Source organism: Megalobrama amblycephala, linkage group LG21, assembly GCF_018812025.1.
Source record: "Megalobrama amblycephala isolate DHTTF-2021 linkage group LG21, ASM1881202v1, whole genome shotgun sequence".
Lineage (NCBI taxonomy): Eukaryota > Metazoa > Chordata > Actinopteri > Cypriniformes > Xenocyprididae > Megalobrama > Megalobrama amblycephala.
Window position 1 is genome coordinate 642,391 of NC_063064.1, and position 144,179 is coordinate 786,569.

A 144,179-nucleotide genomic window follows, 5' to 3' on the forward strand; every position below is an offset into this window, starting at 1 on the left:
ACACTGCTTCAGGAAGCTTCGGAGCGTTATGAATCTTTTGTGTCGAATCATGATTCTGATCGCGTGCCAAACCAACAAACTGCTGAAATCACGTGACTTTGGTGCTCCAAATCATGATTCGACACAAAAGATTCATAACGCTCCGAAGCTTCCTGAAGCAGTGTTTTGAAATCGGCCATCACTATATAAGTCGTTATTTTTTTTTTTTTTTTTTTTTTTTGGTGCACCAAAAATATTCTCGTCGCTTTATAATATTAATATTGAACCACTGTACTCACATGAACCTGATTTAAATATGTTTTTAGTACATTAATGGATCTTGAGAGAGGAAATGTCATTGCTGGCTATGCAGGCCTCACTGAGCCATCGGATTTCATCAAAAATATCTTAATTTGTGTTCTTAAGATTAACGAAGGTCTTACGGGTGTGGAAGGACATATCGAAAAGTAACGATATTGCGTTACTCCCTAAAAAAGATACTAATTGCGTTACTTAGTTACTTTTTATTGAAAGTAATGCATTACATTACTTTTGCGTTACGTTTTCTCACCTGGGCTGGGCTTGCTTGTTTGTTTTTAATAACAACAAAAAAGCTTCTGTTTTTGGCAAATGTAAAGGCCCTTTCACACCAAAAGTGAAGTGAATAATCCTCAGGCTGAAGGAGATGCATATTTACACCTGTACAGTAGAGGGCGCTGCTCAGACGAACCTTTCAGCTGTGCTGCTATTCTAGAATAGGATACAGAAGGAAGTTCAACACTCTTATTTCTAAATCTTCAGTAATTTTTGCTTATTATATGGTTGAATTAGATCATTGAAGGTCAGCAGCAAAGACATTGGTTAATAAAGTGAGATTAAATACATAAAGTATATTTGTGTCATTTAATATAGTTAATTATTACAGGTTTGCATAAAATTCTGAGATTGCATTTCACTGTTTTTATCATTCTGAGGAATACTGAATGTTTCACATTTAGTCTAGAACTACAATAACATCATGTTCACAGAGACACACACCTCTGACCTTTATTCCTCTCAACATGACGGCAGGAGAGCTGTCACTCAATACATGTGAAGAAGTAACTTAGATATTTTGTTGTAAATTGAAAAGGTAATGCGTTACTTTACTAGTTACTTGAAAAAGTAATCTGATTACGTAACTCAAGTTACTTGTAATGCGTTACTAACATTTGCAAATTAGTGCCGTTTTTACCGAAACATAAATGATATTTGTTTCATATACTCTTTGTAGACCATCAGAAAAACAGCAGTCTGACTTTTGCTTTCTAAAAAACCCACCGTATTTTGCCTTGTGTGTTATTTTAGTTGATCGGGACAAAATTTAAAATCACTGACTTCTGATCAGCCCAAACCTGTTTACTCAGTCCGATCTGATCTATTATCAGACTGTTCTCATCAGTGTCTCCACAAGAGGGCGCCACAGGCTCATCGTTCTGTAGTTGCTTTGACAGATCACTGTAACGCTGTTCTCCTGAATGAGCATGTCAAATAACGCTGATTATATTACGCTTTTAATAGGGCTACACGACCATCTCATGTAAAAACACGATGGATGCCAATTATCACATTCATTCTTGCGCGAGTATCTTGTATCCCTCCGCAAAAACACACCAACACTTGATATTCATCCACACATTACATCAGCTGCAGCAATGAGATGTAACATAATAATGACAATGATAATCTGAATAGATAATCCGATGGTCTCCCCAGATGTGCCTCAGCGGCTCCCCGTCACCAGGCGCGCGCACGTGCACGCGCACGCGGGCTCTCCTCCTCCAGCGCTGCTGTTCTGCTGCTGTCACGCTGAATCACATCCACCGCTCGCTGCTCATCTCCCCGACGCAGATTGGCTTCTCCGTGTTTTATGGTGTGTTCTCATCTCCATGGCCACATCAGATGGATCAGAAGATTGCGTTGTGCAGAGAGGAAGATCTCGAAGTGACCCGAGCATCATTACCGACACGCGTGTCGTTTATACGAACAGCACAGGTGAGTGAATGTATAGACACACACATATATATATATATATATCTGTTTACTGCATAGATATCTGCGGGGGAGAGTTAGATAGGCAGCAGCTGCCGTTGGCATGACTGGCATGATGTCTGTACACACATGCATGAAGATGAAGCGCATCATGTAGATCGTGTTGATCAGGGTTCGTGGTGCTGATGCTGCGGTGACGCGCAGGGCTTCCCCGTGACTGATGGATCTGCAGATGTCCAGCTTGAGGAGCTCGTGTCAGTGTAAACCTGTGTTTTACCTCCAGTGTCCTCTGCATTTACCCAGCAGCTGTGAATCACTGACCTCTACATTGAGGGATATACAGTAAAGTGTGATTCATGCTGCAGCAGAAGGACGAAGGATGAGCGTCATTATTTCAAGTTGTAACAAAGTGTTTGCAATGGCTTCATTAGAGTGGATGAATGCAATTATCCAAGACAGGCCCAATCTATCACAAAGATCCTTTACAATCTTACAATTGTTAAGAGTTTTTCATCAGTAGAAGCTCGTAGTTGTTGCTGCTGGTGAAAAGGCATTTTGTATTTGATGTATTTATTGTGCAGCTCTGCATCAGTGTCTATCAGAGCGTGGAAACTGAGCGGCTGAAGTGGGATTAGAGATTGAAATGTGTTAAAAGCTGTTTGTTTGGACACAGACAGGTGCTGAACATTTATCCTTGGATTAGAGCTGATCACACTGTCCTGTAATACATGTTGACATACTGCTCACTGAACTGATGCACACTTTCTGTTATATGACTGCTGGATCATGTGACGCTGATGTCACTTAAATGTCAAGAGAAACTGCTGTACTGAGAGACGAAAACACTTTCTCAGTCTGGAAAACACACTGCGAAAAAGAAGTGTAGAATGTGTGCTTGTACTGTACTTCAAATATTAAAATTATATATATTTTTTTTTTAATTCACTTGAAGATATAATATTAATGAAATAAAAGGCCACTTAAGTTTATTTAAAGACAGTCCACCTTCATGACACTTTAAATGTGATGTAATATCAAGTTTAATGTTTTACTTTAAAGTATATTTTAAGTCATTGTGTTTTAATAATCTTTAATAATCTAATAATCGATTTTAGAACTGTATCTTTATTGTTATCGTTATAGTTATTGCTCTCTGCGTGAACGAGCCTTAAAGCATTTAATAAAAATTTAAACTATAATACATTTTCATTTAATTGAAATTAACATGCATTTAAGTTATTAAATACACTTATTATTTCCATAATAAGGATTCTTTTTAAAAGTATGCTAAAGTGTGTTTTTTTACTTGTTGTTACTGTGATTGTCTTTATGCAACAAGTTTTGAAAGAACTGATCTCTGGATTAGCCGAATTTCACCCGGTCACTGGCTTCAAATCTCCTTTCATGAACTTCTGCAGCTCAGTGGGTGTAAAAAGTGTTTTATCACATAACCTAACATGTACTCCATGTAGAAACGTCTAAATATACTGTTTTTTTTTTAAGTCAAAAGTAGTATTGAAAGGGACTGATTCAACATGACTATATTAGAGTCGTTTTTAAAGATCAAACTGCACATTTTTACTCTTAGAATGATGCTTGCAATGATAAAAACATTGAAAGCCTGTTAGCTGCTTTAAACAAAGCAAAATGTAGATCTTTGGAAGATACTCAACAGTTTTATTTGGCTTAATATAATCTTGGACTCGAGTACTACAACACTGCTTGTTAAAGTGGACCTATAATGCTCCTTTCACAAGATGTAATATCAGTCTCTGGTGTCTCCAGAATGTGTCTGTGAAGTTTCAGCTCAAAATCCCCCACAGATCATTTATTATAGCTTGTCAAATTTGCCCCTATTTGGGTGTGAGCAAAAACGCGCCGTTTTTGTGTGTGTCCCTTTAAATGCAAATGAGCTGCTGCTCTTCTAGAAAGGGGGCGGAGCTTTAACAGCTCAACAACAACAAAGCTGGAGAATCTCATGCAGCCAAAATGAGGATTGTCAGTAACGGTGTTCAGCCTTACATTGTTCAAACCGGAGTCGACACTGATGGAGAGACTCAGGAAGAAGTTACAACTTTTAGACGTTTCTGAATGGTTAGTGGATAAATTGATGTAGTTGCTGTGGAGTTGATTCAACTCATCCACTAGCATGTGCCGTCATGTTCATCTTTTGTGTTGAATTGACCCTCGTTTGTGAAGCAGTCCGGCGTAAAATGACGGCATGACAACAACACTCGACTACAACAACTCTTCCTCTTCTCTAAAGCAGCCCAACATGGCCCCGCCCCCTTTGTTGCGTGTTCTCAGGGGCGGGGTTTATGCAAATTTTAGGGTTTGTGATGTCACTAACCTGGGAAGAAGCTTGTTGTAGTCCCTACCAGCCGTTTGTTGTAGTCCTTAAACAGAGAATTCTGTAAAAAAAAATATCTCTCTTTGCATTGAACTTTGAGCGTCGTAACTTTGCAGATGTTGTTTATGATCAAACAGCAACATTACACACTAACTAAAGTTAAAAAAGTCAAATCATAATCAACCAGCCCTTTAATGTCGACATGAAAGGAAGTTGCGCTGGTCTTTTCCTCCCTATTGTGTCGTATATCTGAGTGAAACGCTTCTCAAACAAGAACAAATGTAGGGCGGGGCTTGATTTTGTCTGTGGGGAACTGATTGGATGGTTGTGGTTTGCTATTGGTGGATCTCATGTGAGTGACAGGTTGCCCCGCCCTCGTCATCAGAGAAGAGATGCAACTTCCAGTAAAATTAAAAACACTGGACAGTATGTGCTTTTTAGATATGAGAAGTTTTTTCCCCTAGAAAGACACATATAATCGTGCGAATGCACAGCGGAATATTGGCAGTGTGCTGCATGACAAAATGCGACATGACGGTGATGCCACTGGCCAAGCTCTCTCCTCTCCTTCACTGTGAGAACGAAGGCTTTCATCCCTGCCGCACACCCACTGCGGCTTTGATCTCACCTCTTGAGCTGCACTTGAGAAACAGAGCCAAAGCCCTCATTGGAGAAGACAGATACAGTACAGGAGAACGCTGAAAACAGGCCATGACACACATGGAGGTTTCTTAACTAGACGGCAGACGCATTTTGCATGTTTTGGCCGAACAGAAAGCGCTGCAGGAATGTTGAGATGTGAGTGTTTAGGGTTGAAGAGGGAATCTGTCTGCACAGATGAGCCCACACTAACTGACCGCTGACCCGTTAGTCACATGATCTCCCATCAGTCATCAGTTATCAGTGTTGTTCAGTGTCGAGAGCTCTTCCTCCACAGCGAAGACTCTTTTAGAGTTGACTCCAGACTGACTCATCTCATACAGGCCATGAACTGTGCTTTCCACTGACGTTCACGTCTCAAATTGATTATCTGGGTAATGTGATATTGTCATGATTTCTGAGTATGTACTAGAGTACTGCAGGGAGGACGTGTTTCTGTAGGCCAACATGCGGAAACAAGTTGCATTTTAGGCTCCGGTTCATCGTCCTGAAGTCAATGAGTTTTTTGTTAAATGCCTGAAATAAAGTCTGTGGTGAACACAAGCTCAAGATATTTTAAATAAAATACACCAGTAATACCCACTTATTTTTTTAACAGGGAAAGTTCTGGCAAGGTTATGAACAAACGCAGCAAAATGTTCTTAGAACATATTTTTGTTATGAAAAAGTTGGTTCCTAACGAGGTTCGAGACTCCAGAGGTTGTCTGAGACGTTAAACATCAGCCGAACAGGTAAACTCATCGACTCACTAGACGCTTTCACAGCCTCGTTGTGTTTATAATCACACTCTTGCACACTATTATAACTCACACTCTCAGGGAAAATGCTTTAACTGAAGACTGGAAGAAGCTCAGTGTTGTGACGCTGAAGTTGCACGGCACATTGCAGCAGTTTTGCACCAAAAAAATCTGGTTGACATTTTTCCTTCCGTACTGATCTTAGACCAGTATAAAATCTGTAAATGGTTAGTGTTTGGCTGGTCCCAGATCAGTATGACGCTTTGCAGATCAGTCGCTCCAGGGTGTCTGGAGCTGGATTAACCGCCTCTCATTAACTATTGGATCAGTTTTGAGCTTACATCAAAGACTACCCATGATTCTCCCTCACTTTCATTGGATAAGACTCTTAAATGTTCCACCGATTTTAGGACTATTAGATTAAGACCCCCCCCCCTCCATTTGTGTTCATGTTTTATTAATCAGCCATCTATATTTAGCCGTTGTAGGATTTTTACAGTGAATATTCAGAGCAGTGATTAATCCAGACTCGTAACCGCAGCGTTACAGACCGCCGGCTCCATTTCCCTCTGAAAGTACCATCATATAAAGAAAGGGCAAGCAACACATTGAGTTAAAGTGGACCTATTATACAAAGTCTTAATGTTTTTGTGCTCTACTAGAGCAGGTTTTCCTGCTTGAATGTTGATTATTCTCCTCATATTCTCCATTGTTGCAGCTCCTCTCTTCCCAGTCTGTCAGTAACGCTCTGTTTAGTTCCTGTCTCTATGAAGCCCCTCCTTCTGAAAAGCACAATGTGCTCTGATTGGTCGGCTGGAGCAGTGTGTTGTGATTGGTGTTTGGGAAATGTCCCGCCCCTTACTATAACCACCAGTTTCAACACACTACTAACTAAGGCTGGACACACACTTGAAGATTTTAAGCCCGACTTGCATCCTCCAACTCTCTGGGGGTGTGGTCCGATTCGAGGTTTGTCCAAAAAATCCTCAATTGTGTGGTGTCATTGCATACTGCTGAACCTAAAATGACACATGGGACACCCTACAGTCATAGTGCACATGAAGTGTGCCGTTTGAGACGAGGCTGATTACTCCACAAGTGATGTGCAGTTTAATGTTTCAACCACAGATGGCGATAGAGAGGCCATTCATAGTGCTGCTTGATAAAAGCGTCTTCTGAGCGAATGTAAATGTTAATGATTGCATTAATGATTCTTGAATCTTTTTGACTGATTCATCACAAAGAACCTTCTCATTAAGATCATTAGGACACGTTCAGATTGGTCTCCGTGTTTCGCTGTAAGTTTGTTGTTGTCGCTGTGCGCGGTGTGTTTATTGTGTTTATGTTGTTCCGCAGATTATCACACCTTATTCAAACTCACGGCTCAGATAATCATTCCAAATATCGGTGTCCGACATTTCATGTCCATGTATTTACCTTTGCTAAGTAAGCATGTAATAAGTGGGATCGTGCTGGTCGTTATCAAGATAATCAGGTTGGGTTCCTGATCCTCACCCTGTCTATCGCTGTAGTTTGTGATAATGACTTTACTGCATGAAGGACTCCATCGCTCCACGTGTGTGTCACTGACCTCTGTTCTTAAAGCTGAGTACAGGAGGCTGGACATTAATAAATGAGAGTCCTGTGACATTATTTGAGGCATGCTGGGAAGGGTCAGAAAAAGCAGGCGCTCTAAAACAGGCACTTTCCTGCTGCTCCCCTGAGGACTGATAAAACCGTGCTAAAGAGGGAGGTTAAGAGACGAGAGGAGAACATTTCTACACTACTGCTGAGCCAGCAATTCATCAAGTCTGTCTACGCTGTGAAACCCGCAGAAGTCCTCTGTACATCCCAAAACAGACTCCTGAGGAATGAATGACTGCAGGTGTGTTCGGTCTGTGATGGAGACGACGTGGACGCGCCGGACGACAGCAGAGGTCACAGAGCGCTGCGCTTCAGGCGAGTTCTGCTGAAGGTCACCGATGACCCATCAGTCCTACCTGACCTTCGCTTTCACAGCATGTGCGTGTGCAGAGACATAATGCAGCATTACACTGTGGAAACATGATTTTACAAGAAAATACTGATTCAGTCTTTCTGCTTCAAAATTCCATGTTTAATTCAATGTGTTACTTGTCATTCATTTGTAATTATTTGTGAAATTGACTAGGGATGTGCCTATCTGATACTCAGTATTGGTATCTGCTCCGAAACTGCCATTCTTTGCCGGATCGGGAATCGGGAAACTATTCCGTGTTGTTGTTATAAGCCTCACAAAAGGCACAAAAACACTATCAAGCACCATCAAGTTTTCTTGCACTATAGTGTTCTGAAGCCGTTCCATAGTTTAATGTGAGCTACTGAAGAACATTTAAGTCATTAAATTCAAGTTCAGGTAAACTCTTCCCTCCAGTCGTTCTCCATCAATCTGCGTCGCGTTCGGTTATGACAGTCAACACGATAAAGCTTTCTCCAAGATGATTCAATGTCTCTACTTGATCTGTAGATAACGGTCTGAGGATTTACATAAAATTACTTTATCTTGAGTTTATTACTGTTTCTAAATCATGTCATCGTTCATGTCAGATCACGACGCTGGAGTAGAGAGCGCTATGAATCGTTCTTCACACACTCAGTAACTGAAATTTTTCACTACATGTTTAGATTTTATGCAGTTATTGTACTCATGATGAACGTTTGCTGCTCAATTATCCACTAACCTAGCTTACAACAGTATTTTTGTCATAGATTGTGATTTTTTTTCATTTGTTGTTTTTCTTTATAATGATGTTGTCTGTATTTAGTATTGTATTTAAAGTGCCCCTATTATGGACACAGCTCTAAGTGAATGAAAACATCCTGCAAAGCTTTAAATCTGAAAGTGCACCGGATATAAAGTTATTGTCTCTCAAAAGTAAGAGTTGATATTCTTATTTTAACAAAGTATTAACACAATTTATGATACAGTCAACTGATTATAGTGTTTATAGTTTGTCAGTTTTTTATGTAAATTATTAATGAATATTTTTGATTGACTGGCCGTCCATCCAGGGTATTTTAAACGTCCCGTAACCCTACATCGGACGAGCGGTTTGGAAAATGGATGAATGAAGAAGAAAATATATTCACAAAAAACTTGAATTATAATCTTAAAATAGTAAAGTAATCAAGAAGCTTTCCAGTCCGAGATAAATGTCAAATGTGATCGGAAGCAAATTCATTCATTTTTATTCCTGTTTTGGACTTTGTATGGTGAAGTAAAGCCTGTTGAAAGTGTTTTGCTGTGTCACACCGTGCTGTTCTCCGCTCTGGATCAGTGTAATCCGTCACGCTGACAGCAGTGTGTGTGAAACTCAATACACAGCCTTGTAGTCCAGCTCCAGCGCTGACTTCTCCAGTACCACGCAGAGATTTACCCGTCTTCCCAAGTTCAGCACCTCGACGTCAGAGTTGTGATACGACTGTCAGCCGGTCGATTCCCATGACTCTGAAACACCTCACTCCCATTGGCTGGTTTGGATGAGTGACAGGGGAAGGCGGGAGCTAGCTGGAGCTTGAAAGAGAAAGTGGGAGTGTTTGTTGTTGCTCTGACCAGCTTGCAAACGCAGGCTTGAGAGAGCAGAGTGATGATGAACTGAAGCCGTCACTCAAGACACTCCACACTTCATTAAATCCACATTTGCACACGCCGCCGGAGAGCAGATTAGCTCAAACGCCAACAACTCTCCAGAAACCAGACGGACACGGGCTGTCTCAGGACACACACCGGTCAGCATAAACCAACGGATGCAAAACAAACCACAACAATGGGCTATGATAGAAAAGAAGGTGGAAAATACAGATAAATGCAAATAATAAAATGCATCTGTAAAAATCTGATTGGAATCGCATTTCGGACCGCCTCCAGATTCGAAGACATCAGATTTTGTGTGTAGACTTTCAAAAACCCATTGCAGAAAATCAGATTTTTGCTGGCAGTCTGAACATGACCTAAGAAACTTTGCAGCTTCATGTCAATTAACTCTCATTACAGACTGTTAGGTTAGGGGTCGAGTTAGTAGAAGAAGTTGGCATGTAGAACGTCTGTTCAGGAGCGTCAATGTGGATGTATTCGCACACTACAGAGTCTTACTGTAAGGGAATCTTTGTTGACTTTTGTTATCTGTTTTTGTACTGCATTGGGTCGCCACTCGATGGCCAATGTAAGTCCTGAAACAAAACCAGCTGAGAATCACAGAACATCCCATAAGGTCATGTGTGTTTGGGGGTTGGGTTTACTGACCTCCATAGGGAGCCCCATATGTCGCTCAGTCCTATGTTCTGCTTTATCTCCATGCCATGCTAATGTGAAACAGCCCTGAGGGAGCGCGGCTAAGAGCTTCATCCATGCGCTCCTCACTGCTGCTCGTGTCTTTATGAATGATTCACGCATTGACCTAAATGCTTGCAGAACTGAATAACACCAAAATACACACATGGAACAAACACGCCCACCTGATCCTCCTCCAACTGTACGAGATCCTGCTGTATGACAAGCCTCCTGAATGAACACATTACAGTCTTTTTGGTGCATGCACACATATATCAGAGAGAAATCACGGTGACGTATCATATGTTGAGCTGGAGAGATTTTTCCTGATTTTGGGAGGTAATTAGAGCAGCACGCTGCCGCTCACCCACACATCAAAGGAAGCGCGAGAGAAAAACATCCCGCTCGGAGAGAGGTCACGAGTCACGCCTCATCTCAGCCCCCGTGACGCGCTCTATTCAGACAACATACAAGTGATTTTCATGGTTTCAGTGTTCATTATGGATTTCAATCCTTCCAGCATACAGGCAACAGCAAAATCCACTCGTAAAATATGACAGATTGTAGAGTAAATGTCATCAAACCCTTCTGAAAAACAAGCACACTTTTGCACATTTTAAAAAAGAGTACTTATTATTTAAATAATATCCTTAAAAAGAATATACTGAAGTGTGAACTGAATGTAATGTTTTGGACACTTAATTGCATGTTATTTACAATTAAATTATAATGTATTATAGTTTAAATTTATGTTAAATGCAATTAAGTGTTTATTCGACCCACTAAAGTAGGACTTACATTACGCAGCCTGAAGTACATCTTTATGTGTAAGTTTATTATTACTTCGATTGTCTTTGAAATATGATTGAAGTGTGCTGCCGAATGTACTGATGGTAAACTAATGTCAATTCAATTGAAACTTGTATTTAAATATATTTGTAATTAAGCATTTGAAGAACACACAGGTCTGGTTTCACAGACAGGGCTTAGATTAAACCAGGATTAGATCTTAGTTCAATTAGGACATTTAAGTGGCTTTTATAAATGAGCTTTAGAATAAAACATTACTGGTGTTCATCTTGAGACAAACGATCTCACTGACACATTTTAAGATAAATCAGTGCACGTTTCTTTCAGTTAAAACAGCTCAAACATGCATTTTAGTCTAGCTTAAGCCTGTCTGTGAAATTCTGTCATTCTCGTATTGCCTCTAGATGGCACAGGCTGATAGGTCCTTAATCACATCATTCTCTATAGGGCACAGCTGATTGGTTTGTGCTGTATCAGCAGCCAATGAGCTCGCTGATCACCTGCAGCAGCCCTCCACCCTCCCCAGCTCCACCTGTGTAGATCTGCTGCAGGTCATTCGTGTGTGCAGCCTGTCGTCTGTGTATTGGCAGTAGCAAGTCACTACAGTTACTACAGTTTTGGGAAACATTCGTGATTAACTACTGAAGTGTTAGACATTTAAATTCATGTTTACATAAGATGCAATGAAGTTGTATATGTCTTTTATTTCAAATCAAGGTGATTGGATCTCAAATGCATTTGCATCATTCTGCTGTCTCAGACGTGGTGTAGAGAAATGGAGAGTGTCCCATAGACTTTCCCAAACAGAAACCGAGAGTGTTCCTGGTGTTCCTCCGCTGCGGTTCAGACATCCTCAGGGACAGGGATTATTGATTCAGCTGCTGAATGACACTTGTCTTACGCTCATGACAGCAGTTGTTAGCTTCAGACTGCTTAGATTTGATTCGTTTTACTACAGCGTGTCCAGCGTGTCACTGCCTAAATCCTCGACTGCAGTCAAAATGCGCTTCAAGCTGTGTGGAACTGAGTTTCAGTATATTCACAGAAAACATTGTTAATGATTTCAGTATCGTATCAGGCACCCACTGTAGTCCGCCGCAGATGCTTTTGTGTTTGAGCGGTTTGCTGCAGTGGCACATAAAGATTTCATAAGAGTAGTTTTGTAACTCCTGTTCTCTTTGTCTGTCAGAAGGTCTGGCCTGTGGAAGTGAATTGAGTGTCTGATGGTCATTAGTCATTCTCTGTGTTCGGCCGCTGTACAGCTCACTCTCAGAGCCGCCTACACTTCCCCGACCTGTGGCGGTTTATCCGTCTCGGAGGAATCCCTCTGCTCTTTCTCATTACCACACATCAGACTGTACAGCTCTTCTGGTGGAGCTCAGATTATATATGTCTTTTATTTAGCATGATTTAAGATTGACGATCTTCAATCTTCTTTGAACAATCTTTGAAGATTACCTTTTATAGATTATTGTAATCAAATATTAAAGGGTTAGTTCACCCAAAAATGAAATTTCTGTCATTAATTACTCTCCCTCATGTTGTTCCACACCTGTAAGTCCTTCATTCATCTTCAGAACACAAATTAAGATATTTTTGATGAAATCCAAGAGGAGACTCGTCCATAGACAGCAATATAATCAACACTTTCAAGGTCCAGAAAGGAACTAAAGACATTGTTAAAACAGTCATGTGACTGCAGTGGATCAACCTTAATGTGATGTGCGCAAAAACAAAACAAAAATAACCACTTTATTCAACATTTTTTCTCTACCCTGTCATTCTCATGCTGAATACAAAAACACAAACCTGTTTTCTTCTGTCCTGCGTCTCTTTAAAGTTTGGCCTCATTTGTGTTGAAAATGTCTTCCAGGGACATTCAGGCATTTGTTAATGTACTAGCTCTCTGGAGAAAAAAACTTCTGTGGAAACTGCTTTTCTATAAACATTTACAGTTAACATTTAGGGAGTGTTCACACTTGTAGTTTGGTTCTCTTGGTAAAAAATGATGCACTTACCCCCAGTTTCACAGACAGGCTTAATCTAGCCCCAGACTAAAATACACATTTATCTTAAAATATATTAGTGAGATTGTTTTGTCTCAAGATGAACACCAAATAAAAGCTACTTAAATGTCCTAATTGAAGTAAGATGTAATCCTGGTTTAATCTAAGCCCTGTCTGTGAAACCGGGGCATAGTCCTGCTTCGCTTAGCGTTTTTAACACCGAACCTAAAGATAAAACTATAAATAAAACTTTAATAAAACTAAACAACAGCTTTTATGACGGATGCGCTCGATGTATGTGTGTGTACATGTGATGGTGTTTTGACCAGCTGAGAGCTCATGAAGAGCTTCTGAAACCTGTGAAGGAGTCAAAACAGCAGGATTCCCTCCGTTACACACAAACCAAGATCTGAGACGGCATTTCCAACACCTGAGATGAACATGAGCAACATATGATGAGAAAAACCAGGTGTGCTTCTGCATTCTGGCTTTTTTAGGGTCACATTTTGTGACATCACGTCCTGTTTTTGGTTTGTTTAGATGTCTTTGTTCTGTGTTGTGTTCATATTTCAGTCGAGCCGATCGAGAGCATCTTCTCAGGGTCTCGGTCCGCTGGTTTGGGTCTGGTGTCAGCGTTCACACAGACTTGAGCACAACTGAATTCCCGGCGCCTGAAAGACAGGAAAAAGAAAACGATTTCCCTCTTACATCAGTGAACTCAGTGCCTGAATATTTAATGCTAAATGTAAACACCATTGCTGTGGTGTCTGCCGACGGTACTGGACCATAAATATTTTGTATTCTATATGTTTAAAGTGCTGTTTTAGCACAGAGAAAAATCAATCATAGAGCACTTTGCAGCTGTACTGTACACATCCGAAGCTTTGATTCATGCCGATGTTGTCGAGTCTGTTCCCATGAGCCTGAACACTGAAGACTTTAAACCGCATTCATGCTGCACCGACCGCAATCGATCGCGTCTGTAATACGATATTTCTAAATATTGACTGATCTCCATTACCAGTCCTCTCTTTAATGCGGTGTTATTTCCTTGCTCTGGGGACGTTCTGGTTAACTTCACTTCATCCGGATCATGGTTCATTTTCATATTGGTTCTGAAAACAAGAAGAGAATTGGATTTTGATTGCTGTCACAATAAACAATCAGATATAAATGAGACTTGTTTCATGGGACTCCTATTATATGGCCAATTTATGGACAGATCAAATTGATGAAACATTTAAAAACTGGACCACAACTAATCAATTTTACATCATGACCTATTTGTGTTGCCAGTTTGTTAACAAGCCCATGAAAGCTCATGAAGAGAGATGGAAGGCAGAAAACAAACCTCTCGACATTTGCCTGTACTGCATCAGCCTCTCGTCGGCTCTGTTCAGCTGCTGTCATCTGCTTCAGTGATCTATCTGTGATGATGATGATGATGATGATGATGGACAGAGAAAATCTGCTGTCTGTCCAAACCTGTGTGACTCTCTTTTTCTGAATTCTAATGTTTAAAGGGTTAGTTCACCCAAAAGTGAAATTTCTGTCATTAATCACTCGCCCTCATGTCGTTCCACACCTGTAAGTCCTTCATTCATCTTCAAAACACAAATTAAGATATTTTTGATGAAATCCTAGACTCGTCCATAGACAGCAATATAATCAACACTTTCAAGCTCCAGAAAGGAACTAAAGACATTGTTAAAACAGTCATGTGACTGCAGTGGATAAACCTTAATGTTATGAAGAGACGAGAATACTTTTTGTGCGCAAAAACAAAACACAAATAACCACTTTATTCAACAATCTCTTCTGTGTCATTCTCATACGCTGTTTACGTCCAGCTCTTCCAGGTTCTACATCAGAACAGCAACTCATTATTGGCCGGCGTCACACAAATGCGTTTTGCTGATCACGTGACCAGCTTTGGCCAATACTGAGCCGGCATTAGGAAGTAAACATGGAAGCTCTGCAACGTAAATAGCATATGAGAATTGTTGAATAAAGTTATGTTTGTTTTGTTTTTGCGCACAAAAAGTATTCTCGTCTCTTCATAACATTAAGGTTGAACCACTGCAGTCACATGACTGTTTTAAGGATGTCTTTAGTACGTTTCTGGACCTTGAAAGTGTTGATTATATTGATGTCTTTGGACGAGTCATAAACCTCTCGGATTTCATCAAAAATATCTTAATTTGTGTTCTGAAGATGAACGAAGGTCTTACGGCTGTGGAACGGCATGAGGGAGAGTAATTACATTTTTGGGTGAACTAATCCCTTTAATAATGCCATCATATATATATATATCATCATCATCTCTTTTCAGAATGATTCGTTTCTCAGCAGTAATTCAGGAGTCATGTGACGCGTGTCCATCAGATCTCAGTAGCGTTAGTGTGATCATGTGAGGATCTGCCGCTGATGTCTGACTGTGAAATTCATTTTGTTCTGAACATGCTTTCAGAATCAATCCCATGTGACCTAGAGAAGAACTTCTGTGTTTACTCATGATGAGATGTAATGGCTAAACCAACTTTTTTCTTTTCTTTGTCTTCTTATAATTAATTATTACTCCATATAGTGTGAAAACGCTCCACTGTACGTCACTGTTTTAAATGATCTGTTGCTTTTCTTTCTTTCTTTTCTTCAGTCATGGCCAATAATGGTGTAAATGTTGAACAGCTCTTTTGTAGCCAAGACTTTAGGGAATGTGCCAAAAATCGTCTTTCATAATTGAAGGGTTAGGGTTAGTCTACACTGTGGATATTCTCCTCTGTCACATTCACATCATCCTCTCTCTGCACATGCCTGCTCGTTATTCTGATAGTAATTATATATGCAGGAAAAGGCTTGGGAAAAAATATTTGCTTTTACCGAATGACACTGAATGACCAAAGCTCTTTTCTTCACGCGGTTCTGTCAGGCGCGGGATGATGATGATGATGATGATGATGACGATGATGATGATGATGATGATGATGATGATGATGATGATGATGATGATGATGATGATGACGATGATGATGATGATGATGATGATGATGATGATGATGATGATGCACGTGAGGGATTCAGTGATAAGGAAGAGTTGTGTAGATTCAGAGCAGCGCTCACGCTAAAGGCTCTTCAGTGAAAGTGCTGCTGATCTCCTGAAGCGTCTGAAATAATGCGTTAGTTATCAGCATCTATTCTACTTATATATCGTCTCTGTGTTGTTATCTGCGTGAGAAGAAAATTACTTATGTTTAATTTCTTAATAATGTTACCTAATTTCTGTCAAAGCGTTTCAGTCAAAAGTTACCGGTCATGTATAAATGTATATTATTACTATTTTTAATGTTTTTGAAAAAGAAGTCTCTTGTACTCATCAAGCCTGCATTTATTTGTATCAAAATACAGAAAATACAGTAATATAGTGAAATATTATTCCAGTGTAAATCAGCTGTTTTCTATGTGAATATATAGTAAAGTGTAATTTATTCCTGAATTTTCAGCATCATTACTCCAGTCTTCAGTGTCACATGATCCTTCAGAAATCATTCTGATATGATGATTTGATGCTCAAGAAACATTCATGATTATTATCAATGTTGAAAACAGTTGTGCTGCTTCAGATTTTTTTATAACCCGTGATACTTTTTTTCAGGATTCACTGATGAATAACAATACATGTCTTTACGATCAATTTTTATCAATTTAATACATCCTTGCTGAATGAAAGTATTAAAAGCAGTAGTGTATATTGTTACAAAGAATTTCTATTTTAAATAAATGCTCTTCTTTTAAATTTTTTATTCATCAAAGAATCCCGAAAAAGTATGACTGTTACCAGCCGTGCTGTAGAGACGAGGCAAGCACGGAAATCCACAATAATACAGCCTTTAATGTAAACAAGGAACAGATGAACTACAACACAAGCATCAGTATCACCATAAATGAACAACAAGAACGGACAGGGAGTGAGTCCAGCTTACAGGGAGTGCTGACGAGGACAACAGGTGCTGGGAATCCGGGGAGATGGTGGGAAGACTGATGAGGGAAGTGCAGACAGGTGTGCAGAACAGGAGGATGCTGGGAACTGGAGTGATTGTAACAATCACAGGTTATAAAAAAATATTAAGCAGCTCAACTGTTTCCAACATATTAGAATGATTTCTGGATATACTGTATATATATATATATATATAGCGAGATCTATTAGTGATATAGACCATTATTTAAAAGCAGTTTTAACACTAGTGATGCACTTTATGATGTTCAAGTAAAGAGAGACACTTCAGACAAATGTGATTAGTTATTAATTTGTCATAGTTAATATCCTTAATTAGGCTAATTTCATTCAGTAATTATTGATTACCTAATAAGGAACAATCCTGGTCTTACATTTGCTATTGCTGATGAGTTAATCTTGCTGTTAATGTAGTTCTACTCATTTATCTTGCATTACTTCCTGTGTAGTGTTAATGACGGACCATTAATATTACAAATTCACCAAAACTATCATAGTTTCTTCCAGAATATCACGATCTTGTCAGGGTCATGTTATGTTTGGTGTTAGTTTTATTCCTGTGTGTGTTTCCAGTGCTTCAGTTAGTCTTAATCGCATTCTGGTTATTCTCCTTGATTTCTGATTGCGTTCAGGTGTCTGTCATCATGTTCTCTGTGTATTTATTCTCCGTGTCTTTCAGTAGTTCATTATCGGTTCTCGTCTTGGTAAGGTGTGTTTGTCGTTTCCCGTTCGCCGTGTTCTAGACTGTGTTAACAAACCTTTGTGTTGGAATTACTAATATCTCCTTCTTCGTCTGCTTCCCTCACCGTAACAGATCTCCGGGAACCCTCAATAACCTTATCATCAAAAACAACCATGAGAACAAGAAACTTACAGCATCTTTCTGTCATTTAATTAGTTTGCATTGACAGTATTCAGTGACTTTCAGGGCGTCTCGTGTGCAGTTAATCTCAGACACAGAAACACATGTAATGTTCATGAACACATCTATAATAAAGTTGTGTCAGTACTGTAAATGTGATCTACAGCAAGCTGGAAGAGTGAAAGCGGCTTACTATCGAGTGTCTAATCTCACTTATTAATATTCTTACTTCAGAAACATATGGGAATATTTCTAGACTGCTGCATTATATGCAAAAAGCGTATTATATGTGTGTGTTGGTGCGGCGTGGAGGATGGGAACCTGGATTCATGAGAAACACTCGTCTGTATCGGTTTATTTTCTCCAGTCTGATAACAGAAGAGGTCAGATGTGAAGAAACAGTCAAACATGCAGATGACAGAAAGAGAGAGAGGGAGAGAGAGAGGGAGGGGAAAACACCGGATCACCTTCAGGGAAAGCCATCATTTGGGGTTTACACTAGATTTTTCCATGCTTATGTCTTGATGTACGTTTACACACGATACACTGATGCTCAGCATCCCATGATGGATTTTTCAAAACAACATCTAGAAATTATAAATAGAGGGATGCTCGCCTCCGATTGGCTCTCGTGGGTTTCTAGTCGCTCTGCGTGGCAACAGCCTCCCCGTCCACCCAGCAACCCCCGTTAGTGATGCTGCGCCTCCGAGGGGCTGCGCCGCACATCCGGAGGAGTAACCATGGCAACGGCGCTCTGACCCCAGCTCGTGCTGTAGCTGCAGAAACTGAACGGCTTGACCTGGATTCTGCGCCGCTGCTTCAGTAAGACACCAACAGCTGACCTGCTTTACCTCGTCTGGCTCCGTCTGACCGCTCACACATCCTCTGCTCTCACTGAGCTTCACACGAGCTCTTATATAACTGCATTACATTAATGCGCAGTTTGTTCTGCATAATACGCAGCACAGCGTCGATCTTAGCTACGCAACCCGTGACTTTCTTAGACTGGGTAATTGTAGACAAACACATGCTTTTCATCTGGATATTTCAGCAGGTGAGCTGGAGGAGACGAGTTCCTTCACTGATATTACAGTCACTCCAGCAGAACACAACATCACACTTCTGAGACTCTTTCAATGTTCAGAATTTCTCTTACTAGAACACCCTCAGGAAGTAATAATAAATGCAGTAAATGCAATTTTGTTTGGTCAACAGCAGTTCTTTGATATTTGAGTAAATGTAATTAGTTACTGTACTTCAGTATCTTTTTGGCTACTCTGTCGTTTTACTGATTATCAAAGATATTGGCAACTTTTACTCTCCACTTGACTACATTTTTGAAGGAGTATATATACTCTTTACTGCAGTATATCTGTGATGAAGTTACTCGTTACATCTGGCTCGGCACCTAACTTTTTCTGCTGCACTTATTTCTGCTATAAAGAAGTGATATCGCCATCTACAGGGCACTGAAGGTACTATATCTTGTGCTTTTTGTCATTAATCACTCAAACTCGTCAGCAAGAGTACTTTACATGAATGAGAGCAGGTCGTTGCTGAATCGCAGGTGTTTCACTGATGAGATGAGGTCATGATGAGGTCCAGCAGGCTTTTTAAATAGAATTTCATTTTATTTAACATGATTTTATTTTTATTTTTTTTTAACAACAATTTTATTTGTCAAAAATCATCACACATTCCAACAATATTTTCCATTTTCCATTATAACAAAATAAAATAAAAATAAATTGAACTACTACTACTAATAATAATAAAAAAAAAATAAATAATAGCCATAACAAATTTGTCTATATACTTTCAATGTCCATCAGTTCCACAAAGGAGTCACCATCTAGGCTATTTAACATGATTTTTATTTGTCTTTTTGAAGGATATTGGTTGCCTATTCCCTTTCTCAACACTTAAATGAGACTTGAGTGATTGTAGACATTTAAAGGGTTAGTTCACCCACAAATGACATTTCTGTCATTAATTACTCTCCCTCGTGTCGTTCCACACCCGTAAGACCTTCGTTCATCTTCAGAACACAAATTAAGATATTTTTGATGAAATCTGAGAGGTTTCTGACACTGTGACTCTTGATGTTGAATAAATGATGACAGAATTTTCATTTTTGGGTGAACCGTCCCTTTAAGAGGCTGTTGCGTCGACCTTGATTTATTTCAATATTGAGGTGTTCAGTTTTATTTTGATTTTAGAAATAAATGTGATCGCTCTCCTCACAGATCAGCTGTTTCTTGTGTTTCACTGGCGCGTCTCTCAGGTGTCGAGGACGAGTGCGTCTGTGAACCTGCATTCAGCACGAGTAAAATACTTCAGTACTGTTGAAATCAGACACTCGAACCCTTTTACTCACGTCGTATTGGAATTGGTGTCTGTACCTTGCAATGGAGTAATTTTTACTGTAAGGTATCTGTACTTTTACTCAAGTATGATTTTCAGTCCTGCTGTATCTGTACTACCAATTGCCATCCTGTTTTCCCCTCCGGGGCAGTTTTATATGTTTTATTTTTTATTAGTTCTGGCCTCATCCCGTCATCCACACCTGACATGTACGATCAGCTCACGACACTAGTGATGAACTTTAACAACTAATGGTGTGACCGAATTAGTGCACAAAATAGTTAGTAGTTACTGATCCTCTAGTGTGGCTGATGCAAACCAGGACGGCAACTTAAACGTATTATAGATGATTTTACGTCCATCACGATTCCTTCTGATATAAACAGGTGTTGTTATTGTTGTTTTTTCACTTTCGTGCGTTTAGGTGTGACAATCGGAGGAAACAGACAGAGATAGAAGCTCTCGGCACTGCCCACGGTTCATCTGCACTCCTCCGGAGGTGTCAGCTCTCCGTCGCAGCCAGACTGTGTGGGCAGAGACTGCTTCTATTCCTGCTGCGGCGCAGGGTTCGAGCGCCCTGCAGCTCTTACTGGAGACGCAGTCATGTGTTTGATGGGGTTCGGACAGATTAATCCAGTGGCAGCCTGTCTGATAGATTGATGTGTAGAAGTGGGTGTGGATCTGAAGCGTCACTCAGCTGTCAGTGAACCAGGAGCAGTTTGTGTCTTGAGTTGCAGGTGAATCGAAGCTGACTTGATTTCTGTGAGTAATACAGGATTGCACATATTAAGCTTTTTCACATATTCTCTATCATGTATAGTGTGTGATTGAGCTGTTTGTGAAAGATCTGCAAAGATTCAAAGATAATTAGAGTTTTTGTCTCCTAAAAGAAAGAATCGACTCTGAACTGAAACGAGTCGTCAGTAATTCAGTCTCACTTCCTGCTCGTAGGTGTGTAACTAATTTGCATAATGCCCGCCTCTGCTCTTCATTGGCTGAACAGCGTCTCTTTGCCCCGCCCTCAATCACTGTAGTTGTATCTGAGACTGGAAGAGTTTGGTTCGTGTCGTTCATGTCGAGAAGACGCTGTTTTCTGCTGAGATTGATACGGTGAAACCGACGCCGATGAGCGTTTGGTTTCTGACCAATCACAGCAGAGCAGCTCTCAGAAAGGCGGGGTTTAGAGAGACCGAATCCTTGATGGAAGCGTTTCAGACACTGAGAGAAAAGAGCTGATGCTGCAGTGGATATTATGAGAGAATTAAAGTGTTTTTGATCTCGGATGAATGTGAACCTGTTGTAGGAGACGAGAAACAACATTAGAAACCTTTAAAACAGCAGAAGAGGGCACTTTAAAACAGTCATTTGTTTGTGTCGACGCAGACCGTGTGAGACAGACATGATGCAGCTCCTTGTCTCCTGCTGTTTGTCTTTTTCACCTGTGTAAAAATCTTAATCTTGTCATGTGAATTTGGCAATAATTAATGCCAAACCTGGTTCAGTGTTTTCATACAGCAAGTCTGAAAATGTGCAAAAGCGAATAAGTAAGGGCAAGATTTCTGAGAATATCAGTTTCAGTCTCTTCCTCTCGCAGTGCTGTTGTATGTCGTGTGTGTTGAATGACTTGAAAATAACATGCTACTTTTGTGGGGGTTTTGTCTTGTTTTTAGGCTCATCAGTCTCCATCTTCATTCAGCTTTAATTTTAATTAAATGGAAAAGAGCAGCATAAACATTCCTCAAAACTTCTCTTTTTGTGCTCTTTGGAAGGGAGAACATCATTCAGGTTTCGTAGACTCGAGGTTGAGTAAATAACAACAGAACTTTATCTGTTTATCTTTCGAATTAAAGCTGATGTTTTGTGTCAGGGGAGATGACCCATGTGCTGTTCCACCTTGGTAAACAAATCATGTTGGCACAGCAAATGCTCACCCGTGTGTCCTGAGATTGCTGTATCAGACACCTTCAGTCCCCGCGGAGCATCACCGGCCCTCACAGCTGTTATATCGTCCGTCTCAGGTGCTCTGATGTCAGTCGACACTAAATACTGGTGTAAACGGGCTCCAAAACGCTTTGTGATGCAGTCAGGATATGTTGACATGCACCCATTGGGTTGATGGCTCAATGTAAACACCTGCATCAAAATTTACAAAATATTTGCTAAAAAGCTCTTTTAACAAATGCTTCAGCTTTCTATTTATATATCATCAAGGCAAAAAATGAGTTTGTTTGGAATTAATTTAATGCATATGTAAATGAATATGTGAATCAGACTGCAATGAATTAATGAATTGCAGTGAATACAAACAGAACTTCTAGAACCTGAAATAGGACTGGATTCATTCACACCTACTCAAACCAGCTGCATTTTAAATGCTTAATGTAATGTTGAAGCCGTGTTCTTCCATCAGCCGCACTTGTGATATGATTTTTGCTTGTTTTTACAAACTGACAGATGAGTCGACATTAGTTTCTGATGGAAACCTCCTCTGAGAAGATTTCTGCTTGTGTGTTTTGTGCTGTAGATGTGATGGATCCGCACAGAACGCTTCACTCCGGCTGTCTGGTGTCAGGGGTCCGGACGCCGCCCATCCGCCGCAGCAGTAAGCTGGCCAGCCTGGGCCGCATCTTCAAACCCTGGAAGTGGAGGAAAAAGAAAAATGAAAAACTGAGACAGGGCTCTACAGGTGAGTTCAGAAACAAAGATCTAAATGTTGAACAATAACTTATAAACATCACATGGATAATTCATCAAATAAACAAATAAAAGGAGCAGCTGTGACTTTGTGCTGAATAACAGCTCGACGGCACAATTGCTACTGTGATATTTATTTTATACAGTTGCTCAATAAACAAGAAATTAATTTTGAGTAACATATATTTGAGACATAATATTGCTTACTAATATAAGTTACTTTGTCTATATTTGTCAGTCAATGCAAATAATTTCTGAGCAGAATTGTACTGGTGATTTGTTTCTGAATGAATCAGAATCGGTTGAATGAATGATTCAGTGACTCACTCGTGAGCATGTGACCTACAGAAATACTGAAAAATCCTCAGCTGTAATGAACAAACTGACTGACAGACAAGCCGAGGTGTAGAAACAGTGAAAAGTTGCTGAAAAGATATTTGTTTGTTTAGTCAAAATTATTTCTAAAAATATTTATTATTAAAAATAATTGTATTTTTATTTTTTAATCTATTTAAAATTTGGTATTTAAGTTTTTATTTATATAAAAATTGTATGTATAATAATATGGATACGTAATTAAATAAAATATTTATACATTAAATGGTTAAATTTTATCATTACATTAGTTTCAACAACTTTTCTAATCTTTTTTTTTTAGCAGTTTCGACCTGAAAAAAAAATATTTTAGAGTTTGACATAACTGGAAAATTAAGCTGAAATAATAAAAATGTCCTTGACATCAGTCTTTACTTATGACTTTTATTACGAATAAAGCTTGACCTTACAATAACAAACTGAATGAACTTGTTAATGGTGTTACATTTTTTTTGAAAATGTTCATGTATTTTATACAATATCACTTTGATTTTGAAAGCTGTGATTTTTATAAATGATTATTAGTATCTGCGCAGCAGCATTGGAGACGGAAGTGTTGCGGTGTTTGTGTTGAGTGAGATCTGTGTTTGATCCGCAGCGCTGGAGAGGAAAGTGCCCAGCAGGCAGAACCGTGAGGATCTTGTCAGGAAGGGGCTGGCGGAGGCTGGCATGGGTGAGAAAGCGCCACATCACGCTCTTCACTGCACCCACACTGCCAAACGCTCCTGCAGCGAACATGAACGACTGGAGCCAGATCAGCTCGTGCTGTTTGACCACCAGGAGAGTTGTGAGGTTTTTATGAGGAAGTGATGACAGCCCTTAAGACTGACCGGTTTCCCATGCTTACAGAGTCTGGCCTGGCCTGCGGAGGGAGTACAGACGAGCCCGGAAGCCCCACGCTGGAGGATTCGGACGCAGACGAGAGAGAGGACGAGCCCATGGCACCGCTGGCCAGCAACTCCGAGGATCTAGGATCTGATGAGGACAATCTGTCTACAGGTCAGGACTCGTGAACGCTTGGTCTTTTGTGAAACAGATGACAGTAGAGTCAACGTGAAACTACAGCCGAGGCTATTAACATCATTAATGCACATTCCTGACTGTATTTTTCCATTAGTCCAATAGAAATAAATGATTGTATTCCCAGCTAACAGGGAATGTTCTCAGAACTTGAGCTGATGTTCTGACAAGGTTCTCTCAAAGTTATGAACAGTAACATTAAAGTGCCCTCTTCTGCTGTTTTAAAGGTTTCTAATGTTGTTTCTCGTCTCCTACAACAGGTTCACATTCATCCGAGATCAAAAACACTTTAATTCTCTCATAATATCCACTGCAGCATCAGCTCTTTTCTCTCAGTGTCTGAAACGCTTCCATCAAGGATTCGGTCTCTCTAAACCCCGCCTTTCTGAGAGCTGCTCTGCTGTGATTGGTCAGAAACCAAACGCTCATTATCATATCTGAATCTCAGCTCTTGATTCGCAGTGATACGAACAGTAACGACGGCGTCGGTTTTACCGTATCAATCTCAGCAGAAAACAGCGTCTTCTCGACATGAACGACACGAACCAAACTCTTCCAGTCTCAGATACAACTACAGTGATTGAGGGCGGGGCAAAGAGACGCTGTTCAGCCAATCAAGAGCAGAGGCGGGCATTATGCAAATTAGTTACACACCTACGAGCAGGAAGTGAGACTGAATTACTGACGACTCGTTTCAGTTCAGAATAGAGAGAAAAACTCTGTTTAACTGCACTTTTGATCTTTTACATTCACAAACCGCTCTATCACACACTACATGAAAGGGAATATGTAAAACTCTTTAATAGAACATTTGTTCAAAACTATCTGGTCTTAATAATGTTCTCAAAATGTTAGCACAAAAACACTATTTATAATACATCATTTATGGAACTTTGAACTTTTCAAATGTTACGACTTCATTGTTCAAATGTAACGTTCCTGTAATGACTGCAAAATTCTAAAATGGAATGTTTCTTTAACATTCATATAACCAAAAAAAAAAAAAAAACATTTAAAACTGGACATTTGAACTGGACACATTCAGAAATAATGTTTTCATAACTTAATGCGAATGTAGATTCATGTTAGCTGTGTTCAGGGTTCAAAATAAAACTGGAAAAAGTCCTGCTATTTGCCAAATATCTATTAAGGCAGGCAGTGTTTTAGGCTACTGTAATAGGTAATATAGTCTTCCTTAAATATTGTCAGCAGTTAATAAAGTTTTATAATGTTGTTGTTGTAATGTTTTACAGTAATGTTATTGTAATGTAATGGTGAACTTGACCTTCAGCCTCCACGGTGTAAAAATGATTTTTCTAAGTTGTGAATAAAGCAAACATTAGTAGAGCAAGCTTTACAAGAAAATACTATTTCAGTCTTTCTACTTTAAAATTTTAATTCCATGTGTTTCTTTATAATTATGTTTGAAATTTTCTCGCAATTTCTGAGTGAAAATTAGTAAATCACTTATCAATTAGTAAATCCCACACCATTTTTTCCCAGTGCACATCCCGTCAAAAGCCTCTTCCAATCAATTCCCAGTGGATCAAATCAAGTCCTGTCTGACTTTTCTGTCTGTTTCAGAAATATGCATCATTAGGGAAGTAAAATGGGTTGTGGAGGCTGTTTCATGTTGACTTTAACAATTATAAACGCATATTTGATTTGATAAGGATGCATGGTATGTGCCTGTTCACTTTGTATTTTTGTGAATATGATTTTGTTAGTGATGACACAATGAAAGGTGGGAAATGGAGAGAATGAGCAGCACTGAATGAGCACTAGGTGGCGACAGAGATCACAGAACGCCCATTTCTGGCCTGATCTCTTTTCAGCTCGAGACACCACAGAGATGACGGAAACAGAAGGGGACCTCGGGCAAAGCGAGGATGAGGATAGGCCCTCTGTAGAGGCCAGTGTCGGGCCCCCCGAGGCCCCTGAGGGCCGTGAGGAGAGGAAGGAGGAGCCACCGCTCAGAGAAGTCCACACTCCTCCTGCCAAACCTCCTGTGAAGCTGCTTACTAGACTGGGCAGTCTGGACAGTCAGTGCCACTTTATCGACTGCATGTATAAATGTTTTCTAGATTAGTCCAGAGGAGTGTAACAATGAAACAAAATGACAAAAGTGAAATCTTTTCTTCTTCTCGTCCATTAGGTACCCACTCCAATCATATCCGGCCTGCTCCAGCCACACTGCCCCGCAACTTCACCCTCCCCAAAGATGCCCTGAGGGGCAGGATCTCCACCCCCACCGGCTCGCCTCACTTGGGCGTCCTGCACCCTCAGCTGCCCCCTAGCTGCATCATAGAGGAACTGCACCGCGCGCTGGCCTCCAAACACCGGCAGGACGGGTGAGAGGCTGAGTGGGACACTTCTATCATCGTTTACAAAAAGAACCATATAAAATCGTTGACATGAATTGTGTGCTACGTAGTCAAAAGTCTGGGGTCTGTAAGATTTTTAATGTTTTGAAAGAGTCTCTTCTGCTCACTGAGGCTGCATTTATTTGATTATAAATACAGTAAAAACTGTGAAATATTATTACAATTTATAATAACTGTTTTCTGTCTGAATATATTTTAAAATGTAATTTATACTTGTGATGCAAAGCTGAATTTCCAGCATCATTACTCAAATCCATTATACATTGCTTTTTTCAGAATGATATTGTTTCAAAAGAACAGCATTTATTCAGAACAGAAATCTTTTGCAACAACGTAAAAGTCTTTACTGTCACTTTTGATCAATATAAAGCATCCTCACTGAATAAAATATTCATTTCTTTTAACTATAACAACAAAAATTCTGATTGTGTTGTTTTTCAACCATGTCATTTACACATTTGGTCAATTGAAAATGGCTTCTTTAAATGCATCACATGTTTGACAGCGACTGACTGCCAAACGCGTCGTTCTCTTGTATCGCACGTTTTGGTGAATGTTCTTGTAGTTTGACTTTTAAGGCATTTAACTGCATTTGACCCTCAGATGAGACAGACTCAGAGTCAGATGCATCATCTTCCCTTTTCAACGATTCCTTTACATGCACTTCCTTGCTTTCCCATAGTTTCCACAGTAAGGAGATCCGTAGTTCACCCAGACGGCGCTCGGATGGACGTCTGTCCCGCGCCGCCAGCACTGAGAATGAGCCGAGCGGAGAGATGGAGAAGAAAGAGGCAGAAGAGAACAAGGAGAACATGCGTCTGGACGAATACTTCAGCGACCCCGACAGCTGGAACGAGTCCGTCATCTCCGGTGGGTTTCTCACATCACAGCTGTTACGTGAGAGTTATTATTTTAGATGAACTGTTTCACAAAGTTGCAAAGTATCTGTTTAATGATGAAAATAATACAGACTATCATTATTACTGCTGATTAATTTGAACTGAGATCAGTGTTATTTTAGTATTATTTATATACTTACTATTATAGTATTATTAATATTTTAAATTAGCTTTTATTTTTATATTTATGTTTAGGGTTAGGGTTTATCGAGGGTTCACTAACCCTAACCCTCATTCATGTTTTAAAGTTAGACATCAACCTTCTTAGTGTTCCTCAATATATTCATATAAACAATATGAAAAAAAAAAAAATATATATATATATATATATATATAAAAGAATGTCTGTTTTCTAATACTTCTAATTCTTTTTGTGTGTGTATTGTATAATAGTGCAAGTATATTTTTTTCTGCTCAACAATAATTGAATCTCTGATGACTCCATAAGTGCAGTTCAGCTTCACTCCTGAAGGTGGCAGTGTCTGATACACAATGCTTCAAAATAATGCAGGCAGAAAACAAAAGAACACACGAGCGTCATCAGGAAAACCTGAAACGGTTCCTAACTCAGTCAGATATCACTGTCACTGATGGTGGATCTGAAGAAGCTGCCAGAGACCAAAATATTGACTTTGAAGATGTTGAAAATAAATGTACTGAGAAATGAGCTCTGACGAGAACAGTGATGATGGGAAAAAACATCTGCTCAAATTTAACCCTTCCAAGGTCCAAATATGCTTTATTTTATTCTTCTGTAAAGGTTATTTGTCAGGTGGGTGGAAGGGAAGGAGCGAGGACTCAATGATGCAGGGAAAGGAAGGGCTTTATTAATAATAAAAATAAAAACAAAAACACAACAAAAACAACCCCGAGGGGGAAAACAGACTATAACTTGACTCGACTTGACTCGACCTTGAACTCGAACTTGACACACAAGGAATAATATGACATTCAATGACAGGAAATTACGACAACGAACCAGCACAGGACTGCAAACACAAGGAGAATAAATAGGAGAGCAAATGAGGCAGGTAATGAAGGAGGACAGGTGGGGCAAATCAACCAATAATGAGATAACAAGCTGGGCGGGGTCAAGACAATAGACATGAGAGCACATGGCACAAAGAAACACATGACAAGCCATGTGCTCACACCAAAACAAAACAAAGACAAAAACACAACATGAAAGCACGCGGCAGGTGGAAATAACCGCGTGCTACACAAAACATGAGACAAGAGCGCACGGCAAGTGAAAGTACACACAAACCGTGCGCTCACAATTAAGACAGGACTGGGAGCGCGAGTGTCCGAATCCCGACACGAAACCGAAATCAAACTAGACACGAGTGCCGGGATCCGAACGCCACGCTCCCAACATGAAACAAGGCACGCAGACAAGAGCGCACAGCCCCGAGAACACTCGAGACCGTACGCTCACACAAAAACACGACAAGAACGGGAGTGTCAGAGCTCTGTCACAAAACCAAGAAATAAACTAGACCGAAGTGACAGAACCCTGACAGTTATTAAGATATCAGGAGAGTTTTATGCTCTTGCTGCAGTTATAGATTAGTTAGATATAGATCTGGGTCACTAAAGACCCGAATGTGTAATAATGATTGACGAAACATTCACACATTTAAGGGTTAAACAAGCAAGCACTACTCACATTTCTCCAGAAAAGAACTCAAAGTATTTTTTGTATTTTATTTCACAAATTGGTCTCTGAGTGGCTGTGAATAATGTTGGGTTTGTTGCGTTCACAAACGAAGAGGCTTTTCTTCCTCTAGACTTGATTGGTCAGCAACATCTGGTGTCCTACTTCTGATGCTCTCTGTCGTGATGAGAAAGAGACACAAGCAGAAGGAACTCTGGGACTGAACGAAACAGGGCATGAAAAAGTCATGAAAACAAACAGCAAACGTGGATGAGCGAGATGTGTGGTGACATTTGATGGGGGAAATGATGAAAACATTGAAATAAAGACTCCTTTGTCTTTTATGGCAATGATTTAGTGTATTCTAAACACAGTGAAATACTAAAATAACATGTTTACAGATTGACTGGACATAAAACACAAATATATTGTTCACAAGTGATATTTACCTTGATTTATCTCTGTTTTCTTCACATATTTCCAGCTCTTCACTGACTCTGATAAACAAAAACTGTTGAAAAACTGTATTAGGAGAAAAATTAGTGGTTATAGTGGAAATGATGACATGATATTCTAAAGAAGTTTGACACAGTCATAAAAACTGATATACATCGATTTTATACAGTGAATATTGAAATTTTGTTATTTTTTGAAACCAGATAGTTTTATTCAAATCAGCCTCGGGCATGAGTGTGTGTGTGACTGACCCTTGTTTGTGCAGATTTCTCCATCATTAATGACCCTGTACACGTGTGTGTGTGTGTGTGTGTGTGTGTGTGTGTGTGTGCAGGTACACTTCCACGACGGATAAGGAAAGAGCTTCTGGCGGTGAAGCTGCGTAACAGGCCCAGTAAACAGGAGCTGGAGGACAGGAACATCTTCCCTGTGCGCAGCGATCAGGAGCGGCAGGAGATCCGCCAGCAGATTGAAATGAAGCTCGCCAAGTGAGTCTCTTTACTCCATTGAGCTGAGATTCAAAGAAACAGTTTGGGGTCAGTTTGATTTTTTTTAATATTATTTCTTATATTCAGCAAAGACGCATTCATTTGATTTAAAAGTGACAGTTTGGAATGTTATAAAAGATTATATTTCTAATAAATGCTGTTCTTTTGAACTTTCTATTCATCAAAGAATCCTAAAGAATAAAAAGTATCACAGTTTCCACAGAAATATGAACATTGATAATAATCATAAATGTTTCTTGAGCATCAAATCATCATATCAGAATGATTTCTGAAGGATCATGTGACACTGAAGACTGGAGTAATGATGCTGAAAATTCAGCTTTGATCACAGGAATAAATTACACTTTACTATATATTCACATGGAAAACAGCTGATTTACACTGGAATAATATTTCACCATTTTTGAGACATTTTAAGAATCTTACCGACCTTTTGAATGGTAACGTACTAATTTCAGTAATGAAGTATATGTAGTTCTCAGCAGTGGCTTTACTTCAGGACCCTGATTTACTCTGAGCACAAGCACAGGCTGAGAAACACTCGTTTCAAAGATGGCCGGTGAAATTTAAAGAGGGTTTAAACGTGTGTGTGTGTGTGTGTGTGTGTGTGTGTGTGTGTGTGTGTCTACAGCACATATTAACTGCACTTCAGCCAGTAGGGGGAGTTATGACATTTTTCTGTTTCTGTGGAGCTCAGATGAATAAAGTGATCACACTAATATCAGCAGCCCTGTTTTTCTGTGGTGTACGTGGGCATGGAAAAACCCTGATTTTTGTGTCAGTTTTGGGTTTGTGTGATTTTGGATCTTTGTCCTGCTGGAATATCCAACCAACATAACATTTATGAATCCGTTCAAAGTTGTCTTGGGGCCTTTGAATGAAAGCTGTCAGTGCCAAACCCTGTAGTGTTGTGTTCAGAAAGCTCTGTTTTGGACTCGTTCGACTACACAACCCAGTTCCACTGGAAGTTCAAGTGAATTTCTGTAGGTGCGTGAGTTTGTTATTTGATGACGTGAAAAGCTTTTTTTTATGGAAACCCTCCTGAAGCAGTGGTGATTATATACAGACAGAGTCTAACGGTGGAGGTTTGACCAACTAACACCCGCAGTTCTTCAGCTGTGATCCTTACAGATTTTTAACTGATATTTTGGTGGTGTGAAAAATGATCTATTAATAGATTTGTTGAAATGAATCAAAATCTGACATGGGGTGGATCTCACCAAAGATAAACGGTTTTGATATTTTAGGTTGTCAGAGGTTTGCACAGAGAAGGATCCAGATAAACCTTTTTGTGTCCGTCTCTACGGAGAGCTTTTAGGGTAGCCAGATGTCCCGTTTTTCCGGGGAAATGCAGCACTACCCAATGCAGAACAGGACATCTGCTCACCGTAAGTGGTTCGAAAGCCATTTCATGAGAGGAAAAACACACACCTGCTCATCCTCACAAAAGTAATTCATGTTTGTGTTGCAGTGGCATTTTCCCTTTTCTCTCATTTCCTGTTTTCTTCTCACATAGATGGCTTCCTGTGTTTTTTATTGTGGTTGCATAATTCAAGCATCCTCATGAGACGGACTTGATTGTCATTTATGTTTCTAGCTGAAGTTACTCAAGTCATTAGCTGGTTATGCCTCCTCAGTGACTGACTGGGTAATAAACAGGTGTGGGCTCGGCTCCTCCTCAGCTGTGATTATCAGAGAACTAATCAAATATTAATGGAGAACATTGTGTGTGTAATCCCAGTGGTTGTAAATAACTGGAGAGTCGCTGGAGTAAGAAGAACAGAGCCGAGCGAGCGAGAGAATGAGGCTTCATAAGCAACTGCTTGCTCTGTTATGTAAAGGGAAGCTTTACTGTCTCGTCTGATTGACCCAACAAACATCTCCTGAGCTTCACAGTTCAGTTAGTGCACAGTATAAACTAGATTTTAGTGGTTTCTGAAGAAAACGTGGTTGCAAGGTGATCACCAAAGCTCAAAGTATACTTTGGTGTGCGATATTGACAAATGTCTTGATGTTTTCTGTGATTGTGTTGATAACGATAGTTAGTTTTTGTGCTGGTTTTCATCGTTCCACTGCATCTGAAGAGGGTTTTAGGTGTATTTACACAGATGGTTTAATGCAGCTCAGAGGTGGCTTGAATGCATTTGCAGTTGTGTAAATAATGCTATAAGATTTTTATACGGACATACTACATACGCCGTGTTGTCACTGTCATGTGACCTACGGCATCAGTTGCCTCGCTCCAGTGGCCTCATGGGATAGTAAGTGTCCATCATGTGCTCACTTCAGAATATTGCTGAAAGCAGAAGGTAATCAGGCGAGTTTTATGAATACTGTGAATTCAGACATACTACTCGGCTCACATACTGTTTCTGCAATATTCGGATTCAGGACTGTCTTAATGAGTGAGTCATTCATTCAAACTATTCGCTCTAATGGCTGTTTTTACTCGTTTAACAAAAAACAAAATTTTGACAATATTTTGTCTAAAATGTGACTCAAATTCATAACTCTATACTGTAGGTGTGTCCCAATTGGCCACTTGAGTATTATTCTATGATGTTTTGTAGTATAAATAGTGTGAGTGTTCACCCTAAAAATTACAAATAGAAAAAGAGCAGTTTATAAACCCGAATGATGCACTTAATTAACTGAACAAACGAAGTGTGGAACGACGGACACTTGGACGGTCACAGCTTTAATCATGTAGCAGAGGGGGCGGGGCTTCAGACACCGGTGACGAATGACAAAATAACCTCACACACTACACGGTTGACTACATAGTGCATAAGTACATAGTGTGTAGTGCGGGACACAACTCTTGTTTATTAAACTGTTTTATAAAATCAGATGCTGATATTTGGGAAGAACGGCACCCTTGCTCATGTGATATTGCTTAACTATTTAATTTGGTACAAATATAAGACACATCTCATGGGTGAAAAAATATTCCTGTGTATCTTGAATTTCATGGCATTCTAACGGCATTAAAATAGGTTACGTCACGCAGTGAAAGCATGCTCTCTCGAGCTGTGGTTTCGTTTGGTTTTTGCAAAGCAAGTGACATGCTATAATGTCAGCTCACACATCGTTAAAAAGATAATTATGATTTCATCTCACTCACATCATTGGTTCACATGTCAGAGTAATATTTAGAAAAAGTCAGATCACTGCTCCAGAGTCAGTGCTGAAGCTCAGAGCCTCACGTTCACAGATCAGAGATCTCACCTTCCTCCGACATTCCCGCTCCCGCTCCACGTGAGAGCGTTCGGCCTCATGCCGCAGGATGCCACAATTCATTTTCCCTCAACAGTTCACACCTTTGTGACAAATTGATCAGCAATAAGAAGGATGTTTATTAAAAGTTACAAGATAATAATAATAATAATACAATTGTAAGTTTGGCTGCTTCAGTAAAGTAACAGCACAGCTCTCCTCATCAAGAAGAATCATTCATGAGATAAACGCTGAAGTTTAATGTGTTTGTTCAAAACACTGCCTTAGCAAGAACCACTATTAAATACAGCTCTTAAAGAGATAGATCACCCAAAAATGAAAATTCTCTCATCATTCACTCCCCCTCATGCCATCCCTGATGTATATCGTTCTTCAGATAAAAACAAATGAAGATTTTTTGAATAATCCGTCTGTGAGTAATGCAAGTGAATGTGTGCTTGAAAACCACATGCAGCGATCGTGGCCCCAGTGGAGGAATCAATGTCTTCTGAAGCCAAAAGATAACTGTGTGTAAGAAAAATATAAATCAGTGCTTCTGGTCTTCTGTCATGTGAGCGTTCGTGAGGAACGTCTGCTTCTGTGCTGCTTCTCACGCAAACTTCACTTCGCACTACAGCATGCTTCAGAAGACATTGATGGATCCACCGGGGTCGTGTGGATTACCGTCATGATCGCTGCTTGTGGTTTTTCAGGCGTCAGCCGAGCCTCAGCCATTCAGTGGCATTATATGAATTATTATCCTAAAAATCTTCATTTGTGTTTATCTGAAGAAAGAAAGTCATTTACATCAGGGATGGCATGAGGGTGAGTGAATGATGAGAGAGTTTTTGGGTGAACTCTTTAAGAAAATCTCTTTAAGAGGCGGTGACATTATCGATGCTTCAGCTAAATTTGTCTCAATCAGCTCCCTAGTTCAGTAGTTAGGGCACTGATCAGGGACTCGGCCGTTTTCAGGGCTGTTTCAATCACAGAATCACTGCGCTGACACGTTCACTCCCTAAAAAGCCCCACAATGCTCTGTGAAAACCATGTTCCCTTAACGAAGTTCTGAAGCGCGAAACATAAATCACTGAGCAAACTCACTACATAATGACACGCGAAAGATGTTTTTAAAAATACAAACCATTTTATATTTCAACATACTCTACTTTAAATAACAATTAAACATAATGTCAGAAATATATCAGTTCTGCTGTGGTTCATAAATACGGTGTAAAGGACGATGTTGTGTCCCAGTCATTAGTCCTTACTGTTCTCACACAAAACTCCCGATCCCGGGATCATATGGAAATGACTGGATTTCACTCACAAGTGTCACTGAGCAAGAGTGAATGTGAATGTGAGCGCACCTTTAGTAACACAATTTGAGATCAGAAGATGTTGTGGGAAATTCAGTGATGAGCTAAAATGAAATCTGGATGTTCAGAAAGGGTTAGGCTGAAGGGTTACTCTGTGTCGTGTTGTTACAGGTGTAAGTGTACAGCGAGGCCCTGTGGAGTGTGTGTGTGTGTGTGTGTGTGTGTGTGTGTGAGGTGCTGACGGTCTCTCAGGATGGGGAACTCACACAAACAGCTTATGTAAGCCTCCACTGGACTCACTTACGCAACCGAGCGCGAAGATCGATGCTGGACACAGTGTGGATGAACTTTATTGAGGTGATAAGAGAAACTGATCCCAGGTCAGATCTTGCCTCAGGGAGTTACATATCACTGTGTGTGTGTGTGTCTGTGTGTGTCTGTCTGTGTGTGTGTGTGTGTGTGTGTGTGTGTGTGTGTGTGTGTGTGTGTGTGTGTGTGTGTGAACTTCATCACTGTACACAAATCAACACATGATGGGCGTCAGATGATGTTTTTGCGGGCGTGAGGTGGGACTGCACTGCAAAACTGATGCTCTTCCTCAGTGTTTCCAGCACAAATATATAAACATTCATAAATCAAGATACATTTACTGGAGAAGAAAAATGACTGAAGATATTAAGATGTGTTTACTGAAAACAAATGATTGAAATGAAGTGAGTTTTTGATTAAAACAAGAACAAATAAATGCCAATTGAGTCAGAAAAATAATATTGTTTTCTCTTTGGATTAAAGGGTTAGTTCCCCCAAAAATGAATATAATGTCATTAATTACTCTCCCTCATGTCGTTCCACACCCGTAAGACCTTCATTCATCTTCAGAACACAAATTAAGATATTTTTGATGAAAAAACACTTCTTCAGGAAGCTTCGGAGCGTTATGAATCTTTTGTGTCGAATCATGATTCTGATTGCGTGTCAAACCGCCAAACTGCTGAAATCACGAGACTTTGGCGCTCTGAATCATGATTCGACACAAAAGATTCATAACGCTCCGAAGCTTCCTGAAGCAGTGTTTTGAAATCGGACATCACTATATAAGTTGTTATTTTGTTTTTTTGGCGCTCCAAAAATATTCTCGTGGCTTTATAATATTCATATTGAACCACTGTACTCACATGAACTGATTTAAATATGTTTTTAGTACATTAATGGATCTTGAGAGAGGAAATGTCATTGCTGGCTATGCAGGCCTCACTGAGCCATCGGATTTCATCAAAAATATCTTAATTTGTGTTCTGAAGATGAACGAAGGTCTTACGGGTGTGGAACGGCATGAGGGTGAGTAATTAATGACAGAAATATAATTTTTGGGTGAACTAACCCTTTAAGTGTATTTTTCTGACTCCACTGGCAGATATTTGTTCTTGTTTTAAACACAAAAATCCTGATGATTTTTGTCAGAAAACAAGACATAATATCTTTAGTCACTTTGCTTCTTGATTTAAGAATGTTTAGATATTTCTACTGGAAAACAAGACAATCTTTTCTTGCAGTTTAGAGTGGTTTCTTTCCACAATTACCTTTTATCAACTAGTTTTTCTGATTGAATGTAAGTGATGTCAGTGGTTGTTAGTTTGTCAACAAACTGTATGATTTGAAGTAACATTCATCTGGACTGTGCGAGACGAGTCATGTGCCAAAGTCTGAAAAGCACTATATGATTTTTGCCCAGATTTTTCTCAGAGCCGGTCTGCATCTTATCAGAAAATCAGACAGAATTTTATTTTATCAGAATTTTATTTTGCATCTTATCAGAAAATCAGACAGAATTTTATTTTATCAGAATTTTATTTTGCATCTTATCAGAAAATCAGACAGAATTTTATTTTATCAGAATTTTATTTTGCATTTTATCAGAAAATCAGACAGAATTTTATTTTATCAGAATTTTATTTTGCATTTTATCAGAAAATCAGACAGAATTTTATTTTATCAGAATTTTATTTTGCATCTTATCAGAAAATCAGACAGAATTTTATTTTATCAGAATTTTATTTTGCATCTTATCAGAAAATCAGACAGAATTTTATTTTATCAGAATTTTATTTTGCATTTTATCAGAAAATCAGACAGAATTTTATTTTATCAGAATTTTATTTTGCATTTTATCAGAAAATCAGACAGAATTTTATTTTATCAGAATTTTATTTTGCATTTTATCAGAAAATCAGACAGAATTTTATTTTATCAGAATTTTATTTTGCATCTTATCAGAAAATCAGACAGAATTTTATTTTATCAGAATTTTATTTTGCATCTTATCAGAAAATCAGACAGAATTTTATTTTATCAGAATTTTATTTTGCATTTTATCAGAAAATCAGACAGAATTTTATTTTATCAGAATTTTATTTTGCATTTTATCAGAAAATCAGACAGAATTTTATTTTATCAGAATTTTATTTTGCATCTTATCAGAAAATCAGACAGAATTTTATTTTATCAGAATTTTATTTTGCATCTTATCAGAAAATCAGACAGAAAATCACATAATGATAGACACAGACTCATGTTTGAGATCATCACAGTCTGAAGATGAACAATCGGTTTGATTTTAGAACACAGTTTTCATTTATCACGACAGACGTTTGTTGGGTTTGGAATGACTTGAAAAGACATTCGTTTGTGATCCTCAGTCGCTTAGTGTTTGATGCCTAGCTTTAAAATCTGTTCAGTCGTGTAGAGAATTGCAGCCTTGAGGTGAAACCCTGTCACTTTAAGCATGAACATTAGCAATAGTGAACAGATAATAAGAAACTGGTAAAAAAATGATTAATATCACCAGGGGTCAGCTAAATACAACTTAAATTTATTATCATTTGAATCATTAACGAACTGTCTGTTCATTGAGATCGTAAGATCATAATAAAGTGTTATTATGAAAATCTAGCTTTTTTTATGCTGGGTTGGTTGGAGATCCCTGGATCTGTAAACACTGTCCTAGGTCAATGTTTTGCACAGAAACACATGGAGATTCTTGCATGACCAGATATGAAGGGAAATGTATGATGGTATTTAATTACTCCAAGCTCTTATGGGAAGAAACTGAAGAAACCCGTGTGAAATAGAAGAACGAGGCATCATGCGCTCAGCAGCGAGTCGGGGTAACGTGATCCGTCCGTGTGCGGTGTGTAAACACAGGTGTGGATCTCCCGCTGGCAGCGACAGCAGGGGAGGACGACACACACCAGCTCTTTTGTCCAGCGCTGGGAAATCATCTTTAACAAGAGAAAACTGATGCCGTGTGTTTCAGCAGAAGCCTCTCATGCGGCTCTGACCAGTTTGCTCTAGTACCAAGAGGTTATTTCTGAAAAGCTGTTTAATAGCTTGTGAGACTTAATGGAGTTGCATTGAACTATCAATCATTTGTTCATGCTGAGAGCTTCATATTGAGAATTGTGGTATTTTTGCAAATCTGAACAAAGAAAGTCTCTAAGAGACGTGTAAAACACAAAGTCTCTGTTTTCTCTATCATTGCTGTCTAGTTGAGATAATAAACAGATGTAATTTGTCATTTTCATTCCTTCGAGTATGCATTGATACAGCACCAAATGACAATTCATATATTAACCTATTATTGGAAAGCTCGTGTGTGTGAAAACAAACCTGTCAATGAATCTTTAGTTATGATTGAAGCACCATAAACAGAGCAGATTAAATGATACAGGCCATCAAAATGTACACAGCACAGTGAAAAAACAGGTCCAAAAACAGGAAAATCTGTTTACTTTCCATGCAAAAACACCCCTTTTCTAGGCAAATATGTACATATTCTTATAGATTATAGCTGTAGTCAGTGGTATTTTCCTCTCTCTGTTAATGCTGCATTATTAACACCTGCTGAAGTAGACAGAATTGTGTTAGTGTTTCCTAGCATCAGTAATTATTAAAAGAGATACCAAATAAATAGCAAGCATATATCCATATGAACAAACTAAAATTAAATTGAAAATAGAAATATAAAAATAAATTCTCATTCAAAATATTCACAAAAACTATAAGCGTATTGAGTTGAGTGCACCTTTGGTTTAGATGTGACGGTTTACAGTCGCAGCGGTCACGATGAGAATCAGCATCATGAAAATCGCTTTGAGATCTCAAATTTTTGGCTGTATTTGTGCTGGTACATTATTTGATCCGTGTGTTCATTTAATTAGACGTTCTGACAGTAAATGGCGTATGCATGATCTGCTGTTGAAGCTAGGAGTACGTTTTGTTGTTTTACTCTACCAACCTTACGTAGCCTTTAGGAAACAAACCTCTGTCTGGTCATTCAGATCGACTGACACGATCTTCTCATTCTCTGTTGTATAATTTCTTTGTGTGTGTGTTCTTGTGTAACACTGTTTTCTGCACATCAGCATCTGAATTGTGCCAGACTGCAGAGCAGTGGGTTGGTCGGGAAGGGGGATTCCTCTCCGATGCTATTTTTAACCTGCTGCATTGTCAGTCGCACTGAAAAACTGCAGCAGGACTCCTGATCAATCCTCTACGTCACTGTTGCTACCTCCAGGAGGGAAGAGATTGCGTTCGGCCCCCTCACAGCCCGCCGTACCGCCACTTTCCAGTCCAATCCTGTCGTAGTGGCCCACTGTTCCTCATCGACCTTGGCTTGCCGTAACGATCTTACGTCTGGACGGCAGATCCTCGAGCCCCTCCCGGGATGACCTTACTATCAATAGCCCTCTGAAGCGGTGATGCCGGCTCCCCACAGGACTCGAGCTGCAGCTAAATATAGACAGGCGAGCTGTTGAATTATGCATGAGCGTTCATGAGAGCGGAGCCGAGCTCGTGATGAGAGAGGGAGATGAAGACAGCTCGCTGTTTAGAGTCCGAAGCTGTTGCTTTTGAGGCAACGGCTCGGTGCGAAAATAACAAGACGCCCACTCACAGATGCTCCAGAAACCAGATTTCACCTAGATTTACGATGCCATCTTTGATGGTCAGCGCTCTATTCTGTTGATACAACAGCTATAAAAATAGCAGATCTGTGTGTGACTGAAGGATAGGGCACCAGAATGCACATTATCATTATCTCTTCACACTTTTCCATACAGCAGCAGTTCATATAAGAAAAGGTTCTGTATGGGCTCTGTTAGGTGCTTCATATCAAACCTGAGAATATGAGATTTTTTTTGTTTAATTTTAATTTAATTTTATAAATTGTGCAGATCATAATTATCACTAGAAAATGCTCTGTCAAGCATGAAGGTATTATGCAATAATTTCTCCTTATATAGAACCTTTTTGGCATAAAGGGTCTTTTAAAATTGAGTCAGAAACCCTCGAGTTCGATACAGAAGCCGCTGAAGCTGTGGAGTGTGTTGTGAACGCAGTGTAATCCAGTAAGAGGTGATCCACACGCAGGTGGAGGCGGAGAACCGCCCGATGCCAAGCACAGCCAGCATTGACAAGATAAAGATGTTGGCATCGCTGAATTTGACTGAAAGGTTAAAATGGCGGTTGTTTTCGTCAGTTACGGGCTGGTAGGATTTAACATTCTGTCCGCTTTAAATCAGACACAGAGAAAAGAAGTGCGTAAGTTTATCTGCTTCAAGAACAGTGGCATTATTACATCACTAGTGAAAAATGGCATGAAGCTTTTCAGTTGCTAAACTAATTGTCTGTGTGAGTGCCCCGTAGTATAAACGGCATTGAAATAACAAAATTGTGCTTAAATAATGACAATATTTTCTTTTTGGGCATACTATTAAAACAACAACAAAAAAAAATGTTGTAGAAACAATTTTCCCTAAGAAATTGCTAGTAAATCTCACAACAAGAAACAGCAAGTAACATCGAATTAAACATGAAATGTGAAGTAGAAAGACTGAAACAGTATTTTCTTGTAAAACTTACTCCAATAATCTTTGTTTTATTCACAACTTTGTAAAATCATTACAGTGTACATGATATAATGATTGTGAAGATCAAAATAGAGTTGTCTTTTCTTCATGAATGAAACAGAAAACAGAACAAAAATCTTTTTTCACGTTTCTCTGTTTCTCTGCTTAATTGTGTAACAAACGAGGCAGTCTCAAATCTCCGTATACGCGCTTCTTCTTCTTCTTCTTCTTCTTGCATAATTATTTCAAGTCAAAAAAAATATTTCATGCCCATTTATTATTTATTTCTTAAGCAGTTTAACATCAGATCCTGAAAATGAATGAAGATGATCAGCAAACTGTACGTTAACCCTTACAAAATCTTATTGTTTAAATTAAATTAATTATTTTAAAAGAGAAAGAAAACAGATGTCTTGTCTATCTCACAGTGAAAGCTGCAGTGCCTCATGAAAACATTACTGTAAACTGATGCCGATGGCACGGATGTCACGTATTGTACAATACTAGGGAATATATAGTCCCTCCTTCCAGAAAACACCCAAGACTTCAGTGTAAAAACCGATGCTATTTAAAGAAGCAGCCGTTTATAGCCCACATCACGACTCACGACTCGCGGCGGCTCATTACCCTCTCCGGAGCGTTCCGCGGCAGCTGGAGTTGCTAGGCAACAGTGGCCAGTCAATAATGTGGCACTGTAGAGGAGTCTCTCTGAAATATTCATTCCTTAGGAAACCTCTTTACAGTACAAAACAAAGGCACAAACATTATTGTGACCAAGTCACACAGTGTCTTTTATTTCTATTATTGCTTCATGTTCAGGACAAGCATGATCCAGTTCACAGTGTTCATGTTCCCCTGTGGATCTGTCACACGTTCTGATGGTGAATCATGAGCTCGAGTTGTGTTGTGTTGTGTTGTGATGGCCGGTTTGGAGCAGTTATCAGTTTTTGACTGTGTTCCTGGCCCGTTTTCTCTGCTAAATTAAGCTCTGCTTCACATCCAGGCAGCGGCCCAATGCTTGATGACTTCATATGAGATATCACAGAGACACACATGACGCCAGCACCGGATGTGACATCGTCTTTACAACTCCAAAAAAGCCCCGCTCCTGGAATTACATGCTGCCATCCAACAGTGAAAGCGCTATATTTACATCTGAATACACGTGCTAATTAAGTCATCTGAGGCACAATACCATACACCACCAGAGCCCACATTCAGAGCCTTCCAGATCTCCACATCCTTTCAAATCTTTTGTGCTGATTCAAAAAAAACCCTCTTTACTTTCCCAATATTCATATTGCAAACGATTCATCAGTTCACATTATTTCAAAGAGTACGAGTCTACAGAAGTGTAAAAACTTATGGCAACACTTTACAGTAAGGCTTACATTAGTTACTGCTTTGACTAACATTAACTAACGATGATCAGTGCATTGTTTAAAGAGGCTTTATTCTGCTTTTGTCCATCTTCATTCTGTTCTTTAGTGTGTAATGTTGCTGTTTGAGCAGGAAAAAGCTTATTATTTTTCTCTATATTCAGTGTTTCTGAACTCCATTTTGAGTTTTCTTCACAATATTCCTCATTTAAATAATTCATGCGCAGAATAAAGGGGCGGGGCCTGGTTGAGTGTGATGAAACTGGCGGTTATGGTAAGGGGCGGGGCATTTCCCAAACACCAATCACAACACACTGCTCCAGCCGACCAATCAGAGCACATTGTGCTTTTCAGAAGGAGGGGCTTCATAGAGACAGGAACTAAACAGAGCGTTACTGACAGACTGGGAAGAGAGGAGCTGCAACACTGGAGAATATGAGGAAAATAATCAACATTCAAGCAGGAAAACCTGCTCTAGTGGTTTTGAAATTATTATTATCTAAGATCCTTTAGAATGAATTTTCATTGTTAGTTTGTATGAACTAATGCTCACAAACTGAACCTTAAAGGGGAGATTACACACACAGTTTCTGCCAGTCTCAGGTTAATCTTGAGTATCTATAGAGTAGTATAGCATCCCTCTTTAGGGTTATCAGATTTATAAAAGACAGATACAGCTGAACCGCTTCTTTCCGAAAACAGTCGAGCTCCTGGAGGCGTGCCGTGGGCGGAGCTAAAGAGTCACAAGCATAATAAACAAATGGACACTTCTGGTGGTCAGCTAAAGTATTTAAGCACACACAATACACCATCACATTATCCCTGGATAACTTTTGATTCATTATACATTCGTGTTGATTGCCAACAAAACACAGACATTTGATGCAGTTTTACTTAACGCCTGCGGTTCCGACTCATGACCGGGATCTTTCACCGCTCCGTTTTCCAGTTTCAAACGATCTGTAAATCCAGTGTCGAACTGAGCCTCGTTTATAAAACATTGGTCACCGAAATGCCGGGAACAAACAAACACACTTGCACAGCTCCGATGCTGCCCCGGATAAACAAACTGCATCCACACATCAGACTGAACAAGGTTATGTTTCCCTCACAACCAAAAACACTCTTCTTTGGTGACATTGTTGATGTCGTGGTCTAAAAACATAATGACAAATCTTTCTCTAGTGAAGCGCAGAAATACTCTGTCATACATCCAACTCGTTTTTTGAAACTTTGGCCATGTTTAGCATAAGAATCCAACTCTTTAACAGTGCAAATAAGTAAGAATGCATGAAATAGCATTAGACATCCCCTTTAATATAAAGTGTTACCAAAAATATGGTACATTATGACAAAATAATAACAAACAAAATATAGAACCAAATGCAACAAGAAATGATGTTTTGTCAACTCAACAGCACTGTAAACCCAAATAAGTTGACAAAACTCAAAACATTCGAGGTAATCAGTTACATCAATTTTTTAAAGTTAAGAAATTTAAAGTTTAAGAAAGCAGAACTGGCAGATTTAAATTTTGTACTCGTACATTTTAATTACTCCTAACTTGAAATTTCTTGAGTATTAACACTTAATTTTAGTATTTATTCTCCCTTTCGAGTGTCATGGCAAAGCATGCTGGGAAACAGAAATCCCAGCCCAGTTTCAGATAAATTTAAGTTTGTCTAAATGAAAAGAAACATGTTCATAAAACTGAAAACAATGAAACAATTCAGATTATTTAAAATGTGTCAGTTTCATGAACTCAGAAGAAAAAGAAAGTTCTAAATACTCATAAAAGTTCATTTTATTGAACTAATTTGTTTAATTTGAGTTTGGCCTACTCAAACCAATTAATTATTTTGAGTATTAGGGTTACAGTGAGATGTACTACAGTATCGCATACAGCCCCAATCCACCAAGCTGTTTCCAGTGAAAACCTCAGTGTTGGAAAATCAATGGCTGGAAAGAGCCGGGCTGTTATGTGGGCCACAAATAGACAGTTCCTCCAATAGCAGACATTGTTTTAACCCAACAGCAAATCGATTTGTGTTCATTCCCAGCTCTGGCCACATGAGGATACGATCTATTTAGGGAAAGAGCTGAATAGGTCAAAAACAATGCAGGAAGCAATTAGTATCTTGTCTGGATTCAATATAAATATGCTTTCTCATTGTATTTGTAATGCATTTGGGGTGAGCCAAGCATCCTTTCTGAAGAGTGGGCCATTTGTGTCAATAAATCCATTTTCTCGTAATAATTAATCATTGAAATGTGTCGTGCCTCAGAGCTGTGGTGCGTTTGTGAAGTCCATCAGCGGGTGGCGAGCGTTTGAAGATCGGAGCTCACGCTGACCCGGTCGTGGTTACGGCTCTCCGTCTCATGTGTCGCTCTGTTCTAAAGAGCAGACCTGGGGTCAGCCGGCGATTTGATGAATTATTGAAAGCCAGCTCGGAATAAAATTGCTTTCATGTCTAAGCCTTTATTTATATATATTTACTAAAGTGTACAGTTTTGAATACAGGCTTTCTGTTTGACACCTCTTGGTATGAATGTTTTTTGTCAATCAGAGGAAACATCATTTTAATCAGCTATTGTTGTTATGTTGACTCAAAGGTTTAATGCAGGTAAAATAGTATAATACAGTCCAAATATAGTTTAAATAAGGTATGATCTGTCTTACTTATCCCAAACTTTTGAATGGCATATATTTTTGTAAAACGCCAAGCGGAGACTAACTTAAAGTTTTCTGACTGATGATGCAAACAGATATCTGAATCAGAGTGATTAATGGATTGAAATGATTCACAGAAATTAATCAAAAATTAAACTCTAAAATCATTTCTGCTATATTGATGTAAACATCAGAGATGATATTAAAATTTCTGTCTTAATTCTGTCCAACGACACAGTCTGTTGTTAACTTAATGGACAATATTTATGATGTTTTATGATATTAATGTTTTTTTTATACAGCAAAATTATCCCAAATATCCCAATAGGATATATAGCTGCTTCATTACATACATTAAAATTATTTTTTGAAGATTACTGGAGTACATTTTACAAGAAATTACTATTTCAGTCCTTCTACTTCAAAGGTTGACATTTAATCGATTCTTTGCAATTACGTATGAAATTTACTAGCATCTACAGTGAACATTGTTTCTACACCAGTTTTTCCCAGCAGACGCGTGCCAGGAATGAATATTTTTGTTCTTTCGTCTGTCTTGTACATCTCATTTTTAGCATGCAGTCAGGAATCCAAATGACACCGGAAGAAGCACCCTAGAAGTTACATAAACGCTCAAACTATTCTTGAGCATGGATGTAAACTTTTATAATGATCCTTGGCATTCTTGTCCCTCAGGGTGTCCTAGACACACTTGGCTGTCAATCAAAGCCATAATGGCCACCCATGCAGCCAGCGAGTGTCTGAAACTTCCTTCATCGGAAGGGCCGGGCGAGGGTCGGGCATTAAGGCACAGCTCAGTAAGCAGTGGCAGCCCGTGAAATCCAGGCCGACTCGCAACCCCTCACTGACACTCCCATCGCGGGCTGCTCTTGTAAATGGCTTATCGCTCTGACACATCGCTGGGTCACTTAATATACATCGAGTCCTCATGTTTCATAAGTGGAAGAAGTTTTCATCAGGAAGGAGCGAGACCTCTGGGTTTGGGGCGTCTTTATGTGTCTGAATAAGCAGGGCGTTCTGTATTACACAGAACGAAACACCTTTTGAGATGTTGTATTGTGCTGAAAAATACATTTCTCTCAATAGCCCCAATGAAGATTTCATAAGCGTTCTCTCTGTAGCACATTCTGTATATTTCAGAAATAAATGCTGGATTCATGTGGCTTTTAGATGTATTTCAGGTTTTTACATGTAGAAAAAAATGTAATTTTTCACACCCTGCCTTTCTGTGGTCTGTTAGTTTCATACACTGATTTCATGTTCACTGCAGTGGAAGGTGTTTTCCATCTCCGACAGGAGCAAAACAACCTCTGAGCCATCGAACTTTTGACTTTAATAATGTATAAATAAATGCTTTAGAAGAACTTTTCATTGTTAGAACTAATGTTAACAAATAAATGTTAATTAATTTTTAAATGACAAATTATTAAAACCTGCGGAATTCACCTTTATTTATTTTGTGTTTTGTTTATTGTGCATTCGCTGGTCTTTTCTTCTCTATTGTGTCATATTGTAATGAATGCGGACTCATGGTAAGATCCATTTGCAGCTTTTATTCAAGTGAGAGTGGTCGTACAGGCAGGATCAATCAGGAGCGAACAGGAACAGCAAGGAACAGGCAGAATCGTGGTCAAAGAACAGGCAATGATCAGGACAGGCAGATATCACTCACAGGTCGGTATACAAGCAAGAGGTCGAGGCAGGCGGCAGACAGGGATAAACAGGGTAACAGTCCAAACAGTAACAGGCAGAACAGACAGGGAATAAACGCTCAGAAATGATACAATAGTAAACAAGACTTCGCGGTGAGGTGGTGTGAGTGAAAGTCCTTTATAGTCCTGATAATGAGCTGCAGCTGGGTGTGGTGATTAGTGATAGTGTGCTAGGCTGTATGTGGCAACAGGTGATTGGTGTGGAGTGAACATGTGACTGGCAGAGAGGATTGTGGGAAGTGTAGTCCGGGAACTGACAGGAACATGACAGGAACAGATGGTGATCGTGACACATATATCCGAGTGAAATGCTTCTCAAACAAGAACAAATGTAGGGCGGGGCTTGATTTTGTCCGCGGTGAATTGATTGGATGGTTGTGGTTTGCTATTAGTGGATCTCATGTGAGTGACAGGTTGCCCCGCCCTCATCATCAGAGAAGAGATGCTGCAAGAGGAAGATATTCTGATTGCAGCGATAAATCATTTATATTAAACACTGCAATATTCCATAAAAAATAGTAATCGTCAGTTATGATTTCACGGGGACTTTAAAGGCTTCGGTGAATATGGTATCACAGCTGAGCTTCCGGCCTCATGGCTCGGTTTAATCTGCCCACAGATAATATTTCCAGGATCTGGTCCAATCAGGCAGGATTTAAAAATATCCTTCTGTTATTTGGAACGGCATTTTTTAACAGCAGTTTGTGTTCATGAAGTCAGTCTCAAGCCTGCTGTTTGTGATTCATGGCGTCATGTTCTGCTGTGACAATTAAAGTGGGCGAACTCAGCGTTCATTACAGAGAATGCTTCAGCTGTCATGTGGATCCATCGGTGAAGAAGTGATGTGAAACCGTAAGCAGTCTCTTAAACAGCCCCAGTGACCGTCACTGAGCAGCACCATTCAAAACAAGATCAGTCATGTTTCATTCACACATGTGTCAAATCTATTTTTAACACCATCACAACTCTAGATTAGTTATTACATCTGCAGATGTTTCATGTTTTGAGAGCTCTCTGACAGACATTTAACAAATACAAGTGCTGATTCAAATGACATTATTAATTCAATTATGCATTTTGAGACTCAAACAGAGTGTATGCATTGAGTGTATTTTATCAGCTGTCAAACACGTGATCCTTTTGCTGTTCTGGGATTTGCCGTTGGTTCATTTAAGGCTTTATTGAGTCAATCCCTTGAAAGTCATCTTTAGGATTCAGAAGTTTTTGAGAAGCGTTTATCGTGTCATTATAAACATCATAAAACCGCATTATTGCTGAAATAAGCGGAATGATTACATAATTACACGCATGTTTTCTTATGAAAATGAGAGCCCCGCCCAACGCGCGTTCAGAAACACTGACTGTCAGAGTGAATTAATGCTGGGTTAAAAACAACCCAAGCTGGGTAAAATATGGACAAACCCAGCAGGTTGGGTTAAAAGGCACCTATTATGCCCTCTTTCACATGATGTAATATAAGTCTCTGGTCTAGTCAAGTTTCAGCTTAAAATACCCCACAAATTTGCCCCTATGCCTTTTGCTATATTAATATATTGCTGGCTAAAAAAATAAATCAAAAATTGGTTGAAAAAAATAGCTGGGTGAAAACAACCCAATCCCTGGTTTTGTCCATATTTAACCCAGCAGTTTTTAGAGAAAACGACACTTCGAGCAGCATTGGCCTGTTGCAAATGAATTATTCTAATTTATCGGTCTGTATTTCTCATATGTTCTGCTGAAATCAACGCTATTAAAGCATCCCTCAGAGGAGTGGATGGAGGTTGTGTTTTCCCTGACTGCAGCATATTCCTCCAGCGCGCGCACTGAGTGTGCGTGGGAATCTCTCCCGCACGCGCCGCCCCCTTTATAAATGATGCGTAAAGGATCTCCGGGATCACACCACTCTGAGACTTCAGAGAACTCAGGACCAGATGCTCATCTCTGCGTCTTTTTCACTCTTTTCTATTCCTTTTTAATACAAACCGACTCTTTCTACTTATTTCTTCGTCGATGAGGCTTTCGTGTAGTAAGCGCGCACCCATGAACAAGTGCCGTTCGCTTCCTTCCGAGAAATCAGGGAATTTCAAGCACAGATAATACTAGATGTGGATGTGGAAGAGCTTTAGATATGATGATCCTCGGCGATGTTTAGACGCGAGAAGGGACGCAGGGTTCGCCTGTAACATGCGCGGATCGCGGGATCCCCACTGACACTCACGGGAGCGCGCTGCTGATCAGAGACTGTCACAGACACTTTGGAGATTGAGAGAAAATGGTCCAGAACGTGATTTTGGTGTTTTTCCGCAGGAGACTGAGTCAGAGACCAGCAGTGGAGGAGCTGGAGAGCAGAAACATCCTCAAACGTGAGTATCACACCTGTTTTTCTTTTCTTTTCTTTTCTTTTCTTTTCTTTTCTTTTCTTTTCTTTTCTTTTCTTTTCTTTTCTTTTCTTTCCTGGGAATTAACTTACAATGGATTTGTCTGTGTTTTTGTTAAATAGTCACAATTTGCAATAATGTTTGTTGCCTGCATGTTTAAATTCATATTTACTATGTTTAAAAGAACATGTATATTTTGATTCACTGTAAAGCAGTTCTGTCAGGTAACTTAAATTCTGTCTAAATTAAATGGTTGTATTCAACAAAACTGCTTGACTGGATTAGGATACACCATAAAAGTCATTTTTAAGAGTCAGGTCAGGTAGAAATAAATCTTTAAGGTCACAACCTTTTTCACTTTTTCTTTGACACCATATTTAATCACATTTCTTCAGTTTATTTAAACAGTGAATTCAGTGACAAGTGAATTTGAGCTACAAATATTCCATCTAAGTCTAATGAACAGCGTGAGGTTATAAAGTTTTTATGACCAGATCAGATTGCAGTTGTATTTTCGTTGGGAACAGAGAGATTATAGGTGTAAATCTGTGATTACAGGTCATTACACAGGTCTGCACACGAGTCTGGATGGAGCTCAGCTTCATTTAATTGCTTTATAATGCCTTGTAATACCTTTTTTGAGGTTTATTTAAATAATTAGCAATCTCTATAAGAAAAGGCTTTCTTATAACCTTTAAGAAAAGGTTAGGCTTTTCTTCATTAGTGTAAATGAAATTTTACCAAATGTGTGTTTAGTTCTTCTGATGGTGTGTTCAGTCCTCAGCACATTCGTTTATTGCAGCTGTCTGCTGACTCTACACACACACACACACACACACACACACACACACACACACACACACACACACACACACACACACACACACACACACACACACAGGTTTGTTTTTGTGAATTGTGGGGTCATTCCATAGGCGTAATGGTTTTATACTGTACAAACCGTATTTTCTCTCCCCCTACACTAACCCTACCCCTAAACCTACCCATCACAGGAAACACTTTTACTTTCTCACAAAAACTCATTCTGTGTGATTTATAAGCCTTTTGAAAAGTGGAGACATGGAGTAATGTCCTCATAAGTCACCCTCTTCTTGTGTCATACCCATGTCATTATACACATTTGTGTCCTGATATGTCACAAACACACACACACACACACTCACACTCACACACACACACACACACACACACTCACACACACACACACACACACACACACACTCTCAGAGAACTGTGATTTGAGACAATGTTGCAAGGTTGGAGGGGGTGTGGCTGTAGAGCTTCTGTAGCTCCGCCCCTCTCAGCGCTGCGCTCGTTCTGTCTCCGGTTTGTATTTCCACAGCATGAAATGCACGAACCGCGTGTTTTGAAATATTCCCGTTCTACTGACATTAGTTGACATCCGCTTCCAGCATTACAACGCTCATGATAACTTTCGTTAACTCTACAATAAGTAAATCCAGCTAATTCACCAGCTAATTACTCTTCGACAGTGATACCATAGAAATAAACAGAGCTGTCGCAAAAATGCACGTTCAAATACAAAATTCTTGTTTCTCTGGTGCATGAGGTCTATAACCTCTGTTTTTAAAAATAACCATGTATTTCTTAGTGTGAAGAACATTTTAATAGTCTAAAGAATCTTTTTCCACTGTGAGAATGATGTTAAAGCTTCTTCAAGCATCAGTGCCGTTATTCGTACGAGTCAAAGCAAGGACGAGCAACAAGCAGAGCGTCTGAAAGAACTGGAACATTAAGTGCGTTTTCAGAAGTGCTTTATCGAGTTTAATCATTCTGGATCGACACGTGCGTCCCGTTAAATCCTCCGCAGCACAGATTCAGATAATCCACAGAGGGAGATGTAAGAGAACAATGTTATCCTGTGAAAGAATAAAGCCTGTTAAAGAAAGGCCGTAATCTGCTGTCGAGGCTCTTCAGGACAGCTGCCAACAGATGTTCACGAGTTTGATATGGAACCCAGACACAAAAATAAGAATATTGGTTTAAGTAAATATATAAAAATATATACTGACATTTAGGCCTAATGAAGAGAAATGAATATCTTAAAGAAAGTGCTGTAGATGCTGTCGATCTGTTCCTCTGTGCTTCTTCTCATGTGTGTTTTTGTGGATTTGCAGAGAGGAATGACCAGACAGAGCAAGAGGAGAGGAGGGAAATCAAGCAAAGACTGAACAGAAAGGTGTGTGGATCTCATCCTGAATCCCGACAGACACATGTGCACACACTGGCCCTGTCCCGAATGAAGCGCTTCAGCAAGACCGTAGGGTGTCCCAGTTGTGATTTTAGGTTTCAGAAGGGTGTTTGCCTGTAATCACCCTATATAAAAAATGTTTTTAAAAAATATTATTGATAATGATTGGACAAGATTACAACTCTTAAGAGAACAATCCCAAATACCTCCACTCTGTAAGTATTGCATTCTGCCAAAGCTGAAGTTAATGGAAAAGCTTTGATTGACGTATATTAAAGCATTAAACGATCAGATCATTGAAACACAACCTGAGAGGCTTTGTAGAAACAGAAACATGACCAACGGTCAATAAATAATGGCATTTATTACTGATATCAGGAATGACCTGAATCAGAATAGCTAGTTATTTTGCAGAGTAATGGAGTTCATCCTGAGCCTGACTGTAGTGTGTCTTTTATTGTCATCACAACAGACTGAAGCAGAGTTTATCATTTGTTAAAGCAGCTGTTTGACTGAAGCTCTCTCTCTCTCTCTCTCTCTCTCTCTCTCTCTCGTCTGTCCAGCTCAACCAGCGGCCCACTGTCGACGAGCTGCGGGACAGAAAGATCCTGATCCGTTTCAGTGACTATGTGGAAGTGGCCAAAGCTCAGGATTATGACAGGAGAGCAGACAAGCCCTGGACGAGACTGTCGGCCGCAGATAAGGTGTGTGTGTGTGTGTGTGTGTTTGTTTGGACTCACAGGCGCCCCCTACAGGACACCACACGCAAGATCAGTGCTCTCAGTGATGCATTTGATGTTATATAAAATACTACACTGAAAAAACGTCTATTTCAACTTGAAAACTTGCTGGTTGTACTTGGTTGGAAAAGTCATTTCAACTTAAATTATATAAAACTGACTTGAAAAAAACAAAATGATTTGAATCTTGTATCACCATGACTTACAGATCATATCTTTTTTTTTTACAGTGTAGGTTTTATGGATCTACAATATCTTAATATCATGTTATAGCAGATCAGTATAAAATGATAAATAAATGAAAAGTATTTGATAAAAAAATCATGGGGGGAAATCTGTGGATTTCTACAGAAAGGGTTAATATATGGTGTGTTAAACAGTTCCACACAGCATTATCAAATTACTTAATAAAAATAAATAAGCCAAAATAAGTTTAAAATTTTAATACTTCTATTCATCAAGGATGCATTAAACTGATCAAAAGTGACAGTAAAGACATTTATAATGTTAAAAAAATTCTATTTCAAATAAATGCTGTTCTTTTGAACTTTCTGTTCATCAAAGAATCCTGAAAGATAAAATGTATCACAGTTTCCACAGAAATCTGAACTGTTTCCAACACTGATAATAATCATAAATGTTTCTTGAGCAGCAAATCATCATATCAGAATGATTTCTGAAGGATCATGTGACACTGAAGACTGGAGTAATGATGCTGAAAATTCAGCTTTTTAAAAAATATATATATATTAAAGTAGAAAACAGCCATTTTAATTTGTAACAATATTTCACAATTTTGACTGTATTTTTGATCCAATAAATGGCGCCTTGGTGAGCAGAAGAGACTTTCTCCCAAAAATAAATAAAAATCTTACCAACCTCAGTGTTAGTGAGTAAACGAGGTCCAGAGGATGATGGGCATCAGATGATCTTCTCTCTGCGTTATCCGTGTCCAGCGGCTCATTGTTGTTGTTTATGCCTCGCAGGCGGCGATACGCAAAGAGCTGAACGAGTTCAAGAGCAACGAAATGGAGGTTCATGCGTCAAGCAAGCACCTGACAAGGTCAGTCTGTGTTTCCATGTCCTCTTTGTGTATTTGTTTCCATATATCGTTCCATGTTTGCATAAGCATTAACCACCAAAAAGCCATGGCATGTATGACAGATCACCTGTGGGCACCTGCTCGCGCGGTCTCTTGCGTAACGGTACAGGTGCGGGACACGTACAGTAGATCAATACCGGAGGTTGTTCTAAATATAGTTCTGAAAGTGCAGAATCGGCACACTAGCCCTCGCCGACATGTAACAAATGCTTGCTCACATTCAGCTTACGTCTGTTTTACGTTAGACCTCATTTCTGTGGACACAAATAGCTGAACAAGGTCCTGCTGAGCGCAGTAAACGCACACACCGCTCTTCTATTAATACTCTTTTGATGGATGACGGTTGGCTTTTTGTCGGCCGCTCTCACAGGTGTCTTCTCCCTCTGCACCGCAGGTTCCACCGACCATAGCAAGGTTTCTTCCGTGAAGAATATGCTAACGGTATCTCTGTGAAGTCGAAGACCTCAGGAGGCTGTCCATGGGCGCTGCATGCAGGGCCTGATATTTGGGCGCTAGTGAACCTTGGAGACCGTGTCTCTGGAGCTTCAGCCTGAAGAAGCCAAAACCCTCCAATCTCCACTCAGTCTGTAGATTATCGAACCTTTATCCTTTTCAGGGGACTCTCGTGGGATGCTGGAAGACTGTTTAAATAAAAAGACACTGACTTTTTCTCTTCTTTTTTTTGTAACGGACTGTTTTAAACGGTCGCTTTTTGATGCCAATGGGGGGCGGGATGGGGGGATTGGGGATCAAGCATGTGACTCTTTCGAACCTTTTTCCCACACCAGAGTTGGTGCTGTAGTGACACCCCAACGTTTCTGGGCTCCTACTAAAACTTGAGTTTCATATCAGCTGTATAGATGTTAGTTTGAGGAACGGAAATCATGTCTTACCTTTGCAAGGACTATTTATTGTCTGTACAGTACAAGCTTTGGATTTTTATCAAACAACAATGTCTGTCTTCTTTTCTGGATGGATGGATGGATGGATGGATGGATGGATGGATGGATGGATGGATGGACAGATGGGTGGATGGATGGATGGATGGATGGATGGATGGATGGATGGATGGACAGATGGGTGAATGGATGGATGGATGGATGGACAGATGGGTGAATGGATGGATGGATGGATGGATGGATGAACAGACGGATGGATAAACAAATGGACTATAGGATGGATGAATTACTACATTTATTCCTACAATGTAACACTTTACAATAAGCTTTCATTTGTCAACATTAGTTTACTACATTCGTTAACATGAACTAACAATGCATGAAAATATTTCCACAGCATTTATTAATCTTAGTTTAAGTTAATTTCAACATTTTCTGTACAATACATTATTAAATCAAAAGTTGTATCTGAATAATATTGTTTAATCTGTTAACATGAACAGTGAACAATACTTCTAATGCATTTATTAATCTTAGTTAATGATAATGTCAACATTTACAAAGCTGTATATTTGAACATCAGTTAATGCACTGTGAACATGAACATTAACAGAGGTTAATAAAAGTTCAAATGTATTGCTCATTGTTAGTTCATGTTAACAGATTAATAATGTTAACTAACGGGACATTATTGTAAAGTGTTACCAAACAATAACTTTACTGAAGATCAGATTTTGATCAGTGATCTCGTGTGTGTGTGACTGACGTCTGTTCGGGAGAATTCATCCATTCCTTCTGCGTCTTTAACAAACTGATCCACGTACAGTAGTCTGACATGAGCTGTCAGGACGTCCTTGAAGAAAACACCAGATCTCATTATTCACACACACACACACACACACACACACACACACACACACACACACACACACACAAACAGAACTATGAGGAGGGAAATGTGGCTTTAGTTTGACATTTATTGTGAATAAACAGATTTAAAGTTGGTCCTGTTGAATTAAGGGTTAGGCTTAATGAAGTTTCTCCATCATGACAGACGGTCAGCAGAAAGCAGGTCAGTGGTGTCGGGTGGATGGAGAGAACACACTAATCACCTCACAACACACGGACACGATTCCCTCTTAATGAAGATGTGAAGACCACAAATAAGAGTCTGACATTAATAAAGACAAAGACACGATAATTACACAGTCATTGAAACATCTGATGAGAAACTACAGCAATGTTGACAACTAGTCATTCTGTGTTTTATACTTTTTATTTAGCTTTAATTTCATTTCATTTTATTTATTTGATCATTTTAGCACTTTTAACATTTCTAATTATCATTTAAATTTGAATCTAAGTTTAGGTTTTTCATCTAATATTTTTATTTTATTTTGTTTCAGCTTCAGTTTTTAATAGTTTTAGTTAACTATAACATCTGTTCTGACATGCAGACTATTGAAAAAAGAAAAAAAAGCTTAAACCTAATTTTTTAACATGTCTTTAATATAAAAAGCAAACATTTCTTCTCAGTTTCTTCCAACACCAGATGATCTGCGTTGTGTTTCTCAAAGCCATCTATGATCACAAGTTCCATCTTTCCCAACACAATTCAAGGGAACGTGAGACTGTATTTGGCTAGTGCTGCTTTTGGGAAACACACCCCTGATCTGTCCGTACATTATTACTATAAGTCAACAACAATTGTCTCATTTATGTCTAATTTTATTCTCCTAAGGAATTTTTATAGAGCTGAGAGCTGTTTCCACCCTGTGAGAATAAAGATCTTCCTCTGGTGAGACAGTAGTTGTCATTCAACACTTTAATAAATTACACAGACCGTCTGTCTGCTGGCAGAGAGTGTTTCTGATTGGCTAATGTTGTAAATTCTCTAAAAAACAGAGACAAGCAGCTCCTCTGACCGCTCACGGCTCGAGACAGGCGTGTTTCTCACCACAGATTATTATCTGGAAGGTAATAGGAACATTTTGTGCACTGCAATGTGAAATGTGTAATTTCACACAGTGGCAATTTCAGGACCTTCAGACTGACCACTCCCAAATGACTCAATCCCTCTAGTTCATATCAAGACTTCAAATTCATGCTTGTATCACATTAACACTTTTGTATAATGTACAGTTTTAAATCATGTGAGATAAACAACAGAAACAAACCAATGTCTTGTCGTGCAGAGATCAGGGTTATTATTAACTGAAACTAAAATTCAAAAGCAACAAGTTTGTTACTTGAAGAAAGTAAACATTAACTGAAATAAGCCATATAAAAACTTAAACTTAAGTTAACATATTTATTTAAACCAAGGGAACATTTCTGTTTCATTTATCTTGATGTACTAAATTAACAAACTAAAACAGAAATAAAATGAATAAAAACTATATAGACCTATTTAAAAATAATAATAAAAATTAAAATGACAAAAAATATTAAATTACTAAAAATGTTAACTAAGATTAAAAAAAACAAAACTGCGTGCATTTTGCGGAAGAACATTGTTCTGGTTGTGCTTCGGCTCTGTGCGGATGAATATGATTCTCCTGCTGCTCATAAAACATTCTCTGCTCGAGATTTAACCAGTTTAGATCAAGCTGAAGACGTGACTGTAGCTTTATCCATTAACAGACACGACATTTAAACTCCAGAACAGCTAAAACAACCATAATGAAATGATCTTCACAATAGATGATGCTTTATAGTTAGAGAGCTACATATGGCAATTCATCTGTTCAATAAAACACCTTACTCACCTGTTGAATAATTAAAACACCATCATCTCAGCGTCATTTTTACAACATTTCAATCCCCTCAGTTTTCGTCATCTCCGAGAAGCCAAGATAAGCCTGCAGGCAGGTGAGTTTTACCAGGGCTGGAGCTGAACTCTCCAGGACCGACGTGACCCATCCCTGCCATAGAGAGATCGCACTATCCGAGACACCGTCAGCACTCAACACGCACGACCCACTGCGGTGATGGCATTTTCGCCGCGAGCACCTCGAGTATAAACCAAACTTTATGCTCGCGGTACTTTGATGTCATATGCCGATCGGTCTGCACAGCGCTGATGCATCTCGAACAAGCCTGTATGCTTCACATACACAAGGATCAGCGTACAGTGTGTGTGAATTTTGTCATCAGAAGAGGACACAAGTACTGTACGTACACCATCGAATTTTTGTAACCATGCATATTTTGTACGTGCATATCGCACATGCGTATTATTATTTTTTTTACAGTAATTAGTTTATCCACAAGGTGGCAGCCGTGCCCTGGGGGCGTCGATTCGGAACGCATGCAAGCTACAGACAATGGAGGCCTAGATTGTGTGAAGAGGATAGAAAGAGCGTTAATTTGTACAACTCTAGTATAAAGAATGCAAATATATTTACATGGGCTGTGACTCGTGGCGAGAGATTGCTCAAAATTGCGCAAGCATCGATGCCTGTGTACGCATACGAGTCAAATGAAGTATACTTTGTAAGGCTGTGCGTTCGTCTAGCGTTCAGTTAAAAAAAACATATAAAACATATACCCAGGCCGTTATAATAGGCGTACCACATTTTACAAGAAGGACTGATGATGTGTTGACTCCTTATTTAAATTTTGTTAATTTTGAACAAAAAAGTTACATAATGTACCTTTAAAATGAAAACAGAACATTTAAAAATACAAAGTAATTCAAAATATTAATAAAAAGTAAAAAAGTAAAATAAAAAGTATCTCAATGATACTAAAATAACACTGGCAGAGATTCTCCACTGGTGTTATAACATCTGCACAACACAGTGTGTGAATGACAGAAGTATATTTGTGTCGGATCAGATCACTGGTACCTGATCTGACGTACCGAGCCGAGCCGAGCCGTGCAGCGCCTAAAGAGCATCAGATGTGTGTTCGCGCCACAGGTCTGCTCTCAGAACAGTTTACCTTCAGCACGTTGATTATATTACTGACTGACACGTGTGATACAACACAAAGAGCTGTAATGATGAGTGCCTGTCACTTCCTCTCCTGGATGTCTATGAGTAAATGACAAAGCCACATACTGTAAATGTAAATATGGCTTTACGTTCTCAGACATATACCATATCACTGGTATCATCCGTTTCCCTAAACAAGACAGTAAATCCAATTTAAATATAATGAGATCTACACCTAATCTCATCTTTTATATGGCTATTGCACTTACAATCTAGTTATTTACGTGACACCCCTAATGATTAATATTAATGAAGGCATTTAAAGCTCATGCATGAGAGATGAGCTCCTAAACTGGGTCAGCCTCCTTCAGTGGAAGAAATGGACGCCTGATCCACTGAAGCACAGGGTTAATATTTCTCTGACACACAAGCAGCTGATCCTGTCATCAAGTGTCTTTGTACTCAGACTCCTTTTTATCTTGAGGAAAATATAAACAAACAAATTGCAGAGATTCTCAAGTAGGGTATAAATGACAAAAAACACGAATGAACGTGTTTCTGTGCTGGTGTTCCTATTACAACAGCTGAGGAAGTGACAGAAATTTGACATCTTTCTCCCTTCTGACCAACGTAATCAATCTCTCTATATTTTTCCCTTTTGGAAAGTTTTGGAAACACTGTTGCAGATTTTTTGTTTTGCTGTTACAGCAAATGCAAATACAAAAATTATATTTGCTGTCATCTCCATTCGCCGCTATAGAAGATAACCCAACTATGATGAGTTCTGCTTCTGAGAACTCTGGAAATGTGAAAAGGATCCATTTAGTTTATTTCACACACATCAGCAGACATACAGATACAGTTACACATAATTAGTAGTGCCTATGAATATGTAATATTGCACATTGTCCAACACTAAAATTCAGATAAAAAAAATAAATTAAGCTAAACTAAAAATTTTTTTTTTTACAATATATAAAACCTTATCCAAATTGTTCATTTTTACAGAGAATATTTGAAATTGTGGACATCAGCCTTCCCAATCTTCCCAATCTTATGTGGAAGAATTCGGCTTACATCAGCTCCATCTAGTGTTCGCTCACTGTACTGCTGAAAATCAGAGAATATCAACAACCCCGTTCACAATTATTGTTATTCAATTACAGAAAGAAAGAAAATAAAAAATAAAGAATAACAAATAACAAATAAAAAACATTACAACATTTAATCATAAAACAGGACAATAGCTCTCGATATAGCGGTAATGATCTGAGTTCTTTTGTTTACTCAAGTTATGTTGCAGTAGAAACACAACCAGGCTGAATAATCTTCATCAAACAGAGAATTTCAGATATACACTCAGCTGTCAGGCTGTGTGTCAAAGGTGAAGGTGTGCTTATAGTAGTTTTGTTACTGGTTTAAAGACGATGGATATTTTTAGAACTGACCTCACATGTCTATCATGTGTTCTTACAGCTGTAGAGTCAGAAGCACATTGTCTGCCTTCCTCAGATGCCATTGACTGCCTGGAGAAATCTCTGTCAACAAGAGAGGCAAAGCAAGGGAATAACAATGATCACTCAAATTTATCCTCTAAATATACAAAATTTAATCAATTTAAGAGCATAAATAACTCTGTTTTGCTGGGGTGAAATGAGTAACATGCGATACATCGGAACTGAATAAGTGCATAATACAATAAGTTGCTAAGTCAGCTTGTGCATTAATGTCTAATTCCACATATCACACCAGGAAAAGATGTTAACTAGGAAAAATGTACTAAACCTCACTGAATAATTAGTAACACTTTACAATAAGGTCTAATTTTTTAACATGAATGCATTAACTAACATGAACTAACAATGAACAATATTTTTATTGTTAACAGATACTTTTGATTTTAAAAATGTATTAGTAAATGTTGAAATTAACTAAGATTAATATATGCTGTACTGCTCATTGTTAGTTCATGTTAACTAACTAATGTTAACAAATGAAAAACTTATTGTAAAGTGTTACAAAATAATCCAAATAAATGTTCAGCATGTAAAACTGATGCAAGACAATCAATCACATATTTAGAGACAACAAGACTTCTCCAAAAGACGTTAAAGGGTTCACTTTCAAATGAAAATCAGCCCAAGTTTTACTCACTGTCAGGCCATCTAAAGCTTGGGCTAATGTTCATGTGAAAGTGAACTAACCCTTCAGTGATTTCAACAGCACTATAACGTGCAGTATATGTCAGCAGACGAGCTCTGAGCTCTAAAGGAACTGAAATAATGTGCATGACGTTTGTTCTATTTTTGAACAGACAATTAAAGACAAAAGTCTCCTCCTGCAATAGTAATACTGAACCGATCAGGTATTGCAAGCTAATTGTTCCTGGGTGGAAGTCAGTCCTGAAATTAGAGCCATTTTAATGATAACTTCCATTTTAAAACGCTTGTGCAAAACTGTGGCTCTATCAGATGAACCTTGCATTGTGTGTGTGTGTGTGTGTGTGTGTGTGTAAGTCTATATCACAGTGCAGCTCCAGAGGAGAGTCAGATGAAATGCAGCAGGCTGTCTTCACACTCTCTGGGGACGGTCAGTTTGTACGTCTGGCAGGTCAGTTTATAATCACATCCACCGTTATTGTCCCAGTACTCAAATCCTCTGACCCGGAAGCAGATGGCAAACTGTAGCATGGCACCTGGTTGCATGATGAAAGGTGGGACAGGCAGGTGAAAACGAAACACGTCCGACTCTGGATCAGGCCCGTGTCTGCGGACGGTGCAGGTCCAGCTCGCTTTACTCTCCGCGCTGCTCTTCCAGTCTGTGAACGAGTAGCGCACCGTAACCTCTTTCTCATAGGCCACGTTCAGCACTTGCACGGTTCCTATAATTCCCAGCTCAGAGCAAAACACCTGCTCCAGGCAAACTCTCTGCCGGCACAAGCGCTTGAGGAATCCAGCCTCGGCACCCATATTGTCAGGGAAGGACGGCTGGAAGTAGGGTAGGGAGAGCTCCAGCTTCTTCCTGGAGGCCAGCTCAGAACTTGCCAGCAGTCTGGTGATGACGTGGACCGGCACCAGCGGGTCCTCACCGGCCTTGAAGAACTTCACATTTTCCAGGTCCAACCCTAAGGAATCTACGAAGCGGACCTGCACGTTCCTGCAGGAATGCTCGTCTGTGGACGAGGAGAGAGATTTCGCCCGTCTCCTCATGATGGGCTTTGGCTCCGGCTCACAGGACGGCCTACGCCGGACGACGGGCTCCCGAGGAGGACCTGGTTTTGGGCTGGGTGGCCGTATTGCCACCGGGGTCCTTTGAGGAAGTGGTTTGGGGTTGTAGATGTCCCGAAGATGAAAGGTCTGGACAGGTCTTGACACTTCAGTAACACCGCTTGTGAACTGCATGACAGGTCCAGAGCCGTGCCGATGGGATTCCATTCTTACTGCGTTTACTATGAGCAAAAGGAGAATATGTAAGAAGATACACAAAGTTTGTTAATACTCAAGTTATGCAGTTTCACGTAGGCTTGAAAATATATGAGTGTTGTTGTGTTTGCCAAGTAGCATCTTTCTGTACTTTTGCCAGAATTAAAAGATTTTTTGGCATTTCTTCAAACTATGGACCACTAATACTTGACAACCATAAAGTGTACAAATACAGAATTCTGTTTTATAATGTCAATTTTCAGTGACAAACTTTGCTATATTAATGTAAAGACATTCAGACATTTAAAAAAAAAAAAAAAAAAAAACCTTTGCGATAAAGTGTCCAAATACTCTTTGGAGACACTAGTTAATTTCTTCATTAGGCTATGTTAACGTGATAGTTCACCCAAAAATGAAAATTCTGTCTTCATTTACTCACCCTCTTGTTGTTCCTATCCTCCATATAGTTCAATAGAATTGTTTTTTCTACTATGGAAGTCCATCAACTGTTTGATTACCAACATTCTTTAAAAGATCATCTCTTGTGTTCAGCAGAAGAGAGAAACTCATACAGGTTTGGATCGACATGAGGGTGAGCAGAATTTTCTTTTTTGGGTGAACTAACCCTTAAACCTAATACTAAAGCCTAAAAACACATGCGTAACGCCTGACGAACAGCTGAAGGTTGTTCAATGTTACTCCTCCAGATCTGGCAACAGATTCTTACCTCACTGTAGGCTGTGAGGAAAATAATAAAGAAGAACGCGCTCGGAGTGTCCAGTTAAAACTAATAAACAAACAACATATTCATTTTACAGTGGAGAAGACCTCTTCACTCAGAGTGGCTGTAATAATATACGCAGAGATCAAGAGCCTGACATTTAACTACTGATCCCATAGGGAGGTGTTGGCGAAACCACAGCAGTGATTATTATTAGACCACCGTACATGATATAAGACATTCTCACGTCCTGCATGTCTATAAACAATGCATAGCGCTAACATTTCAGAGAGATCTCAGTTTACATTCACGAGAACGCTCTCATAATCAGCACAATCAATGAAGGAGTCTTAAATAGCGCGCGTCGCGTTGTATTTTTGTCGCGTCGCTCGCTTACAGTATCGTGTAGTAACTACATTTCCCACACAACAATGCGCGCTTCAGCGTCCTCTCTAACAGCTGGAATACATGCCTGCGTAAACATCCTCATTTACAGGCTTCAGACAATTAACCCCGTATTGATTAGTCTACAGTGTGAGACAGAACCGAGCCGAACGCCTGATTTGACCGATGCATCTCGTTACAGACAGGCTGATCCGGTCTTCGCTGAATTATTTAGACAGAACGGTACAGATGCACAGGGATTAAAGGGACTGTCGATAAATCGTGGGAGTAAACCTCACATGAACGAGGAAATGGATAAACCCTCAAATCAAAAGACTCTGTGGCAGTAATAGGAGAGAATTCATCCGTTTAGGAGATCTTTGAGAGATGCCAGTGATGGGAACAGTCTTGCAGGAGAGCACTGTGCAGAACAGTCAGAATAAGCTTCTTTCTTCTGATAGAACAAAAACTAAAGCGTTGGGACGAGCAGCAAGGTAAGAATAAATAACTGTAATTAAATTCAGGTCATGTTTTATTTACCTGCCAGCTCAACCATTTATGATGAAGTAGCTTGGATAAGCATTTTTAAAATGTTAAGCAAATTCGCTGTACTTCAGCCATCATCCATTTACTTCTGAACTGATCCTGACCAACCTCACTTTTTCATTGAAAGCAAGAAAACCACAAAGGTGCCTTTACATCCACCACCGGATAGTGGCATCAGCCTGTCATCTGAACCTGTGAGTACTGAACGGCAATATTTTGTGTGTAAACTTTATAAAAAATCAAAGATAGAACAAATTATAATTCTATTTAATGCAATCTGATCTGAAATTCATCACACACCTTTTATGTAGTGTGTAATATATGTTTTTGTGAATGTAAAAGGTCTGCAAAGTTTCAAAGATCAGATAGTGCAGATAAATGGAGTTATTAGCCGCTTGAAGAACTCAGACAAATCATATATGATTATAATTGTGTATTTATTTGGGTCCGTGTTTCATTCATCCTTCCCTGTTCCTTTGTTGATACCGGACTTCTGCAATGCTTCCACATATGTCATAAATGATTTATACTCCTGTTAACTGGAATAACTCATAATCCTGTTGTCTGTCCATGAGCTCCCTCTGTTGCTCCGACAGTGCAAACGCAGCTTGATTTTGGCCTTGGTGCTCGAGGTCCGAGGCTTTTGGTCCCATCCGGCCCGACAGTTAGAAATGTGGCTAATGTCTCCTTAAGGAAAGAAGCCATTCTGAACTGCTGAAACGAGTCATCAGTAATTCAGGCCAGAGCTTTCCCTATCCGATCTTTTTTCCCCCTCGTCTCAAGAAATATCTGCGTACACACAAAACCACTGAAACAGATTCAAAGAGATGTAGTATACATGCCACAGAGATACACTAAAAATAGAGAAGGAGACGAGAAACAACATTAGAAACCTTTAAAATAGCATAATAGGGCACTTTAATAGATGATACCAGTAGATATTAAACATATCATAGGAAGTATAAGTGCTTTTTTCCTTGTGTCTGCAGGACTCTCAGCAAAGGTTAAGAAGGACAAGACCTGACAAAATGTTGATCATGGCGAACACCACAAACAGGTTAGATATGGCACAAAGATCAACTGAGACATTAAATGGTAATGTTGTATTTTACAGTCTACATGTTACTATAATTAAATATTATAATAAGACAAGAACTATAAATAGCCATGATGCTAACATGGCGTAAAAACTTAATAAACAAACAAACAAGAACTATGAATAATTTACATGCAAATCCAATCCAGGTACATGTTCATTATTCATGTCAATACATGACCAGATATTATATAATTTTCTAAAACTTGTCCTTTGGTTCCTCAAGGCAACACAACACCAAGATCAAATCTCATGCGACTTCCAAAAATGGACAGAAGGAGAGGCAACAAAGACAAAACGGCAATGGTGCAAAAGAGAGTGGTGGCAGGGGTAGAAGTTCAAGTGTAAAGGTGCAGAGAGAAGACTCTTCAGAGCGCTGTACACCGCGAAGTAAACCTGGAGAAGAGGACAGCGCCAGTGACCTCTCTGAATCTGAAAGATATTCTGCGCTTCCCGCTCAGATTTCTCCGCCTGACCTCAACCTGCGTGCCGAGGTCATAGACCCGTCTGACCTTCATCCCTCCAGACCTGCTTGTCGAGGGCAGGACAAGTTCAGAGGAAGCTATCCAGATTTCCTACCGCCTCCTTTCAATTCTTGGAGTCTCAAACAGTTAGCGGTGTACCTGAACACCGACGGCAAGAGCGCTCCTCGGCCCAAGCCCGTCGGTCAGCTCGAGAGATACTTGGACCGGCTATTGCAGATGGAATGGCATCAGATCCAAAGTGTCCAAGAAGACAGCAGCAAATCCAACGCGCCAGTACCTAAAGGTCGCCATTTGCCTCATTCATCTTCTCATCTCAGCCTCAGCTCTCCTAAATGCATCCTCCAGTGTCAGCGCGCGTTCCCTTTGACGCTCCTGTCCTCTTTGGCCAGTGCTCCCGCCCTTCAGCTTTCCAGCTGTGCCTGTCCACATTGCCAGAATCAGTATGCCGTCTTGAACGGATCGTGCCGCTCTTACGCCTACCATCACCACACGCGGTTGAGTCCACTCCTGGAGAAGAAGCGCCGGGCCTCGGGTTTGCCTAAACGGAGCAGCAGTGAGAGCAGGGCTCATCAGCTGGAACCCAGACTCCGATCCCGCGAGCACAGACTCAGCGACCCTCTGAGCGAGAGCAGACACTGGAGGCGCATGCAGGCCGTCGGGAACATTCGCAATCCTGCTGCTTCCACATACAGTCCTGACCAAGCTTCTACTGCAGCTGCAGCAGCCAGTATCGGTGATGTGAAAAAGAGGAGTCGTTCCTGTGTGGCCGTGAGCGAGGCTGGCTTTGGGGCACGAGGACGCAGCGAACAAGGGAAGAGCTCAGATAAAACGCAGCAGGACTCAGAACTGCCTCGTGCTGTACGTTCAGACGGTTTACAAAGTTCGAAAGACTCTGCAACTAGTCGACTGACCCGGAAGCAGAAGCACGTTGAATTTGTCACAAAGTAACTTCAATACAGTGACCTGGAAATCACTTACTGTAAAATGAATGAATTTCATTGCATTAGATAAAATAATATCAAACCAAGTTATGAGAAATTTGTGCAGTGACATTTACAGTGTGCAACAGATCTGATCGAGGGCTCAGGGTGTTCCATTTAAACACATTTCAAGGGTTCCGCCAGTAGTGGGCGCTCGTGCAGCGTAAGCAACGATGTAGCCTACATCCCAGTGAACAAGACGGAGGGAAGTTAGTGAGAGAAAGGCATAAAAAAGTGGACTAAAACGCAGCCAAGCTCTTTTCTGCAGTCTTTTTAGTGTTTTAAAGGCCTGTTCACACTAAGAATGATAATGATAGTGAAAACAAAGATATCATAAAAAAAAAACATTGTAAATATAAAAGAAGTTCATAAGGACACAGAGGAACGATATCATTGGAATCACTTTCAGAATGATTTTTTTCCAGCTGATGAACGATAAAAACATTGACAGCCAATCAGAATCCATCCTGCTTTAAAGAGCTCGAGCATTTATATGGGTGATGAACTGAGAAATCAAATTTTCCTTGAGCTTTTGACATATAAGAGGTCATCATACTTTAAGAATATCCTGTAAGTTTCAGAGCTAAAAACTTCCTTGTTAGTCCAATAAAAGCTTTAATTGACACCAGACTCGGCAAACGACAGGATTTACAAAGTGGGGATCTATGACGTGATTTGCGCATGACATGCAATAGAATAGGTAGCCTAAGTAACATAGGCCTGCCAGATCGAGCTACCAAGCAATAAACATGCCGTCGAGGATTACAAAATATTGTGCAGTGCCTGGACTCGACAGTAATGCAACAACATGTCAGTAACTGTGTTCATTCTAATGCCTGATCTGATATCAATGATTCATGTACAGTCAGATGATCTTTGTCTGTGTGTCAGTAAATCAAACCCGTGACTAAACGTCAATTTCTCTTAGTAGGATGAAAATAATCTGTTATTTAACGGTGATTAAATTATATAAAGAAAGCGATCAAAGAACGCTCCCTTTGCAATCGTTTGAGCAGCAAAACTCCCATTTTATTCAATGAATCTCTTAGTTTTATTGCGTTTGTACTGTTAGTGAAGATGAAAGCATTTGTTAGTGTGCAGAAATTGAGTTGCAATGACGAGATCACTGCTTTCATGTGATCAACAACATGTCTGTGATCAACTACAGTGTTCATCTCTGCAACCTTTCATGCCACGATCTAAATATAATGCCATAAATCTAAATGTAATTAGTTAACTTTGAGAGCAGTAAAAGATAGTGTAATACTTGGATATTTCAATTGGAAAGATGTCATCCAATCACAGCAGTGGGCGTTTACACTCAAGTCTCACAGAGACACGCCCCTAAAACAGAGGGTTAAAATCAGGGTAGGAAAAATGCCTTTTATTTCTAAATTATGACAATTTTTGATGTAAAAATCATACTAACATTATAAGTGCACCCCAGGATACATTATAAAGCAATAAAACAACGCAGTTCATGACCACTTTAAAGAGACAGATGACAAAACTGCAGCTCTTATAATGGACAGTTTCTCATGCTAATATAGTTCATGAACTTTATAGTTATCATTCTTGGTGTGAACGGCCTTTAATCCTCTTCAGTTCAGCACAACCATTTTGCCTGTTTATGACTGCATTATTTTAAAATGAAGTTTAAGTTGTGTTGTAGTAAAACTCTATGCATGTTTATTTGTTTAAATTCTTATTTTTAGTAACTGTTCTTTTATTGTTTGTAATAGCAATATATCTACATTAATATCTCTGAAGCATCTTTTATCAGCGCTTAAATAAAAATAAACAATGTTTTTTTTTCAGCAATACTAATATGTCACAGATGATTCAGTTCCAGCAGTGAATGTGACGGTAAGTTTCACTGTTAACATTGGTTGACCAGAGATTACGGTCACACATGACGTGCTGTAGATGAAACTTCACGTGTTTACCTTCAACTCGACTGTCCCAGTGAGCAAAAGCAGTCATCTTACGTTGTATAAACCTATTCTGTGCCTGATTCAATGATGACTATGAATAAAATATGCTTGTAAAGCTCTTTACACTCTTGACATGGGAGAAGTTACAGCCATATCCAAAGTAAGTCCAGATGTTTTGAGAACAGATTAATTTTGTTATGACACTACTGCTACAATAACCTGTTGAATAAAATAAATGCCTATAAATTCATTTAATCTGATTCATATTTTGAATTAGGGACGACTGGCAGTAGTTGGTGATGTTGATATTAAAGGTCAATGCTTCAGTCCAGTGTTCAGTCCACCTCGTTCAATATTGTTTAATTAGGATATTTTTGTGTGAACTGTCCTATTGTAGCAGCTGTTGGGTAACAAATGAACACAGTTAAACTACACTGAAATGTGTTCAGACGAGTCGATTAACACATGCTACCTTTTTTTTTATTTACTAACTACACTTCTGATGTGATGGACAGGCCTATCTAGGGTCATTCTTGATGTTTCATGCACGTAAAAGATTTTGAATGTTATAAAAGAAAGAAAATTATATGATTATAATATAAAATGTAGTGATTATACAGTCTGATCAGAGTGTTTTATTTTTTGATTAATTTTTTGATTAATTTTTTATTGTCACTGATTACAACCTTTTCTTAATGTATGAAATAAAAATAAAATAAAGCAAAGAACAAAATTCGAGTTGTCCATCATGAATGGAAATAATAATATCAAAATGTTAATAAATAGGCCTACTTACCATCAGCTTTTATGGGGGAAAATGAACAAAGCTGAACTGAAACCTTTTTTTTTTTTTTTTTGAGATTGACACTTCAAATGAACTGTATATTTTCTATAGTGTATATTTAACTGTATATTTTCTATAGTGTATATTTAACTGTACATTTTCTATAGTCAATGAAAGTGGAAATGATAAAATGCTTTTTTTCTAGCAAAGATTAGGGTTTACAGAAATGATTATCAAAAGCTCGCATAAACCATTCTGAATTCAGAACCGCATACTAACCCACTTGAAAAAAATACTATAGTAATTTATAGTAAATACTATAGTGTTTTTGAACCATACTATAGTAAAGTACTTGAATTAATTTGTTGTGGTAATTCTATAGTAGCTGTGGTAATATAACAACTATAGTAATATAATCAAATTACTTTACCCAATACTGTATCAAGTTTTCTACAACTATAGAGTATACTATACTACAATATACACTACAGTTTACAGTTTATCAGTTCACTATAGTTAATACTACAGTATGCTGTAGCATTCATTTAAAACATGTTGTAAATACTAAAATATATACAGTATACTCCAATTTACTATAGTATGGTTCAAAACACTATAGTATTTACTATAAATTACTATAGCATTTTTCATGATAGATACCATTAATATTTTCCCTATATCTTAAGAGTAGTATGTTAGTATGTGGCTCCGGCAGGCGGAACTGAAGTAGAGCAGAACTTGTTTCCGTGATCAGTCGAGCCTATTTTTGCAGCGCACAATGCAGAATCCAGCATGGACGAGAGCGCGCAGCGGATACTGGAGCATCTGACTGAAGTAGAGGTTGCTGCAGAAGACATACTCTCTGACAAACAACAGGTACGCTTGAATTATATAAAAAGTTGTTGTGGAAAATGTAAGGAGAAGAAGTGTCGCTAAAATAGTGTAAATGAATTGTCGCATAAATCTTGACAGATAGTGGATCTGGATCTGCGGAGAAACAGGAATCGAGAAGCTCTCGGCGCTTTACGACATCATTCCTCACACGGCAAGTCCAGAATATGGTTCATTACTTGCGTTTCCTGTCAGAATGTGATCTCAATAGTGTCCGACAGGCAGACGTGTTTTGTGTACTTCGGTAAAGTTGGTTTTATATTCGCACATTTGTATTCAATAGCCTTGTCAATCACACTACATTGGACATTCAGTGGACATTCACAAGTAAATATGCCATTTAAACAATACTTGCCTATTTTGATCGACTGTGAAAAATGTTGTAAGTTGACAATCGTTGGTTGTCATCAATATCATGTCACTGCTTAAAATTCGCAAACATTAATTTATTGCACATTTATTGGAAAGTCTGAATTTATCAGAAGTCCGAATGTGCGAATATAAAACAAACTTTACCGAAGAATTTTGTGTTGCATTCGCGTTATATGTCATATTTCAGAAATTAGCTAAAATTAGGGTTTTAGATGTTTATAAAATATGTTTACATGTATTCCTGTAGTTTATACATTAATTAGTGTCTGTATTTGATAAGTATTAAATCTATGTTATGAAAGATATTACATGATGATTTATATACAGTGTAAGTCTATATATTCATGTGTTTTTGGAGCTAGCATTAAAAATTGCTGAAGTTTCATAAGAATATATTCTGTTTATTTAATAGGAATAGTCTTCATTTATATTTCTTTTATTGTGATGTCAGACATTTGATGAGATGAGAAAGTTATCATGACCCTAATGTCCAAACACATTTGATCTATTTTATATCTAAGATGATTCAGTTTAAGGCAAATATGATCTTTTCAGACACTAATCATTAGAATGTCTGGATCTTCCTGAAACTATTGACCATAATATTACTTACAGGGTAATAATATTAATTTTCGTCATTAATTACTCTCCCTCATGTCGTTCCACACCCGTAAGACCTTTCGTTCATCTTCAGAACACAAATTAAGATATTTTTGATGAAATCCGAGAGGTATATGACTCGTCCATAGACAGCAATATAATCAACACTTTCAAGGTCCAGAAAGGAACTAAAGACATCGTTAAAACAGTCATGTGACTGCATATGCCTCTTGGATTTCATCAAAAATATCTTAATTTGTGTTCTGAAGATGAACGAAGGTCTTACGGGTGTAGAACGACATGAGGGAGAGTAATTACTGACAGAACTTTCATTATTGGGTGAACTAACCCTTTAAACAGTTTATTGCTATTTGCACTTCTGGTTAGATGCTAATTGATGCTTTGCCTCTGAACAAAACAATAACGTGTAATCTAATCTAATCTAGATAATGTTAAGGTGTGTTTTGGAAATATGTTCATCAAATTCCCCCAAGAGCGCACCAGATCCATGATCCTTAAAGGTGAGCATGTCTTCTTCAACCATATAATACATGTTTACTTGGCCGCTTGCTGTTATTTATGTTATATTCTTCTCAACAGACCAAGAACAGCTGGACAAGGAAATAACTGACCTCCGCAAACGGCTAAAAGCAAAAGTAAATCGTTTCAATGAGATACAAGGTAGAGATGCCTTACCGTCCTGATTCATTCATACTTTGGCATGTGTAAAGCCTCATCTTTAGGTCGGTGTGTAGTAAATATCTGCTCTATATTTGCTGTCGGTGTCAGGTTACTGTCGTGAAATACTAGTAGATGTGAGAGCGTCTAATATTCTGTGTTTCCTGCACAGGTAAGCCTGAGCTGAGAGGATATAACCTTGCCCCTCTGAGCAATGATGAGATGAAGGCGATTAACAGCCTCCTTAAGAAATGACATTCGTCTTGAACCTGGAAACATTTGCACTGAACTGAAGTAACGCAGACCACCGTGACTTTACCGACTGGCTCACACGGTCGGTCTTCTCATCGTTCAGTGCTTTTGATTGTGTTTAAAGGTCTTGCTTGTGTTTCGTGGAATGAGAAGCAAAACTGAACTGTTGAAGAGCATAATGCAAAAAAAAGAAAAAAAGATTATACATAGCAATCAAATTCAAATTCAAATGCAGTGTCTGAAAACCCATTAACATGCTTATTTCTGCTGTAATTATGTGTGATTTACATGTTCTAAAAATTGTATTCTTTCTACTCAATAAACTCAATGGTTCATCACTTTATGATTTTTGCTTTCAGTTGATTTAAAGTTCAGTGCTGATCATGGAAATGATTCCTTTAGTTTGGCAACTTAAGTAGTGTATCCACCTTATTCCTATGCCACATGATGCTTTGCGTGAATTATGGGTGTAATTTCCATTAATCTGTAAACAGTCAGCGAACGGCTCGCTCTATGAATGCGATAATACTTGCAATGAGATGACATTATTCTACTCTCCTTCAACCATCAAACATTAAGAGGACATTTAAAAGTGTAAAAGCATCGACTTTCAACAGACCATGAATAACCACAAAAGCGCGATTCTTTCCACAGCAATAACGGACGGGTTAAATATCACTAACGTGTAACATACGTTGCCTTAATCGAAAATGTTAATTAACTTCAGCATTGTGTGATACTATTTCAAAGAGATTTCCATCATTTTGACAGATAATAAATTCTATTTACCTGTGAAAACAAACCTGGAAAGGGACATGATGCTTTGAGGAGAAAAACTAGAGATTCTTTGTGCATTCCAGTGAATTATTAATGGGATGTATTATAAATTAAATCAGGAGAACAGACCACAAATGTGCAGTATATGTTGTCCTTTTTCATACTATTACAGTGGAATTAATGCAAAGGGACAAAAGAAAATAATCGTGAGGATAGAAAGCAGCGACTGAAAAGAGCTCTTGCCATAGATATTCTTATGTCACGTTTAAATACCGAGCGTTACGTTATTCTCATGATGTCTGAAAGTAAAACATGAAGGAAAATGACAGCTCATTTAGTCAAACCGATGGATAAGCTTTATTTGTAGGGCAACCTTATTTGAAATGATTCGTTTCTTTCTCTTTGAATGGAAGTTCCTCAAACCGGAAGTGCCTCTCATAATTTAAAACACAGTAGGCTCTTCAGGAATAAGGTGGACATATATAGCCAAGAACCCAGCTGTAGCCCCGTCCCTTTCCAGCGCTGCACTCTTCCAGTTTGTATTTCCACAGCATGAAGAATGAACCGCTCATTTTAAAATCCGCCCAGTCTGCTTGTCATGACATCTGTTTCAGCGATGCCATAGAAATATACAGAGCTAATGCAAAATCAGAAGTTCAGACACAAATTTCTAAAGATGGCTTGTTTCTCTGGTGCATGAGGTCTGTTCACTGTTAGAAAAGAAAAGTTCTTTATTGCCGTTTATGGTTCTGTGAAGAACCTTTAACATCCAAGGAGCCATTCTATTGCACGGAAGGTACTGGAAAAAGATTCTTTAGATTATTAAAATGTTCTTCACACAAAGAAAAGAAAATGGTTCTCTTAAGAGTTGTTCACTGAAAGGTTCTTCTATGGCATGGCTGTGAAAACCCTCATTTGGACCCTTTTAAGAGTGTAGTTTGTTGTGGTGTAAAAGAGAGAACACATCGTTCTATAAGCCTTGGAAGTGGACGTGTGAGGGGAAAAAAGGAAAGGTTTTGGAAAATCAGCTTAATGATCCATACATTCAGTTCCGTATAGAGAAATTAGTCAAAACACCTGGTCTGCTAAAGTGCTGTGGAATAAAACTGAAGACCTCACACATTAGTAAAGTTATCATGAACCATATTAAAAATCTCCTTTATCTACAAGTAGTTTCAACCCTGGAAGATTCTCTGACTCTAGGTGGCAGTGTTTCTTTAGTCTTTATAGTGTTTTTATGGTTGTTGCAGTGTACTTGTGTTAACGGTGATCAATTAATGTACAGCCGGTCGCTGTGAAACTCTCCACTCTGTTGTTTTGAAATGATCTGAAATAAGCAGAATGAGAACGAGGGGTCACGTTTTAGCAGGGTTAGTTTCAGTGGCAGAGGATGGTTTTCCCGGTTGCGTGCAGTGGTACAGTCCTGGATGCCATCCAGTGTGATGAATTCATGAGTCAGAATGAGGTGGGAAACAGAAGTCTGTTCTCAGTTATATAATCTCCAAAACAAGACATTCCACTAGAGGAGAACGACATGTGAAAACACATTCAACAGGTTCATAACATACAGTTATGCAAAGCCGGCCTAATTTTATGTGCAAAAATACTGCTGTGATGTTTAACGATAAAGACTTGTTCTTATGACACGGAGATCTCTACACTCCCATTAACACGGAGGACGGCCAGGAACAAACCGGCTCTCGGGCCATGATGTGTACAGTCATAATGATCGAATACCATCAAGTTTGCTCAGAGATGAGTCAAAGCTGAGACTGTCTGTTCCTGCTTTATTTGTGCCCCATTATTACAGACATATCATTTAAACACTGCACTTGCCAAAGGGCAACTTTGAGTAGAAGACCGCAAATATTTGCTGTCTGTTTTCTGCATTACTCAACATACAACTAGAGACCCAAATCGTGAAGAAAAGGTATTTCCAAATAAGATGGCAGTACAGTTGTCTAAAAGCAAATGTTTTTTTCTACAGCATTTATTCTTAGTCTCAGTTGTTGAGTCAAATACTGTTGCTTTTGGCTGCTGAATTATGAAGTAACAGTCTTGTTTTCCTTGTGAGAGTGTAGACAACAGTTCTGTCAAAACTTTGACAAGTAAATTACAAATCCATTCATCATCTTCCATTTTGGACTTGTCTGTTGCCTTTCTTCAGTGGTTAAGAGCTCGACAGGCTTTGATGTGCTCGATAAATCCCCCCGTTATTAAGCATTTAGAATTCATGCCAAACTAAAGACTAGCGCCATTGTATTTTTCTGAGTTTATTGACATTTTTTTTGGTATAAATTCACTACATGGCTAAAGGTATGAGGACAGCTGAATCTCACAATGCAAACATTTTCTTCCTCAGTATTTTTGTCTTGTTTTCCAGTACTATTTCCCAAACATTTTTAAATCAAAATACAATTATGTGAGAAGCAAAATCACAGATAACAAGTATTGTTTTGTTTTTTTAAATATATCAAAATGAATTGACTTTATGCTTAAAACAAGAAAAAAAAATGTCTACCAATGGGGTAAGAATGGGGTAATGGGGTTCTTACCCTCAACTTATTCCAAACCTGTATGAGTTTCTTTCTTCAAAGGAAGATATTTTAAAGAATGTTGGTAATCATGCAGTAGACAGTCGCCATACTGAGGAAGAAAATCCTTTTATTACAATGACATTCTAGAGAATTGTGCACTTACAAACCTAAAACAATTTCAGAAGAGTTTCTGAATGACACTGTGCACAAAGTGGGCTCCATTAAGGAATCCATTGAGAAGGAGCTCGACTGGTCTCACTGAACACCTTTGGGATGAATGGAAACGGTGAGCCCAACATCACTGCCTGACCTCACTGATGCTCCTGTCGGAATGGGAGCAAATTCCCACAGCCCTGTTCCAACATCTAGTGGCAAGCCTTCCCAGAAGAATGGAAGCCGATGACATTAACCAGTGTACATACCACAAAAGCACTGAGGCTAATTGTTTGCGGTAGTATGAGGGAACATAGTGAATTAAAACCACTATTGCATTTTCCCCCTAAGATTAATCATAAATCAAATCTTTATGAACACCAGACGGAGGTCTGCACCTTCTCAAACAAGAGTAGACTACTAGTGTGTTTCTACTCAAACACTTTGCATTTCAGGTTATTGGCTCATCTTGTGCTGTCATGGTATCTGGAACGGCAGTATTAAGTTTTAATGTAGATGAAAACACCACAAAGAATGCAGATTATCAGACAATGACCTCCGTCTTGAATGCATCATAGGTGATCTGAATGTAACTCCTAAATCAAAACTTGGATGACATTCCAATAACACAGTACAGCCTCAGAATGAAGCCAAACCTTGAGTTATGGAGAAAGCATTAGGCATGAAAACAGTTCTTTAACTTTTTCTTCATGCTAGACTGAGAATGAGATGAAAATAAAATTGCATTTCAACATTGGTATGCATCTAATAGGTCTCAAAAATCACAGTTCAAGTTGCAGGGATGGACATGGATTTGAACCCTCTGTATTTCTTTAGCCTGCGTTTGTCCGACTCCAGCAAATTCTCGAAGGACCGTCATACTAGGATTCATTGGGTTTCTATGTGCAAACAAGAGGCTTTGCAAGTTTTGGGAAGTAATTGAAAAATTCTTTCTTGTGTGAAACAGTTATTGTCATTCTCCTTATTATTCTTAAGAAAGGTAACAAGTAATTGAGTTACGTAAATGACACCCAGCCACTGACTTTCATGAGGAATGCCACTCTGGTTTTGGCAGAAGTGTTGTAGTGTTGCGGTAGTTTAAACACGTCCCTAATGCCTTTCGACCTCAGTGTGAGGGCTTCTGGAATTGTAAGATGAGATGTTTATTGTGGATGTGTAGACGTAGGTCTTGGCTAGTCTTTATAAAACACTTAAACACTCTTGCCCCTTGGTTGCCCCTCAGTGGCATTTGTTGCTGCTACAGCCCTTCTCACAATGAGTTCCCTTCAAATGCCGATGTCCAAATACGCTTGAGGCCTGGGGTAAATACCTTGCAGTAAGTTGTTATTCATCCGCACCCGCCCAACAAAACTGAAATATCCTTCTTGCTGAGAGCTTTTGCTGTTTTCATTGTGCCATGGTACTGGAGACAATCTTCAGTATCTAATGTAGTGTTTATGATGTCTTCATTACTTAACTCTGTGAGATGTGTGTGTGTGATCTCTGAAAGCGTGTGAACTTTGTTCAAAGACACCAAACACAAATGCCCTCAGAAGACTACGTGGTGATGGAATGTACTCTACAACAAACAAACAGCCACAACTCTTTTGGAAACTCTGCAAGAACCTTTTGATGTGTGTCGTCGTCTTTTGTCTTGTAGGATTGATTGATTCTTACAGAAGCCTAGTCTCAGATGACCATTGGCTGAACATCTGATATTTAAGGCACACAAAATGGGAAACACTTCAAAGTCGTCATCTGATTAAGCCGTCATGTTTACATCTGTGACAATGAGCGCTTATCTGGATCAAAAGGCTGGATTTTCCAAATTTTTGGAGACAAAAACATTCTTGAATGAATGATTTATTGGTTGCACACCAGTCTGTTATTGTAGAGGCATCAACTTTACATTTTCACACATCTAAACATGACAATGAACAAAACAAACTTCTTCTTTGGAGTGTTGCTGTATTCTGCACCATAGGCACATACCTCCACCTGCTGTTTCTTTTCTCACATGGATGATAGTTTCGCCTTTATTCTTTTATTATTTCGGGTTCACACAGTGCTGTATTTCCGGCTCACCAACCTCATTCTGCCTACACATGCATGCTGCATCTCATTTCGAAGGCTGCGTCCTCCGGAGGTCACATTTGAAGGCTGCATACATCATCGAGGTGGTCTCATTTAAGAAAAGTACCTGTTAGATTGCAAAGTAAGAAAGAAATTACACTATTTTACACCTCACGAGGAATAACAGTCAATTTTATTATGGTTACTTTTCTTAAATAAGACATCCTTGATGACTTATGCAGCCTTCAAATGTGACCTCCAGAGCAAGCAGCTTTTGAAATATGACGCAGCTGCAGACAATGGTTAAGTTAACTTCCTGCGTTTCAGGATTTTCTGCTTTTAACTGACAGTTACCTGGTATTCATTTTGTCTTAAAGGGTTAGTTTACCCAAAAATAAAAATAATGTCATTAATTACTCTCCCTCATGTCGTTCCACACCCATAATACTGACACGAAAAACGCCAGGCATAAAAGCGTAATTTTTTAAAAAACGCCTCGGGTTCGTTTTTTGGTTTGACGCGCCGCATTAAAAACTGGCAGACCAATGAGAGTGGCGCTTTTGTTCACATGCCTGGAGATGCTGAAGCTACAGTAAAACACGACTTGGTGGTGCTCAAGCACAAATCAGCACACACTGATACCAAAACGACGAAGAGAAAGTAAGTAGACGAGGAAGACCCCTACAAACTATCCCTGCATCTCAAACAGCTCCCTAGCATCCTATAGGTCGTGTTTCAGTATACCATGTAAATGAATGTGATCAGTGATCAGTGCCCTAACTAGTGATTGACTGATTGAGACGCACACTGTGGGTGCTCTGTTTGTTTGTTTTTTCTTTTACATTCAAGAAATATAGTTGAGAATGTCTATTTCATAAATATGTTTATTTGCACTACCATTTCTGACTACCATCTCTCATATGTTATATATATGCCATTTAATATATATTTTACAATAATATACATTTAATAATAATTCTGCATTTTTATCTTCTTTAAAGGTGCCCTAGAATCAAAAATTTAATTTACCTCAGCATAGTTGAATAACAAGAGTTCAGTACATGGAAATGACATACAGTGAGTCTCAAACTCCATTGTTTCCTCCTTCTTATGTAAATCTCATTTGTTTAAAAGACCTCTGAAGAACAGGCGAATCTCCACCGACTGTTACGTAACAGTCGGGATCATTAATATGTACGCCCCCAATATTTGCATATGCCAGCCCATGTTCAAGGCATTAGACAAGGGCAGCCAGTATTAACGTCTGGATCTGTGCACAGCTGAATCATCAGACTAGGTAAGCAAGCAAGAACAACAGCGAAAAATGGCAGATGGAGCAATAATAACTGACATGATCCATGATATCATGATATTTTTAGTGATATTTGTGAATTGTCTTTCTAAATGTTTCGTTAGCATGTTGCTAATGTACTGTTAAATGTGGTTAAAGTTACCATTGTTTATTACTGTATTCACGGAGACAAGAGCCGTCGCTATTTTCATTATTAAACACTTGCAGTCTGTATAATTCATAAACACAACTTCATTCTTTATAAATCTCTCCAACAGTGTGTAATGTTAGCTTTAGCCACAGAGCACTATCAAACTCATTCAGAATCAAATGTTAACATCCAAATAAATACTATACTCACATGATCCGATGTATGCATGCAGTATGCATGACGAACATCTTGTAAAGATCCATTTGAGGGTTATATTAGCTGTGTGAACTTTGTTTATGCAATGTATTATAGTCGAGAGCTGGGGGGGCGGGGAGCGCGAGATTTAAAGGGGACGCAGCCTGAATCAGTGCATAGTTAATGATGCCCCAAAATAGGCAGTTAAAAAAATGAATTAAAAAAAATCTATGGGGTATTTTGAGCTGAAACTTCACAGACACATTCAGGGGACACCTTAGACTTATATTACATCTTGTAAAAACTGGTTCTAGGGCACCTATAATTTTATTAATATCATAAATATGTTTATTTGCTCTACCATTATGCACAAGCGCCACATATTGTCAGGGAGTGAATTTGCACGTTCACTCTGCGCATCGCCAGTGAAAATCTCGAAAAACGCTGGCAATAAACGCGTGCGATATTCGTCCCGGTGTGTACAGGCCTTGATTCATATCTGACAGGGGTGTTTAGGGACGGGGTTACGGGTGTACCTTCTTGCTTATTTTTTTCTAATAATCATACATTTTTGTATGATTTACATCACACGAATTAATACGAATTCATTACCTTGTAACATAGTTACATTTTCCCGTGAGATCAGGTTGAAATTTAACAATAAACAAAAAGTTCAATTCAGATATAAGCAGCTCCAGAAGACAATAGTGTCGTGATTAATTTTGAGTCAGTTCAATAAAAGTTTCAATGTTGCAAACGAGAAGTTTGTTAGTTAGTATGGAGGCTGGAAGACAGTATGGTGAGTGTAGGATACCTGATATACGTTTCCAGAGGATTAGTTTGACACCATCTCAGGATGCTGCTAATTTCCTTCTCCTATTGAAACATTCAGAGCAGAAACAAAATGACCACACTTTAAGAAACTGTTGGTGTAAGAGCCCAGTCCATATTAGTAAAAGTCCAAAAGATGTTTTGACAGCTTAGTTACACCACAAAACAAAAACTCTTAAAAAAAACAAGCTGAAGAAAATGAACCAAGAAATGGGATGAAGCAGGAAAATAACAATTAAGGAAAATAATGTTAACCCTTCTCATCTAGTTGTATGGAAAACACAGCTGTAACTGCATAATGGAGACCGCAACTCTTCAAACAATTTTAATATTTCCCAGACCTGCGTGATCTCCTTGGAAATGCTTATTGGCAATGGCATTCTCATTACAAATTGTGTGAGCTTTGCTGTAAGCCTTCGTGGAGACACACACAGACCTGAGGGAAGCTGAACGTCTCTTCTGAGCACTGCAATAATCATTTTTAATGGCTCTCAGAATTTATGAACTATGTTTTAAAATGACTAATTATGTTAGGATGAGGGTAAACAAATTTGGCTTGACATCCCCAAAGAAGGGAGTTTTTCCTTTTAGTACTAATTTAACTCTTTTGTGTGTTGCTTTTCGTCACTGTTCACTTCATTAAGCAGAAAAACTTCCACAGTGGAAAGTAGGAATAGATCTATAGTCAAGTCAAGTTTCTTATGTCCTTACTCTACAGAAACATAAATCGTAACTCTCTCCCATTACTCCTGCTGTGATGAACAACCGACCTGGGACCTTTTTTCCTGTTTCACTCATATTAACCTTCTGCCTTCAGGCCATCAGCCCTTCTTTCTCTGCAGCCAAACTCTGGACTTAATGATCCTATAAGGAAATGAACTCTAGAGGTTGGAGAGTGCTGTTATTTAAACAAGTTATGCACCACTCAACTAAATAATAAATAAATAAACAGGTTGACATTGTAGTTTAATGTGGTTTGAAATGTGATCCTGTCATTTTTCCAATAACCTTGGTCACATAGTAAAGCCATTTACCTGCACCTGTGTGTCCAATGTAGTTTTTCATATAAGCATCTGTATTGTTCTGGAATGAAACATCTGAGGTATAAATCATTGTTAAATCATTGTAGCTGTCTTTGTTTTTTAAGCTTTTTCGGGTCACTGCTGGGATCGCTGGCTGCTGTTCAGTGTTTTGACGAACTCTGTTTGATGGCCACTTTGAATTTTAGTACATCATAAATGTAAATATATTCACATCAGGTGAAGTTCATACACATTTTAGGTCACACTGTTTCCAACATTTGTATGCTATCAAATGATATTAAAAAAATCGTAACTTTTCAAGTACGGTTCGATAAAGATAGTAGGGTGGAGAGAGAACAAAAAGAAGGAATTTATGTGTGTGTATATGTTTATGCGTATACATCATTACTTCAGTGTCACATGATCCTTCAGAAATCATTCTAAGATGATGATTTGCTGCTCAAGAAACATTTATGATTATTATCAGTGTTGAAAACAGTTGTGCCATTTCAGATTCTTTGGTAATTAGAAAGTTAGAATGAAAAGCATTTAATTGAATATGACCTTACTGTCACTTTTGAACAATGTAATGCATAAAAGTATTAATTTCTTTTAAAATAAACTAAATAAAAATTCTCCTGATCGCAAACTTTTGAATGGTACTATATAATATATAGTTATATATTGCATGCTAACAGTATGTTGACAGAACCTGAAGACAAGGATCTTTTGTCTTTACTGTCACTGAGTGCAGAGAGGAAGAAAATAATGCGGTGAAGGGATCAGGAATTGACTGGAGTCAGGTTCGTTCTCACAGAACTGTACGATGAAGCAGTCTAAGGGCCAGATTTACTAAACAGGGCAAATTAGCGTAAGAGCTTAATTCCAAAAAAGCACCAATGGGAGTGGAAAGTTAAAAACTGACAGTAGTTTTTTTTAATGGCAAAAGAGGGTTTGCGCTGGTGCAAGCTGGCCCTGATGATGTCATAATTTATTCTTTCATTCATATGATATTCATGAATCATACATTACATACACTTGAATAATTTTACACTTCACGAGTCTAAGTGACAAACCTGGACCTTGCTAATTTTGACCTGTAAAAACACTGGCCTTGAGCTCTGTGGCACAACAACAACATTGTGTTTTTTGGATGTCAGTGTCGAATCTTAATGTTTAAACTACCAACTCAATTCTTGTAGATTTTGGTTCTCATGAGCAAAACATTCCTAATTTTCTGTGGAAGATTTCCTTGCACTCAACTCAGGAGAGACGCCTTTGTTCAACACCTTGTTTGTATGGCTGGCAACAGTTCTCGTACTTTTTGAGGATTTTTAAAAAAGGTTTTAATTGTTTTGAAGGTGTTGAAGGTTTCGGTACAGATACTCAACTATATGCACAAGGCTTAAATATACATTTCTACAAATGTGTTTACCAGTAGATATCTAAAAGCCTCCAGAAAAAAAAAAGCTTTTAATTGAACACAATAATTTAAATGAAATTTTGATCTTACTCAGGCCATCCTACATCAATCACAGTGACAACAACATAATCACCAATGTTCAAAATAAATAACACCAAACAAATTGGAATATGTATGTCATTTCAGCGTTTCTATTTACGATATAGTCTGTTTTTATCATTACAGAAAAAGCACAGCAGGTGAGATGGAAGAATACTTTAAACAGACCTTCTCTGAAAAATTGTTTTGTGTTTTGGGACCATGAATAATAAATGTTGTGGTGTTAGTGAAAGTTTGTTTGTCTGCTCTACATGATCAGTTTTGTTAAGTGTTCAGGAGTTTTTATCTCTACATTTTGACTCATTTTGTTAATGTGATTTTGTTGGTAGTTTCTGGCAACATACCCTTATATATAGAATAATTTGCAAAAATTTTGTTGGTAAAACTTTTCATTTTAAATAACTTACATAAGGTTATTAGATTTTCAGATTTTAAGTCATGGCAACAGTCAAATTTAAGTCAGCCAAAATAATTTAATTAAATTAATTATAGTAAATAATTTAGAGTATGGCATGATGTTACTAGAGTTATTCTTTTTTAATTTAACACTTCAGTAATTTCTAGTTATTTTTCAAAAATGTACATTTCAGACATTATCACTATTTATTAAAACCTATTGGTTAATTTCAATTCATAATGTTGCTACTGACAGATCTTCAGTTAAAAATTCATAGTATAGTACAGTCACAGTATCAAGTCAAGTCAAGTCACCTTTATTTATATAGCGCTTTTTACAAAGTAGATTGTGTCAAAGCAGCTTTACATTGATTGATAACTGGTACATTATTTTGGCTGCACAGCAGCTCTTAAAGAATAGTGTCAATGCAGGCAGATCAAAGCACTGTTGAATATCAAATGTCAAGTGTCCCCAACTAAGCAAGCCAAAGGCGACAGCGGCAAGGAACCCAAACTCCAACAGGTGACATCAGGTGGCAAACAAGTGGCAAATAGGTGTTAAAATGGAGAAAAAAACCTTGGGAGAAACCAGGCTTAGTCGGGGGGCCAGTTCTCCTCTGGCGAACAGTGCTTTGTTACGAATCAGGTTGCTATCATAAGTCTGATTGGTCGTGTCCAGTTGAGGATCGTATTCATCACGCCGGTATGGTCGGTTTGTTGAGGAACTGTGGCACTGGCTGTCGTGTCGATGATGTCTTCACAGTGGATGATCTAGTCGACTCGATCTCTGCTGATACTTCAGGGCTGCGTTGTGGTCGTGTCAAGGCGCAGGTCCTTGGTCTCAGCTGGATACGGCCCGGATCCGGTTGACTACGGTAAACCTCAGGATAAACAGAAAGACTAATATTAGCATAGATGCCATTCTTCTTCTGATGTAACGAGTACATCTGGTGTTATAGGAAGTGTTCCCGGTTCCGGCTGACCTAATTTATGCAGCCTAATAATCCTTTAATGGATTTGAAAATATAAATTGATAATGTTATGTGTATGCCAGGTTAAAGAGATGTGTTTTTAGTCTAGATTTAAACTGACAGAGTGTGTCTGCTTCCCGAACAATGCTAGGAAGATTGTTCCAGAGTTTGGGTGCCAAATAGGAGAAGGATCTACCGCCTGCGGTTGATTTTGATATTCTAGGTATTATCAGCTGGCCTTAATTCTGAGATCGCAATAGACGTGAAGGATTATAATGCATTAAGAGCTCGCTCAGGTACTGGGGAGCTAAACAATTTAGTGCTTTGTAGGTAAGTAGTAAGATTTTTAAAATCTATACAATGTTTAACAGGAAGCCAATGCAGTGATGACAGAACTGGGCTAATATGGTCATACTTCCTAGTTCTAGTAAGAACTCTAGCTGCTGCATTTTGTACGAGCTGTAGTTTATTTATCAAGCGGGAGGAACAACCACCCAGTAGAGCGTAATCTAGCCTTGAGGTCATGAACGCATGAACTAACTGTTCTGCATTCTTCATTGAGAGCATATGTCGTAGTTTAGATATATTTTTAAGATGGAAGAATGTGGTTTTGCAGATGCTAGAAACATGGCCTTCAAATGAAAGATTGGTATCAAAGAGCACACCCAGGTTCCTAACTGACGACGAAGACTTAACAGAGCAGCCATCAAGTGTTAGACAGTAATCTAGGTTATTATGTGAAGTAGTTTTCGGTCCAATAATTAGAATCTCTGTTTTTTTCTGAATTTAGTAGTAGGAAATTACTGGTCATCCAGTTTTTATATCAGCTATACATTCTGTTAATTTAGCGAATTGGTAAGTTTCGTCAGGGCGTGAAGAAATATAGAGCTGAGTATCATCAGCGTAACAATGAAAACTAACGCCATGCTTCCTAATGATATCTCCCAAGGGTAGCATGTACAGAGTGAAAAGCAATGGTCCTAGTACTGAGCCTTGTGGTACTCCATATTGAACTTGTGATCGATATGACATCTCTTCGTTTACTACTACAAACTGATAATGGTCAGGTAAGTATGATTTGAACCATGCCAATGCAATTCCACTAATGCCAACATAGTTTTCGAGTCTATTTAGAAGAATATTGTGATCAATAGTGTCAAATGCAGCACTGAGATCTAAGAACACTAATAGAGAGATACAACCACGATCTGATGATAAGAGCAAATCATTAGTAACTCTAATGAGAGCAGTCTCAGTACTATGGTACGGTCTAAATCCTGACTGGAAATCTTCACAGATACTATTTCTTTCTAAAAAGGAACATAGTTGTGATGAAACTGCCTTTTCTAGTATTTTTGACAGAAAAGTGAGATTTGAGATCGGCCTGTAATTGACTAATTCTCTAGGATCAAGTTGTGGTTTTTTAATAAGAGGTTTAATAATAGCCAGCTTAAAAGTTTTTTGGTACGTATCCTCGCGATAAAGATGAATTGACGATATTAGGAAGAGGATCTATGACCTCTGGAAGCATCTCTTTCAATAGCTTAGTCAGTATAGAGTCTAACATACATGTTGTTGATTTTGATGATTTAACAAGTTTAGACAATCCTTCCTCTTGTAAAGCAGAAAATGAATTGAATTTTTCCTCAGGGACACTACAATGCAATGTCTGACACAAGACTGTAGTAGACGGTTGCATGGTTATAATTTTCTCTCTAATATTATCAATCTTGCAAGTAAAGAAGTTCATAAAGTCATTACTGCTATGCTCTTTGGAAACATCAGAAGTTGAAGCTTTATTTCTTGTTAATTTAGCCACTGTATCAAATAAATACCAAGGGTTATGTTTATTTTCTTCTAAAAGTTTTGAAAAATAGGCAGATCTAGCAGTTTTTAAGGCCTTTCTGTACTCAATCATTCTCTCTCTCCACGAAATGTGAAATACTTCTAGTTTTGTTTTCTTCCAGCTGCGCTCCATTTTTCTAGCTGCTGTTTTTAGGGCCCGAGTGTGCTCATTGTACCATGGCGTTGGATTAATTTCCTTAATCTTTTTTAAACGCAAAGGAGCAACTGAGTCTAATGTGCTGGAAAAGACAGAGGCAATAGTTTCTGTTGCAACATCGAGGTCTTCTAAGCTGTCTGGTATGCTAAGGCGATAAAACTAATTAGGAAGATTATTTATAAAGCGATCTTTAGTGTTAGAAGTGATGGTTCTACCATATTTATGGCAGGGAGGCAGTTTAGCCGCTTTGACCAAATGTAGTATACATGAGATTAGATAATGATCTGAGATGTCGTCACTCTGCTGCAGAATTTCAACGGCATCAATATTGATTCCATGTGACAATATTAGATCTAAAGTATGATTACGGCAATGAGTGGGTCCCGACACGTGTTGTCTAACACCAATAGAGTTTAAAATGTCTGTAAATGCCAATCCCAGTGAGTCTTTTTTATTATGTACATGGATATTAAAATCACCAACAACAAGGACTTTATCTGCAGCTAGTACTAATTCTGATAGGAAATCTGCAAATTCTTTGATAAAGTCTGTATGGTGTCCTGGTGGCCTGTATACAGTAGCCAGCACAAATGTCAACTTACATAATGTTACGTAAAGCACCATCACTTTGAAGGAATTATATTTGAAAGACTTCTGGCTGATACTGTAAATATTACTATAAATTACAGAAACACCTCCCCCTTTGCCTTTCTGATGAGGATTGTGTCGATAATCATAACCTTGAGGACTAGACTCATTTAAAGTAATGTAATCGTCCGGTTTTAGCCAGGTTTCTGTCAAACACAGCACATCTAGATTATTGTCTGTGATAATATCGTTTACAATAAGTGCTTTTGAAGAAAGGGATCTAATATTTAACAACCCAAGTTTATCATTATTATCTCTATTTTTTATTTGTTGAACATCAATTAAATTTTTACCATTGAATGGGTTTGGAAGTTTTTTGTTTTTACTAATTCGGGGTACAGACACAGTCTCTATGTGATAATATCTAGGTGTAAGACTTTCTATGTGTTGGGATTTATCTGACTTCTTTAGTATGACTGTAAATGTACATTTCAGATTAATCTCTATTTCTGTCATCAGTTGTTCAATTATTTAATTGTCAAAACTATTTTAAATAGAATAGTTGATTTATTATTTCACATTATTTCACATGCTGAACATTTTTCTTAAGGGGACATCTTCCCCTACCATAAATAACCATGCATATTACATATTATAAATGACAGTCATTTGTGTTACAAAAGCACATTTCTGCAGATGTCATGGCAAGTCAAAACAGTGTGTGCAGTAATGTTTTGTGTTTTATTGTTTTTTTTGGGGGGGGGGGGGGGGGGGGTGTAAAATGAGCTGAACCAATGCCAGGATCTTGCCAGATCAAAAAAAAAATCATGATTACATGCAACACAACTTAAAGCAAAGTAAGTGAATAACATTGGCCTGGCATCTACTTTATTCTGTCATCGATGCTGTTTCAAATCTGAACATGCTCTGTATCATCAATGCCTGTTTCAACCATGACCCAGAACCCAGAAGTACTGGAATGTTTATCTCCCACTGTATTAATGATCATATTCTGTTTTCTCTGGCTGCAAAACAGCAACACATTTGTACGCACATATCGCCATAGTGCCAAACAGTACCTGGAGGAATGTATAAGCTTACTATTTCCCAATGTCTTTGCAAAGTCTGTAAAGTCTGCCTGAATGTCCTGTTTGTCTGTTTCTTAAAGCACTGGTGATTTGTTTCTAGAGATGCTCAGACCCGTCATACAACATGCAGTCAATAAAGCAGGAGATGTGCAAGTTTACGGACAAGCCATTCGTAAGAGATTGATAAAATAAGTGAAGATTGGATGATTGGATCTGATCTTTATTAAGCTATTTAGCATTTGTTCAATGTTAAACTCCAAAGACCTGCTAATTAGGCTTTGACTGTGAATGAAAGGAACCACACCACCATGTGTTTTGTTGATTTATGTTACAAACACATTTTATGTCATGCTTCATCACTATACGGCTGCAAATCAAATGTCAGGAGAGCGCTTGGGAGACCCACCCCTGAATCTGTGAGACCTGTAGGACCATGAGCCAATAAAATGAACAACAGCCAAATGCAACAGATGCAACTACATATGTTGACAAGATTTATTAGGATCAGAAGTTTAATTTGTTAAAGGTGATATGCATAATTTGTGTGTAGTTTGTGGCACCAAAAGGAATTTGAGTCTGTTTGTCTAAATGGCCAGACTGGGAGGGATTTAGCAGCATATTCTCAACCAATGGTGTGAGAGCGACAGTTGTGTTTGGTGCTGCTGGTGGTACAGAAATTACACTTCACAGATTTAACAGGGAACTGGGAATGTTCTGGAAAGGCTCTTTCAGTTATGAATAAATGTTTTTCCAGTAATGGTAATAGAATGTTTGCTCAGTTACAAAAACATTATCTATACATTGTTCATGGAACATTTTTTCTGAAAAGTTTTAGTTGGATGTTCATCATCATTCATCTTTTAATATGTTACTACTTGTTTCAGAATGTTCCAAAGACATCCAAAAACGTTTACATTTAAAAGTTTCAAGTTTATTTTCTGCCTTAAATTGTTTGGTCAAATCAAAGGGGTGCCACTGTTACACCTGCAGTGAAAAGTCAATGAGATGAATTACAAATGAAGGAAATCAAGACAAATGACAGAAAGGGTTAAATGGATGGAAACATAAATGTTGAAATTACACCATTTTAGAGCATTTCACAAGATCCACAATTCAGAAAATAACCTACAGTCATGTGTGCAGTTGTTTACATCAATTGTAGAGCATTAACCACAAGTCTTGAAAACCTGTCAGGCAGCATTTAAATCAACCTGTTTTTACTGCTGTATATGGGAACAAAAGCCTTAGATGCATCCATCCACATTACCATTCAGCTTACAGCAACTGCAATGTCAGCAATCCAACGTTTCTTATTAAGGGGTGCTTTACATCTGCCCTGGAAGAATTAAATGAGCAGTTAACTGACACTCAAAGTGCAACTTTTTTGCCAAATTACTTGGAGGCATGCCATATATGACTTTACCACACTAACAAAAGAACAGGCCTTTTTTAAGCTCTCGAAGTATCAAACATACGTTTAATCCACAACAATTGAATTTTATACAATTGTGTCTTGTATATTTTAACTGTAACTATTTATTAATATTGCACTAATATTGAATTTTGTCAAATGCAGTATTCTCGCAGATCCATGCTCAAACACTTTTCATGAGCCAAATCACAGACAACCAGCTAATTTTGAGAAAAATGTGTAAACGGAATGTTTTGATGAAAAAATATATGAGGCCTATATCTGCAAACACTGTATTATGTTGAGGCTCAGGTTCCTGTCACATGAGAGCTGTTTACACGACACCACATGCCATGTTCATTTACATGAGAATGGTGTTTTGGGGGCCTGAAAATGCTAATTTTTGAAAACAAGTTTCGAAGTGCAAGTTTGTGAAAACAATACTGTCATAATCCCCATGTAAACTATAAAAACATGAATATGTGAAATGGTGATGTCATGTACGTTACGAGTTTAGTCTATATGTGCGTAGTGTTTCTTTACAAAACTACTGGCCTGGCAGCAGAATACAACTATTTTAGTCGTTTTCACAGATCCGTGTGAAAGGGGATCGTTTTCACATCTATGCCAACATTATTAATAAACTCAAGATATTTTCATTTTGTGATGTTTTGAATATCAGAATCAACAACACACTACTCAGCAAATGTATTAAATTGATTTTAAATGTGTTTAAATAATTGCTTGTACATTTATACATGCTGCTTGAAACTAAACAAATGTTTTATTTTTATTTTTTAAAGAAAAATCTGTCCTTCCAGTGCTTTGTGATGTTTTGTGCAATCAGGTGGAGAGATAAACATTTCCTCTCATTGGGTTCAGTGTAAAAATTGCTCTTAATAATTTGCTTGTGTTGCCATTTCCATTCGATGAGTCCCAGTGGACACTAAGAAGCCTTTCCTCTTTCTTCACCTCCACTTGTTAGCTGGATGAAAGAAATTCCTGGCAGATAAATCCTCATGAGGCCAATAGTTTACTTGATTTTTCTTACAGAACGTCTGATAGATTGCTGTATCCCACAGTTTTACACACTGAATCCCAGCTATTTCCAAATCAGAAGGGAAACCAATACAATATGTATGACTTTCAATAAAATTTGGCATGAGACCAAACCCACCAATAAGTAGTCTTACCTCTGACCTCACAGCAGTGTGCTGAAAAACAAGACAGGCACTTATTTACCTAATAACATTCTGGGTTTAGAACTGCTATTTTGACCAAAAGTTGTGCCCTGCTGGAATCTGAGAAATGTTCAGTTTTATGCAAATTTCAGCCCAATATTCACAGAATGTTACATTTTAGTCAGTAGTTACAACTATTTTCTACCCTATTAAGCATTAAAATTGAACAACATTTTGTGAAAGAAAAACTATTTAGGTGTAAGAAAAACGTCTCGGTTACATATGTAACCCTTGTTCCCTGAAGGAGGGAATGGAGACGTACGTCAGTAGTGACCGATGGATATCACCAGAGAGCCCTATCAGCTTTGAGTGAACTAAAACAAGCCAATGGAATTGGCGTGCGATATTTGCATAATGCGCACCGCCTCCGTCAGGTGTATATAAATAGGAAGCAGATGCAATCGCACTATGTTTTTTGCTGAGGAGACAACTGGTGTCTACACAGCGAGGGTACAGAGGGTACAGAAACTGTGGCGATGGGATGTACGGGACGTCTCCATTCCCTCCTTCAGGGAACGAGGGTTACATATGTAAACGAGAAACGAGCACGTTCGACGTACATCAGTAGTGACCAACGAATTGGGATCACAAATAAAGCGCCACAGTTACGAAACCCCTTCCAGTGCCCAGCGCAAGCTCTAGCCACCCGGAGCACCAATGGGACGGGGAAGGGGGCAAGCTTACGCCGAGAGAGTCTACTGCTGTTCCGAAATACCCACTAGATGAACTAGACTACACTGGGGAAGCGATCCCATAGGGGATGCTGCGGAGTTTACGTGGAGAGTACACATATGGACTGGCCGTGGGCAGTATGCATATGGAGTCCCTGGGATGGATCCACCTGGGTAGGGGGAGACTCATCTGACAGGTGACAGCAGAGCTGGCTCTGCTAAGGAAAAGACACGGGCTCACCGTAGGGAGTTGACCGTAGACAATACACATGGGACAATGGAACCCAGCCAACATCATCGTTGGTGACAGACGTTGGCCTGGCATCAGACACTCCGCAATGTCCGAGCCGAAAGGGGAGTCGGAGGAACTCGACAGGGTTCGCCAAGCGGGGAACTCGACTGGAGTAAAGGATGCACGTATCCGGCGCAGGGGGCGGGAGTGGCATTGCAAGCCGACATTTAGAACAGGCACTTCGCATCTACCGGCTGGTGGAAGCGAGTACAGGGGAAGATACCAGTTCTACACGAAGGCTGTAGAATCTAGCGAACCTGTTAGGTGTCGCCCAGCCCGCAGCTCTACAGATATCTGTCAGTGAGGCGCCGTGCAGCAGCGCCCAGGAAGAGGCCATTCCTTGGTGGAGTGGGCTCTCAACTGCAAAGGCTCGAAGGGATGACCCTGGAGAGATGTAAGTACCTTGGTGAGATCCCAAGAGGGTATAGAGGGAAGGTGAAGTGGATTAGTCTCCTCGCCCCCCTCAGGAACCTGACGATCAGATCATGCTTCCCCAAGGATTTGCCATCATCTGCATAGTGATGTGCGGCGATAGCGGCAACATACAGTTTGAGGGTGGAGGGAGACAGCCTTCACTCCAAGCCCTCTTGCAGGAAGGAGAGCACAGATCTGACCGAGCATGATCAGGGGTCCTCTCGGTGAGAGGAGCACCACTCAAGGAACAGGTTCCACTTCAACGCATAGAGGTTCCTCGTAGAAGGAGCCCTAGCGGAAGTGATGGTGTCTACAAGCGCTTGCGGGAGATCACTCAGAACCTCCGCAGAGCAATGGGCCAGGGAGGGGCTGTCGCGAGGAGCGTCAGATCAGAAAACCAGGTCCAAGTTGGCCAAAACAGAGCCACTAGCAAGACCAGCTCCTCGTCCATAGACCACCCTGATGGTTGATGTACGCAACGGCCGCAGTGCTGTCCAAGTGGACCAGTACGTGCTTGTCTGACAACAGCTCCTTGAAGCGGCCCAGTGCAAGACATATTGCTAGCAACTCGAGGCAATTGATATGCCAATGCAGATGAGGCCCTGTCCACAGACCCGACACTGCATGCCCGTTGTACGTGGCCCCCCACCCGGTGGCAGAGGCATCTGTGTGGACCACAGCACGCCTGGACACTTGTTCCGGGGGAACTCCAGCCCGCAGGAATGAAGGGTCTGACCACTGGGTGAGAGTGCGACGGCAGTTCGGTGTCACGGGGACACGGAACGTACTGCGCTGCCACGCCCATCTCAGGACCCAGCCGTGGAGCCAGTGTTGAAGCGGCACTCACTGGATGTGATCCTCAGTGAGGCGTACAGACCTCCAGTTCCATACAGAGATAAGAGATCCTTTGCCTGGGGGCGAGTTTGCTCTTGTCCCAGTTGACCCGAAGACCCAGCTGGCTGAGGTGAGCTAACACCATATCCCTGTGTTCGCACAACTGCTCTCGCGAACTGGCCAGGACGAGCCAGTCATCGAGGTAGTTGAGAATGTGAACACCCTGTTCCTTGAACGGAACAATGGCTGCCTCCGCAACCTTCGTAAAGATGAGGGGAGACAGGGCTAGCCCGAAGGGTAGGACTTTGTACTGATATGCCCGTCCCTCGAACGCAAACCGTAGAAGGGGTCTGTGGCGAGGCAGAATCGAAACATGAAAGTATGCGTCATTCAGGTCGATCGCTGCAAACCAATCCTGGGGACGGATGCATTCGAAAATGCGCCTCTGTGTAAGTATCTTGAATGGCAGCCTGAAGGAGACTGATTCAGGACAAGCAGATGCAGGTTTGGCCGTAGCCCACCGCCCTTCTTGGGTACAATGAAGTAGGGGCTGGAGACTCCATATTGGCTGGAGGGACCGGCTCGATTGCATCCTTCGCCAGGAGGACAGCAATCCCCGCCCGGAGAACAGGTGCATTGTCCAGGGACACACAAGTGTAATGGACACCCCTGAACACCGGGGGACGCCGGGCGAACTGAATCGCATAGCTGCTGGGAAGGCTGGGAAGCGCTAGCCAGGGTTCCAGACATCGAGCCAGCAGCACCAAATGCACCACAGACGTACCGGGCATGGGGCAGCGAGGTAGAGTGCTGGGACCCGACTCGGACGGTATAGCAGCCCGAAGTGGGGTCAGACTCTGCAAGGTGGCAGTGTGTATGGGAGACGGCACATGAGAGGCGGCCTTGACCAGCACACTGGGACCTGCTGGCGAAGTGAGAGGAGGCTGAGAGTGGCGAAGCGGGGCCTCGCGCACTGCCAGCCACACCCTCTTGGGACCTGGAGGATTAGAAAACAGTTCTACTTCGTGGGTACCGCTGGACTCCGGAGAGCCAGCGGCGGAACAGACCAAAATTCTCCACCCGGCCCTCCTCCAGTGAGGGACCGATGTGAGGGACCGACGTTCTCCCGAAAGAACAGTTTACCTCAGCTCCAGGTCGCCCGTTTCTCCAGGACCGCTTCTCGCTAGCCAGTATGCTTGGCTGTGGGCCAGCTTGTGAGATGAGAGCATCGAGAAAGCATACTTTGACGATGACACACCTCTGCAAGGCTAGCCAGGGCTGTTTCTGGACCACCATGGTGGACATTGTCTGGCCAGGGGCCTGCGCTATGACTTGCATCATGCGTAGCTCAACCCTGACTCAGAACTACCCATATGCAATGAGTGCTTTGGCCTTCCACAGACTTGCCGGGGGCCAAGACCCATGCAGGGCAGAGGTGGTGTGCCCGTAGCACTGCCACCCCACCAGGGTAGTGAGAGAGAAAAAACTTTTAATGCAGATTATGGCCCTTTTGGCGTTCCATATCTGACACCAAAAAAGGCTTCCAAACTGCCAAGTTTTTCATGCATGTCCGGGCTAAAGACAGGGGGCGGGGCAAGGCGAGTACGCGTCGCACGACGCCCCCAGGGGCCCGGGAAAGCATGGTTGTTAACCCTCAGGGGTCTGAGGATTTTTGGGACCCTGGAGAAGTTTTGACATGCCCTGACATTTGTGCTTTTTTCAGTTGTTCATAAACATATTAATGACACAAGTGTCATTACATTGTATTCAGCACAAACTAGGCTACCATAATATGTGAGGAACATGTATGTACATGTTTGTGTTTTTGAAGGAATAACGTTTATGCGTGGTTATTGAAAAAACAAAAAACTTAAGTCACTGAAATAAAGCCAAAAAATATATATTAAATCTTTGTTCACAATACTTCTGGGTATTTGAGGTTGTAGACTAGAGTTTTTGCTTCAAAATGAGGTAAAAATTATGCTGCCTGCTTGTTCATATAAAACAATAGAGAGATTTAAATTTTCTAAAACATCTTTGGTCAAGAAACACAGTATGCGTGGAGGCGTGAATCCTCATGTATAATGGGTGATTCTCACCTGAGAAGACAAAAGAATCACATAATAATGACCTGAAATGACTTGCATATTAATGAGGCCTTTCAGTCAGGTAGGCTGTGAAAAAAACCCTCTGTGATCATGATTCAAATCTCATCATGGTGTAAATCAAACATACAGAAAAAACAGCAATACTGTGAAATATTATTACAATTTAAAATAATGGTATTCTATTATATTCTTTAAAATATAATGTATTTCTGTGATGCAAAGTGTCTGAACAATTATGTTACCTCTATGGCATTTCATATAGGCTTTTAGCTTAAAAGCATGCACATTTGGAGAAATATTGATGGATTCTCATATGTTTGTCAATTTTCTATACAGAAGAGTAATATTTATTCAGGATTTATTGTCATTACTATGAGTGCTGGATACTGTGTTTTCAATTCATACTTGCAGCCGGAGGGCGCTCTGTACACCTTTAGTCCACAAATGCCTGAGCACTAAAGAAGAATAGGCAATCCAGGAACTAACCGAACTAACAGAGGACAGAGATCGCTAACTATGGCTATTCAAAACACTTTTCAAGACAATAAATACACGATTGAGACGATGAATGCATGTATTGAATTTGCGTCTGAATAGCGCTCCCTCCGTGGGCGTGGCCGCATTAGCGGATAATGAGCTGAATCACGGATTTCTGACATGGCTCTCTTTTCATACAGATTACATAAACACAGAATGTTTGTTTTCGATTTGACTTACACGATTTAAAACCTGACATTTCAACGTTTTTTTAGACATAAGTCAAATTTTTTTGTGATTAGTATTCACTACGTTACAGTTCATTTTCTGAGAACTATCAGATTGGACTTCCTTCAGAGGGAGACGAGAGATCTTGCATCATGTTATTTTTCTTTATTTTACAAAAAGCACAACATTTTGTTTTTACTCTGAGTGTACACAAATAAAAGAAGATATTCCACAGATTAAAATGGTGTATAACTCTTAATTGTATGTGCAACATTAACGGAGTATTTTGAGTCTCTTTCACACTGGTAAGAAAAAAAACGCGGTGGTATCGCCGGCGATACCTCAGACCTCAGAGTGTCTTAATCTGATTCAGCATGAGCATGAGCCTCATCTTCATGTCCAGAGCCCAACAATCCTCTCTCCAATGTAGCAGTCGACATCTGATCCTCCGCTGGAGCACTGACTAATACGCTAGGTTCCCCATGAGAAGGACCAGCAATCCACCCAAAAGCTACAAGCCATGTGGGACAGTGAACGTGGCCATCTAAGTGGACGACACACCGCGCACTGAGCGTCGACGTGGCCATGTTGTTACTAAACATGAACCACCCACGAACACAGTCACAACATGTTTGCGATGCACTAGAGGAGTGGGGGGCCCACGGAGAATGGCTCGGCGGGTATTGCCCCACTGTGATCCTCTGGTCACCCTGGCTTATTCACCAAAAGTAGTACTTTTCTGATTCAGAAAAGAAACTAGATCGGGGAATAGGTGAGGGGACTCCACCTCATTGAGGCACTTGAGTCTTGACCACACATCTAGAGCGCCGAACAACGCGCTGGGTTGCCATGGCAACGCGTGCTGAGCACTCACGAGAAAGGCGAGACGAACAACGTGCCGACGTGGGCATGCTCTCACAGAGAATATGAACCACCCACAAACACAGTCTCAGCACGCTAAGCAGACACGAGAGAAAGTGATTGTGGCCGTCAGTGAGGATAGGAAACAACCACCTCCAGAAACGCACAGACAGAATGACGTCTTGAAAAAGACGCAGTGTCTGTCTGTGAAGCTCTTTTAGAAGCTCTTGTTCTTTGTGCCAAAGCACACAGGGAACAGCCGCGATGTGACTGCAGGTACACTTTTCACTCCCTGAGTCACATACACAGAGGAACTGGCCCAAATCGCAAACCAAACGGGGCAAATAATGCTGTGAAAACAGCAGTTGAGAGCTGTGCAACAGCTTGGAAACCTCACTCTGGGAAAGCTCGCGGCCTCGCTGTACGGTGCCATAATGCCAGCACTGTAGAACGAAAGCTCTTCAAAGGCTTGAGAAGTCACTCCCAGTCTAATAGCAGGAACACACAGGTTGGCTCCGAAGCGAAAGACAAAGTGCAGTTGCATCTGCTTCCTATTTATATACACCTGACGGAGGCGGTGCGCATTATGCAAATATCGCACGCCAATTCCATTGGCTTGTTTTAGTTCACTCGAAGTTGATAGGGCTCTCTGGCGATATCCCAATTCGTCGGTCACTACTGATGTACGTCGAACGTGACCGACTGAAAAGGAACAAACTTAATTCAAGATATATTCTCTAAAAAAACAAGTCTAATCAGTTCATACAGTATTACCACTCAAGTACATACATTTTTAAGCTCACGACTATTCATTATTACATGAACCACTACACCAACATGAAGCTGTCTGTTATATCGTGACTACAGTTTGGCTGCTGGAATGGACTTACAATCCATTAGGGGCCGGCTATTGCTATTATTTTGGCTTTCACTTGTGGGTGTATAACACTTAATGATGAAACAAACTGAGCTGGACGGCTATATCTGCTGTTTGAACAACTGCACCATGTTGAAAATGACTGTGAATGTGAACAACTGCGATATTACCAAATGGTCAAGTTTTCTTGAATTCCTCTGCAGGTTTGATTATTTGTAGTGAATGCATAACAACGTTTTCTGGACTGTGAACGAACCGCACTTAACTGCAACAAATCTTCGCAGAAGCATCTCTTATTGTTTGGTGAATGAATGTCATCTTGAGTTGAACCTTATTTGACCTATTGTAGGCAGATGAGGGGACGGGAGATCTTATTAGTTAAAAATATGGTTGAAAGAACAGGTGGAGCTCAAGATGAGTTGTTTTTCTCGTGTTCTCATGATCTAGGTCCCACTGAGTACAAATGAATCCATATTCGCATTAACTTTATATTATGTGAGAGTCTCCCCTCTGTGACTGATGAGGACTGTGAATTTGGCCGATGTTCTCACTGTAACTGATGAATGGTGTATGAGCAGATCCATCAAACAGGCAATAATGTGATTCATCTTTAATGTTCACTGCAAAAAAAAAAAAAAATATGGTAACACTTTATTTCGATAGACTACTTTAGACATTTTACTAACTATGTAACTTTTCAGCTACATATCAACTAGCAGTCATTAGAGTATTAATAGACTGTCTGCTTAATATCTGCTAACACTTTATTTTGATGCTCTTCAACAGACATTGTACTGACTATAAGTAACTGTGCAACAACATGTCAATTTAATCCTAACCTAACAGTCTACTAATACTCTAATGACTGTAAGTTGGCATGTAGTTGCAAAATTACTTATAGTTATATAGAATGTCTAAAGTGGACTATCGAAATAAATTGTAAACAAAATGATTTCCTTGCTAATTATTTTTGTCTTGTTTTCCAGTACAAATATCAGTAACACTGTATTTCAGTGTCCTTGTTACGTGTTACATATACGTGTTATTGTATATGTAAATTATGCATAATTACATGCATAACCATAACCATAACCATAACCTAACCTAACCTAACCCTAACCCTGTGCTCCTGTCTGCCTCTGCTTGCTGCCTCGCTGCTGGTGGTTTGCGTCTCCGTATAGCTTTTGTTTTCTCTTTTATTGAATCTCTTACTTTTATTCATTGTTGCTTATATTATTATTATTGCCTACCACATTAATCTGACGTCGCTAGCTTGTAATCTTTGAATCTAAATCGCTGTTACAACACATTTGCATCTCGCTAGCTTGTTAACTTGTCATCAGTCTCGCGCGCTCCTCTTTCAACGCGTTCATCAAACAGCTGTGGTAACTCGGATCGGATCAGTCTACAAACACGGTGAGTCATGTCATCCTCTCACAAAATTGTTTCCTGTTCCATCTGTCACATGTTCAGTATAGCTCTCTCTGTCAGCGACGAGGGATTTACATGTCATAAATGTAGGGAAATAGTCAGGCTGACAGAGAGAATCTCAGAATTAGAGACACGCATCCAAACTTTAATCGAGGATAGTAAGAATGCAGGGGCTTCAGATACTGTTTTGGATGTATTGTTCAAACATTGTTCGGTTCCGGCTGTAGAGCCCGCGCAGCAGGGCACTTGGGTAACGGTGAGGCGGCCTAGTCGCGGAAAACACCACTCTTCCGTTCCATTAAGAACATCAAACAGGTTCTCCCCACTCAGTGACGCACCCACCGAGAATCCTGTTGAAAGTGCCCTAGTTATTGACGATTCTATTACACGGAACGTGAAAATAGAGACACCAGCCACCATAGTCACATGTTTGCCGGGAGCCAGAGCACCTGACATCAAAGCAAATTTAAAATTGCTGGCTAATGCTAATCGTAAATATTCTAAAATTATTATTCACGTCGGCACAAATGATGTTCGACTTCGCCAGTCGGAGATCACTAAAATTAACATTAAAGAGGTGTGTGAACTCGCAAATACAATGTCAGGAGAAGTAATTTGCTCTGGTCCCCTTCCTGTTCGTTGGAGTGATGAGATAGTTAGCAGATTATCATCACTCAATGGCTGGCTGTCTAAGTGGTGTCCGCAGAATAATATAGGTTTCATAGACAATTGGAAAAGCTTTTGGGGCAGACCTGACCTGTTGAAAAGAGATGGTATTCATCCGTCCCGGGATGGTGCTGCTCTTCTCTCTAGTAATATGGCACATAGTCTTAGAGCTGAAACATGACAAACTGGGGCCCAGGACAGGAAGCAGACAGACTGGCTAAACCGACCGTCTGCTAGCTGCCTCACGTTACAGAAGTCAGATAAATCCCAACACATAGAAACCCTTACACCTAGATATTATCACATAGAGACTGTGTCTGTACCCCGAATTAGTAAAAACAAAAAACTTACAAACCCATTCAATGGTAAAAATTTAATTGATGTTCAACAAATAAAAAATAGAGATAATAATGATAAACAAATGATAAAGCTTGGATTGTTAAATATTAGATCACTTTCTTCAAAAGCACTTATTGTAAACGATATTATCACAGACAATAATCTAGATGTGCTGTGTTTGACAGTTTTGACCTGGCTAAAACCGGATGATTACATTACTTTAAATGAGTCTAGTCCTCAAGGTTATGATTATCGACACAATCCTCATCAGAAAGGCAAAGGGGGAGGTGTTTCTGTAATTTATAGTAATATTTACAGTATCAGCCAGAAGTCTTTCAAATATAATTCCTTCAAAGTGATGGTGCTTTACGTAACATTATGTAAGTTGACATTTGTGCTGGCTACTGTATACAGGCCACCAGGACACCATACAGACTTTATCAAAGAATTTGCAGATTTTCTATCAGAATTAGTACTAGCTGCAGATAAAGTCCTTGTTGTTGGTGATTTTAATATCCATGTAGATAATAAAAAAGACTCATTAGGATTGGCATTTACAGACATTCTAAAGTCTATTGGTGTTAGACAACACGTGTCAGGACCCACTCATTGTCGTAATCATACTTTAGATCTAATATTGTCACATGGAATCAATATTGATGCCGTTGAAATTCTGCAGCAGAGTGATGACATCTCAGATCATTATCTAGTCTCATGTATACTACATTTAGTCAAAGAGGCTAAACTGCCTCCCTGCCATAAATATGGTAGAACCATCACTTCTACCACTAAAGATCGCTTTATAAATAATCTTCCTAATCAGTTTCATCACCTTAGCATACCAGACAGCTTAGAAGACCTCGATGTTGCAACAGAAACTATTGCCTCTGTCTTTTCCAGCACATTAGACTCAGTTGCTCCTTTGCATTTAAAAAAAGATTAAGGAAATTAATCCAACGCCATGGTACAATGAGCACACTCGGGCCCTAAAAACAGCAGCTAGAAAAATGAAGCGCAGCTGGAAGAAAACAAAACTAGAAGTATTTCGCATTTCGTGGAGAGAGAAAATTATTGAGTACAGAAAGGCCTTAAAAACTGCTAGATCTGCCTATTTTTCAAAACTTTTAGAAGAAAATAAACACAACCCTAGGTATTTATTTGATACAGTGGCTAAATTAACAAGAAATAAAGCTTCAACTTCTGATGTTTCCAAAGAGCATAGCAGTAATGACTTTATGAACTTCTTTACTTGCAAGATTGATAATATTAGAGAGAAAATTATAACCATGCAACCATCTACTACAGTCTTGTGTCAGACAATGCATTGTAGTGTCCCTGAAGAAAAATTCAATTCATTTTCTGCTTTAGGAGAGGAAGAATTGTCTAAACTTGTTAAATCATCAAAATCAACAACATATATGTTAGACCCTATACCTACTAAGCTATTGAAAGAGATGCTTCCAGAGGTCATAGATCCTCTTCTTAATATTGTTAATTCATCTTTATCACTAGGATACGTACCAAAAACTTTTAAGCTGGCTATTATTAAACCTCTTATTAAAAAACCACAACTTGATCCTAGAGAATTAGTCAATTACAGGCCGATTTCAAATCTCACTTTTCTGTCAAAAATACTAGAAAAGGCAGTTTCATCACAACTATGTTCCTTTTTAGAAAGAAATAGTATCTGTGAGGATTTCCAGTCAGGATTTAGACCGTACCATAGTACTGAGACTGCTCTCATTAGAGTTACTAATGATTTGCTCTTATCATCAGATCATGGTTGTATCTCTCTATTAGTGTTACTGGATCTTAGTGCTGCATTTGACACTATTGATCACAATATACTTCTAAATAGACTCGAAAACTATGTTGGCATTAGTGGAATTGCATTGGCATGGTTCAAATCATACTTATCTGACCGTTATCAGTTTGTAGTAGTAAACGATGAGAGGTCATATCAATCACAAGTTAAATATGGAGAACCGCAAGGCTCAGTACTAGGACCGTTGCTTTTCACTCTGTACATGCTACCCTTGGGAGATATCATTAGGAAGCATGGCGTTAGTTTTCATTGTTACGCTGATGATACTCAGCTCTATATTTCTTCACCTGACGAAACTTACCAATTCACAAAATTAACAGAATGTATAGCTGATATAAAAAACTGAATGACCAGTAATTTCCTACTACTAAATTCAGAAAAAACAGAGATTCTAATTTTTGGACCAAAAACTACTTCACATAATAACCTAGATTACTGTCTAACACTTGATGGCTGCTCTGTTAAGTCTTCGTCGTCAGCTAGGAACCTGGGTGTGCTCTTTGATACCAATCTTTCATTTGAAGGCCATGTTACTAGCATCTGCAAAACCGCATTCTTCCATCTTAAAAATATATCTAAACTACGACATATGCTCTCAATGAAAAATGCAGAACAGTTAGTTCATGCGTTCATGACCTCAAGGCTAGATTACTGTAACGCTCTACTGGGTGGTTGTTCCGCTCGCTTGATAAATAAACTACAGCTCGTACAAAATGCAGCAGCTAGAGTTCTTACTAGAACTAGGAAGTATGACCATATTAGCCCAGTTCTGTCATCACTGCATTGGCTTCCTGTTAAACATCGTATAGATTTTTAAAATCTTACTACTTACCTACAAAGCACTAAATGGTTTAGCTCCCCAGTACCTGAGCGAGCTCTTAATGCATTATAGTCCTTCACGTTTATTGCGATCTCAGAATTCAGGCCAGCTGATAATACCTAGAATATCAAAATCAACTGCAGGCGGTAGATCCTTCTCCTATTTGGCACCCAAACTCTGGAACAATCTTCCTAGCATTGTTCGGGAAGCAGACACACTCTGTCAGTTTAAATCTAGACTAAAAACACATCTCTTTAACCTGGCATACACATAACACATTATCAATTTATATTTTCAAATCCGTTAAAGGATTATTAGGCTGCATAAATTAGGTCAGCCGGAACCGGGAAAACTTCCTATAACACCAGATGTACTCGTTACATCAGAAAAAGAATGGCATCTACGCTAATATTAGTCTTTCTGTTTATCCTGAGTCAACCGGATCCGGGCCGTATCCAGCTGAGACCAAGGACCTGCGCCTTGACACGACCACAACGCAGCCCTGAAGTATCAGCAGAGATTGAGTCGACTAGATCATCCATTGTGAAGACATCATCAACACAACAGCCAGTGCCACAGTTCCTCAACAAACCGTCCATACCGGCGTGATGAATACGATCCTCAACTGGATGGAACTGAAATAAATATTTTGAGTGTTGCGATCCTATCAGATTTATGATAGCAACCTGATTCGTAACAAAGCACTGTTCGCCAGAGGAGAACTGGCCCCCTGACTAAGCCTGGTTTCTCCCAAGGTTTTTTTTTTCTCCATTTTAACACCTATTTGCCACTTGTTTGCCACCTGATGTCACCTGTTGGAGTTTGGGTTCCTTGCCGCTGTCGCCTTTGGCTTGCTTAGTTGGGGACACTTGACATTTGACTTGACATTTGATATTCAACAGTATTCTTGACATTTATTCAACAGTGCTTTGATCTGCCTGCATTGACACTATTCTTGAAGAGCTGCTGTGCAGCAAAAATTATGTACCAGTTATCAATGTAAAGCTGCTTTGATACAATCTGCATTGTAAAAAGCGCTATATAAATAAAGGTGACTTGACTTGACTAACCCTAACCAAACCCTACTCCTAACCATATAGATCTTATGCTCCAGAGAAACAAGCGCACTGCCATCTTTATAAAACTGTCTTTGAACTTCCGTTTTGCAGTCCGGATGCTGTCAAAGAATAATTAGCTAATTAAGTGGATTTACTTGTTGTAGAGTTAATTAAAATTATCATGAGCATTGTAATGTTTAAAGCAGATGTCTTAACAAATGTCAGTAGACCGGGAAGACTTTAAAATGAGCAGTTCATTCATAAATACGTAAGATCGCTGTGGAAATACAAACCGGAAGTCAAAAGACAACGAGCGCAACTCTACAACAGGTAAATCCACTTCACCAGCTAATTATTCTTCAACAGCGATGCCATAGAAATACAGGGCTACCGCAAAAACGGAAGTTCAAAGACAATTATTCTAAAGATGGTGGCGCGCTTGTTTCTCTGGTAAATAAGGTCTATAAGGGCCGGAACACACCAAGCCGACGGTCAGCCGTCGGGCAGTTTTTGTGCATCGGCCGACTAAGTTTTGGCCGACATGAGGTGACAACACCGTTGGCTTTCGTTGTTGCTAGTTCTTTGATGTTGGGTTGGTGTTTCTAGGCCTTAACAAGGACACATTAAAATGAAGTGTAACCCAAATATCTAAATATTCTTAAATCAAGATACATTTACTTGAGAAGCATATTGTCTAAATATATTAGGTCTTATTAACTGAAGAAAAAAGGTATCAAAATGAAGCGAGTTTGTGCTTAAAACAAGAATAAATATCTGCCAATGGAGTCAGGAAAAAATCTTGTTTTCCCTTTATTTTTCTGACTCCACTGCCAGATATTTGTTCTTGTTTAACTTAATTTTGATTTTTTTTTTTTTTTTCAGAAAACAAGACTTAATTTGACTTAAGTCATTTTGCTTCTCAAGTAAATGTATCTTGATATAAGATTTTGTAGATATTTGTAATTGAAAATAAGACAAAAATACTGAGGAAGAAAATGATTTTTTTCAATGTGGTTGAAGATTCTTGTATATGGATCATATGTGATTCATACCAGCAGCACCTGATATGAATCTTTTAGCATGAAATCAAGAATGTGACAAAGGTGGAATGTGTTTTGGACACAATGTTTCGTGATTTTTTTTTAAACCTCTGATAAATCAGAAAGATTTAGGTGGAATGGAAGTGTAGACTCCTTGGCTGGTGCCCCGAAATATTGGAAGGAATCATCTGACTCAATATTAATATTAATACAAAATATTAATATTAATATTTATGACCATAAATAACTACATTTGTGGTGCCCTCGTGCGAGGCTAGTGCAAAATCACTACAGAAGAATGTAATAGGACTCCATAAAACATTAATCTGTGACAGGAGTGCCAAAATGTTACCTTTTAATTACAAAATTGTGTCTTTTATCTGTTACAGAGAAGTAAAGTGAGATTGACATGTTCTATAAGTGTGTAGCTTTTGGTAACAAATGCATTGCTTGTTCTCTCGGATGAGAATGTCTCTGTTTAAACTATTATAGCTATCATCTATAGTAGCTTTGTCATGCTCTGCAGATAAAATGTGCCAATGAGCCAAAATCAGCCTTAAAGTGCAGTAAGTCATCCTGAAGGGGACACATCAAGCAAAAAAGTAACTGAATGCTCCAGGAAAAATATGGACTGTCCCGGGGAGATTTTCTGCAGTCAGGCTTCGCTATGGTCATATGAATAGAAATACTAAATTTCTCACTCAACACATGTTAAACGAGTTTTGTTTTTGGTGATAGATTCATGTGGATTAACCTCACTCATGGTCCGTCTCTTGGTGGTCTTGTAAAAATCTGAGAAATTGTTCATTCTCTGTCGGCTGAGTATAATAAATGTTTGAGTACTGGCCTGAAATCAGCATGCAGCCAACAAAAAGACATTTTCGTTAACGCATCATTATTGCATCAATTACGTAGTATTATGAATGCGATGTTTTCTAAGGTTGTGTGTAAAACAATGAGATATTTCTCTTTAGGATCCAAATGCCCATTCATTTTATTTTACAGTTAAAAAAACTGGTATGTTTTTAGATCATTGAAGCCTGGCCAGCCTTCTCATTCACTAAACTACCATATTTCAGGTCAAAATTAAGTTTTACTGCCATTGCTGTAGATAGATGTCTGTGAAAAAGTGCTTTTACACAGATAAGCTGTGAAATGTGTCATTCTCATTTGGCTTGATCTTCACAATATTAAAGAGTTGAAGTAATGTAAAATCACAAAGCCTATTATCTTTGAACACAATATTTCTAGATGAGAACTGTGATACACCTGTTTTTGATGTACACTTCTCTGTGTTTCTCCCATCATGCACCATGGGAAATGAGTCTGACCTCTTATTTCTCGGTTAGGAGGGTGTATTGAGGGCACATTCCAAGACAGCAAACAATTCTTGCCTGGCCCCCCGTGTGAAAGGATAAGACGTACCTTTGTGAAGTAATGAGAACGTATTCTAGCCTGAGGCCAGAAGGCATTCATTTTACATTTGAGCCGCAAGTTTCAAATTAGCTCAGCAGAATAATCTCAACATTCTCTAGTTTAATGTTTGTTTCTCACAGTTGAGCTCCATAGGGACAAACAATAATACAACTCATGGATACAAAAACAGAAAAGGTTTTAATTTAACAATAAACAGAGAATCTCTACAGGACTTTTTGCACAAATGACCTATATGTCGGCCATGAAAAGTGAGAACAGGCACAATCCATTTCAGTTAATGCATTTTATCAGTTTCATCTTTTTGTTTTTTTTTGTTTTTTGACTCAAAAAAAAAAAAAAAAGACTAAAAGCTTTGAATAAATAAAGGATGGTTTATCTTGTAATGGTTTGAAATATAATATAATATTGTAATTTTATTTCAATTTGGAGAATGTATTGTAAAATGTTTGGTTAGTGTAATAAATATATAATCTATTGAATATACTCTGTATCGCAGACAGTTATTCATATGTTGTGTATTATTGTGGCATTTAAAATGGACATCTTGTGGTTAGTCATGAAATACATGGTTTCCTTTATGCTCTGAGAGAGCCAGGAGCTTTCCTTTTGTCTGTCCGTTAATTATTTATACTCACAACGACACTTAATACATGTATCAAATTATGAAAGACCATATTAAATACAAACATATTTTTTAGAATAAGCCAATGTTGCAGTGAAGAGTTTCCTGTACAGTACATTTTATTTTAAATATATTGTTCAAGACATATTTTAAGAAAGTCATTTACACATTACATGATGGCGATTGGTCTAAAAAGTTTATTTATCCTGCATTAAAATGCTTATCCAACCCCACCATGCATGTCTGATTTGGAAGTCAGATCATAGTGGCAAGTCAAATTCAGACCATCACAGACATTTCACTTAAATGCATAAGACACACATGGCCACACTGAGAGTGGCGATCCATGCATCGCTTCTTCTTTAGCTTAGCTGCTGTTATGTAATTCTTACATAAGTACTCCCTAAAACATTCTGTTCCTTCGTTCAGCTCTTTAATTCTCCCTCTCCGTAATGGAATTCTGATGGCCTTCCTTTTGGACAGATATGAACCTTTTCTCTGAGGTGATTCTCCAGGTGTTGGGACAGAAGAATGAAGAGGCAGTCCAACAGATGTGTGAATATCAGTTTAGCTGTGCTCCAATCGATGATCATGTTGACCTGCCCCTACTGAAGGAGAACAACAGAAAAGAAAACAAAGTATTGATGGGATAGCGAAAGCTGGTGTAAGTTAAATTAAATTCTATTAATGAAAAGAGTCACATTGTATGCGCCTAAAGTTTGAAGTTATTTAGATAAAGATAACTTTATCTAAAAAACAACAAATAATTGTACTGTATTACTACATAATCTGTACGAATCCACACATCCCATTCAGATACATATTAGACACACAACCCTGGCTTAAAGGAAAAATGTGCCTGTGGTGACATTTCTGCTATGATATTATGTTACTTCTTGCACATTTCGTAACACTTTCAAAGTGACATGTCCAATGAATGGCACTAAAAGCAAGTTTAGTTTTAACTGAAACAGATGAATGTGAATCTTGCAATGTTATTATGTTGGTAGTTATATTGTGGCTGTTTGGAAATGAATGGCACTAAAAGGTTAATGCTTTATTACATTTTTTTGAAAATAACGTACAACCAGGGGCGTTTCCTCCGAGGAGGCAAGGGAGGCAGAAAATAATCCTTATTACAAACATAAATCAATGCAAATATTACAAAAAGTCACAGGTAAAGGTGTAGCGGGAGTGCCTCCTCTGAGCCCATTGAGTTTTAACAGACCCTCTAAAGTCTGCGCTGGGTTTAGTGGGGGGTAATTGAGAATGAATGGGGGAAATTCACATGAGAAGAGGCAATGCCTCCATCGTGCTATGATTGGATATGATCAGTTAAGATTGGATATTGTGGCGAGGGGGCCGTGGTTCAGCGAGGTCTGCAACTGGAGAGAGCGTCGGGAGACGCGTGGTAAATGAGTGGGTTAAATCTAAATTACAAACACCTGTTTCTCAATCCAGTAATTGGCGCGGAGACAGGATAAAGCGCCAGGAGAAGCAGGAGTGTGCGAGAGAGAGAGGGACTACTGACTGAGATCACACACACACCTGTCTTGGACTGATCGGGAGATCATACTGGAGTGAAGCCCTTCTTCGGATGTGGATTATTTGTTGTGCATTGCACAGTCTTTTTTGTTGGAACTTTGTTTTATGTAATAAAAGCTCAGTCAGTAGTCAAAGTCGACCCTGTCCTCTTCCTTCCCTACGAACTTATCTTTCAAAGTACTACACTGGTGCCGAAACCCGGGAAGGGAGTTGGACGGCCGCTGCCATGCAATCATCGTCCTCCGTGCGGTTTGTGGATCTCATCGCATCCCTCGCGGTCCTACATCAGGAACAGCATCAAGCCCTGCTGGATCTGAGAACCGACCAGGAGCGTCGGTTTCAAGCCATCCTTCAGACCCAGCAGGAGGACCGCGAGAGGTTCCGGAGCTGGATCGACCGGGAGGTTCGCACGGAGTCCACCACGCAGTCAGCTGTGCAAACCCACCTGCCCCTGAATAAAATGGGACCCAATGACGACCCCGAAGCATTCTTGGATTTGTTCGTCACGTCAGCGGAGGCTTGCGGTTGGCTGCGGGACCAATGGTCCCTGCGATTGGTGCCGTTGCTGTCTGGGGAAGCCTATTGGCTGAGGGAAGCGGCGTGGATCAGGTCATCGATCGTGTGGTGCTGGAGCAGTTTATCACTCGGCTCCCGAGGAAAACAGCCGAGTGGGTCCAGTGCCACCGCCCCACGTCGCTGGACCATATGGTGGCGTGCCAAGGGGTCGGCGAATCTCTACCATCAACCTCTCTCTCTCCCTCTCTTCCCCTCTCTCTCTCTAGACCTGTCCCTCTCCCCAGGTCTCGTCCACCCGGCCCACCTCGTGGGCGGGGCGGAACTGAACAGGGACAGTTCTCCGGAGCCAGAGCCCCGCCCAGGGGGGGCGGGACCATCTGCTGCCGGGTTGGACCCCGCTCCTGCTTCTCCCCTCTCTCCGCGCCAATCATTTAACCCACTCTCTGCCACGAGAGCGGCGGGCAGGTCTGGGCCGGCCTGTTGGCGTTGCGGGGACCCGGGGCATTTTGTGGATAAGTGTCCAGTGATGGAGGTGGGGACGTTGATCCGGGTCCCGGACGACTCGCAGACTGCCCCTGGTCAGGCTGGCTGGTACCAAATACCTGTGAGTATCGAGGGGGGTACCTATCAGGCTTTGGTGGACTCAGGGTGTAACCAAACCTCTGTTCATCAAAGTCTGATTTCATCTGGGGCATTGGATACAGGCCGCATGGTTAGGGTACGGTGTGTGCACGGGGATGTGGTGAAATACCCTATTGTGCCCGTCATTATTCAATTTAAGGGTCAAAAGCATAGTGTTGAGGTGGCAGTTAATCAGCACCTCCGGCATCCGATAATTTTGGGAACAAATTGGCCAGCATTTGATAAATTATTGGGTTGTTTATGCTTGGATGCCTCTTGGGGGAAAAAAAACGCTGGATAGGGAAGTGCGAGTGCAGGTGGGAGAGACTGACCGGGGACCAGTGAGCACAGCTTCAGAGGAACAGAGCGAAATTGGAAGACTGATTCTTTCAGATCGCGATGATTTTCCTCTGGAGCAGTCTCAAGATGAGACGTTAAAACATGCATTTGAAATGGGCAGTACCATCGACGGTCAGCCTCTCCAGCCTGGACGTCCGCTTTCTTATCCATATTTTGTGATTATAAAAGATAGGTTGTATCGAGTGACCCAAGACACTCAGACAAAGGAAGATACAACACAGTTGTTAGTTCCAAAGAGCCGCAGGGAAATGCTTTTCCAAGCGGCTCATTCTAATCCAATGGCGGGAAATTTAGGACAAACAGCAACACTAAATCGCCTCATGACCCGATTTTTTTGGCCGGGCATTCACGAGAATGTGCGCAGGTGGTGCGCGTCTTGTCGTGAATGTCAGTTGGTAAATCCACCGGCCACTCCAAAAGCGCCGTTGCGCCCCCTCCCATTAATGCAGGTCCCCTTCTAAAGAATTGGCATGGACCTCATCGGGCCATTAGAGCGATCAGCGAGAGGGCATCGTTTTGCATTAGTCATTGTGGATTATGCAACGTGATACCCCGAAACAGTGGCTCTCCGCAACATTTCCGCTAAGAGTGTTGCGAACGCACTGTTTAGTTTAATCTCCTGAGTGGGGATTCCGAAAGAAATCCTCACTGATCAGGGCACGGCGTTTATGTCATGCACGTTACGCGAACTTTACGAATTGTTGGGCTTTAAATCGATTCGTACCAGCGTCTTTCACCCACAAACGGACGGGCTGGTCGAACGTTTTAACCGCACGCTTAAATCCATGATTCGTAAGTTCGTTCAGGAAGATGCCAAAAATTGGGATAAGTGGTTAGAACCCCTGTTATTCGCAGTGTGAGAAGACCCGCAAGCCTCCACGGGGTTTTCCCCCTTCGAGCTTCTCTTCGGACGCCACCCCCGCGTGGTGCTGGATGTCCTAAGAGAGACTTGGGAGGACGGACCGTCTCAGGCCAAAAACGAAATTCAGTATGTGATGGACTTGAGAACAAAACTCCACACTTTGGGACGGCTATCCATGGAGAATTTGTTACAAGCCCAGCACAAACAGAGCCAACTGTATGACAGGGGGACTAATTTACGCAAATTTTCACCGGGAGATAAAGTGCTTGTATTGCTCCCCACTTCAAGCTCAAAATTACTGGCAAAGTGGCAAGGACCGTTTGAGGTTACACGGCAAGTTGGGGATCTCGATTATGAGGTAATACGATCGGATAGGAGAGGAGCACGTCAAATTTACCACTTCAACCTCCTTAAAAAATGGAATGAGGCAGAATCAGTGATGCTGGCGACGGTGATTAGCGGGGAGGATGATCTCGGGCCAGAGGCGAATGTCAAAAAACAATCCCTCGCTCTGGCCCCAGGGGGAGATCACCTCTCGCCCTCCCAACCGTATAAGTTGCCTGAACATAAGAAAAAGGTAGTTCAGGCGGAATTAGGGGCAATGCTTGAAATGGGAGTAATAGAAGAGTCCAGCAGTAATTGGGCGAGCCTGATAGTTTTGGTTCCCAAAACGGACGGCTCAGTTCAGTTCTGTGTGGACTACCGCAAGGTGAACGCAGTGTCGAAATTCGACGCGTATCCAATGCCACGGGTGGACGAGTTGCTTGACTGGCTCGGTACGGCTCGATATTATTCGACACTGGACTTAACAAAGGGAAATTGGCAGATCCCCTTGTCGCCATTATCCAAAGAAAAGACAGCTTTCACGACGCCGTTCGGATTACACCAATTTGTTACACTTCCATTCGGGCTGTTCGGGGCACCGGCTACCTTTCAGTGTCTCATGGATAAAATTTTGCGGCCCCATGGTGCATATGCTGCTACCTATCTGGATGATATTATTATCTTCAGTAATGACTGGCAGTGGCATATGCAGCATTTGAGGGCCGTCCTGAGATCGCTGAGAGGAGCTGGGCTCACGGCCAATCCGAAGAAGTGTGCAATTGGGCGCGTGGAAGTAAGGTATCTGGGCTTCCACTTGGGGAATGGACAGGTGCGTCCCCAAATTGATAAGACAGCAGCAATTGCGACCTGTGTGTGCCCCAAGACCAAAAAGGAGGTTAGACAGTTCCTCGGGCTGGCGGGATATTATAGAAGGTTTGTACCTAATTATTCGGACCTCACCAGCTCGTTGACTGATCTAACTAAAAAGGATGCACCAGATATGGTCCAGTGGACGGAGCTGTGCCAGCAGGCCTTTACCCAGGTGAAGGCTGCTCTATGTGGCGGGCCACTGCTTCACTCTCCTGACTTTTCTCTCCCTTTTGTGTTGCAGACTGACGCGTCGGACAGGGGGCTGGGTGCTGTCCTGTCCCAGGAGATAGAGGGGGAGGAACGTCCGGTGCTGTACATTAGCCGTAAGCTCTCCAAGAGAGAAGCTAAGTACAGCACCGTAGAGAAAGAGTGTCTGGCCATTAGGTGGGCCGTCCTCACCCTCCGCTATTATGTCCTGGGACGGGAATTCACCCTCTGTTCGGACCACGCTCCTCTGCAGAAGCTCCACTGCATGAAGGATACCAACGTGGAAGGTGGTCCACAGGTCGGGTGTTCGGATGGCTCCCCGGCCTGAGTCGGGCGGTGGGGGTATGTGGCGAGGGGGCCGTGGTTCAGCGAGGTCTGCAACTGGAGAGAGCGTCGGGAGACGCGTGGTAAATGAGTGGGTTAAATCTAAATTACAAACACCTGTTTCTCATTCCAGTAATTGGCGCGGAGACAGGATAAAACGCCAGGAGAAGCAGGAGTGTGCGAGAGAGAGAGGGACTACTGACTGAGATCACACACACACCTGTCTTGGACTGATCGGGAGATCATACTGGAGTGAAGCCCTTCTTCGGATGTGGATTATTTGTTGTGCGTTGCACATTCTTTTTGTTGGAACTTTGTTTTATGTAATAAAAGCTCAGTCAGTAGTCAAAGTCGACCCTGTCCTCTTCCTTCCCTACAAACTTATCTTTCAAAGTACTACAGATATGATTGATTTGTGCGATAAATCCAGCCTCTTATTTTAATCTGTGATCAGTGTTTATTGAGCTTGATGACTGATGATCTGAAAATATTAACAGCTGAACATTAGTTTACAAATAAACTATATTGTTTAAATGGTTACTGCCTTTAGTTATGATAAGGGTAAAAATATAAAAATACAAAATACAAAAATACGAAACACTAAATTAATGAGATTTATACTTGGTTTTAAAAAACAGAACATTACTTACATAGTTAATGTAAAAATACAAAATGAAACTGTATTTGGTTTCTCTTTTTTGATGTAATGTTTATTTAACCAGGAAAATGTGACAATATTAAGTGTAACTGGGACATGAATTTACATTTGATTTATAAATTATAAAAAAAGTGCTTCACATCACAAGTGCAATGCTGTACCAGGTGAGCTACTGAGCAAGTTTACTATATAAGACACGCCACACAGCTGGTCATGTGATGCAAATGTCAAAAATGTATTAGTTTACATACCATGCATTACAATAAGAGTGTTTTGAGATCATGCCATACATTCTTAGGAAGAAAATTCAAAGGGGTTCTATATAGAACATTTTCTTCTAAGAGTGTTTTGTAAGGAACTGCAAAAAAAAAAAAAGAAAAAAGAAAAAAGAAAAAGAAAAGTTCCCTTGCAAATGGGAACTCTACACTTCATCTTGGATGGACGCTATGGGGACGCCATCAGCGTATCCAGTGTCTGAAGCATGTGTGAAAACACTCCAATCTGATTGGTTGGTGACAGTCTGCGTTGTCATTAGCAGAGCACCTGGATGTATAAGAGGGTGCCCGTAGTACACGTCATCAACTTTTTTGTCTTCAGGAGCCGTTTGTATTGTCAGTGCGTGGTGAAGACAGGATCATGGAAAATCCTAGCAAGCATTTTAGGAAGTGTACTGTGCTGCAGGCCAACCAGGCAGATCTGCTAAAAGATCTGGATCAGGGCCAGGGACTGTTCCCTGAAGCGGTTGCTGAACTGCGCCCCACCACGGATCTAGCTCTCCAGGCCACTAAACAAACAACTGCTGCTATCAGTCGCACGATGGCAGCGATGGTAGTGATGGTGGTCATGGAGAAGCATCTGCGGATGAACTTGGCAGACATCAGGGAGAAGGAAAAGAATTTTCTCTTTGATGGCCCAGTCTCACCCTCTGAACTTTTTGGCACATCTGTTGAGACAGTGGTCGGAAAGTTTAGAGAGGCGAAGATGTAGTCAGCAGTGTTCAGGAATTACATCCTGCGCCGATCCAGATCCTGACTAAAGCCTCTGGTGGTTCTGGCCTGCCTCAGTCCGAATGCTGATGAAAAAATAACATTGTTCATCTTCTCTCTTTTCTTCTCCTTCAGACAAAGAAGTTGATGATGTGTACTATGGGCACCCTCTTATACTTCTGGGCGTTCCTCTAATAACGTCACGGACTGTCGCAACCAATCAGATTTTAGTGTTTTCACACGTGACGCAGTGTCCCGTTCCCCTTTTCAGGGAATGAGGGTTACAGTTTTAACCTAATTCATCCTTTTTTAATCGATTATCTACCCCTGTAATCATAGTTTGTGTGAAAAGGAATAAAAGTTTTCGGTCTTTTACTGCCTCTGCTCTTCATTTCAGCTGAAAACTGAAACATTGAGTTTTAACAGACAGCCTAAAACAGTGGTCTCAAACTGCCGGCCCGCGGGCCATTTACAACCCCCCCCCCTCCACCCGGCCCGCAACTCATCTCAAAAATAAAACAGAATCCACTAAATTATTATTATTATTAGCTATTAGCTATTAGCTATTATTCTCTAGTTGTCTCATACCATATTCCATATGCAAAAAAAAGTTGCCGTTCTAAGGGGCCATTCACACATTCACATACGTTTCTCCTTCTTTCCAAAGCGTTTGTGCTCCCGTGGCGTCTGTCAGTGTTATGGAACCATGAACTGCGTAGTACTACATTAACACTTCAGCTACTACTATTAACTAATATAGAAACAAGCTTAACTAATTATTAAGTGATATCAAATTTAGAAGATAGTTCCTTATTAGCTAATCAATAATTACCTATTGAGATTACCATCATTAATAACTATTAACTAACGGACAAATTGTAAAGAACATTATCGTGTGTCTGAGATGTAATCAGTCATCATTTTTACTCTAAATATAGTCAATAAAATGCATCATTAATTACTCAGGTGTTACCTAATCACTATGCAGCAACTACTAGTGATCAGGAGCATTATTTTAAAGTGAAAAACATCTTTTTCACTTTAAAATGGTCCTGATCACTAGTAGTTCTTGAAGAATGACTAGGTACTTGAGTAATTAGTGATGGATTTTATGACCACGATGAGAGTAAAAACAGACAATTGCTTACATCTCAGACACTTTAATGTTGTGATTAGTAATTTAAATTTGATATTACTTAGTGATTAGTTAAGCTTGTTTCTATATTAGTTAATAGTAGTAGCTGAAGTGTTAATGTAGTACTGCATTACTTCCTGCTTAGTTACTTATTAATGGCGGACCATTATTCTAAAGTGTTACCCTTGCATTAGCTCTACTACTGGATGTATTTATGGAGATGAGAAATAAAAACCCGCCCTGTACAGCTATGATCAGCTGTTGGCTGAGCTTTCGATGTTGTTAAGGAAAGGCCGAAGCTCATCGGTTGGTCCTTGTCATATGAAAAGTTGAGACGTTTTCATCTCGCCTTGCCTGGAAAAACAAGCGCACCGCACCGCATCGCTTCTGTTATGAGCGTGCTTGCCTAAATTACAGTAAAAGCACTCGCGCAAGTCGCGAGCGTCGATATAAACCACCGAAACGCGTCTGATGCTACCAATAAACGTTACCGATGCTCAAACAGCATCTTGGGCAAATGTGATCAGCTGTGTGAGCAGAAGCGCTGACGGGTGTCTGGCAAGAAATAGAATAGTGTACAAATGTATTCAGGGATTGCATTTGTTCAGTACAGTGTTGTTCAGTGCAAGATTTTGATTTTATTTAAGCTAAAATAAAGTAAGGGAAAATATTTGCACTAACTGTTAAAAACTAATACTGTATGTAACAATGATACAGACACTGCTGTTTATATTTTTTTTTAAGTATGGCAAAAACATTTTTTAGAAATGAACACTTTCTTGTGCTTGAATGTTAAAATGGCCCTCCTATGAGTTGTCAATCGCAGCAACGGCCCCCAGTCAATTTGAGTTTGAGACCCCTGCCCTAAAGCCTGCGCTGGGTTTAGTGGGGGGTAATTGAGAATGAATGGGGGAAAGTCACGATATGATCAGTTAAGATTGGATATGATTGACTTGTGCAATAGATTTATTCAGGCCTCAGCCTGAATAAAGAAAATATTGGTCTTAATAGAATTATTAATTAAAATGTAAGTAAACAACTCAGCCACTTAGATATCACCACTTTATATCACGTCAAAATCAAACTTGAAATGGCCTGAAAACATGATGACTGTGGGGGTTTTAGTGAGCAGTCAGCTGAAATTAAAGGTACATCTTCATATCTGTGATCAGTGTTTATTGAGCTTGATGACTGATGATCTGAAAATATTAACAGCTGAACATTAGTTTACAAAAAAATATATATTGTTTAAATGGTTACTGCCTTTAGTTTTAATGGAGTAAAAATACATACAAAACACTAAATTAATGAGATTTATACTTGGTTTTAAAAAATAGAACTTTAATTACATAGTTCATGTAAAAATACAAAATGGAATTCTAAGTTTTCTGTATTTTACTGCCTCTACTCTTCATTTCAGCTGAAAACTGTAGTGAATTGTATGTAAAGCTTTGTTTTGTTTTGCAAAAATGTAGGTAAAGGCACATTTTTTCAATGAGCTGTTGGTATTTTAGTGGTTTGAGGGTTTATTATTACCTCTGACTGCAGAAAGTGGTGCACTCTTGGTCGCTGTGTAAAGCACACGCGCAGCGCTGACCTCCTGCGCTGCCCTCAGCAGAACGCCGTACCCGCTGGGAGCCTCTATAACTTGACATGCCATATGGGACAGTGCGCCTGCCAATACAGAAAGGGGAAAGGGTTATGACCTTGGAGTTACAGAAAACACTACCGCAGCACTGCCTAAAGGCAAACAGCGAAAGTGAGAAATGCTTTCAATGCTTTGATTTACTTAGGATTTGACCCAGCTTCTTTCTTTTTTTTTAAGTAAAGTTCAAATTCTCTCTCGAAATTATACTATATATCATGTCTCCATCCACCTTAAAATGTCAGAGGCTGGAAGTTTAAACCAGAAGGATTTAATGTGAGTCTTTATGCAGTGTTTCACTGCCCTAGTTTGATCTCTCGTTTGCACTCATGGAGCAGGTTACATACACAATCGTTCAAGAGGACTGAAATGTGACACTGAACCATGCATAATGTGGAGGTCAGAAAACTGTCAGGACCATCCCAGATTATAAATGTGATCGGCATCCCAACCTCACTGTACAAACACCTATGAGCATGGATTGGAATATGGTAAAACACATAAAACTGAGATAACTGCACTCTTATTGATGGCTGTCAGCATTATTAAATGAGCCTTAATGTTTAATAAATATGCACACTCTTAGAAGAAAGCTTAAACCTTTAAGAGGTTCTTTCAAGTGCTTTGTATATAGAACCTTTTAAGGATTCCCATCATGGGTTCATTTAATGGATTTAGTTTTCATGAATTCATTAATTTTGTTGTAATTCATTTTTAATTTCATATTTTATGTATTAAACCGCTTATAAATGTACTTTATCACTAGAAAAAAAGAGAAATAACCAATGAAAGTATTATGCAATTATTTAAGACATTTCTCCTTTTTGGCATAATGCGTTCTTTAAAACTGAGTCAAAAAGAACCTTTGATAGTTCTATGAGTACAGAAACTTAAAGGCTTCTGTCAGGCGCTTCACATGTAGACATTTTTAGGGGTAACCATCATGGGATCATTTAATGCATGATCATTGCATTTTTTTTTTTTTTTTGATTACATTTTATTTATTTAACAGCTTGTAAACATACTTTATCATATGAAAAAAAAAAACTGAAATAACCTATTAAACATTAAAGCATTATGCAATCATTTAAGATGTTTCTCCTTATATAGAACTTTTTTTGGCATAAAGAGTTCTTTAAGATTGAGTAAAAACCCCTGGGGTTCTATATAGAACCACACTGAACCTTTTTTCCCAAAGAGTTACAAGGAAGCATAGAACTTTAGAGAATGACAGGCGTATCAATTCTGCAGAAATCTAGAGCTTTCAGCATGAGCAGATTCTGTGTGCTCATGGGCAAGAAAGTTAGAAGAAAAACATATAAATGTAGTAATATTTAACAGTAAGAATAGCAGATGCTATAAAATACACAATCTATGTGTTTCATTAAAAATACACCTCAGCTCAAAAGTGCAGACCCTAAGACTGATCATACACATCAGGGTTAGTTTGAGGAGTGTAACAGCTCATTGATTACATGACATATCTCAGTTCAGCTCATCATGGGCCACCTTTCAGTTCATTAGACTTTGTGGTTTTTTTGGTAACACCTCAATAAATGACTCTTATGTCGAATGAAGCAGATTCCGAGGCTCAGTAAATATGAACAGCTGTACTCAGGGAGCTACAGGCCTCATCTGCTAAGAGTTACTCCTGCAAACATCCTGTCATGAAAGCATCTCTTTGATCTCCGTCTTTTCTCTTTAGCCAGTATTATATGCCCATGAAACATTTCCTGAAACTACTATGGCTCTCTTAATAAAGATAAGTTACTCTAAGGACAAATTAATCATCATCATGCACAATAAATTGTTATTATGAACATTTTGGATAAGATTCATGAATGTGAATTGTTTAAACTACACAAGACGTTCGCAATCTTATCTCTGATAAGGAGGGGGCAGGCCAGAAATAATTCAGTTTTGACAGAAAGGAGAACGTTTGTCCACGTGCCTCTGTTGAGTTTTTATAGACTGCCAAATGTAATAGTTCACCTTTCCTTCTAAGCAGTCATATACAGTTACAGTTAAAATATAATGCAGCAAAACATTTTTCATTCCTTATTTTTCATTTCAGCAACCAAATTTTAATTGTTTTATTCTTCCATTTTTCTTCTAATTAAATGTCACAGTAGTTGGTGGTTTGATTGTTTCATATATTTTACAAGTGCATCACATCTGTGCAGTAGATTGTCATTTATTTCCCCAAGAAGGGTTATGGTTATCAAGAATCAGAAACTCTTGCCACATTAAGTTTTACTTAATTACAAATGTTTTGGTTTCTTAAGGCAACACCATGGAACATTTGCTCACGGTTCCCCCATGTGGTTGATAAGCGCAATTGTCTGTTACCAGTGTCGTAAATGCTGTCGCTGTAATAAGCGTCCCCGTGGGCAGCGCAATATACATGAACTTGTTGACTAAGCTGACGGAACTGGCAAATACAGAAACCTCTTTAGAAACCATGTCCACCGACCAGGTAAAGTAGCCCGTGGCGGGTTACGCTAAATGTTCTACAAATATCATTACATAGTTTTATTTATTGTTACTCCAGAATTGAAATGTACGCTGACAAAAATAACTCTAGTATGTTAGCCTAGTTTTTTTGCTTGCATAGTTCATATAGCATTGTTTGCAAAGGGTGTAATTTGTATAATAGAATAAAATGTTGTCTGCATGGTTTTGAGACTTGCATATTAGATTGTTTTGTCTTTTAGTTAGCTGTTGGCTAACTCCACCCGGGCTATGAGTAAAATATGTGACGTGTGCCGTAAAGCAGGTCGCACTCTTCCGCTGGCAGGGGATGGGCGGGGCTGTGTGTACCGACCCGGACTGCGTCCCACTCCACTTTTAGACATGCACTCGTGAACTTCCCTAAGCACTTCCCCTCGTGGGAATCCCTGCCGCCATTTTGAAGTGTGTTCATGAAGTTTATATGGACAGACCCTGCTCCCTCGATTTTGACCGAGGGAGCGAGTCTACTTCATATATACACTTCAGGCAGCTCCTTATACCACAGTGCATCACGATTGTGACGTCACTACATATTACTTTTAATTTACCCCACCACAAACAACTCTGTGACATATTCATTTTTTTTTAAATATCTAAAACAAAATATCCCAAACACACCTATATACATATAGAATGCTGCATTAAACAGTTTCGTAAGAGAAAAAATGTAAAAAATAAATCAACTCCATAGCAGATTCCAAGTGATCAAGGGCTTAAAGGTGCCCTAGAATCAAAAATTGAATTTACCTCGGCATAGTTGAATAACAAGAGTTCAGTACATGGAAAAGACATACGTTGAGTTTCAAACTCCATTGCTTCCTCCTTCTTATATAAATCTCATTTGTTTAAAAGATCTCCGGAAAACAGGTGAATCTCAACATAACACCGACTTTTACGTAACAGTAGGGATCATTAATATGTATGACCCCAATATTTGCATATGCCAGCCCATGATCAAGGCATTACACAAGGGCAGCCAGTATTAACGTCTGGATCTGTGCACAGCTGAATCATCAGACTAGGTAAGCAAGCGAGGACAATAGCGAAAAATGGCAGATGGAGCAATAATAACTGACATGATCCATGATATCATGATATTTTTAGTGTTATTTGTAAATTGTCTTTCTAAATCTTTCGTTGGCATTTTGCTAATGTAATGTTAAATGTGGTTAAAGTTACCATCGTTTCGTACTGTATTTACAGAGACAAGAGCCGTCGCTATTGTCATTTTTAAACACTTGCAGTCTGTATAATTCATAAACACAACTTCATTCTTTGTAAATCTATCCAACAGTGTAGCATTAGCCCGTTAGCCACGGAGCATATAGCCTCAAACTCATTCAGAATCAAATGTAAACATCCAAATAAATACTATACTCACAGGAATCGATGCATGCATGCAGCATGAATGACGAACATCTTGTAAAGATCCATTTGAGGGTTATATTAGCTGTGTGAACTTTGTTTATGCACTGTATAACTGCACTTATAGTCGAGAGCTCGGAAGGGCAGGGAGCGAGAGATTTAAAGGGGACGCGCGCTGAATCAGTGCATAATTAATGATGCCCCAAAATAGGCAGTTAAAAAAAAATTTATTAAAAAAAATCTATTGGGTATTTTGAGCTGAAACTTCACAGACACATTCAGGGTACACCTTAGACTTATATTACATCTTTTGAAAAGACGTTCTACGGCACCTTTAAGATGTTCCAATTCAGCCCTTTGCAAGGGTTCCGCCAGTAGTGGGCAACGTAAGCAATGACGTACATCCGACTCAACGAGACTGAGGGAAGTTAGCGAGGGAAGGCCATAAAAAAACGCACTGAATGCAGCCCCGTGGCCGCTAGGAGGCAGCGGCAGTAGAATTCGTCCGGTTAAGAGTTGTTCTACCACTGAAATAATTTAGAGACTTAATAATTCTACACAGTGTTGCTTTAATGGTGTTCAAGTAGCCTAGGCTATTCATAAATGTTGTCACATTTATTCAGTATTATTTATGTTATGCCATCATGTAATGCCGATTAAAAATTGTTATAGCCGTTGTTAATACAACTCTGTCTTTAAAGTAAGAGGATCAGTAAATCCATCCAAAAATATTACCGCATGTCATGAACACACTCCCACACGGCAAAGAAAAGCCTTTGTGGGGTTCGAGCACCTGTTGATCTGGACGTTATTTGATGGGCAACTCAACAGCCTCAGAAACTTACTCTGGTGTGTTGATCCAGATGATGTCCAGGTGACAGTAGTAAACACACTCCTTGTCTTTGTAGGTGTAACATGTGCATCTCTTGGCTCTCCTCCGTGGTTTTAGGAGCTGGCAGAAATAACACGCTCCAGGTTTATTAGCAGAATCACCAAACTGCTTAGGAGTCGCACTTGATACTTTAATTAAATCCTTCGCGGTGTTTTTCACGAGCGCATCTTCATGAAACGAGGAAAAGCCTGAAAATGAAAATGCTTTAATTAGAACAATGGCAACTCTATACATTCAAATGATCTCATGTTGCAGCAGCACTAAAATGTGACGATAAACGCCTTTCTATCTGACTCTTTTTTCTATAAATCATTTTACACGGTCACTTTAAACGTTCAAAGTATGTAGCATTCACCTTGTGATAGATGTATTATCCTAAAAATTTGCTTAATGTAAGAATGTATTCAAGTCCAAAATAGGCCTATAATTTCGCCTTATTATGGGTGACATTGAAAGTAGCTTATTTTAAGGGTCAAGCCAGGTTTATTCAGGGTGCGAACTATGAGGCACAGGGTCACAACCCAATAAGGAAGGGTTGAACCCTGAAGAAATTCGAAACAAAAGGTTTCAAACTTTAAGGCAAAGATTTAGTCAGAGCGCGTATTTTCACCTCAGGAGGAGGTAAACAATATGATTCACGCTGTTCGATCACTGCCGTCGTTGTGCATCAGGTTTTTGACGCCAAATTACAATTTGCTTTGCATCCGAAAATGATTTTTTCTTCACATTTACTTTGCGTAATTTAGAATATGTTTATTTCTTAAAAAAAAAAAAAAAAAACATTCCTTTAAAATAGTCGGCACCACTGAATGCGCACCACTGAAGTCACCTCGATATAAAACAACTCATATTCATCATCTAACACCTCAATTATGCGTCTATACAATATAAACTGGCATTTTTAAAGTTTTAAAATATAAAGTGTTCTGTGCTTAAAAGTAGCCTATATATGTATTTTTGTAATAATATGCACAGAGTGATTTTAGTCAAATAACCGTAGGCTACATAAGTTTTCTTCATGTAAATGCAATGCAATCTAAACCCACCGTTGGCCATTGCGACTGTTAGTCCAATAAAAAGCAAAATTCCCAAATGTATTAATGACACATTGGCCATCCCAGTAATTCCAGATAGTCTCCGTGAAAAAGATCAGTTTAAAATCCAGGATTGACCAGAAGCGCTGAGTGATCCAACTGCAGTTAAAAGTATCATTTTGCTCGTTACTCTTTTATTCCCACATGGATGCAGCAGTCTGTCATTTGTTTCAGATTTGCGGGGTGCCAGAAGAGCGGAGCGCGACAGAAAAGCATCCTCAGGTTTCTGCAGCAGCTGGTATTAGTTGCTCTCAATTCCCCCTTTGAGGATTTATAGTGAGCACTTATCAGCCCGCGAGGCACCACCCGCTCTCAGATCTACAGCTGAATCAGTTGTCATATGTATGTCATTAAATCACACACACACGCAAGAGAACGTTATTTTAATGCCATCACCTAATGCCAAGTCTCTGGTAATTACAGAGGTCAATGCTTTCAACATTTTATTTATTCTGACAATGCTTCCCCCCAAGCGCTTGAGACATTACATGCCCTATCTGCAGACCCATTAATCAAAGGACCACACTGGAGACTCCAGAGCTGTTAGTAAAATTCAAGTGGGCATATAAGGGTGGCTAAGGCCCAGTGGGAGCTAATTTGTTTGATAAAAATAAAATTGATTCAAATAAATAACCAGGGTTTGTAAATATACTACACACTGGGTCGTTTTTTTAGGGGCTCCAGACAAACGGAGGGGCTCAATCTCAAACTCTTCATCATAGAGAACGCACTGAATACTGCATGTTTGTTATGGTGTATAATTTAACTTTTAATTTCAAAATCCTTTTAAATTATTTGATAAATATCTAAAATCTGACAGTAAATTGTATCCAGTGCGTGTTTTTGCCTCACCATTGTTCTTTTAATGCTTCTGAGAGACAGAATTCTGACTTTTAAAGGGCACCTATTATGCAAAATCCACTTTCACATGGTGTTTGGACATAATGATTCTCTGAGCGGTGTGACGTCACACTGCTCAAGCCCCGCCCACCGCCGCTGACTGACAGTCCTGCATTACCAGAGTTTCCGCACTCAGCGAGTTGTACGCTGTCCGCCATTTTCTCCGCGCTCAAGCAGCTGTAGCGTCAACAATGTCCGTAAACAATCCTGGCGTTCTGTTGTTGGACATAAGACTGAACATAGGAGTCTTCATGTTCTCCCAACATCTGAGCCACTGAGGATGCAGGTGATTAATTTTTGAAGGTATGTGCCCCAAAATATTTGTTTATCTCTGCATGAATCATTTCACTCCAGACTGCTTTGTGAACTAGGGTCAATCTAAAGGGACATTACAAAACATAGGTTTTGCTAAAAAGTTGTTACTTAAAAATGGATCAACTGTTCGTGATCCAGCTTACAGTCTCCAGAGTCTCCATTTTACATCTTGTAAAAAGGGGCATAATAGGTACCTTTTAATGCTTCAGCCATAATTCTGCTTAACTAAGACACTTTTTACATATTGTACAGTTTTGCAGAAAGGATTTTTTAAAATATATATATGTATATCTCATAAATAAGAATATATCATTATACTGAACTGACTGAAAGCACAGGCACAAGACAGTGGATTAATTCTACAAAGCCTTGTTAGCAGATAAAATAACTTTTGCTGTGTATTCAAATGACTTCACTGTCTAAATATCAGTTCACATATATCATTGCAGACGTTTACAAAGATTTTACAAAGAATTTTAGAAATGCTATCAGTCAAGGCTTTTACTGTTACATATTCTCTTTTTTTTTTAGGTTTTCTCATGGGGATCTGTGTCTGTGAAAAAGAGGTATGGCTATAGACCCCTTAATCGCCTACGTCACTGTGACGTCACCGCTCTAGCTGGAGGCAAAACATAAATAAGAACTCATAGCAGGCGTGCTAAAAGTTTGAGGTTTTGACTTTAAAATGTCGTTTTGTTGTGTTTTTGGCTGCCAGCAGGCCTGGACTGGTAATCTGGCATACCGGGCAAATGCCCGGTGGGCCGACGCACTTGGGGGCGGGGCCGCGATATGATATGAATTTTTTTTTTTTTTTTAATAAACATAAAATTGGCCAACGACCGGCCCATAAAGCAGGGACAGCGGCCCATTGGTTCATTTTCCATACTGACACTGGGCTGGCCCAATCACATCTCTTAACAGACTCCACCCCGTCCCCTGTGTTTCGTGTGTCAGATGCAGTGGCTCAGAGCCAAAACATCTGTGGATTAGGAGGATGGAGAAACAAAAGCTCAAGTGCAAGGGGGGTGCGGAGAAGTTGCGGGCAAAAAAATAAAAAAAAATTAGAGGTTGATGCCTCAACGTGCAAAAATTACTGACATGTTTAGTACGGTTACAGTAGCTTCAGTTTACAGTACCTGACGACGTGCAAGAACATAGAAGAACATGGAGGAGACACCTGTCAGGCAGAGGAGCAGCAGGTGTTTGACAGTGAAGCCAATGAGGGACAGAATAAGCAGGAGAGTATAATAGAAGCGGTAAGCAGGGTAGTTACATGATTAACAGGGAGGGAGGGAGCGAGGGACTCATGATGCGACGACGACGATGATGATGCTTTACCTAAATTAATGAATATTAGGCTATAAGACAACATAATCGTCGTCGTTATTATAAAGTCAGACTGTCACCTACTGCACTGGTCACTCAGTCAGCTAAAGTCAAATAGCACAGCAAAAGCTATTTTGCACTGTTTTTTTGTAGCTAGCAGTGCCCTTGTAGCTATCAGAGTTCACTTATGCAGTAACGGCCCTTCTCATTAACTAGAAAAACCTGAAATGATGCAATTTGATTTTTCAAAAAAAAAATTCAGGTTATTATTTTAATGTAATATTACTGATGATGTGTTTATTTCACAACGAGACTATAGGTGTCTATTTACAGCCGTTAGTCGTGATGATGGTCTACTAGATCTCACTTTTCAGCTATAAAAAGTTATGTTTTGTAGCTCTTGTACCCTATTACTCTGGTATGAACACTTGGTTGTTTATGGCAAGTGAATAACATGTATATCATTTTATTAGGACATTTTTTGCGAGTAATTTGGTAGTATAGTTTTCTTTTTCATTGTTTTTAATGGGGAGTATCTAAACAATAAGAGGTAAATGTTTGACACTTAAAGAGGGGTTTGTGCTCTTTAAAACAAAGTATATTTGTAATTGTAAATTATAGTTTTTCTTCTGTCTGTTTCGTTGAAAAAAAATGAAAAAAATATTTCTTTATAGAATTATCAGTATTCTACATCCATGTTCTAAGGGTTAACTAGCTTTTATAACATGGAGCACATTGTCCATCAAGATTATAATGCAAAGTTAAACACTTAAAATAAGATTTTTTTTCTGATCTTTGCTGTCCATTGGTGTGTAGGCCCTATCAAGAGAGAGTGAGTACACTGGTCCACTTGCACTTACTACTCAGCTTTGTAGGGGCTTTGGGGAATGGAACAGTAGGTATGCATATTTACAGGGACTGCAAGGATGGTGTACTGGGTGGGTGCATGGTGTCCGACCGATTGTGGTGGGCCGGTCTGAGCAAAAATGCCAGGGCCATTTTTTTGTCCCAGTCCAGCCCTGGCTGCCAGAATAGAAGGAACAGGACTTTTGGTTCAAAACTAAAGTTTTACCAGATCCCGGCAGACATTCCTTCACAGAAATCCAAAAGATAATTGTGGTTGAATGCAATACGGCGTACAGACTGGACGGAGACGATCATAAATAATACTCGTGTTTGCAGTGCACACTTCATAACAGGTAAAATAATCGATGCATATGTAATGATGTGTTGGTTTTATCTAGTACAAATCAGCAAGTTTCTGTTTTATAGGTGAAAAGTCGCCAACTTTCAGCGCACTAGCTAGCTTAAATGTTAAACAAACATACAGCGATAGATGTGTGTGCCATCCTTTGAATGGTCTCTTAAAATAATCCACATTGCTAGCCATAATCATAGTTAGTCCAGCGTTAGGTTACATTAGACAATAAGCCTTGACAAAATTCCCCGAACCACCAGAAAGTAATTCATATGTTGTCTAGGAAATATCCAAAACTTAAGTTAATTTACAAAAATAGCTGTCACGGTCCCGCAGAGTCAGTGACTGTACATATTCGGACAGTTCTGAACCTTCTTCTGCATCTATGTTTAATAAATCCCTCCTAAAACATGCTAGCTTACGCTTGTCAACATTGAGTCCAGCGTCTCTTTTTGCCTCCAGCTAAGCCCCGCCCACCAGGAAACGTTGCAATGTTTACAAACTTTTAAGGGGTCTATTAGAGATGCTCTGATCGGCCACAGATTGGTATCGGCCGATAATCACATTCTCAATCGGGAGTCACTGAAATAGGCTGATCTCACCAACTGATCACAAATTGATGACGTCAGATTTAGTGCTGCAGTCATGTCATTACCAGTGTGGAATTATTATGCGGTCTCAAGAAACAATGCGCTTTTAAACCTTGCGATTTCGAAACATGTGATTTGAAACCGCTCACGCACAGTAAGCATGAATCAGTGCTCGTTCGATATGTGTGCGGCGCTGTCTGAGAGACGGTTCTGAGCGCAGTGACACACCTGGAGCGCACGCACATAAAGCTGCTGCTCATACAGCGCATGAGTACTTATCTTACTGGGCTTGAACAGTCAAATACACACATTATGTGTCAAAATGCCAGTTTTTGCGGGTATCTTCTAAAACATTCATTATGTCTTAAGTGAACGTAGACAGTGCATCTGGTGTTACAGTGAAAGCAGGCTAATAAAGCTGCTGCTGTTCTTGCTCTCTCTCTTTGCTCTTAACCAATCATAATAAACAAATAATCACTTTTGTGAAGATTATGCACTGTTTTTGTGCATTTGATTACTTTATACAATTTATGTTGTATTTCTATTTCTAGTGCTTCAAGTTTAGCACTTGAGTGTTGATGGTGAGCGACTATTCAGTACAGCCGCATATATTTTGGATGAAAAGTGGAATACCTGATCATTTTTGTATCAGACTATTCATTTTGTTCATTTAGGAGTTGCAGTGTTTCTATTTGTCACATGTCGGACAATGTTTAATTACACCATATGGGTTGTAATTATGTTCAGTTTGACATTAAGGTTTGTAGGTTTTTTAATAAGCCAGAGCCGGGCTGTGCACAGACATTTTGGGAGGCAGGTGCTCAAGTGAAATTATTTATAAAAAGTAAAGTTACATATTGTTAATCATCTTTTCATTAATTACACTATTTAACACTATATATAGGGCTGTTATATCAATGAAATTAATTAGATTATTGTTCTAAATATGGCATTTTGAATATAGAAATATGAAATGTTAGGAAAAAAGAAATGTTAATGTTATGTATGAAACTAAAACCGCCAGTAGGTGGCGGCATGTCATAAGTGAATCATAGAATCATTAATTCAACCGATTCATTCAAACCGGCTGATTCACTCATGAAAGAAGGAAGTGTCCACTGACTCTATGAACTTCTCTGCTTTGTTTGGAACTATTTTGGCAAAATAAAGCAAAATAAACATTTGCGTTGGCAAAAAATAAAGAAAAAACAGTCAAGATTGACAATGTTGTGTCTAAAAATGGTCAACTCATATAATAAACTTATTTTTTATGGAACTGTTTTATAAAATGAATATCACACTTTTCAATCATGCTGATATAGGAAAAAAAACAAACACTCTTGCTTATGTGATATTGCTTAAAGGGTTAGTTCCCCCAAAAATGAAAATTCTGTCATTAATTACTCACCCTCATGTCGTTCCACACCCGTAAGACCTTCGTTCATCTTTGGAACACAGATTAAGATATTTTTGATGAAATCCGATGGCTCAGTGAGGCCTGCATAGCCAGCAATGACATTTCCTCTCTCAAGATCCATTAATGTACTAAAAACATATTTAAATCAGTTCATGTGAGTACAGTGGTTCAATATTAATATTATAAAGCCACGAGAATATTTTTGGAGCGCCAAAAAAAATTATTATTTAGTGATGGCCGATTTCAAAACTGCTTCAGGAAGCTTCAGAGCACAAATGAATCAGTGTATCGAATCAGCTGTTCGGAGCGCCAAAGTCACGTGATTTCAGCTGTTGGCAGTTTGACGCACGATCTGAATCATGATTCGACACACTGATTCATTTGTGCTCCGAATCTTATATTATGTTTTGGCCACACACTTTGATTGAGAATTGATGCCAAATTTAAACAAAAACTAAAATATAAAATAAAATAAAAAAATGTCTTGCAAAAAGGCCAAAAGGGCAGGTGCTTGAGCAGCAGTTGAGGTCTATCTGTGCATGTGCCTGAGCCAGAGTATCCCATTTTGCATAAGCCCTGCTTTTAAAGGCCTACTAAAATGTAAACTTCTCAATTGAAACAACAGTCTATTGCATTACTGTAAATAACTTCTGTGGTATTACTTATTTGAAAGAAAAACTGACATTCAACAGAGAGCTTAATTATTACTTCTATAAAGGGTATGTGTATTGGCCAATCATGATGACAAAAAAAAAAAAAAAAATGTAAACGGTATTCAGTATCTGCTGGAAAAATCCTGATTGGAGCATCCCTAATGGCTATAGGGAAACTATGGTGTCTTATATATAACATATTGTGATTGTGAACTGAAACAGGTCAACCTGAAACTGCAGTACCAGATTAATTAACTTTTCTTTTTTTTTTTTTTTTTTGCTTATTATTTCTAACATGCCTATAAACAGTGTGAGGCCTGGACATTTTTTCAGACTTCTTCTCTGACTTTTTATTTTTGTAAGGTTTTCTGTCCATCCCTGACATGTGATAATCAAATTCTGATATCTGCCCTTCAGGTATTTATGAAGACTTAACATAATGTATTCCTTGTCTACTCTATGTAGGTACCACAAGTCTCATAATCATTTAGATAAAAAACTTTTTTTTTTATTTTTTTTTTTAAGTTTTTAAGTTTTTAGTTTAAAATAAAAATAAAGACAAACAATTCAACAAATCATGATGAAAAATATTAATCTTAAAATATAGATATAGTACTACTATTACATATCACTGACAGATAGAGCTTAAAGTTAATTTCAAAAATGCCATTTCACTTGCACAGACATTTTCTTGCTTCCTTCTCAAATTATGCAGGAGAACATGATCATCCGGTTTTGTTCATGTCAGCTCATGTTTATTCTGCTGTCATTAAGTAAAATAGGAACACTAGGAACCACGGATTTTTATATTCTCAGTTTCAACTACCATTTTTTTATTCCTTTCAGTCAGTTGAAAGTATAGGTTCATCAGAAGTCACCTTGCATGTTGGAATGCACAGCATGGGATTAAAATCCCCATTCCACATGGATCCCACAGGGAAATGAATCTTGAAAAAGATTCACTTTGGGGCCCTGCTGTCTGCCAGTACCAGGCATATATGCGGTATAAAAACTGTACTGGGCATGTAGTCCGACTTGCACAAAAATGTAAAAGTGAGAGTTAAGAATGTAAAAAAAAAAGAGAGTAAATATCAAGTCATTTTGCTGTTTAGATGGTGGTTCATGGTTTTAACTGCAGCTTTTTGCAAGGTTTTAATCAATGGCTGCTTATGTGGATAGTCCGGTTTTATTTAGTTACATTCACGCTGAATTTAACTTACATTACATCTATAATTGACCATAAATTGATTGAATCCTGGTCTCGGTCGCCAATGATAACACATCTTGATATTTGTGCTTTGCATCACTTAGCAGATGATAACTAATACTGAAATTTTAGCCTGATAACAATATTTTTCAGCAAGGATTCTGCATAAATGCACCAAGACCTAGACATAGTCTTCAGATATTGAGATACAGTTCAAAAAGCATTCTTTCTTTGTTATGAGGAATGGGGCTGTCAAGCTCCAAAATGATCAAAACATCCAGATACGATATAATTATTGATCGCCAGTGAAAATCACCAGTGTGCAGTATAGTCTGAGTCTCTGATGTTATATACAGTCATCTTACTTCAGAAGACTTAGAATATAGCTCACAAGTCAATGGACTGGACCAGGGAACATTCTCAGAACGTTCTGGCAAGGTTTTCTAAAAGTTAAGAACAAACGTTTTGCCAGTAACATTAATAGAATGTTCATTCAAAGTTATCTGGTCATTAATAATGTTCTCAAAATGTTAGCAGAACAAAATGAACACTGTATTTTACAGTGTCCTTGTTACATATGTTGCATGTACTTACTGTAGAAATAACAATAAATTACACATAATTACATGCAACTAACCCTAAAACCAAACCCGAACTGGATTTTTTTTTTTCCTGAAAGGTTTTAGTAATTTTTAAAGGTTTCAGAATGTTCAGAGAACATTTAAAAGTTACGTCCCCATAATGTTTGCAAATAAATGATAAAATGGAATGTTCCCTTAACATTTCTATAACCAAAAATAACGTTTTTGGAACACTTTAAAAAAACATTTTGAATGTTCAGGGAACTTTCAGAAATAATGTTTTAAATAACCTAATGAGAACGTTAGCAAAATGTTCTTAGAACTTTTATTAGTTAGCTGGCTAATTGTATGACATTTTTTGTGTCATTTTAGAGTTTGACAGTCCTTATTCACTTTTTTATATGGAAAAGAGGAGCTAGGTATTCACATATAAGTTCACCTTTTCAGAGGAACAATGAAAATAACAATAAAGTATAAATAATGAAAACCTTCTAATTTTGGAGGGGAACTATTCCTTTAACCTGAGAAGGACTGTCTCTGGATTAACAGAAGGTCACTCTAAAAAAAAAAAAAAAAAGAATCTGCTAAAATGGCAAGTAAGTGAAAGAATTACACTTCGACTTGGAATACGATTTGCATCCGCAGAAGAACCATAGGTTCAGTGAGACACACATAAAACAAATTTATTTGAAATATGCATGATTTGCTTACTATAGTAATAACAGTAAATTATGCATAATTACAAGTAACTAAACCAAACCCTAATTAATATGACTCAATACTTATTTGAGTAATTACAATGTAACCACAGTACGGCACTGTAAAATAAAGTGTAACCCAAATATCTGGTGAAACCATTTTGTAATGTGAAGATTAATCAATATTCAGTATTGAAATTAACCATATTTACATTTAAGCCTTGTATCTACAATCCAGGGTTATTATCATTAAAAATAAATAAGTTACAAACATTTTATTAATAAAAAAAAATTCAATTAAAAACTTATTTAAAATTTTTTTAAATAAAAATAGAATACTTCTTTTATATAAGCTAGTTGCAAAGCAAAATTTCTCATTTTTGTTTAGTTCGAGTTGAAGTGCTAAAAAACTAAAACTAAATAAACTCAAACGAAAACAATATCGACATTAAAAAACACACATGAACTAATAACAACTACAAAAATACACAACAAAAATGACAAACTTTAAATTAAAACAGAAAATATAAAAATAAAAACATTCAAAACATTAACAATATATATAACAGTATACCAGCGATATTTAAATAACATTGCTGCAGCCTTGAGTGAAGATTTTCACTGAGCTTGTTGCAATGAATTCTGGCATCGCCTCATCCTGCAGGTTGTCGCAGTTGTATGTAGTTTAAATCCACAAAGATGAGAACTCAGGCAAACAGGAAAACCATGCAAACTAAACAAAACATGACAAAGAACTTATTAAACTAAACAAGACAAGATCATGACACAGGCAGACCTTAGAATTTGGCCAAAACAAGATGTCTTATAAGAAATCATAATTAACTCTAGAATGCTTAAAGAGGGTCAAATTGACCAGCATTCTGTGATTTTTAAAATATTTTATAAATGAAAACATTTATGTATTTTACATTCCATGAAATCTTCCAAACAACAACAACAACAACAAAAAAACTTGTTTCTGACCCTCATCAATGTAATTTATCATAATTCTTGGTCATATTCAATTCCTGTGGAATTTTGACAGTATTTTTGGATACATTTTTGTCAATAATATTTTTTTAAACTTTATGGATTACTTAAAAAAATCTGTTGACTTTTTTTACTCTGAACTAATAATTTGTCTCAGACACCAATCCTGTGTCTGAATACGCATATCTCCCTATTATATAGGTGAACAGAGTATGTCTGAATTCACAGTATTAATAGAACAGTAGGCAATAAAAGTACCCGGATGACCTACTACTCCCATGATTCTGAAGTTCACATCCATTGGACACTTTACTATCCATAGACCATGGAAGAGGAGTCGTGAATGGCAGGGAAATCACATGACAATGTTAACATTGCGACGGATAGTATTCAGACAGCATTCATACTTGACAAAGGAAGAGGTGCAAACTCTTCCCAAAAGTTATACTTAAAAAGGTGCAAATTATATGAGAAGAGCTCTGTCTCTGTCTGAAAAGATCATTTTCACATGGTCTGTGAGAAATGTGGAGAGCGAAGACTGGAATATACTCTACAGTAGATCTAAATTAGTTTAGAGTTTGTTAAGAAAAGTACAACAGCATTTTATATAATACATTTAATACAAATAATAATATAATACAAAAGATATAATATAATATAATAATATATAATACAAAAATAATACATTTCATCTTTTGCAATGCATGTATGCAAGGATAGTGAACAAATAAACATGTTTGAAATGTTTGAAAACATTTGTGTATCATTGATTATTGTAATTGTTTGTTTTAAAACACTTAAAAAAAAAAAAAATAGAAAACCATTCATTCATTCCATTTACATAATCAAAGCTTTCCTACAATAGTATTCTCCTTTAGGTGCCATTTGTTAGAATCAAATTTATATACCAGCCCTTTTTCTTTAAATAGATATCAAATGCAGCTATAAATCAGCGGTTTCACAAAGTGAATGATGATGAAATCAACTCTTGAAGTTCTCTCTTGACTTGAGGAGGATCTTACCAAACAGGTGATTTAACCATAGCTCATTTTTCAAAAGCTGAACAGGTGGGCAAGACAATGTATCGCATGACTATCACATGATCATGCTTTATGTAATGTATTCCTTGCTAGCCCATCTTCACAGCTGTTCATCCATATTTCTCCTAAAGCAGTCAACCTTTTGACCATCTGAATTCTGCATTTCATTACAAGTAAAATACATTTAATTGAAGGGATTGTTTTTCCCACACCAGTATATGAGTTATTGAACATTGTCATTGATTTAAGTTGTTAATCTGCCGTCACTGTCAGACCATCAGTTCTTCATTGAGGAAGATCCCATGCCGACAGTGATGGAGAAACCAGTTAAGAGCCTGTGTCACTGGTATGATAAGTCCTTGCTCCCTGGCAGTTTACAGCTCTGGTGTTTCCAATTCGGCCTCCAACCGTGGCTGATGTGGATTCTGACCATCTACGAGGTCTGAGTCTCGAAAGTTGAAAAACTGGAAAGGGTGATCAGTTCAATTTGTTAAAAAATGGCTAGGCCTTCCCAGGTGCATGAGCAACATAGCACTATATGGAAAAGGCATCTTGCATCCAGTCTTGTTGAAGAGTTGTAATGCTCCAAAGTGAGGCTGGAAATGACACTGACAGAGTCCAGTCGAGGCTTTGTTGGTAAATCTGTCATCAAAATAATTAAGGACTTAGGAATCAGAGGCCAAGCCCAAGGGCAAGCTGTTAAGGCCCTCTCCAGTGCCCCTGAACAAGTGAGCCGATGGCTCTGGATTAAGAGGAGGGACATCGGTTGGGCCTTATAACAGCTGGAGCGCAGGATAGGGTAAAAGCAGAGGGGGGCGCAACTGGGACGCCAGTTGTCTCTGATGAGACCTCTGGAGGTGTCGTGGGCATATATCATTGAAACACCAAGGAAAGAGGGTGCCCACATGATGACCGCAATGAAGCTTTGTACTTCCTTCCCTCTATCCCTATTACATCGACATCTGTTCCCCACTCATCTTAGGAAGGTGCAAATGTAGGGGATATTACCACCTAGTCTTAAAATGTAACTGTATTTCAGTTAAAGTTATTTACTAACATCTTATTTACCTAATTTCTTTAAATCTGCAAAACAAAGTATGTTGCAGTCTGTCATTGAGTCTTGTTTTAGCTTCATTTATTTGACTTTCTGGCTTCTTTTTTTTGTGCTCAAATTGATATTTTTTCTTTCAAAAATAGTCAAATATTTTGGATTTTACTCTTAATTTTCCCACAGAAGTGATGACTACTCTAACCAGGATGTATCTTTCCCATGAACAGATGGGGCCTCTTTTTTACTATAACTACAAGGAAATAAATATGAAAGGCAACTTAGCCAAAAATGTCACTCCACTCAATCGTGAACAGATAAGGTGACGTATTTGACCCCCTCTTTGCCTGAGGGTTAATCCATGACTGACAGAGGTGGGTAGAGTATCCAAAAACTGTACTCAAGTAAAAGTACAAGTACTTATAGAAATATTTACTCAAAGTAAAAGTGAAAGTAATACAGTTTTTTACAGACGCTAGGACACATTTCTCAATACTTAGGTCACTTTTGCAAAACTCTTCACACAGTGAGCACAACAGAAGTCTATGTGGGCTAAACTGAGGATCAATTATCATTGCTTTGGCACAAAATGCATTCAATGACTACATCTCTCAAATTTCATGAATTCTTTTCTCACTCAGGCACAACAACTGCCAAAACTCTCTGTACGTACAGGCCAATTTGCACATGCTTACATACTGTTTTCAAAACTGTTAAACTTATGTTCAAAACAATAACATCATACAAAACTGAATAAGAGCAATTTGCTACATTTCTACAGTAATATTTTAATGAAATATATTTTAAATCTTAAAATTAAATGCTATAAAAACAATTGAATTGTATCTGTATCAGTGGATGGTGTGTATACAAATTCTTGTATTTTGGAATTACTCAGTGCAAAAAAAAATAAAAAATAAAATAAACAACATAAAATATTGACGAATTCTGCATCATGTCTGATTCATTCCAGTAACATATATTGCAGTGAATTATAAACAGAGTTATGTCCTTGTTTTACACAAGAAAACATTGTATAATGCTACATGTTGTTAGTGTTTTTCAGGTCATTGTTTTGTGGGTGACAAAGTGTGTTTGTCGGCTGTCAACCTTTGCTTGTGTTCTGAAAGAATGAGTTGATTTGAGACCTGAATAAAGTGTTTTGGTAGATTTAGTGCATTTTGAATGTGAAATGAACTGCTGTGCCAAGATGAAAGTTGGTTAGGAGAACTGTGTGAAGAGTTTTGCAAAAGTGACCTAAGTATTGAGAAATGTGTCCTAACGATTGTAAAAAACTGTAATCCTAATAGTTACTTGAGTAAGAGTAAAAAAGTATCCAATAAAAATCTTACTCAAGTAGCTCGTTACTAGTTACTTTTATTATATATATATATATATATATATATATATATATATATATATAGGCTACACACACACACACACACACAATAGCATGTTATTATTTAATGTTTATTATTTAAATAGATATTTAATTTATTTTCATAATTAGATATCTTTGCAACAAACAAACAAGAAGAGAACAGCGAAGAGACAAGCATTATTTCTAGCATCTGTAACCCGAATGTATCGTTACTATATTAATAACGTATACAGCTAACGTTACATTTTAAAGAAGAGAGAAAACTCTTTACATGTGCTCGCGCTCATACCTGAACTTGACACAAACAATGATCAAATACACATTGACGGATCTTCTTCGGTCTGTTCTCCAAAATGTAATCAAATGTATATTTCAGCAGGCGCGTGTAACTGCTTAACTGTGTCAACGCAAAGCGTTCATTTTCAAGACGAACAGGTCGCTGGCGCCGCCATTGCGCAATACAATAGTATATGTATAAATTAATGTATAAATAAAGATATATGCCCATAAAAACGGTAAAGAAATACTACATACTTTTGTTATAGTGACGTAATAATCTGTTTGGTTGTAAAATGTCGGCTATTGGCTCGGCTGCATCATGAAGTAAAATCAAATGAAATCGATAGGCCTAACGTACCTGTGGAATTGTTCACAGACAGCATACGCAGCTCAACTAATAAAGATCTTCATCGCTGGCAAACAACTGTATGCATTTGCAGATTTGCTTTTAATTGACTGTAGGTCCACTGCCACTTCATCCGCTCCGAGTGAGAAACCGCTTCAAACGATTCAGCGCGTGCAGGAACTGAACAAATCATTCAAACTGATTCGCGAATCAATTTAGACAGCTTTACCAACTTGTTTGATCAAGTCTTTGAACAGAATCGACTCAAAAGAGTGATTCATTTGTGAATGGGGCATCGTTCATGAAAAAAGAGACAGCGCGCATGGAATAAACTACGCATTTCTTAACATGTACAGTATTGAATTAAAATAAAGTAACGAGATGAACGTTGCCCATTGTAGCGAAGTAAAAGTACAGATTTTTCATTACAAATTTACTCAAGTTAAAGTAAAAGTACACACATTTTAATCTACTCTAAAAAGTACAAATTTTCCAAAAAACTACTCAAGTAAATGTAACGAAGTAAATGTACTTCGTTACTACCCACCTCTGATGACTGACATGTCTGATCCAATTAGAAGGAATGAAATGAAATTCCTGAAAGGTTCGTCATAGTAACTGAGACAAATCCCACCTGGTCTCCAGAAAACGTTTTCTGATGAGATTACTGAAACCAAGTAGACAACAATGAATGTGACCACTCTGCAAGCCTATGCGTCGCTTACTAATCAATGGGGGACATGTCATGAGGAAGCACACCAAAATAAGGTATTCAAACATTGCTGCGTGGAACAAAAACCACCCTTCTTATCTTCTTTATTGGTAGATTGCTTGTAAGCCATTAAAATGACCTTGTCCATTCAAGTCATTCAAGTGTAGGTTACACTTTATTTCGATTGCCCACTTTAGACATACTATAAGTAACTTTACAACTACATGTCAAGTCAAATAACACTCATTAATTTGCAACTACCTGTCATCTAACTCTCATTAGAGTTACTAGATTGTTAGGTTAGGGTTCAGGTTAGCAGAATAAGTTGACATGTAGTTGCAAAGTTACTTCTAGTTAGTAGAATGTCTAAAGTGGACTATCGAAATAAAGTGCTTCCCAAGTGTATTTGTGAACGACACGACAAAAGTGATGTAGGGTGTGACAGAATAAAGGTGCGGTCACATTAGTGCTATTTTTCACTAATTTCACAAGCCAAAAAAGGTCCAACATCAATAACGTACACTTTAAAAAAAAATAAAGGTTCCAAAAGATACTTTTTGCAGTGATGCCATAGAAGAACCATTTTGGGGTCCCCAAAGAATCTTTCACTGAATAGTTCTTAACTCTTTCTTCACCAGCATTTTCTAAAAAAGTTTCCAGCCAGTGCCAGCATTTTTGATCATATTCACAAACCTTTCATGGCCCCCAGAATATTTTGTCTATTAATTAAAACACACACACACATTTCAAACATAAAGCTGAGAGAATCTCATTTTTGTCAAAGATGTGATTCAAACGATGATCAAAATACAGATGGAGTAGATTGCTTCCATCAACACCCCCAAAGCTTCACAGTCGTTTCCTCTTCATGGGTTCGACATTATATTCAGTAACGTTAGGCAGTTTTGATTTATATGCTGTTGAATGTTAGATGAACGCGTTATTTTATATGTGCGTAAGCAACTTCTATCCGCTCCGGATTACTCTGATCTTCTTTACTTGTTTTTGGATCTTCAGATGTTGTACTATTTCAGAAGATGTGTAACAGTGTACCGTAAAACAGGGAAAATGATTGCCAGAAAAATTAAATGGCAGGGAAGCATTGCGTCATAAATGATGGAAAATCTTGTCATTGGTGAGGAAAAGAACTCTCTTTTTCTCATGGTGCATTCTATCCTGTCTTTACAAAGTGGTCTTTAACAAGTTCTCTGCAGCCACCACATGACAATCAGTCAGTGTAATTTATGTCTGTTTTTACTCATTTAAACCTATTTTAGGGTAGTTCACTTACATGTACATTACTGGCCTCATAAAACCCTAAAACCCTCCCTGTAGCTGACTCTAAAGATTTCACTGGTCACATCAGTCACAGAGCTGATTGCCTGCACAACACTGAAACAAATACTGTACGTCTACTGACCCCTAACCTCAACCTTAAAGGTGCCGTCTTTTCAAAAGATGTAATATAAGTCTAAGGTGTCCCCTGAATGTGTCTGTGAAGTTTCAGCTCAAAATACCCCATAGATTTTTTTAAATTAATTTTTTTATCTGCCTATTTTGGGGCATCATTAACTATGCACCGATTCAGGCTGCGGCCCCTTTAAATCTCTCGCTCCCTGCCCCCCCAGCTCTCGACTATAAGTGCAGTTATACAGTGCATAAACAAAGTTCACACAGCTAATATAACCCTCAAATGGATCTTTACAAGATGTTCGTCATTCATGCTGCATGCATGCATCGATTCCTGTGAGTATAGTATTTATTTGGATGTTTACATTTGATTCTGAATGAGTTTGAGGCTATATGCTCCGTGGCTAACGGCTAATGCTACACTGTTGGAGAGATTTACAAAGAATGAAGTTGTGTTTATGAATTATACAGACTGCAGGTGTTTAAAAATGAAAATAGCGATGACTCTTGTCTCCGCTAATACAGTAATAAACGATGGTAACTTTAACCACATTTAACAGTACATTAGCAACATGCTAACGAAAGATTTAGAAAGACAATTTACAAATAACACTAAAAATATCATGATATCATGGATCATGTCAGTTATTATTGCTCCATCTGCCATTTTTCGCTATTGTTCTTGCTTGCTTACCTAGTCTGATGATTCAGCTGTGCACAGATCCAGACGTTAATACTGGCTGCCCTTGTCTAATGCCTTGAACATGGGCTGGCATATGCAAATATTGGGGTCATACATATTAATGATCCCGACTGTTACGTAACAGTCGGTGTTATGTTGAGATTTGCCTGTTCTTCTGAGGTCTTTTAAACAAATGAGATTAACATAAGAAGGAGGAAACAATGGAGTTTGAGACTCACTGTATGTCATTTCCATGTACTGAACTCTTGTTATTCAACTATTGCCGAGGCAAATTCAATTTTTGATTCTAGGGCACCTTTAACTTTAGTATAGTGTTAGTAGTACATCCTGATAGTTAGCATTAGTTGTCACAATATGATCCATCAATGATTTTTCTGAACTCTGAACTGAATCTGAGAACTGAACTTTTCTTAACAGGTGACTGCATGATTGAGTTGACCAATGAAATCGGTTGAAAGGCAAGATTTGACCTTAGCTGGTTTGATTTACAATCCTTCTTGTAAACCACAGTACCTGTGCATCTGGTTTCAGTAGTTAGATCACAAAACGTTTGGATTCTGTTTACACTTGTATTTAGTGCTCTCTGTTTCAGACTAACTGCGACGGATCTTAATACCAGCTGTAAGCAGTGCAAAGTTTTTAAAAACATGACTATTAATTGTACAGATGGCTTTCAATAGAGGCTGACAAAGTACAAAACACTTAAAAGTACCAATTATTTTAAACACTTACTATGAGATCTAAAAATGTACACCTGCATTATAATAATATTTTGACCCAAGCTCTGACTAAATTGTGATTGTGATGATTATAAGCTCATCTAAATTAATTTGTTCCAGAGACACATACTGTAGCTTGGCCTATTTGCTGCCCAGTTCTCTGTACTCCTAATACCTAAGACTGTGGTTTTGGACCGGCTGCTGATAAACTCACCAGTGTGATTCAGAGTTCGTTCTTCTACGAGCTCTGTTTTTTCTGTTTTCTCAGGAATTTCCCTGGATGTTTCCTGCACTGCCACACAGGGAACAGTGCAGCGAGAATTTTGGTTTTGCGGTTTTTTGGAAGTTATTTTAACTCCTCAGTGGTAGCCTGACAAAATAATTCACCATCTCAGTTTATCTTTCACCGCAGGATAAGGAAATAAACAAAAACATATGTTCTTTAGTGGAGATAGAAAAAATAGAATAAATCAAAGTAATTTTCTCATTTTCAAACTCACTGCCTCATGTTCCTCACACTGCTTTATGAAAACCCATTTTTGTGACAGAGGTTCCATTATTCTGTTGTTTTTATACTGTATTAGGCACCCTGTGTTATCATAATAATGTACATGGTCTCTGAAAACACTTTGAGATTTAAATTCCTAAATAAGAGTCTTTACCATCATGGAATTGCACTAAACAGAAATCAGTAAATAACCTTAATTAAATAATAATTTAATTTTAATTAAAATTAAATGATGCTATTTAAAAATAATAAGTATTCCTTATTTATTCACCAGTAGTACAAAAGATATAATGAAGAGGGAATATATATATGTCTAAATAATGAGAGGGAAAAACATAAAAATATAAATATAAAAGTTTAATAGCTTATTTTTACCTGCCTAATGCCACAAACTCCATTTGGAATGCCTTGCTTCATCTTTTGAATAAAAATATGTGAGTACACTTTATTTTGATGGTTAGGGTTAGACATTCTAAAAACTAGCAGTCATTACAGTATTAGTAGACTGTCTGCTTAATATCTGCTAGCACTTTATTTTGATGCTCCCAACAGACATTCTACTGACTATAAGTAACTTTGCAACTACATGTAAACTTATTCTACTAAGCCGACCCCTAACCTAACAGTCTAGTAATACTCAACTAATACTCTAACATGAGTTAGTTGACATGTCACGCCTGCCAACCGGAGTGCCTATGATTGCCACCAGAGGGCACTTCTCCTGTCTCCTTTATCTCACTACATTTCCCATAACCCATTGCCTGGACTAATCATGTTCTGATTATGTCCACCTGTGTGTTGTTATCTCATTTACTCTTGCCTATTTAAGCCCTGTGTATTCACTCATTCTTTGTGAAGTCTTGTATGTGTTACACTGCATTTCTGTGTGCTTGTTCTGGTTTTCTTTGTCATGGTTTTAAGCTTCTTGTTTCCAATGATTTCCCTGTTTGCCTGTGTCTTGGACTCTGTTATTATCTGGAGTGTTTGCCCTGTGGTTTTGACCCTATGCCTGTTATATGGATTACAATTGTGGATTACCCTCAGGAAAGTAAGCTTGGTCTCGGTGCAGTTTGTGACATGTAGCTTCAACATTAGACATTCTACTGACTAAAAGTAAAGTGTAACCAAATCTGTTTTAGGGTATGCTGGGTTTAGTCAGAAATAAACGGTAGCTACAAATACACAAACCGTTTCAGTAAATCTGACTGGTAAGGAAAATCTAACAATATATTAGAAAATAAAAAAAATTGTGATGAAAGAAAATAAAAAGGGTAAAAAAATGCATGCACATGTTTTTGAACTTAAAGATGAAAAGGGCAATGTCCTCACTATGAAAAATATTGCACACTAGAATGAAAGTAACTTACTTTAGAAAATAGAAATCATTCAGTTATTTGTGGCATTATTCCAGAATTCTGCTTTTCTGATTTTCAGTGGCTTCAGTGTTTCTATGGCTTCTAGCAAGCTCTATCCTAGCCAACTTAAGTATCTGACTTAATTTGCCAGAAAATGTTGGACAAAATTGTCTTTGTAAAGTAACAGGTTTAGTCATTATTATCTAAATAATTTACATGGTTTGTTGACTTACATTCCATCACTGACCTGCCTTTGTTCAAAGCCAAACTTAAAACCCACTTATTTAGAAAAGATTTTAACACTTAGTGGTCCTGTGACACTTCTCTTTATCTTAATGTTGGAATGTGCTCTGCTGACCTATTTGTACTTTTATTATTATTTGTTATTATCAGTATTATTTTTTATCTTGTTTTTAATGTTGTACAGCACTTTGGTTCAGCTTCGGTTGTTGGAAGGTGCTATAGAAATAAAGTTTGATTGATTGATTGATTGATTGCTGGTGTCACGGGTGTTTTGGTTTGGTGTTCATGTTTTTGTTTTCATGTCTTTTATTTTGTAGTTTGTTTCATGTTGCTTGGTTGTGTCATGTTTCCCTTGCTCCTCATGTTCTCCCTTAGTCCATGTGTCATGTTCTTATTGGTTGGTTATAGTCTTGTGGTTCTCTGTTCTGTTTTGTCATTGGTTCTCTTGTTCCATGTGTCACTTCCCCATTGGTTGTCCTAGTCATGTGTTTTAAAAATCTCTTTTATAGTTCATGTCCAACCAGTCGTAAGAGGGGCGTCATTATCTTGATTCCAAAAGGTGTTAATTTTGAGTGTCATAAAGAAGTAAAGGATAAGGAAGGAAGATATGTTATTGTTAAAGGAACGTGGTAACCTTGGTAAATGTTTATGCCCCACCGGAAAGCAATAAACAGTATTTCAAAGCATTATTTGATATTGTGGCAAAGGAAATGGAGGGGGTTTGTATATGTGGAGGGGACCTAAACATAGTGCTGCTAAACCATGACTTAGACACTACAAGCCATAAAAGAAACAAAAACCACATATGTACAGAAATGTCTGGAGGGAACTACACCCATTAGAAAAAGATTATAGTCACTACTCGGCCACACATTCTGTTTATTCTAGAATAGATTACTTTCTCTTACAAGAAGAAAATAGACACCGGATACAGAATTGTCGAATTGGGGTTGCTGACGTATCAGACCATAACGCTATTTATGTGATGATTTCACTGGGTGGGGAGAAAAGAAACACGCTGTGGAGATTAAATCTAGGAATAATAAACAATGAATCAATAGTTGAGCAAATTCGAATTGAAATAAAAAGATATTTGGATGAAAATAACATTGGTGAGGTGGACCCCTCTATACTATGGGATGCACTTAAGGCGGCGTTTTTCGAGGAAAATTAATAGCGATTACAAGCACTTTAAAAAAAGAAAAGAAAGCTTATTATGAAAAACTTATTTCAGAATTAAAGCAATTGGAGCATAAACATAAACATATTGCAAATAAAGAGGTGATGTCTCAAATGGGAGAATTAAGAAAGGAAATTAACAACTTATTACAGTTAGAAATGGAGAAAAAGGCTAGATTTCTTAACCAAACTTACTATGAATCAGGATCAAGAGCGCTTAAATTATTGGCAAGGCAAATGCGAAAGCAACAAACTGATAATTTAATCACTAAAATACGTGATCCCAAAACAAATCAAATTAAACATGATCCAAAAGATATAGGAAATATTTTTGAGAATTACTATGAAGAGCTATTCAAACAGACCTCTGATATGAATAGAACAAAAGTACAAGAGTTCCTTAATACATTAGATATGCCATCTATTGGTAATTTACAAAATAAAAGTCTAACTGCAGAAATAACCACTGAGGAATTGCAACAAGTTATGCATAAATTTAAATCAGGCAAATCACCAGGGAGTGATGGATTCCCTTCAGAGTGGTATAGAACCTTCTATAAAGAACTGATACCATTATTAAGGGACACCTTCAATTGGGTCATAAAAGAAGGAAAAACTCCTCCATCATGGAAAGAGGCTATAATTTCTGTAATCCCCAAGGAGAAAAAAGATAGGGAACACTGTCAAATTTATAGACCCATATCACTCCTTAACACAGACTATAAAATCTATAGTTCCATTTTAGCATCTAGAATACAACTGTTTTTATCAGACCTGACAGATGAGGACCAAACTGGTTTTGTTAAAGGTCAACAAACATATGATAATATAAGAAGAACTCTTCATATAATAGATAGGACTCATCGAAATAAACTACCTGTCGCTCTAATCAGTCTTGACGCCGAGAAGGCTTTCGACAGAGTTAGCTGGGATTTCCTTTACCTATCACTAGAAAAGTTGGGATTTAATAACAAATCTGTCCAGTGTATCAAGTCATTATATCAAAATCCAACAGCTAGAGTAAGAATAAATGGGTCTCTGTCAGAAAGTTTCCTCCTCCAGGGTTGCTGTCTTAGTCCCTCTCTTTTCGCCATTTACATTGAACTATTGGCTCAATTAATCAGACAGCACTCATTTTTTGCAGATGACGTTATGATTTATTTAGTTGAACCCAAAAAACATTTCGCAAATCTTATGCAAGTATTAGAGCAATTTAATGAATATGCCGGATATAAATTGAACGTAACAAAAACCCAAATACTTATGCTTAATTGTAAACTAAACACGGAACTCTAGCTAAACTTTGATATTAATTGGGATGCAAAATGCCTAAAATACCTAGGTGTAAATATAACTAAAGACTTCACAAAATTGTATAGGGCAAATTACGATCCAATTATTAATAATATAAAGAGTGATATCGAGAGGTGGTCCACATACCCCACTAGCTTTAGTGATAGGATAAGAGGAATAAAAATGAATATCCTACCGTGCTTACTTTATTTGTTTCAATCCCTCCCAGTGGAAATCCCACCAAAGCATTTCTTTCAATGGGACAAGTAATATCCAGGTACATATTGGGGGGTTACCTAAAGAAAAAGGTGGTATGGCTCTTCCAAATCTAAAAAATTATTTCTGTGCAGCACAGTTACGTCCCATCTTTTATTGGTGCACTTCCAGCTACATAGCCAAATGGAAAGACATAGAAACAAATATACAAGATCTTCAAGTTCAGTCATTAATAGGGGAGATTGAATTCCATAGCTATAGTGAGACAAACTGGACCCAATAATGACATTCTCATTGAAGGTTTGGCATTCTATTGTTAAACATCTCAAATTAGAGAAAGAAATTGGATTACTTATGATGAGGAATTTAAGCCAGGAAAGGAAGATCCAATATTTCAGCAGTGGAAGGAGAAGGGAATAACAGCATTATTCTGTGTAATTGCTGATGGTGAAATTAGAAGCCTGCAGGATTTAAAGGAAAACTTCGGACTAAGAAATAAGGACTTATTTAGATATTTCCAGTTAAGGGAGTACTACAATAAAAAAAGGAGAATTGGAGTAAATGACATTCATTCCCTTATTAAAATGATGATTGATGCCTATGACCATGTACTACCCAGAATAATTTCTTCTCTGTATGAGGTGTTGATGAGTTGCAGTCCCTCCTCCACATTATATATAAAATTTAAATGGGATAAAGAATTAGAAACTGAAATACCAGAAACGGATTGGTATGAGATGTGGTTAATACACCAAACTACTACCAGTTCACAAATATGGAGAGAGTTTTGCTGGAATGCCTTATCCGCTTCTTCATAACACCTAAGATCAAAAGCAGCAGACTTGCTGGAGACAGTGTGGACAGTTACGTGTATATATGTATTTATATATATGTATATGTGTGTATGTATTTATATGTATATGATCATTGAT

The 144,179-nt window shown here is 38.9% G+C and overlaps 5 protein-coding genes across 9 annotated transcripts; 3 read left to right on the forward strand and 2 right to left on the reverse strand.

Moving 5' to 3' along the window:
- Positions 1-1,438: 1,438 nt before the first annotated feature.
- Positions 1,439-53,747, forward strand: phactr3b (phosphatase and actin regulator 3b). 3 transcript variants are annotated; one of them, XM_048173067.1, is made up of 13 exons: positions 1,439-2,013; positions 22,648-22,809; positions 23,791-23,865; positions 24,042-24,191; positions 26,048-26,254; positions 26,368-26,563; positions 27,279-27,466; positions 29,943-30,096; positions 48,649-48,704; positions 50,879-50,940; positions 51,516-51,656; positions 52,679-52,755; positions 53,189-53,747. In XM_048173067.1, the coding sequence occupies exons 1-13, from the start codon at positions 1,722-1,724 to the stop codon at positions 53,202-53,204; spliced, it is 1,776 nt and encodes a 591-aa protein (XP_048029024.1). In that variant the 5' UTR covers positions 1,439-1,721; the 3' UTR covers positions 53,205-53,747. The 3 variants fall into 3 exon arrangements, with proteins under 3 accessions (XP_048029024.1, XP_048029026.1, XP_048029025.1); XM_048173069.1 differs by lacking the exon at positions 1,439-2,013 and adding an exon at positions 20,750-20,885; XM_048173068.1 differs by lacking the exon at positions 1,439-2,013 and adding an exon at positions 20,974-21,233.
- A 4,696-nt stretch (positions 53,748-58,443) lies between these two features.
- On the reverse strand, positions 58,444-61,928 carry ppp1r3db (protein phosphatase 1, regulatory subunit 3Db). Of its 2 annotated transcripts, none has more exons than XM_048173403.1 (2): positions 61,781-61,928; positions 58,444-61,079 (listed from the first exon to the last, which is right to left on the reverse strand). In XM_048173403.1, the coding sequence occupies exon 2, from the start codon at positions 61,063-61,065 to the stop codon at positions 60,178-60,180; it is 888 nt and encodes a 295-aa protein (XP_048029360.1). In that variant the 5' UTR covers positions 61,066-61,079; positions 61,781-61,928; the 3' UTR covers positions 58,444-60,177. The 2 variants fall into 2 exon arrangements, with proteins under 2 accessions (XP_048029360.1, XP_048029361.1); XM_048173404.1 differs by lacking the exon at positions 61,781-61,928 and adding an exon at positions 61,493-61,756.
- Positions 61,929-62,106: 178 nt separating this feature from the next.
- On the forward strand, positions 62,107-65,420 carry fam217bb (family with sequence similarity 217 member Bb). 2 transcript variants are annotated; one of them, XM_048173401.1, is made up of 4 exons: positions 62,107-62,652; positions 62,832-62,898; positions 63,694-63,761; positions 64,027-65,420. In XM_048173401.1, the coding sequence occupies exons 1-4, from the start codon at positions 62,546-62,548 to the stop codon at positions 65,231-65,233; spliced, it is 1,449 nt and encodes a 482-aa protein (XP_048029358.1). In that variant the 5' UTR covers positions 62,107-62,545; the 3' UTR covers positions 65,234-65,420. The 2 variants fall into 2 exon arrangements, with proteins under 2 accessions (XP_048029358.1, XP_048029359.1); XM_048173402.1 differs by having other exon boundaries at positions 62,836-62,898.
- Positions 65,421-68,704: 3,284 nt separating this feature from the next.
- On the forward strand, positions 68,705-71,119 carry pdrg1 (p53 and DNA-damage regulated 1). Its single transcript, XM_048173434.1, has 5 exons — positions 68,705-68,859; positions 68,956-69,028; positions 70,293-70,367; positions 70,447-70,527; positions 70,697-71,119. Exons 1-5 carry the CDS (start codon positions 68,776-68,778, stop codon positions 70,777-70,779), a joined length of 396 nt encoding a protein of 131 aa, XP_048029391.1. The 5' UTR covers positions 68,705-68,775; the 3' UTR covers positions 70,780-71,119.
- A 32,280-nt stretch (positions 71,120-103,399) lies between these two features.
- Positions 103,400-121,253, reverse strand: LOC125257168 (endothelin-3). The gene is made up of 4 exons (XM_048173638.1): positions 120,893-121,253; positions 119,800-120,034; positions 114,970-115,107; positions 103,400-105,633 (listed from the first exon to the last, which is right to left on the reverse strand). Exons 1-4 carry the CDS (start codon positions 120,960-120,962, stop codon positions 105,615-105,617), a joined length of 462 nt encoding a protein of 153 aa, XP_048029595.1. The 5' UTR covers positions 120,963-121,253; the 3' UTR covers positions 103,400-105,614.
- Between the last annotated feature and the right edge of the window lie 22,926 nt (positions 121,254-144,179).

Excerpts from the sequence above, each read along its gene's own strand:
- phactr3b (XM_048173067.1), top strand. The coding sequence starts at position 1,722 with ATGGTCTCCCCAGATGTGCCTCAGCGGCTCCCCGTCACCAGGCGCGCG. Across the intron at positions 2,014-22,647 it reads CGTTTATACGAACAGCACAG|ATGTGATGGATCCGCACAGA; the intron begins GTGAGTGAATGT and ends TTTGTGCTGTAG. Across the intron at positions 26,564-27,278 it reads TCCAAACACCGGCAGGACGG|TTTCCACAGTAAGGAGATCC; the intron begins GTGAGAGGCTGA and ends GCTTTCCCATAG.
- ppp1r3db (XM_048173403.1), bottom strand. The coding sequence starts at position 61,065 with ATGGAATCCCATCGGCACGGCTCTGGACCTGTCATGCAGTTCACAAGC.
- fam217bb (XM_048173401.1), top strand. The coding sequence starts at position 62,546 with ATGCCAGTGATGGGAACAGTCTTGCAGGAGAGCACTGTGCAGAACAGT. Across the intron at positions 62,653-62,831 it reads GCGTTGGGACGAGCAGCAAG|CAAGAAAACCACAAAGGTGC; the intron begins GTAAGAATAAAT and ends TTTCATTGAAAG. Across the intron at positions 63,762-64,026 it reads ATGGCGAACACCACAAACAG|GCAACACAACACCAAGATCA; the intron begins GTTAGATATGGC and ends TGGTTCCTCAAG.
- pdrg1 (XM_048173434.1), top strand. The coding sequence starts at position 68,776 with ATGGACGAGAGCGCGCAGCGGATACTGGAGCATCTGACTGAAGTAGAG. Across the intron at positions 69,029-70,292 it reads ACGACATCATTCCTCACACG|ATAATGTTAAGGTGTGTTTT; the intron begins GCAAGTCCAGAA and ends AATCTAATCTAG. Across the intron at positions 70,368-70,446 it reads CAGATCCATGATCCTTAAAG|ACCAAGAACAGCTGGACAAG; the intron begins GTGAGCATGTCT and ends TCTTCTCAACAG.
- LOC125257168 (XM_048173638.1), bottom strand. The coding sequence starts at position 120,962 with ATGGCCAATGTGTCATTAATACATTTGGGAATTTTGCTTTTTATTGGA. Across the intron at positions 120,035-120,892 it reads AACAGTCGCAATGGCCAACG|GCTTTTCCTCGTTTCATGAA; the intron begins GTGGGTTTAGAT and ends TTTCATTTTCAG. Across the intron at positions 115,108-119,799 it reads ATCTGGATCAACACACCAGA|GCGCACTGTCCCATATGGCA; the intron begins GTAAGTTTCTGA and ends CTGTATTGGCAG.